Source organism: Aptenodytes patagonicus, chromosome 14, assembly GCF_965638725.1.
Source record: "Aptenodytes patagonicus chromosome 14, bAptPat1.pri.cur, whole genome shotgun sequence".
NCBI classification, from domain to species: Eukaryota; Metazoa; Chordata; class Aves; order Sphenisciformes; family Spheniscidae; genus Aptenodytes; species Aptenodytes patagonicus.
The window spans coordinates 8687412-8813356 of NC_134962.1; the positions used below are offsets into that span (position 1 = coordinate 8687412).

General features: G+C 42.9%; 2 protein-coding genes across 2 annotated transcripts; both read left to right on the plus strand.

The window, feature by feature from the left end:
- Positions 1-28484: 28484 nt before the first annotated feature.
- On the plus strand, positions 28485-42425 carry SALL4 (spalt like transcription factor 4). The gene is made up of 4 exons (XM_076352343.1): positions 28485-28557; positions 36947-39481; positions 40105-40412; positions 41474-42425. Exons 1-4 carry the CDS (start codon positions 28488-28490, stop codon positions 41894-41896), a joined length of 3336 nt encoding a protein of 1111 aa, XP_076208458.1. The 5' UTR covers positions 28485-28487; the 3' UTR covers positions 41897-42425.
- A 12969-nt stretch (positions 42426-55394) lies between these two features.
- Positions 55395-120136, plus strand: ATP9A (ATPase phospholipid transporting 9A (putative)). The gene is made up of 28 exons (XM_076351653.1): positions 55395-55533; positions 66729-66873; positions 67211-67324; positions 70571-70679; positions 77556-77614; positions 78221-78272; positions 78847-78941; positions 80157-80237; positions 81598-81673; positions 84818-84894; positions 85496-85656; positions 86477-86619; positions 87403-87515; positions 90363-90575; positions 95952-96113; positions 102178-102270; positions 103111-103194; positions 104076-104246; positions 106146-106244; positions 106523-106612; positions 106745-106889; positions 107404-107468; positions 108255-108410; positions 109809-109873; positions 110674-110782; positions 112055-112112; positions 114058-114261; positions 115428-120136. Exons 1-28 carry the CDS (start codon positions 55466-55468, stop codon positions 115562-115564), a joined length of 3144 nt encoding a protein of 1047 aa, XP_076207768.1. The 5' UTR covers positions 55395-55465; the 3' UTR covers positions 115565-120136.
- The last annotated feature ends 5809 nt before the right edge of the window (positions 120137-125945 follow it).

The window sequence follows — 125945 nt, forward strand, 5'->3', positions numbered from 1 at the left end:
AAACATTTTGTTTGTGTGTTTCCAGCCTGCAAAGTTAATTTAAGGGGACACTGTCAAGGTTAGCAAGCTCAGAATTTGATTTGACTGGCTGTGCGTGTTTCCTAATAACTGTTTGAAAAGTCTGCATAGTTCTACTCTTTTTTTTTTTTTTCTCGAGACAAAGATATTTCTCCAGTGAAAATATATCAAAGCTGCAGGTCTGACTTCATGGGCAATCCTGCTAAATCTGCCTGGTGTTCATATATGATGGAGGAAAAGCAAATTAGAATGAAAGCAAGCTTCCTTTTCAAGCTTTCCAAAGGAATGAGTTCATTTAAAAAAAAAAAAGCGGAACCAAGAGGAGGATTTTATAAATTGTGTACAACTCTTTAAGCAAAACTCTCTGAAATTTAGAAACCAAACAAACATAGCAAGTATTTGTCAGTGGATTATGGGGCACTTATTGACTCCTACAGTGGTTCCCACACTTCCCAGGGTCACACTTAAATAGTGTCCCCTCACACCTGCCCCAGCCCCTCCAGTTATAACTGACAAATCCTGACATCCAGACTTTTCCACTGTAATTACTGTGTGCTGGACTTATCAATTATTCAATCAATAACCTGTAGGATGTGTATCCTCCTATATCTATTTGCAGAACCTTCCTTTTCCCCCCATTACTGTGACCTTGCTCAATGAAACGGAACATGGTGAAGCTTTTGGGTTCTTTGCTTCTAGGTTTCATTTCAGGAATGAAGTGAGGACACCTGCCTATGTTTCAAGGGCAGCTAAGCCTCTTACTTGTTTATGTTCTTAAGTTGTAGAGAGAAATTATGTAAATGTGAACCCTGAAACTTGTTCCTAATTTCAACAGGACTGTGCTTATTTTTTTGCAAATATTCCCAGGAAAGCAGAGGAAGCTGTAATACAGGCACTCAAAGAAATCTTTGCAACACTAGGGTCACCATCAACAGAAGAATGAATAACTGAGGCATTTGGAGTCCTTAGCATCTGAACATCAAACTTACATAGTCTCTCTGCAAGTGCACTAGAACTGGTCACCTTGTCATAAGGCTGAGAGATCAGTGATTTATTTTAAGATGCTGCGGAGTATGGATATCGCTAACAAATTAAATGCCTTGTAATACTTCATATAAACCACATAGTGTTCAAAAAACAACTTCCCAAGTTTCAGCGTATTTCTCATGTCTTTGTATGCAACCTGTGACTTAAAAATACCTCTTGCATTGCTTCTGCTGGTCAGGATGGCAAGCACGTTTTATACAGTGTTTATCAGGATCAGACCCGCAGTATTTTCTTACATTGAGATAAAATATTTTACCTCCGTAGACCCAGAACAGTACTCCAGAACTGTTAGAAACACTGTGAATGAAAACTGTGAAACACTGTGAATTTAGTTGAAAAGTTCCATTTCAACTAATTTGTTGTTTTCCCACTTTTGAGGACAATCAAACCAGATTTGACTGTAGTTTTTCCCTCTCTTTTTTGTACATTTTTGGGGTTTTTTTCCCATTCCCCCTTCCACAATAGGGAATAAGAGAAAACACTTTAAAAACAAAAAACAAACCACACTTTTTTTTTTTTTTTTAAAGAAGGATTATTATTCAAATAACTTCTGAAAAGTAGCTTCGGATTGAATTTCTTCATTTTGCCTTTGAGACCTCACATACTTAGTCATTGACTTAGAATCGCAGCCAAATCCCATGGAATTATTCCCGCAAATTAAAGAAAGCGGAGCGCCCCAGCCGAGCTTTCTGTACGTTTCCTACAGCCGCCCCTGGACGTTCATCTGGAACCCCACGGCACGAAGACCTGAGCTGGCTCCAGCAGCACTTACCACGCTCTTTCTCCTCGCCTGCGTGTGCGGGTGAGCTCGGCCCCGGCCCGGCCCCGCAGCCCCAGCGCGGCCCCGCGGCCCCGGCCCGTTCCCGCAGCCCCAGCCCGGCCCCGCAGCCCCAGCCTGGCCCCGGCCGGGCCCCGCAGCCCCGGCCCGTTCCCGCAGCCCCAGCCCGGCCCCGGCCCGTTCCCGCAGCCCCGGCCCGTTCCCGCAGCCCCAGCCCGGCCCCGCAGCCCCAGCCCGGCCCCGGCCCGTTCCCGCAGCCCCAGCCCGGCCCCGCGGCCCCGGCCGGCGGCGGGAGCTGTCCAGCAAGGGCCGAGGCAGCGGCCGCCGGGCTGCGCGGCGCCTCCCGGCGCGGAGCGGCTTCTCCAGCAGTGGGAACAGCCAGGGGTGCCCCGAAAGCCAACCAAAATGCTGCTTTGCTGTTTTATACTAGGCGGAAATCGGGGACTGTTTGTTTTCATCTCCTGTAAATTTTACAGAGTTGCATCAACCACCCAGAGCAAGAAGCTGTGTAAGGGAAATGATGTGTGATGAGTCACTCTCTGCTTTATGAGCATAAACACACACGCAGACACGTACATTTACAGCCTCTTTGTTTGTGCAGCCCACGATAGCCTTGCTTCAGCTGCCGAGCGGATGCCTCTCGCGCCTTGAATCGTTCCTGAAAAGGAAGGGTTCACCTGCACAGGCCACCACGGGAAATACGGTTCTGTTTACCTTTCCGTAAAACTCTGTGTAATTATATTATAGGTTTTTAAAGGCTTCATCGTATCACACGTGTTAAATGACTATCTGAAGAAACTATCTCAATCTCTTTCTGCAGGCTTTTCTCGAGTATCTTTTTCCCCCCAGAACCTGTCCTAGGTTTTGGGACCCTTTCCATCTCACCTCCCACTGGTAAGGCATTAAGCTTAAGACCAAAATGCAAGACATCTGCACCACTTATTGTGCAAAAAGGTAAGGGATAACTACATATGAGGGGTCAATGATTTGGCTGTAATTCAGCAAAGTACTGAGTCATGCACCAAAATTTAAATGTACACGTTCTCTTGGGATTACTTATATGCTGAAAGTTGGGCACACGTGTAAGCAGCTCGTTGAATCAGGGCCTAAAATGGCATGCTATTGCTCAGTATAAATTATACTTTAAAGCTCATTCTAGAGCACCATGGTAAAATAAATCTTTATCTTAGCTACTTAGTACTAATGAAAAACAATATTATCGGTACTTTTCCTATAGCAATTCACTTAAAGAGAAATGTTGTACGATTACAGAGAATGGCTAACCATGCTTCTTGATCAACCTGGTAATTAATAGGAATAGAGAAAAAGCCCTGTATTTCTGAGTGCTGATCAGGCAGCAAAGGCACTCCAAACATCTGAAGAAAAAACAGTTTGTTAATTGCTGTCTAGACAGTTTATTGCTGCAATAAGATCAAAACACAGAATAGTGAGGTTTGTGGTATGAATCATGCAGACTAAACAATTGTTTTATTGCATTTACAGAGCACTTGATTTATAACGCAGTCAGCTTGGTAATAAAATTCCTCCATTGTATATCCTGAATAATTTTACCTCTTTTCACATCCCTCTGTTTTAATTCTGTATCAAGATGTTTTAAAAATGTCCGGATGGAGGGGGGATTACTGTCATGTATATATAAAGTTACTGATGTTGGGTCTCTGTTATACCATCACTAAGCATACAGCATTCAGCTGAGCCTTGATCAGCTGATGGTATTGTGGATACACTGAAGAACAGATTTATTGGGCTGCAGTCTGCGGTGAGTGCACTAGAGGAAAAGTAAGACTGTCCCATTGCAAGAGGTTTCATTCCACTTCACGTTCAGCCAAAAGGGATCAATCAGGCAAGTTTTTAAACTTTATTACTCTACTTTTTTTTACTGAGAAGAAAGATTCGTCTGTCTGCTTTTGTGAGTATCTCTGAGGTTAAGGGGAGTTTTTCTGGGAACCAAGAAACTTTTGGGATGATGGAAATTCCTCTTGTCTTTATGGAGCGCTGAGCTGGGCTCAGGCAATAGTTGCATGAAATCTGAGTCTGTGCAAAGTGCCAACTTTCCCTGGGAGCACAGAGTGATGTTGCCTGTGTCTTTGTATAAGACAACTTTGTATTTTTTTCATTTCCTAGTTTTGACCAATTATGATCATCCCAATATCCATGAAGAGCAAAGAAATAATAGATCAGATTGTAGTTTTGGAGCAAAATCAAACCAGAGACCTAAAGCTTGAGAATCCTAATTTCACAAATTACAGACTGCAGTCCTGGTCCCGTTCAGTACAGTGAAAACGTTGCCATTGACTTCATCGGGTCACTGTTGCACCTACAAATTTAGTGAACTGTTTCTTGATAAATCTGACAGTGCTGGGGTAAAGCAGGATGATATTTCTCACTTTATAAACACCTGTTTATGTAAGATTTTGAAGTAAAAGTTGTTTGGGTAAGTTTAGATAAGTATCTTTGACTCCATATTGAGGAAAAAAAATCCTTCTGCGGAGTAATCCCCTGATTAAGATGATCTGTGCTGTCTCATTGTAACATCTTAACATGAATACCACCACTGTAGTCGTATTACAAGTTAAGCTCTTTAAAAGGGCAGGCCTACCAGGCCTGACTGGTAAAATATGTCTGAAGTGGAGGTATCTTTGCATTTATCCACACTTGGATTCACCAGTAAAAGTCGATATCCCTGACGGTCAAATGAAATTATTCTCAAAATAGCACTAGGTCTGTATCAAGACTGTTCGACCCACGAAGCTGCAGTATGGACTCTTGGTTACCTCCTGGTACAAACCGCACTCCAGAGAAATGACAGAAAATACTCTGGTACAAATTTTTACTCCTGCTGCCCATCTTTGTGGTGTGGGGAAATCAGTCCTGGCTCTCTAAAATATCCAAGTATTACATTGCCTGTCAGCTTTGTAATTCTTCTCGCAGCTCTGCAGGAAGACCAGAGTGGCTCCTTTTCAAGCTGCATCTGGACCTCCAGTTTCCACCTAGGGCAGAACTACCCATCCTGAATGGCCATAGCACATGAAGAGCTGAATTCGCAGGGGAGAAATGGTCCCCAAGAAGTGCAGAGGCAGGAGTGCGTTGCAGAGGAAGAGCACTGAAGGAAGGAGCCAACGTGAGTAAACGTAGGACTCTGGATACCAACCTGGAGAGTGTCTGTCTCGTGACTGATCCTACAGGCTTTATGTTTCTGGAAAGCAGGAATCTGCGTGGCACACTCAAATGAGGAGCCTGTTGAACGCTGGAGCTTCAGCTGATGCACTTTCAAAAGAGACATACGGGTTCCTGGAGACCCAGACAAACTCAGACACACAACCCAGTGAAGAAGGGAAAGACATTCGGGTAGATACTATGTTCCCCAGAATGCCACCTCCACAGTCCTCTATTCTTTCTTCTCTAAATGACAGAGGAACAAATACAAGCAGAGAACAAGAAAGTGCCTTTTTAAATAGCTGGCTTATTTAAAAAAAAAGTAGTGATAGTCTTTCTTACACAAAAGTGAATACTAAAAGCCACCATGATAGGGCAGGGCAAGACAGGCAAACGGGCTGCTAGCAGCATAAATCAATGCCTTGTGAACAGAGAGATGCTGAAAAAAATACCTGAGATGTAAACAGAATTCAGCAGTCTTGCAAGCAGTCCAGGAACTGATCATTTAGACTTAGAGATTCTCATTAATAAAATTGTAAAGTAAATCTATAACATTGGTGTCAATAATGCAGAACTATAGTTTTCCAGTTTTGAGAGTCCAGATAAATTATTTGGTTACTTTCTATCAAAAGAGACAATCTGTCGCTGCCTGAGACGATTTGGCATCAAATTAGCTGGTGGAAGCTGAGTAAATATTTCTAGAAAGTGTGCCTTGTTTCCTTGTGGTAGTACACTGGTCCACACCACTCAAGTGATATAGCTACCAGAGCTCTTTGATACCAATTCAGGCAGGTTTCTCCTCTGGATCTCTAATGCTTCACGTGTAACACTATGTCAGCCACCAGCACATTAAGCAAAATTTGTGGTACCATTCCTGCATGTGTTACCCGAGATGCTCTAGAGTCCACCCCCTACTGCAGAGGACCTACCAGACAGCTCTTGGCCATCCCACTGTGAATGGCCAAAATGCACTGACAAGAGTCAAGGTATTCTTACGAAGAACTTTAAGAGAAAATTATGGGAATTTATTTTGCCCACTTTTCAGTCTAATTTTGGCTTACTGATCCCGATGGCCTTGAGTGTGTCATCCTAGAGAACGACTTCCCCGACCTGCTCACAGTGTGAATCCAGGCATGAGGGCGGCACGGATGATGTGCCCTCTGGTCCCAAACTGTCCTCAGGACAAAAGAGCAGAGGAATTTATGGTGAGGAAAGGCAAAGTGAGAGAAGGATTATGTCTGGGGAAAGGCACCAAAATGTTGTAGATACTGTGAGCAACAAATGTAGGTGCTGAAAGGCGTTATGGACCAAAGACCCAGGGAGTTATAACACGACAGCCAGTGTGTGACAGCCGGTGCTCCTCTGGCAAAGCACCTTCTCTCCCATCAGTGCAACACAAGCTGTTACAAGCACACGTACTCAGGGGCAGTCAGCCCTTCGTGCTTTCTTTTACACAGCTTTAAATGCTGTTAGAAGTATTTCTGTCGTTTATTGCTACTCAATAAAGTTTTATCTTGTGAAAGTCATGATTTATTTACTCCTTCTCACAGAACAGACATGTGCGCTCTCCCACATCAGCACCCCTTTACCAGTTTCATAAAATGTGTTAACAATTCATTTAAAATTCATATACAAGCCAAGTACAGTTCCTTCACAAAGCTGCACCAAATAATATAAAGCAGCACGCGCCTTGACATATGGCACACTGTCAACGTATGCTCTTAAGGTCTCCCTCAGCTGTAAGTACTTCAGTGTGCTTTTGTAATTGCTCTTGTGTCCAGCCAGTCAAACAGCATCTTTCCATTTTCCAGTTACCACTGAGCTTTTGCTAATTTTCCTTCTCAGCTACCAGGAAAACACAGATTGTGAGAATAGTTGGTTTAGAGAGGGACTGATCAAGAGTTTATCTCCAGCCTTTCAGTTTATCAACTGCCTGTTTAACAAGGGGCTTTCACCTGCTCAGACAAGATGCAGCTTTTTGCTGGTCTACGTGTGAGTTATGCAAGCAAAAAGGTAAGGTGAGAATCAAAATGAGGGTTTCTATCCCTGCATGCCCCTCTGGGAAAATCATCTTTGCCTGTAGCTCTTCCAACAGTCCTCCTTCTGAAAGGTGCAATCATCTGGCTTCAGTGACCTTTTGCTAATGGCTGTGAAATATCTCTGGTTATTCCCTTCCCCCAGTATATTCAGTTTTACTGCAGCATACCTGCTCACAGCACTGATATGCTCATTTTCCAGCACCAAAGGACCCTGGCTCTGAACCTGACCCAGGAACATCTCACCTCCAGGCTCCTCACAGCAAGATGCCTCACCTTCAACCTCGTCCAGGCAAAGAAGACTTATGGGAACGCAACCGCAGACTTCGTCATCCTCTGGTATCTTACAATATTTGCATAATTTCCAACCCAACAAGACGTGAGGGATCTGCAACGTCCCCGCAGTGTGCTTTTTCCTTCTATTCCTATTTTAACAGGGCCATGCACTGGGAAGGACAGCCTGATGTTTGTGAATTCCAGAGGGAAAACTATCGGCAATTTTGTGCTGACCTAAACAGTAACGATACAATTTTGGGGTGTGGACAGGACCCTGTGCTTCAGGCCCTGCCTGTCCTTCAAAAGAACACCCAGCTGGGCGGCTCTGCTCCGTGTGAAGTTAGGAAGAGTCCTCGCTGCATTCCTCACAACGTTGCTACGCACATTTGTGCAATATTTGGCTTATTTGTGCAACATAATTAATGAAACATGTCTCATTGGCACCAGCATCCCTAGGGACCCTAAAGCAAATGGGAGCCTTTGAAGCCTTAAAGGGTCTTAAAAGCAGAAAATATTTACCACAAGTTTATTAAACCAAGCTTTACTGGTAATAAATTAGCAGCCTGTAGACATGCCCTTTTCTTGAGGATCTGACATTAATCTTTTAGAAAAATACAGTAACAATTTACAATTTTCATAGCACCTTTCAATCTTTCCATTCACAAGCTGCCGACGCACTTTGCTACCAAAACCTCTGAGTTTGGTAAGGTGTCCCTTCCTAAGGCAGGGACTTTTTCCTCCGCAGAAAACAGCGATGAGTCGACGGACTCCTGCCCATATGCAATTCTCAGAAAGTCCATGAAAGACATCAAGCCTTATATAGCACTTATAGGCACATGTGAGCAAAACCCCACACGTAACACCATCATGTTACTCCTCTTCCCATAGCTACTGATCCATGACGCTGGAAGTATTTTAAAGACGTTGACCCAGAGTCTCAGTAATAGAGCTGGGGGTGGCTGATAGGTCCATTCTGTCCCTACATCTGCAGTTTAGGTTATGTGATCTTACCATGCTGTTTCAAAACCACAAAACACTGGGGGGGGGGCGGTGTTTACGGATTTGCACATCCCTTACACTGCACCATTGTATGGTAAATTATATTGGAGCCTCTCTTGAGCTCATTAACAAAAGCCCATTGTTTGAGCATGTTATAAATCCCACGTGCTCTGCCTGGGAGTTATACTTGTATCATGAAAGCGTTGGCGAGTTCGCGTGAGAACTGTTTTCTAGTATTTCTGTTTGGATTTTTAATGACATTGGTGCAGGTGCACAGCTTAAAAAAGGGCTCTTTTCTCAGTCTACAGAGTTGTTCCAAAATTCAGCGGGAGCAACAGCCATTCCCAGCAATGATTTTTAGCAGTGATCCCAAAATTTTGTGTCACATCACCTAGTACTACTGTCTTATTTATTAAGGGTGTGTTTGAGTATCTTTCCATTAAATAGGGTGTATGAGTGGGACACAGCTTGTACAGTTCAGTGAGAGCTAAATCAAGTCCAAGGCAACGGCACTTGAGGATGTGTGTAGATATTAATACGTTCATCTTTTCAGTGTAAATGCTGTCTTAAGTTAGTATATGACTAAGTTTTATTGCAGAATCAAGCCTTATGTGCCAGGCAGTATATTCCTCACTGTATTTGACATAACCTGATAACTACTCAAAAGGTCTAAAACCTGTGGACTGAACTGTGGCATCTGTGACCATGGCTTTGTGGCAGAAAGGACCGGGGGACAGAAAGGGCTTAGAGTGTTCTCGCCCCATCACACCTTTCCCAGTTCCCATCCCGAGCTGGTTCTCCATCCTTTGTTTTGTGTGTGTGTGTGTGTGTGTGTGTGTTTTTAAGCTGGATCAGTTCCCTGAACTGGATGACAGACTGATTTCACAACTAGATGGGCCAGCACAGGAAGGACTGTGGTGCATGGAAGAAGCAATGTGGAGGGAGTCCTGGACTGTTAGAAACCACAATTGCCTCAAAACTTGCCGTAACATGAATCCCCAGATAAGGTTAGTCATAGCCTGCGATGTGCAGCTGACTGACCCCATGGGAGAATCGCTTCCCAGCAGCGTTGTGCAAGGGGCTGATACTCTGTCTTCCTAAATCCTGGAGGGCTGAAGCTTATTTGTACAACAAATAAGGCCCGGTTGGAGTCTACCGTGCAGAATTGTCCCTCTCTAATATAATTCAGCTGTGTATGTATTTCATTGCAAAGAAAATATAGCTATGACTTCTACTAGGTTCCTTCATCAGCGGCCATTACATGACTGCTAAATGTTCGTTTGACTTATACGTGTTAAAAGAAGTGCATTGGGCAGGATTCTGAATAAATGCAAACCAGAGGTGAATCATCTAAAATATTTGGAGTTACAGGCACAAGCGGGATCCGAGTCAAGCCACTTGTCCTAGTTTCTGTCACACAAACACTAACCCTTTATAAATCATTAATTTCCAGACTGTTTATTATCCAGGGGAAGTAACAAAACAGTAGTATCACATAACACATCCTAAGAATGCCTTGTTCATTTTAAGAGCAAATAAAACTAAATAGCACCAAGTTGTTAGTGATACAGCCTACGAGACCGAGCAGAAACACAAAAAGGCGACCTTAATCAGGCTGAGGCCACAAAATAAACAGGAGAATGGGTAAAAAAAGAAAAAAAAAGAGGTTGGAGAAGAGTGACTTCACATAGACTATCTTCACATAGATATTCTTTGTTTACTACCACGTGGAAACTGTCTCTGTTGGTTACATGGTGGGGCTTTCACCCGGGACGCTGCAGCAGTGCTATTAGCGTACGAATGGTTTCCACAGCTGCTGCTGCTGTTACCCTCAGCCGCCTTTCTCACAGGAATAATTTAACACCTATCCACAAGCAGAGAACAGAGCAGAGCCACAGTTTCAAAAAAAAATCATCAAAATTAATTACTCCGTCGAGAAAGCAAACTTTTTGTTGTTTTGCTAGCACGGCCCCTCCTCTAATGTGTTTGTCATATGTTGCCCCGAAGCTGCTTGTGATGAACTAACGACATTAATTCCCATCTGAAGATGAGGCAGAGAGAGCAAGAGCGATGTTTATCTTTGCTACAACTTCACTGAAGTTCACCTTCCCGTGCAGCACCGGCTCCAGGGGCGCAGAGCAGATCCCGCCGTGGGGAGAGGATGCTACAACCCACAGACGCTGCCGAGGCACGAAAATTCAATCACGCACCTTGTTCCAAACTATCATGACAGAGTTGCAAGTAGGAAGATGAGAGTTAGATAAAATAGGTGGAAATTCCAATTTATTTTGTAACCTTTCAATGGATAGTGCTGACAGCTGAGAAATGCACAGTTAGTTGTTCCTTGCAGGTTTGCTAATACAGCAATGCCAGAAAGCGGACTGTTTTGGTACTGTCGAACCTCACCAGCACAAAACGTATTGGCTTTTTGTCAATTTAGCTTAAATCACTTCTCACTTTCACTAGTAAAAAGTCCTTCTCTGGCCAATATTACTGAGTTTATATTGTGCTGGCTTTTTCGCTGGCCTTACTTGTCAGTAAAGTATTGTACTTCTAAAAGTGCTGTTAGCAAAACTGTAATCCAGGCCTCATGCATTATTTTGGTCCAGATGTTATTTATTTTAATCTCTTAATGTTCAAAAATACTATATATTTACAGTTGCCTTTAAAGTTATTGTTAGTTACAAAATATTAGAAACATAGTTTCATCTATAAAGTGCATAATTAAATTAATCTTTACCATACTTTTTTTACATCACACAGGAAATGTTTTAGTCTGATGAATACCATGGACATATAATTAGTACTTTATACCATAAACTAGATTATAACTTACACTGTCCACCCTGGCTCCAAAAATCCTTGCAGATTTTAATTCAATTGCTGCACTTCATCTGGATGAAAGCACTTGAATTCAATTATTATTATTCAGTGTGGATTTGTGCCTTTATATAGGTTAGATGTGGTAGTAGTTTTAAAACAGAAGTTTAGTTGAAGTCTCAAATTAGGCATTTGCATCTATATTTAGGCATCTACCAGATTTTAAATGCTGAACATCTGATTTTTCTAGCTGAGGTTTGCTTAAGTTAGGGTTTCATGGGAATCAAGACTGGAAGATAAAAATAAAGGGAAACTAATTTTGAGGTGTTTTTGAATTTCAGTGGGAATTGGGCACCTGACCTGCTCGGACTCTTTTGAAAGCCCTCTTACATGCCTACCTGTACCTTTCAATGCCTAAATACCTTTCAAAATCTGGCAGGACACTTTGGATAAATGTTTAACAGTAAACCCAATAAAATCTCCTTATCCTCTTTGATTTGTTCTTTCCAGCGCCTGAGAAACTTTCAGATATTTTTGGCACCAAGACATCCCTTGAGGTAGATCTGCCCTTTTTAATTTTAGCTGACGATAAGTTAGATGTGGTTGCAACTTAAAGATGTTTTAAAAATGGAATCCTGGAATTAGCCATGCACTTCTATATTTAGGCATCTCCCAGATTTAAACACCAAACGCCTGGTGGGGGGATTGATCTTCTGCGGTTCCTCGCCCCAGCCGAGGGCTCCGCCGGGCGTGCAGCCTCCGCAGGGGCTGCTGCAGGAAGCAGAGGCAGGCCATTTATTCTCCTATTACAGGGCCATTCCTGTGTTTATACCATCTTGTTTAGCTTACTCCTAATGCACATCCTAAGACGTACCTCTAATACACATCCTAAGACATGTTTATGAAAATTCTTTATAAGCAAAATATTTTACTTCCATTGAGTAAGTTCAGATACAGAACAGCCTCAGCGCTACAGGCCGGTTCAACTGCACTCTTGCTCTCTCCCTGTGCATCTTTTATTTAAAAATTCAGCCTTCAGCCCACCCACATTACCACAGCAAGACCCAATAATTGTACCATATGGATTCTCGGCCAATCTTGTGCTGTTCTTGCTAACGTGTTTGCAAGCAGTAATTAGTCTTCAGAAGATTAAATACTACTTAGAGCTGCAGAAGGTAAGTTGTTAGCTGGAGAACCAGCAACTGGGGTTTAGACTCATTTTTGGGCTTAATTCTTTAAATGCTTCTTCAGAGAGCAGATACTGTATCCCTTTATGAAGCACATATTCCCAAGGTGTGATCCTCCACTGTCGGTTAATTGGGAAATCCATTACACCAAATGGGCTCAAATCAATGGCATCATTGAACTGGCTAAGCATCAAACCCATGCCTTGATCTTAAAAAGATCTTGAACATTTACAGAGCCCACTGACTGCGTTTGTGGGTGCTCAGCACTTCTGAAAATCAGGCAAGAAGCTTTTAAAGATTAAACAATAGCCCGACTCCAGCAGGAAGTAAAGTAATTTAAAATTTGGAGAGAGACACATAGAAAGGGGACATGACATTCAAGTGATATTTTATTATATAAGACAGCAAATTCATAGGAAATGCTTTTTCAGTGAAGTGATTTATTGCACTGTGGGATTCATGGCCACCAATACAAGGATTTTAAAAGTTTCGTGCACAGACCAGATGACAGAACTATCCTTGTTTAACTGTTATTGCTAATGGCATTTCTGCAAGGGTTATTTAACCTCAGGCTTCAGGGTCTAATCTATACCCTGATTTTCAGATCAAGATGACGCCTAATGTGGTGGCTGATTATCCTGCATGGTCTTTTACACCATCTTGCCTGAGCATCAAATGATGTCCAGCATCAAAAGTGGTTATTGAATGAGATAGACACCTTCCCATTCCCCTGGTTTAGTCCCACATAGTAATTTCTACTGTCCTAAAATGAAGTTTCGGTGTTCAGATGCTGCAGGAAAAGTGCTGTGCAAGTGCCCTGCAGAGGGATTCTGTCTCTAGAAGATAGAGATGACGAGTTCTACAAGCACAGCAATAACCAGCTACTTAGATAAAAGTTTTCTTCCCTGGATGCCGTGATTTGTCCCCAGAGTCTTACACCACACGGGCCCAATCCCACATGCCCTAATCTCAGATTCATCAAGATTCAGGTGGGTGCCACTTCCACACCGCTGGACTCAGCCTTCTCCTGCATTATTTATGTTTATTCTTTCCTGGGGGGAAAAAAAAGTAAAAATATTTTACATGCTTTTTAAATTCATAAATATAATGAATCAAAGGCAATTTGGCAAATCTGTTTTATGGCTAGAGGCCCACCGTGGATCTGCCCACTTACTTAAACTCAATCTTGCTGAGGCATCTTTCTACCTCCAAGGAGTCTGTCACTTGGAGCCAATCGATCACGGTGACATCCCGTCCTTCCCCAGCACTAGAATGCGTGTTTCTTTTTATTTGCTCATTACTTCACTTCCTGCCATCTATCTCCCTTGAGATTTCTTTTCCTTATTTTTAATACCTCTTCCAAGTTGTATCTTCACAATCTATTTACCCGCTGTGATCATCAGACTAAAACCAGAAAGAGACTGAAGCTCATGCTCCCAGCAGGCTGAAATCTGATTTCCCGTGCCTGTTTTATTCACATATCATTGATAGTATCTGGAACACTGAATATGCACCGGGTTTGGATGAATAAATTTCACAGAAGAGTGAGATAAACATGGCATTATGCCTCACAGGTATTCAGAGAAAAAAAGAAAAAAACCACAGAAAAACCAGATATTAGCTTCAATTACCCCAAATGCTCCGAAATTATCTTGAAGTCCTCTGAGATTTATACATATATATATATGCACACACTGTATGTATATAAATACTGGATATATATGTACTGGAAATATAGATATACTTTTATTTTTTTATATATATACACAAATACTGGAGATCTGTATACTGGAAACATTCTGTTTATTTTCTGGGGGTTTGTGACCTTAGGGTGAACCCCACAGAGACCCCACATTTTCAAGCTTTTCTTTATTATCGCATGTTTTAAGATTACTTTACAGATCCGCAGAAGAAAGGCTTCTCTTACAACCGTTTGTTTCTCTAGGAACTTCAGTTCTAAATGAAACAGCAAATATTGCGGGAGTTAGTAACCCGAAACCCAACAGTTTGTATCAAGAAACTGCTTAATATGAACATTGAGTGCTCTGAATAGTAGTCATTCATATTCAGAAGTGCCATCAGCTGGCCATGTAATAGTAGGTTCCCCAAATTGTGGAAGTTTGCATAAATATCTCCTCAAACAGGCACTAATGAATTAAAACTTTTTTCCTATTTTTTTGCGCACGCATGGGTGGAACTTCCATCATATTTCACAGATAACACATAATTACATGTAAGACTTGATTAAATGAAATCAGTTTTTCTTGAATAAATGTTGGAAGTAGGGGGTAAGGTAGAAGAGAAGCTGGTGGGCCAGCAGTGTTACGGGGCCAGAGACGCAGCTGTTACCCATTACACTGCTGCTGTTGGAGCCCACTTATACCCACCTCATCGCACTAGAGCTCCCGGCTGTGCATGAGGAACAAGCCAAAAGCTTGGAGGATGCATGGGGGAGAAGATGCTGTTCTCTGGCTATGGAGTAATGGCACAAAGGAAGAGCTGGACATCCCACTCCTTATGTTTTATGAAGACTAAACAGGTGAATTTAACAGATGACTTTGTCCTTCCCCTCTTGTATTACAGTAGTGTGCTTTGGCTAGATTGGGTGCTAGTGAGCTAGTAAATTGGCACCTTCAGAACTTATCACTGGTGCAAATTCATTGCAGAGCCATGGCAGAAATTGGAGGGGAGGCTGCAACACCCCCCCTGGGACAAGCAAACCTGGTGTTTGTGCTGTGACATGATCAAGCCTTTCCTTATTTCATGCAATTTCAAGTTCTTAAGTCTTTATCTACATGAAGCCTTATTTTGGAGTCACTACTCCTGATTAACTCTCTGTAGACACCTAAATATTTGAAAAAGCTGCTTAACCTTGGGGAACACCTCTGCAAAGAGGGGGAGGAGGGTGTTCTAAGAAGAAAAAAGTTATGCCCATACTATGCAGCTCTATGACTTGAGGTAAATCCAGCCTAGCCCAGGAAACTGTATCCTGGGTTACTCATTCAGAGTATTTCTTCCGAGAGGCTGTTTGTTTGTGTATGGCCGCCCCAGGCTATTGCAGCAGAATTCCTTGTGCTGAAGCAACTCCATTCATACAGGCAGGACCTGAAGTAACGCACCGAGAGGCAACGTGCAGCTCATCACCATTAGCCAGTAGCTGCAAATGTAAACCCTAGCTGATCTGAATTCAGTTCTCTTTACATACCACCTTATTAATGGAACTTAAAATATAGTGAAACAGAGTTGGAGGGAGAAATTCCCATCGTTTATATTTACACCATGCACCAGACCTCCCCCTCTTCTGGAACAGTTACAGAATGCATTAATTGAGCTTCAGGGTGGCTGATAATTACATAATTGCAGACTAATTTCCCCTTTCCTAGAGGTGAAGTTAACATTGCGGGCAAAAAAACCTGCACCACCTTCTCAAAAGCAGAAATGCTCCTGCATACATGAGACCTGATCCTGCTCTGTCCAGGGCTGTATTGGTGAGAACCTAATAAAAGGGAGAGGTCTGAGTGGTGCAGGTGTTGTGGATGGCAGGAGACTGTAGTCCATGGCTGGTGTTGTCCAGCCCCGTGTGCCTCCCCTCCTGGCTGGCTGGACCCACAAGCATTTTTTGTGGCTGTGGTCTGAAGAAATGATCCAGCTGGGTTATTTTTCAGCCAGTGCAGCACAAAAAGAACAAGAGAGGTGGGAGCACAGGCTGGTTTAGCCACGATGCTGTTTAGTGCTGATACTCAAATGTCATCAAACTAAACTGGGAGGCTTTGGCTCTGTGAATGTAAAAACCCTGTCTAAAGACTTGGTGCTGCCACCCTTCCTCTTCCCATCCCTGGCTGGAAACAGGGATGGCAGCAAGTAGGTATTTTGCCTCATCCCAAACTGTACCTTCACCTGGAGAGAAAACACCAAGTCTCCTGATTGTAAACCACTTGGGCTTTGTCATCGTCTGTGTTTAAACAGTTCTGAGCATACTGACTGCCCAAAATAAATAGCAGGGGTGAACGAGGGTGATGGGCTGCTCCCTGATTATTGTAGGTGGTGATACCATTTCTGAGAGCTGCATTACCATTCAAAATTCAAGCTATTCAGCCTTGATTTCACCATTACTCACAGCGAGTTCAGACAAACGCTCTCTTATAAAGCCTGTCAGGGAGAACCAGCATTTGGTATTTTGTATACGGTGGGTGAGGATGTGCCACCTCTGCACTGAGTTCTTCTGTCATTATGTCATACGGAGGTAACACCCTGCATGATGACACATGATCAGGTCTTTCAACCCTCAGGCAATAACTTTATACCTTCTTTGACATGGCTGTAGGGATGATAAATATACATACGTTTCTTAAGATTACTTCAGGTGGTCTTTGAAGGCCCGAGTTCTTCCTAATCTTTTGCTCTTCCCAAAATAAGAAAAAAGATTTCTCAGCCATCTTAAAACCTATCGGGAGGCCTATAGCTTCAGACTCAAATTGTAGCTTGAAAAGGTTTGTAGGAAACAAGTCTGCAAATGTGTTTAGTGTATGAAAAATGATTTTTCTAAAAAACATACAAGATGTTCTATTTCACCTAATTCTCTGTATTGATTCATCTTCTTCCTTCTCTTTTTCTTCTTTTAATGCATTCCTATTTCTTCCGAACACACAAAAACCTGTTTCTTTTACAAAACAGAACAAAAGTTTTCCTTCTCAATCAGTAATTTCGTTTTCTTTTGTAATTGTAAAAAGAAACTCCTGAAAAATCAATATATTGTTGCCAAGTCATATAGAATCGGGAATGGAGCAAGCTTAGTAAATAAAGGAAATTGCAATTTTTTTCCTCTCTTTGGTTACCTTTTAGTACACTCAAGGTGACTGCCAATCTCTTTGGTGCTTCTGGTTTGCTCCCCCACCCCATCTATCCTCCCCTCCTCCCCGAAAATTTAAAAGTTAATCTCGGAGATGAAAAGAGAAGTTCGAAAAGAATTGTTCTTGGAGTCAAAATGCCTGATGTCCTAAATTACAGCAACCCCCACCCCGAAGTGATTGGCTCCTTAAAGTAATCTGACCCCTCTCAATTAACTAGCACAGAGATAAAGATTGCTCATGCTAAAGTTGTCACATAACACCAGGCTTAGAAATTGGAAAATCTCAAGTAAAAGAAAGATACCTGTTCGGCTGTATCAATAGTTTCAACATATATCAATATTTGGATATGATTTACTCTCTTGATGTGCAAAATTGAGTGAATTTATGCACCTAACCTAACAAGAAGGGCTTCTTGTTGAATAACCGCTTTAATTAAAATGTCTAAGAGACCATTTACTAGCTGAAGCTTTGAGAGAGCTAGGATCTGTGTTGCTTTTTTCAAGGCACAAATGTCATCTGCAAAATATACACACGGAGTTTTGAAGCTCAGATGTGAGCTGCTTACAAATCCAAGGGGGGCAGAAAAAGATGTTTTACCGACTTGATTTGCACCTGCAATTAAACAGACACACAGGCTAGGCTAATTTACACTGCAACTTAATTGCAAGCATAAATCTTGTGTATACAAATGACATATAAATAAAACTTCTCCTAGATATCCATGATCTGTTACACAAAGGAGCCAAGAGTCCCATATCTCCTTTTTTTCACGGTTATAGGTCTCACTTTGGGACACGGAATTACTTTAATGCATTCGTCTTCTTCCCTGAAAATACCTAACTGTGGGATGTCAAAAAAATAAATCAGGATCCAATTTGTCCTGGAGTACCTTTAAACAGAGATGCTGTTAAAAATTAATCAGCAAAAAGAGTGTGGGGAAACACAGGCATAAGGGTTATAATTTATTAACTGTAACTCCAGCTTGTTTGAGCGTCCTGCAAAGGTGCTTTGCTGCTCTTGCATTTTTGTAGAGGGAGCCAGGATTGAGTGTTATAAGGAATGGGTCAGGGGATTATAGATTTGCCAAGGCAATTTTTCTCTTCTAAACAGTATTTCATGTGTGGAAGGCACTTTGAGACTCCAGGGGTGAGCAGTATACGGCTGGACCAGCACTCTTTACATGAGTGGCAAGTTTTTGATGAAACCTAAAGAAGAAAGTAAAAAAGAGAACATCCAAAAAAGAACAAAAAGCAACCCAAGTTGGGTTGAAAATTCCTCTCACATAACAACTTATTTCCATATAAACTTGAATGTTTGGGGGCTTTTGAGGTGCCTGGATAAGGAGATCAAATGAGGCTAAGATGTAGCAGGCTCAAGAGACCTAAAGGCATCCCATGCCTGGACCAGAATGGAGCACCCTCTCAATAATGTTGATATCTTTATGGAGGCTTATACTGAAATAGGACTAGATATTTTGAGGGTTGAATTTTAATTTCATTTTGTCACATGGCTGATGAGTCAAGAGGCTGCTAGAGTTGTTTTGTTTCTTTTCCACAAAATGTATTCTCCAGGTTTTTCCTACTTGAGTTATGAGCCTGCTGTTATTCTGATAAGCCTGTTTATGGTGTGACCTACTTAACCAGAGCTCTGGTGGCTGGAGGCTCACAGTACTGCAAAGACTAAAGGCCACAAACAGGAAAAGATATCATATGAAAAAAAAGTTTTCAGGCTTTTGTCCTTTACATGCTGCAAGGTGTCAAGCACTGAACCAGCGCCGAGACCATTGTTCAACCAACTGCTCTTTTCAAATGGAAATGTCTGCAAAAGCCATGTCAGCAAAAGGAATTCTTTGCTTAAACTGTGGCTCCTAGCTTATATCCTACAATAAAACCTGAGGCCTATTAGTCCATACTTAGGACTTGTTACTAGGTTTTAAAGCTCCTTTCAGGCACAGTTTTAGCCTAATCTGGCTGTATCACTAGCACGGGCAAGATTATGAAGCTGCAAGGTTATGTTGCCTTTGACTCACGAATGTATGTCAAAAGTCTGGCTTACGGTTTCGACCGGTGCAATTGCCTTTTAAAAAATATCTTTCTGCAGAAGGCACTGGAGCGACACAGGACTAGCTACGTCCACACAGGAAACAGGATCAAGGATTTCCAAAGGTCTGATTTTTTTCAGCTTCCATGCTCTGGAGATATATTTCCTTTGAAGTGTCTCAAATAGAGTAGTATCCAATTATATTTGTAATCCCGATCTAATTCAATCAGGGACTCCAATTATAGCTGATCTGTTTCTTAATCTAGTTAAAGTCTGTAGAGTAGACTGCACCTTAGCTAATATAACTAAATTAAAATTCAAGCTGTTGAACACTTGTAATCAGGGATAACCAAGTTACAGCCAGAACTAGGTGAAAAGTGGGAGGTTTGCAAGGGGAATGGGCTGATCTTCATGTAATGTCCAAACCCTGCATTAGTTCTCCTCGCAGCTAGCTCTCTGCCAAGCTTCTAATTATAAAGGGCCTTAAAAAGTACTTCTGGGCTGAGCCAAATACAACAATTATTTTAGCTTTATCTAGTTGTTTTCTTCCTCTCGAGCGCTTCATCCCAGCTCCCCAGCAGTGGGCTCAGGAGCACTAATGCAGTGTAATTGCCGCTTGCACAAGTGCATCCCCTTGCAAGTCTTTGCAGCACGTGGCCTAGCAGTTGCTTGGCATCTTACCTGCTTGTTGTGTGGCCGCAGCACATCTGGAGCAACCAGACAGACACTCAGGCTTCACACAAGTCCACCCTCACCTGCACAGCTCCACGAAAAAGCCTCACCCGAAGAGCCTCCGTGCTCTTGAGTGGACGGTGCGCATTGAGGGACAGCAGGACACCTGACACATCGGTGATGTGCCATGGTTATGGTGCATCATTTACACTACTACAGGGAACAATCAGACAGCGCTAAGGGTCTTGTAGGTATAAAAGCAGACAGATTGTAAAAGAGCTGTAAGGGGAACTTTACAGACGGTGATAGCCCTGCTAGCCAGTCGTGCTGCATCAGTGTGACTTTAGAAAACACATCACTCTAGTTAACTAACCAACGTTAAAACCAACAGGTCCTAAAACAGTTTGATCAGCCACTGTGGATGGGGTTACAATGAAACAACTGAGCTTCATAGGCAGGAATACTTTAGGGTTGTGGGTTTTTGTTTTGGTTGTTTGGGGTTTTTTTCATTTATACCGGAATTGGCTGGCTGGAGTGACCTTGGCCAGCAAAACAGCAAAGATGTCCTATTGTGTTTAATCATACTTGGGGCAGCTATTAAATTTAATTAGTTCTGTCCCAACTGCCAGTTCCTCAGTTTCAATGTATTTACCCACCAATTCCAGGCTCCCTCAGTTTTAAGGGCTGTACTTAAGCTGCCTTGATGAAGACTAAAGTCTGTTTCAACCATTTTGGGAGACAATGTATGAACTAACACTCAACAATCATTTCCTTTGTTTGAAGAGAAAATTGAGTAGCAATACTGTCTTTTGCTGAAAGTGGTGTCTAACAGCAGGAACGCCTTGCAGAAAATGTCAGTGTACCCCAGTTTGGCCTGAACTTTCTGACCTGACTTAAGACTTGTTCAGAAAGACATATGCATTCTCCTAAAGACAGTAATATAGCTACAGGGCTATACAGCATCCAGACTGAATAAACACTCCGGGATTTATAGCATTATACCTGTAGTTCGAATTTGTGGTGATGAATCTTCTTGTGTAAAGAAATCCAAGTGTAATTTTTTAGTTGTCCAATCTAAGTAGAGATACTGAATAATATCAAAAGTGTAGTCTTAACTTCGGTGGGCTCATTCTGCTGTGGCACTCCAGCATCTGTATGAAAAGCCAGACAAAATCCCTTTAATCATTCATTTAAAAGAATGGTATTGGAAATGTCATCAAAACTGGAGGCATGCATTTAAATCAAAGTTTCTTGAAATAATATTACTTATGGCAGACAGAACATACTACCATCTTCGAGCCTTGGTCAAGAATTGATCTGTAGGAAAGTTGGAACAAGGAGAAGGAAGGGAATGCTTTCTTCCATACTTTACTCTTAGTACAAGAGCCATAAATTGTGAAAATAGGATACCGCTCACAGTAAATTGTTCAGATGTTCAAGAGCGATCATACTATTATATCCCCTCCATTTCCCCCCTCATTCCTGGCATAAAGAGTAGAGTACTAAGCTTGATCACTTTAGATATTTAATTCATTCTGCAACTAAGCTAACACTTCACCAAAAAAAAGTGCAATTAATAAATTTTTGTCTTTTTTTCTTTCAGGCTCTCATTGGGATAATTTTCTGTTGACTTCATTCTATTCATGGTTTTAAGTGTTAATGTTTTGGGGTTTTTTTTTTCCTATTGCCTTCCAACCATAACAGTTGAAGACAGGGGGCTTGGGGATTTTTCAGTTGTTAATTTTTGTTATTTTTTAACGAAAAGCTGTGCTATCAAGGACCAGATGGCACCTCCAAAACCTGCTAATGCTCTGAATCTCCACTAACAATTGGTTGCTAGTCCTTCATTAGGTATGGCATGAACCAAATTCACCCACGTGGAAACTAGCCAAATTTAGGACTGGGATATAACTGATAAAAGTGATTGGAAAAACTGCTGTAGCGAAAGAAATGGAGTTAGGTCTACAATGTTAAAAAAACCCAACTTACTAATCATAGTCGTAAATGCAGAAAATGAGAGCTAATTTTACTAAGTAAAAGACCCCTGCTAAGTGGTATTTTGACATCTGAAAATAATTCAGTTTCGATCTTGGTGCTTCACTGACATGAACAAGGAAATTCATAATTCTCTCTGCGAGCTGCTGTTTCAAGCTGTCTCTGCAGACGATCGCAGACCACTTGAGCCCCAGCTAGCAGATCTTTGCAACCACCAGGAGCACAGACCTGGGAAGAGACCTTTTGGAACCAAGCTCAGTCCTTTGCTAGGACAGGCAACGTGTTCCATGTGCCTTTCATGAGCTGCTTTTTAGGATAACGTAATGGCACAATGTATCGACGAATTGATTACGATTGAATATTTCACCACCACGTTCAGATATGGTTTGGTATTCACTGAAAAAATGATACCTCATAATCAAAACCCATTAGCCTAGTTCCTAATTATGAAGGGGATTTACCATAGACACATGGCAGCCCTGATGCGCTGGAGGCAGGGGCTGCCGGCTCACAGCAGTTACTCCGAGACCCTTACACCACTGCTGGCCCTACATCCCCCTGGTAAAAAGGGATAATAATTAGACATCTCCAAAGGCTCCATTACAGCTTAGTGCTAAAAAAAGGTTTGTGTACCTTGTCTGGAAGGAAACGATCTCACAGGATTCCTGTTACTATCTGTGATGTATCATTGGGTCATGAAATTCAGTGAAGACAGCACCACAATGACAAGTTACACTTACCTCTGATCTTATGTTTATTCAGAAGCAAGTAAGTGTTTGAAAATGAACAAATATTGCAGAGCAGGGGGAATGCTATTCACTTAACACACAGTTAATCCATTCCTTAAAATACTTGGTTTGTATTCCTGGGCAAAGCTGGATCTCTCATTCTCCAGATTGCATCTGCCATCTAATACAAGATATTACACGAGGACACTTTTCATGCTGTGAGAAATAGAGCTGATAATGTTTACTCTTGCCTGATGAAATGCTTGGGCATTTTAACAAACATCCAGAGATTTGTTTGTTTACCTGCCTAGCCCACATGCCTCTCATTCCTCCTGGCTGGGGAGCCAGTTGGTGGTTGTTTCAAAAAGTTACAATTCCTATGTTATTCCTTCCCTTGCTTGGGAGAGCTAAGGTTTGAAATTAAGTTGCTTCCTGCATCTTCGGTCAGATGCATCTTTGGTAAAATCCATTTTAGATATAACAGCCTAGAACCCATGGGAATCAGCAGTCCATTAGTTGCATTAGGAATACCATTATGAAGGTGGTATTTCTATAGTGTTTATAAAATCTTGGAATTGGCAGCATTGTCAGCCTCAGTAGAAGAGACTGTGTTTACAAGAGGGAGGGGAACTACGATTTTTTTACTTGTTACACCCCCACGTTGTTTCTTTCTCCTTCACCTTCCCATACTGTAAGGGAGGTGTGAAGATCTTGCCACCTCAGAGCTCCTCCTCCCCTCTTCAGTCACATCATCAATGTCTAAGTATTATTCTTAAACCATAATAATGCAAAATAATGTAATCTCTTCACAGTAATCCTAGCTGAGGGAGCTGGAGAGAACAGCGGGCGTGGGGCAATCAGATGACTAAGCAGTCACAACTGCTAAGGCAAGAGGGCTTGCTGCTATCAGAAAGTTTCAAAACAATATAAATGGCTGCTCGTACTTAACAACTAGTTATTAATTAATAACAGTTCTGTGGTGCTGTTACATGGACATTTTGTTTGTTTAGTGGTGGGAGGAAAATATGAAGCTCTGTTAATACCTTTGTTGCAGCTCTTCATCACTGTTTTACTTAATATTTTGGCTCTTAAATATTTAGGACTGAGTGTCCAAGGGAATTCAGTGCCTAAATCCCTTTAGGACGTTCAAAAGGATTAGCATCAAAGATTTTAGCACAGTGATAAAAAAACTGGAAGCAAATTCAGGATTAGCATCAAAGATTTTAGCACAGTGATAAAAAAACTGGAAGCAAATTCAGGAGAGTTCCTAAATTTAGCCTAAAGCTTATTCATGAGCAGGTGTGCCCCTTAATTATATTGGCCTGCAAATACATATAAAGTAGGACCATTGCTCTAGTGAGGGTAGCTGTATTAACAATTCCCGCATGGAAGGTACGTAAGCTATATTGTGGCTATATTTAACTGCAGCTGCACTAAAAGCATCACTAGGTGAAGAAGGAAGTTGTTCCCTGAGTAGTGGGCTGGGGAAGCCTCTTTCTAAAGGTTTGTGCTCCAGCGTTCTCCCCCTCCTCGGTGATTTCCTTGCTCAGTCCGATATCCACAACCCATGTGGGTGGCTGTGCCAGCGTGCGTGTGCAGATCTGGAGCAACAATTTGGCTGATGGACCAGCAGTGCATGTGTGCTGTCTGGCTTGCTGGCTGCCGTGTGGGTAAGGTTTGAACCATGATTCTTTCTTTCAGTGAGGACATTACTTTGGATCTTTCTTCCCTATCCAGATGCTGATTGTCTCACAGCTTGCAAGAACTCATGTTTTTGAAACTGCTACTGTACTACCAGTTTTGACTGACATGGGCAGAAGGAAGGTGGATGGATTGATGGATGGACCATGGAAAAACATAACCTTTCTTTTTCTTATAAAGTAGGAAAAAAAAATGTCCCTTAATTACCATAGTTATAATGGTATAAAAAACTGTTTAAAGAGAGTGTCTCCTGGTTTTGGATTCAGTTAGTCTAGTCCGGAGAAGTCATAAGTACTTACCAACATGCAATTTACCACGCTTATTAACCACTTCTGAATTTGAATGTCTGGGTCTCTGCATTCCATCTTGATTAACTGGCCCAACAATGAATGTTAATTACCCTGATTTACATTGCCTACAGAGCTATGGGTCAACTTCATATCGGCAAACTTGAGGCTTCCTAAACATGTTCCAACAGGGTAACATTCAAGTCGTCTTCCATGTAGTGGAGAAAAGCCCTGAGAGCCTACACTGGGAGATTTATCTTGCAACGAGCTGCAGTAAGGTACAGGGGGAAGAATACAGGAGGGAAGTGAACTGGCGTGCCTCAAAGTATATTAAGACTTCCCCCCCCCCCCCCTTCAAGCTATGGAGATGTAGGTAATACATAGGTGCAACTTAGGAAAAGGCATTTTTATTTACATTTATATTCTGAATTTAGAGAAACAGATTAACTAAGTTTTTAATTTGCGTGTTCTTCCCAGCAATGAACTGAGCTGACCAGAGTAGGACAGCACAGGATTTAAGACTATGTTCTCTACCTTGGTGGAAGTTAGTGTGCATATGGACATACATATATAAATGTGTGTGTATATATATTATATATGTATATCTCCCCACAAACATACTTATCAGATTTTCTGTAGTCCTAATAATTTTGCAGTGACATTCCTGAAGGCAGGAATTTCCCGGGCTGGGCAGAGCTGTGGTTCCTGCCGCTGGCAACAGTTTCTTGTGGCAATGAGTTCCACGTGCTGGTAATGCACGGTGTTAGAAAAGCCTCCTTTTATCAGCTTCGAGGGTGGGGCTGGGCGGCTGTTGGAAGTATGCCTATCAAGAATGATGCCTCAGCTCTGTTGGTGGTAGAAGATTGTTCCTCTGGACTTTTCTTAAAAAAATAAATAAATGTCAAGCCAGAAAAGGAAGCCTGCTATTTTTCAAATCCAGAAGCTGTAATCATGCTAATCCATATGATCGTGCTAAAGCCAAGCAACATGCCTTTTGCATGTGATGTAATCATTCAGCGTAGCCTATTTATAATCACCACTGGCTGGGAACACCTTCCCAGAAAAATATAATCAGGAGAGTTTTTCCTTGGTCACATTCCTCCTCTTCCTCCCTATATTTTTCAGTCAGTTGTGCTCTTTCTCCTACTTTTGCTGTCTTCCCAGCCTTAAATATAGCAACGTCCCTTGCTTTTTTATTTTTCGTTTTAAACTAACACTTTCCACGTCTTCTATTCTTTCAGTGTGTTAGAGCCATACTGAGTGAAATCCCAGTCCTCTGAAATCAATACCAAAACTTCCATTGATTTCATATAGTATATTCTTTTAAATTCAGTACAAATGCTCCACATGAGTCGTCTATTTTAAATATGGATCTACTGTACAGGGCTGTCTATCTCTCAGCTTGATACATAAAACAGCGTGTTTAATAAATTCACTGGTGTGGGTTGGTAGCATTATGTGTAACAAATGAAAATCTGTTGGTTATACTGAGCATATCAAGTGTAAAAGGAGAAAATTCGTCACTAATTTACATCTCTGGATCAATTGGTATCAATCTTGTTTAACAGTCTATTTCCTTAGGACACACTTTGGAAACAAAGAGCATTTCAAAATGCTGGTTAAACAAACAAGTATATAGAAGCTCTTTGGGCAACATGGGGGTGGAGTAATCACCAGATAAAAATGGTCAGAGTGATTTTAAATACCCGTTGATCTCTTCTATTTTATGTTAGTAAATACTGAGTTTCTCTTGATGTAACATGTCCATTAAAGTACATCATGAGTAGGGGTTTGTAAAACCATTATTTGCTTGCAGAGGAAAGGGTGAGAAAAGTGGCCTAAAAACCAAAATTTGTCCCCTGACCTCCATGTTCAATAATTGTCCAAGGAGGAGGGTGATACCTTCTGCTCTGCAAGATTTTTTCTGTTTATATTATCCTTAGCTAAATAAAACTCCTTACGAGACACTATAAAAACAAAAGAAAACCCCAAGAGGATATATAACTAATTAGATCATGATGCGCTGTTTACCTTGGTCTACAATGTTAAGATCTTTTCACGGCTGTCCCATGCAAACTACAGCTCCCACCTTCTCAAGCATCACAAAAAAAAAAAAGAGACATAATCCTGAGCAGTACCGTGGACACTTGGCGTGACTGTATGCGCAGGCACAAACTTTAGAATATAATAAATGTTGTACAAACCCCAGGGTTTTTGCAAGGTAAAAATGCCAGTAAAGCAACGGGTAATGTGAGGCTGTGGTGTTGTGCAATGTTCTGTGCCAACTGTGTGGCCTCGTTAGGTACCATTGCTTCCTCCCTCCACCTTCCTGCTGTCTAGTAAGATTTGGGTTTTCCACTCTACATCACCCTTCTGAATCCCACATAATCTCAGATGGATGTTTATCCTCACAACGGCTTTACAGCTGGGGAAATGTCATCCTCAGTTCACGAGTGGGAAACTGAGGCACGGACCCTGAGAAATTGCTTGCTGATGAATGCAATGGCAAGTGCGTATTGAGTCCGACTTCGCCTGAACCTGAATCGCCTGAACCCTTACCCAGTGCCCTTCTCCTCCAAATCAACAGAATCATCTCTTCATCACATCAGTCTCTCTCCCCCATCTCTTTTGGACAATCCATTTCATTTTTCATAGATAGATGGGGGGGGAGGGAGTGGGCGTTCTACATGAAAACAAAAAGAAATCATGTCTCCCACAAAGATTTTGCAATCCACATCTCCATATATTCAAGGATCCTCACATTTTTGCTTACGCAAGGTCCAGCTGGCTTCAGTGGGGACCGGAGGGGTAGAGGTGACTCTGCTCTATAACACTCGGGGGCTTTACAGCGAAGTAAATCCGAGCCTCAGCTGAGCTGGGTCCTGCAATCACATCTCGCCACATGGGCTCTACCCCCAGCGTGCCACCAAACGCCAGGGGCCACCCAGCTGGGGCTTGTGGGGGAGGATTTAAACGCGGTGCATTTTCACGTGGAACCCGACAGCAGAAGAGGGGAGTAAAAATGAAAATGAGTCCGCTGTGCACTTACACAGCCAACTTAGTACAGGAAAACACTTTCAAAGTGTTGCTTTTTCACTTGCTGCAAGTTTTTCACGTGAACCTTTTACATGTCTAACGTTTTTATTTGCTGTTAAAAATACAATTGGCTCAATTCTGTCGGCTTCCCAGAAAGCGAGACTTAAAAGAAGTCTTTCAACAAATGAAGCAACGCCAAGCATAATTACGCGCCGTCTGGATCCGCTTTTAAAGCCCCTTAACTTGCCTACAACACCAGGAGACCCCGGGCTCGTCCATTCGGACAATCAGTGCTCTTTCCTTTTCCACCTTATCTAACGACAAAGGGAAGAATTAGCATTGTCCCGGGCTTCTGCTTGCTTTGGGGGGGGGGGGGGGACGGGACGAGGACGACTCTTTAAAGCACAATATAAAAAGCGCAGGTGAGATAACAAAGGTATTGTCCCTCGCCAGCCTGGAAAGTCGGGCCGCCGGCTTGTTTGTTTACTCTCCAAGCTGGATCCTGCCCCCCCCCCCCCCACCGCTGCCCGGGGGCGGCCCCGGCCCCCGGCGGGGCGCACGCCTTTGTCGCCCGCACGGGCGGGCCGGGCCGGGCAGGGACTACATCGCCCAGCGTGCCCCGCAGCGCCCTGATCAATGGACCTTATTTGAATAATCTGTGAGCCCTTGGACTCAGGCCAATCAGCTGTCAGGGACCCATGATAAATCGCAATGCATTATTGATAATCATAATTACTCTGACATGCGCATTCCGCCCAATGGGGGTAATTTCCCAACTCTAGGAATTTGTTGTGAAGAGGAAAATAATTGCTACTATTTTGCTCCCGATGCTGGTGCACCATGTCGCGACGGAAGCAGGCGAAGCCCCAGCACATCAACTCCGAGGAGCAGCCCCCAGATGCTGCAAGTGGTAAGGCGCGGAGCCGCGGCGGGTCCCAACTTTCCCGGTGCGCGGAGGAGGCGGCCGGGGCGGCGAGGGGCGCTTGCCGGGGGGCTTTTTCCACCCTCGTGCTTCGCCCCCCGCTCTTTTCCCCCCACGGGCTCTGCCGGGAACCCGACCCCCAGCTCCCCGCGGGCTTTTTGGGGCATTTAAATCCCCGCGCCCCCGCGGAGCCCCAGCGCGGTGTTGTTCCGCGGGGCTGAGCGGAGCACCGGCCCCTCGGTATTTCCCGGGGGGGGAGGGGGGGGGGGCGGCTCGGCTTTGGGCTGCTCCGCGGCGCGGCCCTGCGCGGAGCGCGGTGCTACCGGAGGGGTCCCTCGCCCTGCCGGGCTGGTCGCCCCCCTGTGCCCCGCACCACCACCACCACCCCCCCCCCCGGTCCCGCGGAGCCTGCGCCGGCCCCCGCGTGGGGCTGCGCCGGCCCCGCTGCCGCTGCCCTCGGGGTGCAGCCTCATGGGAGGTGAACCCCAAAGCCTCCCTAAGGCGGAGGGGATTGGGGGGGGGGGACGAGGAGGCGGGGGGGAAGAGGAAGGAATTGCGAACAATCTTCTCAGGGGTAGGAAATGGCTCGAGTTTGGTTTCCCCGGTCTCTACTTAACACTTTCTCGGTAGTTAGATGAGGATTTTTGTGGGGCTAAAAAAAAAAAAAAAAAAAAAAAAAGCGCTCGGACTATTTTTGTTGGAGATCACAATCGCCCTGGACCTTTTGTAGCTTGACCTCCAGCCATCTTTGATTTCCGACTTCCTAAAATAACTCCGGTGAGCTAATGTGGGGTGTGCGTGAGCGCTTTGTATTTGGGCGGTGTGGGGGGTTTCGCTATCGCAAATCGCTGTCCCTCCTTTTCGGGGAGCTCGCAGCCCTTTGCCTTCCTAAGGGAAGAGGAAAGTATAAATTTGTGCTCAAATTAGCTCTGAGCTCTCGGTGGGGGTGGGCGTGCAGGGAAAGGGGTGGAGGGGGCACTCGCTTGCCGGTGTCCCCCACGGGAGCGCGGGGAAGGGTCGGGGCTGCCGGACCGTGCCCGGCTTTCCTCGACGGAGCAGCATCTTCCCGCAGGGGCTGCCCGCAGCCGGGCTGCGGGGGGGGGGGGGGGGGCCTGGCGGCTCCCTGGGCTCCGGCACGGGCTTTTCCCCCCGCGATTGACGCCCTTGGTGCCGCGGAGCTGGGGAAGCTCCCGCGGCGCCCGTCCCGCTCCGAAGCGAGAGTGAAGCGGGGAAGGCACGTCCCGGGTGGGGAAGGGGAGGCTGGCAGTGGGCTGACCTGGGCTGCGGTTGTTGTGGTCGTTGTGCCCAAACGCTTCTGTGTGTCTCCCAAGAACTTTCTTTGGGTTCTCTGCCTTCCTAAGGGACTGGTTTTGTGTGGGGTTTTTCCATCCCTAGAACTGATCAATACCACTGCACGCTACAGGAGCTGCTAATTCCCAGCCCGCAGGAGGTTCGGGCTCTTTAATTTTTTTTTTTCCTCCCTCCCCCCCCCCCGCTTTTTTGAGTCGAAATGTGCAATTGTTGGGTCCGGTTAATGGTGACTTAAGAAACAGCAAGCTGGCCAGAAGGCAATAAATCCCATGTTTAATGCATGACTGTTTTCCTTTGTGCATATGGTTAGGTTGGGGGATGGAGGTGATGTTTCCACATGTAAATCTCTGCCCACTGCTGGAAAGCCACCTCCGGGTCTGCGCTGAAACAAAAGGGTTAATAACTCCTGATGCGGCCTGCTTGGGGCGGGGGAGGTGTGCAGGGAGGGGAGGATCGCTACACACCGTGCTCTCCGGGGCAATGGGCAGCTGCTTTTTTTGTTGTTGTTGTTGTGGCTTCCCCCCCCCCCGCCTCCTCTTTTAACAACAAAACCCTGGATGAAAATCCCTCCGGGAGCCGGGGCAGCGGTTGCACAGGCCGGGGGGAACCCGGCGAAGGTCTCGCCCCGCCGGGTGTCGGGGGGGGGTTTCTCCTGCCGCTTCGGCCGGGGCCGTCTTTTGTGGGTCGTGGGCTCTGGCGGTGGCCGGAGCGGGGGGGGGGGGGGGGGGGGGGGCCGGTGCTGCCGCGCGCCGCCCCGCGGCTGCGCCCCGCCGGGACCCTCCGCGGCGGCCCGGGGGCAGCGGCGGGGTCCCCGCACCGAAGCCGCGTCCCGCGTCATCTTCGCTTCTGCTTTCAGAGAAATAAAAAAAAAAAAAAATCGCGGCGGCGACTCCGATGCCTCTTGCCGCCCGCAATCTCCAAAATAGTCTTGATATTCCCCGCTCCAGGTGTGCCCGTAAATAACAAGTGATGAAGCTGCGTAACAAAGTCGAAATACCGCAGGGATTTGGCTGGACGTTGTCGGGTACATACATAATTGTAATAATAAAATCGAGCCCTTATCTCCTCTTTTGCAAGTGTTCCTTTTTTTGCAAAGCGATTTGGGACCCACCTCTGTGAACAATGCGGCGTGTTAAGAAACGGTTCTGCTAACCTGGTGATCAATTAACAGGTCAAAAAATCAGCAGGTGGTCACTGGAGGATAATACTACATACTGAAAATTAGCATTTTCACAAAGGGGTTGAAAATGCCCATTGTGCTGCATTGCTGCCATTAAAAATTTGATTCATTCTTAAAAATACAGTATCAAACTGCAACTTTTTCTCAAGGTAAAATTGGAGATTTCCTTTATTTAAATCCCCCGGTTCGTGCTTTGAGCTCTACTGAAGGGGGGGGGGGGGGGGTGTTTAGCGAGGAAAGCCAAGTTTTGTGGTGGTTTTCTTTATTTACTTTTGATTTTAGGTTGCCCGAGCCTCCCGTCGGCGGGGGAGGCCGGCCGGCAGCGGCGGGGCGGGGTAGCATCACCCCGGCCGTGCCACGGGCTGCGCAGCCGGGGTGTTGCAGCGGTGTGAAGGGTGAGAGGGTGCCTGGGAGCCGGTGGGGGGTGGGGTGGGGGGGCGATGCCCGGCTTGTTTTTCCTTTTACGTAAGTGAAACATTATATTGGTTGTAGTGATGAAGCCCTTTTGCTGGGCTCGGCGGCATGTGACGTTTTGACAGAGCTGCTGCTCTAACCTTTGCCTCCTCCTGCTTGCTGTGGGTGGTAAGTTGATGTCAGGCTTACAATTAGGACTCTCATGCAATTGACCTTGGCAGCGGGGTTTGTGCCGTTTAGCTCGGTCTTAAACACTGTACTAGTGTTAAGTGTGGTCCGGGGCCGCCGCCTTTACAGCTGCGGGCCGCGCCGGTGGGAGGACCGGCCGCCGCGGAGGCACCGCCGCCGAGCAGGTAGGGTAGAGGGCGGGTGGCCTCTGCTGCTGCTTCTGGGGGGAAGCTCTGCTTTTTTTTGTTGTTATTTCTTGAACCAGGTTGGGGAATCGCTTAAAAAAAAAAAAAAAAAGTCATTATAGGTAACGTCTGGGTTGCTGTTGGGGCTCAGGTGGATGCTTGGGGGGGGGGGGGGGGTGAGGGGGGGGGAGCCTGAGCGGGGCCAGCCCCGGCCGTGCTCCCGGGGGTGGCCCCGCCTGGCAGCACCGCCCGGGGGCGGCCGGTTCCCCGCACGGGCCGGGCAGAGCCCCGGGGCCGGGGCGGGCAGCGCAGGGCGTGAGTGCCCTCCACCGACCGGCCCCGCGCTGGCCGGCGCCGGGACGCGTGCTGCTGAAGGCTCCGGCTGCGCGCCTCGGCAGGTAACCTCGCAGACATTTTATAAAGGGGTTTCTCACGGCATCCTCGAACTCGGGGGTTTTTTTTGAAGCCCTTTGAAACGACTTCAGGAGGCGGATGGTGCGGGGAGCGGGGGCCGTGTCCTCCGTTTGAAGCCGGTGCCTCTGAGCGTAACTTTTCCTGCGTGTTTTAACACTTTTTTTTTTTTTGCTCCTCAGAACGTTTTTGCACAATGGTTGATTCTGTCCTTGGCCGAATATTTCTCTTTAATAGGTGGATAATCAAAAGGGTGAATCAGTAGGTAGATAATAAAAAAATTAAAGCCTTGAGAGAGAACCTGAAAGCACGTGAAATCCTAATTGTTAGGTGTAACACGTTTCTGGCTCATTCTTGGGTAGAAAAATGGCGCTGGTAAATTCAGTGTAGAAAACATCAAGGCCTTTGGAATATTTCTGTAAGTAAGCAGTCACGTATTTGGCTTACTCAAGAAAGTGATTTTTGTCATAGTTACAGTTAAAGAAAATGCTTTAAATGGTGTTTTATAGTGAGTGAAGAAGGGAAATTTTGGACAGTTTAAAGTTCTTGGAGGTCCTAGCTTTTCAGCTGGGAACAGGGAAAAAAAAATCAGGGAAGCACGATGCCCAAGAGCAACAGGGAACTGGTGGCAGAAGTTTTTACATCTAGGACTGGAGTGGATACTTGCTAATCCTGCATGAGTTAATTTTAACTGGGGAAGTCCATGATTATGTTAATGTTAAAGTAAAAATAGTTGATCAAGTATAGTCTGTGGAAAAAGTAAGCTCACCAAAGGTATTAAGCTCTTGGGGGGGGGGGGGAGGGGGAAGGGGGGGGAAGCTTGAGCTCTGACCATTTCCTCCCAATTCAAGTGAAATATAATTTTACCACAGTTGGGGGGGGGGGAAAAGCCACTAATTGCTCAGATGAGTGGTAGACCCGCAGCACCCTTTTTGAAATCACATCAAACCAGACAATACTTATTTCACTCTCTTACTGGTTCCCTTAAAAAAAAAAAAAAAAAAAAAAATCGAGCTGTGTGGATTTTATCAGGCTTCCTTGTCGATGACCGCCTTGTCCTACACAATAGTGGATTTTTTCCATCCATTTGCCAGTGATTCAATCTACCCCCCCTGCTGGGTTTACTGCATTCTTCTAACTTATTGGATAACTAGATGCTGAGAGATAACATTCCTGAAATTCGGGGGTGGGGAGATAAAAAAAACAGTAGAAGTCCTATCCCTGGGAAGCCTTTGGAGAGGGTTAAGCGAAGTGCACAAGCAATTGTTGTGGCTCTCTGCTCCTCGGTAAATCCTCGTACAGTATGTGGACAGAGCTGGCTGCACAGGGAGGCTTCCTTGCGGAGAAAACCCACGTTTTTAGACCTTTGAGTTCATGTCAGTGATAACTGCTCCGGGGGGGAGGGCAGGGCAGGGCAGGCAGCCCGGGGGTTTGGGTAAATGAGGTGCTCTGATTGCAGGCACTTGGTGCTCCTTCGAGGCTGGGGAGAGGATGTAGCTAGAAATCAAGATGAAGAGTTTCAGAAAAGCTGTTGGGTTTTCAGTAACAGTAAATTGCTCCTTTGTTATTCCAGCTACTACGCAATAACCAAGCGTAGTGCTTCTACTGACTGTATCTTAAAAACACGCTTTTTGAGATAGGGGAAGCTATTATACTCACTTTTTCTAAGGTGGAAGGGAAAATAAGGCATAACTCTTCCCTACTTGTCATGCAGCAAGTCGGTACAAGCTGGGAATTGAATTTATTTGGAGTCCTGAGCTAGTGCCTTACTGTCAGACAGGGGAACTGGAAACTAAACTGTGTGACAGTGGCAGCGAGAGCAGGGGACAGGGGCATGGCTGCTAACCTGCCTGCTGCTGCCGCTGAACACAGGTGCCTTCGATTTACTGGAGTTTCTTTCTCTGAGGTGGCAACTGGTGCTTAGGACCAGAAGAGTTCCCTCTGGAACTCCTCAGAATTGTGAAATGTAGGAGCATAGGCTGTGCTGCAGTTTGGAAAAGGAGGCTTTGAATTTAGCGTGGTCTTATCAATGGGGGAAAAAAAATTGAAGGAACTATCAATGGAAGGGAGATAAATGATCAGATGCTTTGAAGCAGTTAAAGTTTAAGGACTTGTCTAGACGTAGTTATCCTGGAATATCTCCTTGGGGGTGGGCAACAGTCTTTCATGCGGACATTTCTATTCCACTTGAAACATTTTGCATGGCCACTGCGGAGGTGTAAACTGCAGCGTGAAATGCATGTGCTCATGGAGGAGACACTGTGGAAGGAAGAGCTTTGTGCCTTCTAAAGTAAAACCTACGGTTATTTTGCAACACGGGGAAACTGTATTGTTGGGCCTGGGGGACTGGACTGTTAAAGCCCTAAACGCTGAAGGATTTGGAAAAGAAGTTTTGATGTTTCAGCCTATTCTGTGAAATACCTGTTGGATGGATGGAAATAGTTAGGAAAGTAGTCAAGACCTCTCGAGTCAGTGTACAGAGTAGTTATGGAAGCTTCTTGTCTTTTTTCAACACCAGTGCTTTCTTTCCCATTGTATCTGCTCAGACTCTTGCAAAGATGAGCTTAAAAAAATCCATTCTTGGCCTCAGTTGACCCTATTTATTGACCAAGTTCTGAATCATGTACTACTTGTACTTGTCTGCAGACTAGATTTCGCTGTATATTTTTCCATAGAGTTAAACCAACTTTAGAGGCATCAATTTAATGATATTTGGGGTGGGAAATGTATGGTAGAACTATGCTTTTACTCTTGTTTCCTTCACTTGTGGAAGTTGTTTGGGCTGAAGGAGGGGGGAGGAAAAGTGTTTAATTCTCCCTGTTTAGATATGAGGGATCCAACCAGTTTTGATCATAGCTGTGCTGAAAATACCTTTCCTCCCTGTTCAAGAACTTGTGACCCTGAAGTGTACGTGATTAACAGAATCGCATACATAAAGATTTGGATTTACTGCTTTGCAGACCATAGCATAACAGGCCTCTGATACTTGCATTTTTTAATTGATCAAGCTGTTTGTTTGGGTTTTTTTAAAAAAACCTTTTACATACGCTTGCCATCATTCAACATTAAACAGTTGAAGTTTGATATGTTGAATATACATGTAATACCCTTGTTAACCCAACAAATGTCAAGGTTTGCAATATCTTCCCTTACAGAGCTTTTACGCTACCCCAAAACAGTAAGTCAACGTGCTCGAGTTGTTGCTTGGACATGCTTCCCCTCCACCCTGCCATGTACAGGATATACACATGTATCAGATGTGTGGTTCAGTTACACCTTTAAAATGAAAGCCGCAAATAGCTCCTGTGCTTGCAGAGTCTTCGGTTCCCCTTGTAAAATGGTGTGGGCTAGTAACGTGGAACCGGAGGAGCCCCGAGATGAATTGCTGGATTCTGAGAAGAGTCTTCTGAATAGAAGAGATCTCATAATACAAATTCTCAGTTGTGGTTGAGGTCTGCAGTGTGCCCTGCTGGGTGTGGGGGGGCGAGGTACTTGGTTACTGCACCCTTGGCACCCATCAAAATTGGACCAATTAATGTGAGTTACAGGACATTTCACCTGATGGGGGCTGTAATACATCTGCAGTCCTTCCCGCTTCCCCCTCAGCTGCATGAGCCTCAAGTTTTACCTCCTGAATATTCCTGCCTCCTGTGCCCCATGTGCTCACCCACCTCGAGCTGGGTTTGAGTTTGTTGTTTGAAGGATTGCTAGACTGAGCAAAAACATCCTGTTTTGATTTAGAATTTCTCTCAACCTCTCTTCCCGTTCTGATATTTCCCTGAATTTTTTTTTTGTCTGTGTGCAAATTATGTTCAGTCTAATCTGTGGGGCAGTGGTGGAGGAAGGGTAGGAGTGGACTTGCAGACCAGCTTCACTTTCCCTCCCCCTCCCTAAAAGTGGGTGATTTGCGGATGCAGCTAAACACCCTGTCCTGAGCGGGTCTGAAACAACTTCGTATGTTTTGCAAGCAGGACTTGTTGCATCGCTCTCTAATAATCATCAGGATCAGTGTAGGCTCATACCTACGTGTGGGGTTCTGTAAGTTAATCATCTTTTCTTTACTACTGTGGCTTTTTAGAGGTTGTTTTTTATGTGAGTGTGCTTTTGAAGTATTTAAAAGCTAATACTGGACTTACTTTTGCTTTTGTCAGCCCTCTTCGGTAGTAATTACTTCCATAATGGTGGAGTGAAAGTCGTTTAATAGATCAGTTTACAATTAAGAACTGCTCTGACGTTCCCATGCTAACAATCTTATGTGAATTTCTGAGAGATGCTTAACAAAGAATTATAAACTGAAGTACAAACACAAAATAAGCTTATGTGATGTTTTGCTCAGCATTACAATGCTTTCTCTGTCTTCCTTGGGTCGTGTTCCTTTTAAGCTGTTTTGCAGGTGCTAGCTGCCTTGCTGCACTGTTCCCTTTTTACCTATATAAAAGGGATTTGCGATAAACCTCTTTCCATTGAGCCTTGTGAGATTCCTTTTATATTGTTGTTTTTATTGAAAACAGAACTGACATGCAGATTTCTTTGGGGCTGCAAATGACTTAGCAGCAAAACAAAGAGCAGGACTTCAGATCCATCTGCAAACTTGATTCCGGTGTCTTGTATCTTTAACTTGCAATTCAGGTGAAGTTGGTGATCTTAAGAACAGGAAATACTCAGTCTAAATCTAGCTATTAATAATGTGACTTTTTTTTATTTTAAGGGAGTCCACAAGACGTCCCAGGTGACGGAGATGGTGAAATGAGTTCCAAAAGGTGCCGCACGGAGGAAACTAAAATCTGTGAGAAATGCTGTGCAGAATTCTTTGATCTCTCTGAATTCCTTGAGCATAAGAAAAATTGCACTAAAAATCCACCTGTTCTAATCATGAACGACAGTGAGGGAACAGTACCCCCTGAAAGCTTCTCTGAAGCTTCTCTAGGGAGCTTTCCAAGTGATCGAATGGATAGCAGGACACGCAAGGACATTCAGGCAAAGGGCTGCACTGGTTCTATGGAAAAGAGAGAAGGAAAAATGGATGCTGAATCAGTAGGAGGAATGTACCTGAAAATAGAACCCCCCGTCACGCCTGCGGCTACTGGGCTAAGCTATCTACCAAAATCCAAAGTACCAAACACTAATGTGACTTTGCAGACGATACGTGGCACTAAAGTGGCTGTGAACCAGCGGACCTCCGATGCCATCTCTTCCTCAGCAGCCAGTTTTAATGCTATCCCCATGATCCTGGAGCAGCTCGTGTGTTTGCAGCAGCAGCAACTCCAGCAAATTCAGCTGACGGAGCAGATTCGCATTCAGATTGCCATGATGGCTCCCCATGCCCTGCATCCTTCTATAGCAGCTGCTACTGATCCACTAAAAGCTCTGGGCGCTCACATGTCTCAGCAGCTGTCGGCTGCTGTTGCTTTAATCGGACAAAAAGCTGGAAGCCAGAGCCTATCACTGGAATCCTTGAAGCAAGGAAAACTACCTCATTCTAACACTGGCGTTGCAGCCGCCAGCTCGCTGGCTGCTGGGCTTTCCTCCTCCTTCCCCTTGAAGCCAGAGGCAAGCAGAAGCCTCCCTGGCTCCATTTCTCGGTTCCCGAATCCTTTGCTACCTCAGTCCTCCAACTCTGTCATCTTCCAAAATCCACTTTCGGCCGTTTCTTCTGTAATAGATTCCTCAAAGAAGGGGAAGGGAAAACCTCCCAACATTAGCGTGTCTGAAAGCAAGCCGAATGCAGAAGAGCCATTCTTCAAACACAAGTGTAAATTCTGCGGCAAGGTCTTCGGCAATGACAGTGCCCTGCAGATTCACCTCCGTTCCCACACCGGTGAAAGACCCTACAAGTGTAACATTTGTGGTAACCGCTTTACAACCAAAGGAAACCTTAAAGTGCATTTTCAGCGTCACAAAGACAAATACCCCCACATAAAGATGAATCCTTACCCGGTTCCTGAGCACCTGGACAATGTTCCCACTAGCACTGGAATCCCGTATGGGATGTCTGTGCCACTGGATGAGTCCAACCTAATTGTGGATAGCAAACCTCTCCTAACAACTCTGCCTACCTCTGCGGCCACCAGTGCACCTCAGATCGCCTCCAACCTAGCAGGCATTAAGGAGTCTCTGCCCAGTACATTCTCAAGTGACCTGCAGTCAAGGCCTTCTCCAGAAAGTGAGGGTGGCTCTTCCTCATCAGGGGCGGTTGGTCATGAATCAGGAACAGAGCAGAGCTTGAGTTCACCACAAGCTACCTGCAGTGTGAGCATCTTCCACGTAAGTGGGTCAAACGAGCAAGGCTCAGAAACATCAAAGCTTCAGCAACTGGTTGAAAATATCGACAAATCCACTGCTGACCCCAACGAGTGCCTGATCTGTCACAGAGTGCTGAGCTGCCAGAGTTCACTCAAAATGCATTATCGTACTCACACTGGAGAGAGGCCATTCAAGTGTAAAATCTGTGGCCGTGCCTTCTCCACTAAAGGGAATCTTAAAACTCATTATGGTGTCCACCGGGCCAATACTCCTTTGAAGATGCAACATTCGTGTCCTATTTGCCAGAAGAAGTTTACAAATGCAGTTGTGTTGCAGCAGCATATCCGCATGCATATGGGGGGACAAATACCGAATACACCAATGCCGGAAAACGCCTGTGACAATACTGATGTGGATCCTACTGTGGCTGAGAAGAACGGAGACATCAGTCGCCCAGACGAGACTGTGGAAAGCATAGAGATGGAAGAAGACCTGGACTCTCAGGATGGCCCTAGGAGTTCTTCAAAACCTCCTACTCCGTATGATGCACAATCAGAATCGCCAGCCACGGCAGCCACCTTCTCTGGTATCGCAGCACTGGAGAATCAAATGAAGATAGTCAACTCTGCTTTGAACTTGCAGCGGCAAAGCAGCTTGAAGTCTAGTGACAATGGCTCAGCAGAAAGTGATGGCATGACAAATGATTCGTCTTCTGTGGCAGGAGATCCAGATTATCAGAATGGCAGGAGTCCTGCTGCCTCTGAGTCTGCATCGCTCCAGGCTCTGTCCCCAGCCAACAGCCAAGCTGAGAGCGTAAGGTCAAAGTCACCTAGCTTCAACAATCAAGAAGATACAGGCACAGGAAATAAATCGGAGGGTCCTGAGAACACCTCTGCAGAAATGGAAGGGGTCGTCGGTGCTTTGGATTTAACTTACGGCAATATTGGTCGAAAGGTCATTAAAGAAGAACCTGGGTTACACTTTGCAAATGGAGAATATGGTGAGTAATAGGAAATGCTGGCAATAACTTGGGGTAGGGTAGTAGGACTGGAGGAAATCCAGCTTAAAAAGGACCAACAGGAATCAAAACCTCCTCAGCTTTCCCCTCTTCCTTCTTTATCAGGATAGGGACATATGCCCTGTAAAGTTTTCCTGACTCAGTCTCAAAATTCAAAGAATTAAGTGCTGTCATCTCCTGCAAGGGGTAGCACAGAGGTCCTTAAAATAAATAGAGGCTGTGCACTTACTATCTTTCATGGGCTCACCTGATACCTCCCTATAGCTCTCTAAAGATACATGTTTGTGTTTTGTGGAAAACTGCTTAACCCAAGAATGTGACATTAAAACTCTGGAATCTTCTGTGGGGTTTTCGAGCTCTTTAGCATTGAGGCTAATGTTGATCTAAATTTGACCTGAAAGTGAGACTTTCTAACTCCAAAAATAGGGATGAACTGATTTCTTCCAGAGCAACCTAGCGAGCGTAATAGCAGCCCTACCATGTGTCTTTGGAGGGCTTTTCAGGCAGGCTCTTCAGGCACATGCAAGGCCTCTGGTATCTTAGCCAGATTTAAGCTTGGAAGCAGAAGGAGGTTGGGATAAACGTTATCTTTGCTTTCTTTCCAGGTCGAAGTAGTATTCCAGCTGCTTTTGTTAGAGCCCCACCAGCCCTCATAAAAATGGAGATGCCCAGTGAGCGTCCCATTAGCACTAGCCATTTCATTGGCCCACCAGCTCTCTCCCCTGGTGTTGCCCCTCTCCTTGTGCCACGACCGAAATTCTGCCGTCCTGCCAAACAGCACATCTGCACTACATGTGGGAAGAACTTCTCCTCTGCCAGTGCCCTTCAGATTCATGAACGGACCCATACTGGTGAAAAGCCATTTGCCTGCACCATCTGTGGGAGAGCCTTTACAACAAAAGGAAACCTGAAGGTAAGTCGGCTCTTATGTTGTGATCCCCTTTGTTGGGGAAAGTCATACCAGCGAGGGAAAGGCTATTGCTAATATTCATTCTGCCTTTGGGGACAACTTTTAGTTCCTCAAAAGGTTATCTTTGACTTTTGTCTCTCTTTCCTGAGTTTCTTCACACAACTTGCTAAGCAGTGTACTGAGATCACTCGCAGAAGTCTTTGCTACTGTCCTTGACTTTCCTGTTTGGATGGTAGGGAAGGCTTAGCCCTTACTAAGCAGATCGTTTTCTTTTCATTTGGATGTGTCAAGACATAAACGTTTCATAGACTGAATGCTAAAAAATGATGCCTACAGAATACATGCATTACACTGCACTGCTTGAAACACCATGCAGGATGAGGAGGGATAAAACTGAGAGGATAATCCTGAGGTGGCACAAAGTACTTGGGGATTGTATCTAAGCACTTGCCGAAGAAGTGCTGCAAGTCTGTCCTTATTGTCAGATTAATCCATTTGCCCTGTAAGGGACTCACAGCTCCCTCACTCACACAGAGGCTTCTCACTTCCCATGAGAACCTCTTCAAGCTCTTCAGTCCTCTTGCATAAATGCTGATGGGGAGGGAAAATACTCTGCAGTTTGTGACCAGTCACTTGCTGGAAGCACTAGCAGTATGTTTGTGGTGTGGAAGATTTTAGCATAGGTGTAACCTCTCTTCCAAATCCGTTGGTGAGGTTTTTTTGCATTAACTAGTATTTTTTTTCAATATAGTCTGTTCACAGCAAATAATGTGGCTTTTATTTTTTGGGGGGGAGAGGGACATCTTTGCCAACACCACTTACAGTAAGCACTTCAGCAGTAAACTTTAGAGACCCGTGGTGATGTCAGGCAGTAGAATGACTATCATACACATGCCAGGAAGAGAACGAAGACAAGAACTAGCCAGTTTAAATCCTTACCTGAATGCAGATGGAGCATACATGACTTCTTTTGAGCAACTTGGCTGTAAGCAAAGTAGAACTTGGGTATACCGTAACAGAACTGCAGTATTAACGATTCTCTTTACTTTTGTCCCCTCTGGAAGGTCCATGTAGGAACTCACATGTGGAATAACTCTGCCAGGCGGGGAAGAAGGCTTTCGATTGATAACCCCATGGCTCTGCTGGGGAATGATCCCAAGAAGGTATCTGAAATGTTTCCAAAGGATATAATGCCTCCTTCAGTGAGCATTGACCCCACGGTATGGAATCAGTATGCAGCGGTACTCAGCAATGGCATAGCAATGAAGACTAACGAGATCTCAGTGATCCAGAGCGGTGGCTTACCTACCCTTCCAGTCACCATTGGGGGTGGTTCGGCAATAAATACTGCTACGGTCTCCAAAATAGATGGGACCCAGTCTGGGACTGGTTCTGATACGGAGAAGGCCGGTGGTGCTGCTGCAGACAATGTGCCAAAACACCAGTTCCCTCACTTCATGGAGGAGAACAAAATTGCTGTTAGTTAAAAACTCTAGTGAAGTTGGCGTACAGAAAGAACAAATATATATATACACAAACATATATTTTTAAGAGATTCCACTTCAGCCTCCTATTTTCCTATTGACGTGCAAATGATTTTATGGTTGTCTTTGTAAGAGTTGCCCAGAGTACAATCATGATATTGCTTTGCAAATAGTAAATAATAAAGAATAGGATTTCCTTCTATTTGGAAAGATGCGGGTCTTGCAAAGTAGTTCTTACGTGTGACTTTAATGTGTACAGCCTTACAGAAGTTTCTACAACTTGAAATTCCAAAGGTTAGAATATTTACCTCTTTGTTTAGAGTGAAATACTTGGGGGTTTTGAATAGAGTGGAAACAACCTACTGTTGATGGAAAAGCTTCTATTTACTGATGAGAAATGAAAACTATTAATGCGGGTAAATATCCTAGAATGTCTGCCACCCTCTTAGAAATAGTTTTTCTGTTTGGATTTTTGGCTCTGTGTGGTTTCTGAATGTACTTTTTACTATAATGGCTATAAAAACTACAAAAATTTTTTTTAATTCCTTTTTTGCCTCAAAAGTTCTATGAAAAGGAAGTTGCTGTTTTTCTTTAATCACTGCTCCTAAGGAATTAATTCTCTGTATTGTTGACTGCTGCTTATTTAATACTACTACTAGGACAGTCCTTCAAGTATAGTGCCAAAACACCTACTTCCAAAGATGTGCAGTTTTTCCTAATGTTTTATTTCAATACCGAGAGCCCCAAACAAGCATGGGTGGGTATGTATATACTTTTTTTTTTTTTTTCCTCTCTTGAAAGGGAAGACTTGCCTTGGGAAGTCAGGTCTAAAAGCTCTGCAAGGAATCTCGGGTGACTGTTGCAATTAGGCATGGGAACTGGTTTCCTTAGCAAGAGACTTTTTTTTTTTTTTCTTCATTTGGGTAATTTAGAAGATCAGTCTGTGTAAACCTGTATTTAAATATGAAGTATTCATGCTTAGGTTAAATGTTTTGTGGGTTTTTGGATGGCATTCCTGCTCTGGTCATTAAGTTTCTTGGTGGTCTGTGAACTTGCATTCTACCAAAATGGTAATTAATGATCCATGTGTATTGTATGAAGGTTGCTGGGATAGTCATCTGGATTCTAAGTTATCTACCTCATTTTTTCCTTTTGTAGTTGTAGTGTCTATTTTTCTATTAATGACCACTGTAATGAACTGAGATTCAAGCAGATGCTTCCATGCACTATCTGAAACCAAAACCTGATGTATTAGTGGAAGTACCTGAAGACGTACTGGACTGACCTTTCACTATTCCTCTAATGTCTGCTGGAACTGTATGTGTAATGGGATCTAAACCAGACTGGAAAGTGAGCATTTGGTATGGAAGGACTGAACGATGGAAAGAAGCAGAGTTGTTGACTGCAGGAAATCTTCAAGTCCGGTCTCCATTGTGGAAGGCCCCAAAAATGCGGATTACCAAAAGTTTGTGTAATGTTGTTGCACCTGATTCTTGCTTATGATCTCTGTATGCCGAGTTGTGCCTTTCCTGCTGGACTTGTAAGTAAGAACATACCAGTACCTGTTTACACTGTAAAATGGATATTGTTACATAGACCATGCAAAAGGCATCCCAATTGTCAAGTTTCTGCATTGTGAATGTATGACTTTTAAGAACTCTGTAGTTTTGAGTATCTACTGATGCGTTTCTGTTGACATTTTGAGAATAAATTTTGGGATGGCTTTTTCACACTTAGTGCTTAAATTTTTCTGACAAAGCATTTGTCTCCTGAAGAGCAAGTTCAATAGGCTGCATGCTGTCTCACTCCAGCGACTCTTTAAATCCATCATCTAGGGTTATGCTTTAGTTTGTTACTTAAAACAACAGAAACTAGGTAGCAGCGGAGTCGTCTCTAGATGGGAATGGTTGGGGTTTGATGTAGGGATTGGTACTTGCCAGGGATGTTGATTTCCACACTAAAATAGAATGGCAGTAGTATGTGCAGTAATTCCTGTACTGTGATCGCCCTAGAAAGGGAAAGGAATACTAAGTTACGAAATTGCCAGTGCCTGAAGATGCTGGCTGTATAGAAAAATGATAAATAACTTCCCCTAAAGAGCAAAGGAAAACAGAGTTCTGAAAACAGCCCTGATACAATGGAAAAGCGTTGAGATTCTGATACTCGCAGCCTGAACTAGCAAAAGTATTTTGCACTTTGGAGGTAACAGTGGAGGAAAATGGTGCAGAACCAGTGTACCCTTAAGGTGCACCCTTCCAGCATTGGTGCTGCCCGATCATGGTGCCCCTTGCATGAGGCTCATACTTGGGAGTGGAAAAAAAAAAAAAAAGAAAGGAAATACTTGTTCTCTAGCCTCTACCACACGCTCTGGAGGAATGAAAAAAGAAGCGGGGTGGGGGGGGGGGGGGCAGGACCAGGTGTGAGGTGGTCCAGGAAGGTGGGTAAAATAAACATAGGAGCAGAAGGAAAGGTAACAACACATGGTGGATATGTGGGAAGGTAGAAAGCATGCAACACTTACCTAGTCTACACAGAGCATGCAGTTGTTTAAAAGCAGCATTATAGTTCCAGGAAGCAAAATATTTGGTGTAAGAAGATGACATGACCCTTCTCTGCTCAGGGAAACCAAGGGATTGTAATCTGAACCACAATGGATGAGTATAGCAAGAGGTCTCTCAGTGGTGATAAGTAAAAATAAACTGTACACTCATGCTAGTGTGGATGCTGTTCTCAACCACTGAGTTTATAACCTGCTTTGAGAACAGTGTTGCTCTGGGTGCCTGGATGGGCTTGCTGCCAGAGCTGCTGCTCTGTCCCTTCAAACTTTGGGCTAGATTTCTGGCTGGTTCCTTACACTGGTGGTGCTGGGCGCCCCATGCGGGACATGCTGCCTGTGTGGGACTAACTGCAGCAGCACTAGGAGCAATATGGTGTGAAAGAGGAGGTGTTGGATTTACAGGGGAGGTGGATCACACCTAAAGACCTGCCCTAACCGTGAAATCTGCTCTCCAGCATGGGCCAACTGTGGGTATTGTGCAAAATTGGCCTGGCTTCAAAAGAACCTGTGATAACAAGCCTGCTCTCTACTGATAGCTCGATACCAAGTGGTATCATGATGCCATCAAAATGTCAGCAGCAGGAGGAAACGAGCAGTTTTGCTAGCAGGAAGCCGACAAAACCTGCTGTCCCAGGGCTTTGCACCTTGGTAGTATCTGTTGCTGTCTCCTCATCCAAACAGCTCCTGAGGTTTGGGGTCTCTCTCTCTCAAATGTAGACTCTGAGCCTGTCTCATGAGGGCTGAGCTCACATTACAGCTTCACCTCAAAAAGTGCCAAGCTGTGGGGCTCTGACTGCCTTTTTATGACCATATATAAAAATGTAATTATGTATTTAGACCTCTGCCTTCTTTAACTGTATTGGTCAACAGGTTGGAAATTAAGGGGAGATGAGGAGGGAGGAGGAGTTTATTAAAGCATGAGCTCTGGTCTAGGAATAAAACGTTGGGAAACTGCTGGAAAACCAGGACAACAAGAGGTTTTGGCAAATAGTTGTACAATCTTCTGCAGCATAGGGTTGCTTGAGGGAATCGGGTAGATGCAGCTAGGGCCTGCCTTGGCCGGGCGGACAGCAGTGAAAATGAAACTATGTGACCTGGCACAGTGACACTGCAAGGCTTTACTCTCCAGGCCACGGTGTCAAGCTCTCGCTGTGCCCAAAGCTGTATCTCACAGCTCAGTGACAAGGCAGCTCCAGGCTGGAGCGTAGCAGGAACCCTAGCTAAGCCGCTGTGGGCAAGTCATGGATCTTATCACAAAACTTGAACGGGTAGGACCTATCAGACCACTGTCCCCACAGCAGAAAGCAGGCTGTGCCATAGGGATATTTCTGCTGGAAGTAGCTGGATGGGGAGACTGTTTCCAAAGCAAGCAGAACTGGGAATTAGCTGCTCTCCTGTGTACAAGAGCTGAACCAACACCTTCTAAACTCAGTGTGGTGGAACTCCCTGCACTGGCAAGTGTACAGTTTACAGTAACATTGCATCTTAACAATTAAAAAAGACAGCTGATTCTCTTCTTCCCTATGCTGATGTAAATTAGGAACAAGTTTACCGAAGCTAATATAGCTACATCGGTGTGAGAGCAGAAGTGAGCATGGTATGTGCGCTGTCTCTGCTCATTAGCTTATCTTCTTGCCTAAAGGACTCTCTTGTTCTTGTTATTTCTTCCTTTGCTCATTGCATAGAGGATTTGCCCAGGCTGTTGCTTTTGTGTAAGTAGCATGTTTGCTTGCATGAGCTAAGGTAAAGGCTGGCTTACTTAAAATGTTAAATTTTAACTTAAAAGTTGCATTGCTTTAAAAAAAAAAAAAAGGAAAAAAGTGCATTAGGTTTACCTTAATGTATTAGCTCTATTCCTCTAAAGAAACATTTCTCTTGACCTACCCTTTCTGTTCAAATCCAAAAAGTCAATGGGAACTTTGAGGAGTGAGTTTGAAAATGATGTACATAATCAGCTCTCTGGGCTGAGCTCAGTGAGGCTGATTGCTGTTCCAACCGCTGGCAGCGAGGAGGTGGGAGCCTTCCCGGGGCTGCCGATAAACACAACGTGGAGCAAAGCGTAAGTGACCATTGAGCTTGGATCTGCAGAGGAGAAAGGACCCAGCTGAGGTGCTTGAGCTGGTGGGATGGTGGAGAGAGGCTGAAACAAAGGGAAAGGGATGAGTATTGCATTAATTTTTTATTTTTCCTGTTGAAAGCCATTGTGCTTACTGCAGGGTTTGCAGTACATTTGGAATCAGAAAAGATGATGGCTTTTGTTTGCAAAATAACAGCTTAGGCAGAAAGCCGCCTTAGAGTCTGTGTGATCCCATGAGGTTACTGCTACCATGCTGAGGCTTTCTCGGTCTCTTTTTGTGTTGCGTGCTCAGATGAGAGGGCTCTTCTCTGTGTGCGCTTCCCATAGCCTCCCCGCTCACGCTCACCGGTGAGTGCTCTACATTAGTGTTGTATGGGTGAGCACTGGACTCGCGTGTGTTTGACTTCAGCTCACATCCATCACTGACCTAGAAAAGCATATGTCATTGCACAGCCACAGCAGGACAGGAAACGTAACTCAGAAGCAGAGAAAAGAACCAGCAATTACACACTCCTGCCTATTATCATATTATCTATTTCGTTATCATATCGTCTATTTTCTGCACTTTGAGTTAATTGCTTATAAAGGGCAGTGGTTTTTGCGACATTTTGACTGCTGTTAATACCACTGATACTCAAAGCTGTCTGATTTATTGGAAAGCATGCTTTTTAATGCTATTATAACTGAATCATGTGCCGGACATCCCAGCCAATCTAAAGCAGCATCCCTCTCCTTTCAAACTTCTTTATTAGCCTCTCTGGTTGTCACGTCTTGCAGTCCAAAGATTAACCTCTCTGATTCAATTACTTCATGCAGAAAATGTCTTGATTCAGAATGAGAACAGGTGCATCTCATCGTGTGCCTTATTTTCCAATACTTGGTTTAGGCAAAATCCAGGTATTACTAAAGGTTTGTGTAGAAGTGTCTCTCTAAAGAAAACGAAAAAAACCAAATCAAGTAAAATTCACAGTACCTAGTGCTATTTTTTTTTTTTTTTTTTTTTTTTTTAAAGTCAAACATAGAATCTAAATATATGGAGGAAAAGCAGAGGTACTGTCCATAATGTCAACACAATACCTAGAACTACAAGAGCAAAAGGGAAGAACAGGGTGAAATACAAAGGCCACAACCTCGAACGGCAATGGGCACCAGTGCAGGGTCAGGCATACAAATCCACTCTTGCAGTGTTTGAATCTCTTTAGCAGTGGAGTGCGGTCACAGCTTCTGTAGGCTTGGAAGCATGAAAGCCATCTCTGCTGAAAATACGCTGTCAAACTGATGGTCGCTAAGGGACTGCTGGAGCAGGAGGGAAAGCCGAAGAAGCTGAAGCCTGTTTGCCTGCAGGGAGGTGTTCCCCAGCTCCTCTCCAATGCCGGAGGCTGGCTTTGGTGGGCAGATACTGCACCTGAGCACTCATGGTAGGTCAGGACCCCTCTGGGTTCCTTCTCAGCCTGGTTAAGCAGGACACATTGAACAGCACGAACAAAGCTTTTTTAAAAACAGTTTGATAATTGTGTAGAGATGCTTCTATGCTTTTGCTTACATAGGTTTAGCGGCAAATATGATTCAGAGCATAAATAAGATACCATTTTTATTAATAATGATCTTGTCTATACTTCAATCAGCTCATTTAAGCTTTCAAATAAAAAAAAAACACAACAAAAACCCAAACAAAAAAACCAAAACAAACTGAGCTGACCAAAAGTCAAAGCACCCGGTTCATGAAACCATGAGAATGTGAGGGCCAGGTGCACAAAACATGGTGTGTTGTGAACAGAAAGGTGATGCAGGAGGAATATATGGGGTAAATAACTACCTGACAAATAAACTGTATTCTTAGTGTAGTAATATAGAATCTGTCCCAAAACCTTTTATGCATATTATCTTCCTAGCTCCTCAATGGCTTTGCAGTCCTATATACATGATGACAGAGGATGCTTTTAAATCAAGTTAACTGAATTGGCTTAGCAGCCCTTTACAGTCCTGTAGATCCACTTTGCAAAGTTTGTTTTAGAAAAAATTGTCTCCATGCAGTCTATATGTTCAGAATACCAAACGTAATTATTTTAATTTTTTTTTTTTGGACACACTGGTTGTTTCTGTGAAACCAGTTTGATTACTTAGGTCCTTAAAGTTCAGCACACATTCAGGTGATTTGCTGATTTAGGGTACCTAAATCTCTGTACGTATTAAAAGTACTCCACCCCTCTCAGCTCATGATGTCCAGATTTTGAAAAAATCAAATTTCCTCATTATCTATTCTTCTGTTCCCCCATCAATTCTCTCAGTCTTAACTGACAAAACAACCACTTTATGTAGGTGGGGGTTTTTTGGCAAAATTTGCAAATATAAAATGTGTAGGAAATACCAATTTATTCTCAGTTTATAGCTTTACACACATTTTTATCACACCCACAGGATGTGTAACACAGAAACAAAAATCAGTATGGTGAGAATTTATAATACAGTTACAGCTAATAGCAAAATCATTTCAAGAGCTAACAAAATAAAAATGTGAGTTTATTTGTCTAGAAAGCTGCACCTTTTTCTTTCTTCATTTCTTATATTTGACAGCTGTCCTAGATGAATGTCAGTTTGACTGTTATTGTTTTGAAAATTAGGGACTGAAGGGTTGTTTTCTTCTTCATCTGCAACATATAATTGTGCGAGGAAGAAAAAGATCCTATACAAATAGTACACTTCCTCAGATCAACATGAGCAGTATCTGCTCTGAAACTTCATTATGAGAATGCCAAATGTTCTCTCAATAACAGAGCCTATGGCAGTATGAGCTTTATTGTAGTTTCCCTTAGCAAGTGTTGATGGATTTATGGAGGGCTTCATTAAATATAGGCTTAAAGGATATCCGCTATCGCCCACTTGTCAAAAGAAAAAAATAATATCAAAGCCATTCGTGCAGATCAGAGATGCAGGTGTTAACAGTGCATTATAATCTGGCAGTGTTTAACTTGCCAATTAATTGCAGTAGTCTTGTCTGAGTTCAGACACTTAAAAGATAAATTTAAAAGATGAATGCATCTTGCGTAGGCTTAGGGCACATGTATAATGATACCATATTGCTAATGATTCTTGCTTCGGCAACCCAGTTCATGTTTGCATTTCTCTTACTGAAACGCTCCTTCCTAGCAATGACTCTGCATGCGTGCGGCCGCTAAGTCCCAGGAATGGGCAGCTTTGGCACATTTGCTCTTATTTTGAGGGATTGAATGTCATAGTCCGAGCCTATTTCAGTACTACCTGGAGAAAGAGTGATTTTTCACGGCGGCAAACCTGCCTATTTCCTTGTCATTTGTGGGAGTGAGTCAGTAGCATGGGGAAATAACGTGGCATACGAGGCTGCCTGCTGCACGGTTACTGCATGACTGCAAGTTTTCAAGCCCTTAGCAACCAAATCTCTACTCTTGCACACTCGCCTTCCTTACAAATGGTGCAGCTGCAAACACAGCTCTGAAACAAAGCTCAAAATACCATGTGCAATGGGCTACATTTTCAAACAAAGAAGGTGCACCCTGGTATTTGTAAAACATGCACTTAATGAAATCAGATAATAACAGGTACAAAGAATAATGTCACGACCTGAATTGCCTGTGGAATCATAAACATTTTGTGCAACCAGTTACACACCTATAGTCTGAGCCACCTCTTTAGATGGCAGAATTATCTATAATTGGATACTCATGTTTAGGGGGAAAAAAATAAATAAACAAAGTAAACAAAAGCAAATGTAGTTCCAAAATTGAATTAATCTTCCAGCCTATAAAAAGTCAAACAGAATACTATTATTCTGACCTTCTACAGTGTTCATCAGGCAAAAACACTGGAGTCCTATGCATAAAAAAATTATTTATTTAGTAGCACAACTGAAATGGAAGAAAATTTATAGCATATTGTGCTAAATAGGTAATGAGTACAATTTGCAAGTGCATTGTCGAAACCACCATCCATTGTTTGAGTGGGAAACTGGCACGAGGACTTGCTCCTTGGAGGAATATAGGCACACCCCCAAAATACGGTTTATTTACATGTTCTTTAATCAGTGGAGCTTAGAGACCTGGATGCATTTGAGGATCAGTGAAACACATTGAAAGGCATCACCTGTGGGTGAGAAACTGGTGTCACAGGCAGAGAGGAGGAGGCACAGCCGGGGAGACGAGGGGGTGGCGGTGCTCTGTAACACAGAGGTGCAATGGAGAAGTGGGGGAGAAAGGCAAAAAAGATACGGCAGGAAGGCTTGCTTCCAAAACACCGGGAGCCACTACGGTAAAGGCTCATGGACATAGAAATTTCTGGTTTGATTTAGGCACACCCTGCCAGCCAGTCATGTCCATAGGCTGTGCTTTGCCAGATTGAGCTTTCACTTGTCTTTGCAAGCTTGAATGGCAGATCACAAGAGACTCGCGACTATTCAGTGCATAAAACATAATCCTACTTGCAAAACAAGTGTGCTTGCACTGCCTGCTCTGGGAAAAGATATTAAATCATTCCAATCAACAACCTGGTAGTTTTGTAAAATGCTTCGCGTTAAAAATGGGGGCTCAACCTTGGACTTGCCAATAAACAATTTCTGGTTTTGAAATGGGATCTATAATGTGCAGTGATGAAAACACTGACAGCGTCTGATAAACTCTCCCTACAGGACAGCCTCAGGGGAGGTCAAGCGGTCCAGAATTGGTTCTGTGACAAATCATTTTGGGGGCGGGGGGAATAAAACACTGTTTATTGTGGTGTTAATTTAATCATCCAGGCAAAAAAAGTCCTGGGAGAAAAAACATAGATAACGATTTAAAATTATGAAAAATAAACTAGCTCCTTTTAATTAGCGGTTGTGCGGTATGAATTCTGCAGCTTGCAGGGCTCCTTCGTGAGCCTCCAGTTCTGTGCTTACAAAAAATTGAGCATCAGAAGAACAAGCCACTGGCACCAGAAAAAACAAAATAGGTTTTATATCACTTGATTTAACGAATCTAACTTCTCATTCTGAGGCTGGAGGTTTTCCTTTGGGCATTCCTTCTCAAGAGGCAAATGAAAATCAAAGGCTTGGAAATCAGGGGAGCGCATACCTGCTGTGAACAGTGAGATCACATGTAAAATCTTTATAGCAAAGCTAATGCTGTACAAGAAGTATGTCAACGAGTGGGTTTAGCCCATTGGGCTACAGCCTGGTCTAGATCTTTCGTAGTGATTTTCTAACTAAAAATCAAAAGCATTACAATACAAGGCAGAAAATTAGAGTGCCTGTAAGGGAGGCTTTTAAAGTTTGTTTGAATCCCGAGATGCTGCGGGAGTAAGTCCGCAGGCTGCAGTATCACTGTCGCTTGATTTCTACCACTGTTGGCCACATTCATTACCCCTGATTATGCAGACACATGTAAACCTGTCTGTGCATCCCTTCGCTCCTCTTTCAGGATTATTGGAATTGAGAGTCACTGTACGACAGTCAGTTGTTTCTCCTCCCATGTTCTTGGATGGCAGAATTGGGTAACGCGCAGAAATTGAGGGAAGTTTAGCTGCTCTATATAAAGGAGGGATGTAATTCATTTCTGTCTGAAACACAAAGATACCAAGGGCCAAAATGTGGTGCTTAAAAGAACGTTGGCTGTGTTAAAATTCAGTGCCACTTCCACCTCAAAGCAAATAACAGTGACATTTGATAAGTTTTACTGTAGTTACAGGTAGAGCCTCGAGGCTGGAGGCTAGGATTATCATTTCAGCCAGTTACAGCATTAGGCTGGTGTTTTTGTGGCAATGGTGTTATCACTTGTGACAGTTTTGGTCAAGTACAACATCCTGTTTAGGTTCTTCAGTTGCTCCTTTTATTAAATTATCATTTGAAGTGAATTCTATCATCATATCTTTTATCTCATTTAAAAAAAAAGCTGCAGTTGGATATGAGAAAAAAATTGAGAAAATATGTTTCATGAGCTGAAATATTTGTGGGAGGAGAAGGGATTTCTATTTCTACTTCAATTGTCCCCATGAGTGGATAAGAACAGTAGATTGAGAAGTAAAAAATTAAAACATGGTATTACTATATTGAAATACAGTCTAGAAGTCAGTTCTACAAACAGTTGAAGTAATAAGACTGCCCTAGTTAGAATGGCATTGAAAATATCTACCCAAACATTCTTAGTATGGGTGCCTGAAACTGGTGTAACTATTAATTATGTTGCTGAAACGTCCTCATTACAAAATGTCAGGATGACTCTGCCTCAGCCGTAAAGAAAAAAATTAAATGAGAGTTGCAGTTTTTGTGCTGGTGTAATCTATAGTGTAACCTGAGCTAGAACGCAGTGAGGGCAGGAAAGAAGAGAGCTACCCAGAAACTCTGATGCGACTCGCTCTTCTTTGCTCTTTTCTTTTTTTACACACATTTTTTGTTTTTCTTGTTTTTAATAGTCTTCATATTTCACTGGGAAAGTACTGACTATTATTTAAGATTACCTTGAGCTCATTTTAAGATATTTGCAAACATCTCTCATCTTAAAAAAAGAGTCAGTTTGGTACATGCTACTTTTTACTATGTTAAAACAAACGGTGATTTTGAACTTACACTCGGGCTTACCCACTCATTCTCTGCTCTTGGTCATTGTGATTGTGGTATTTTAGTTCTGCAGAACCATGAGCAGTTTAGATTGACTGTGCAGGCAGACGAGATCTGGCAGCCCAGGATTGCAGGCAGCTGTAGGGAGTAGCTACAACAACTGAATGAGGCACACGTTGTAAGCGGTCTCAATACGGCTGCATGTGTAAGTAGGCACGGTGAGTCTTTGCTTAGTGAACATTTCCAAGTAGGTTATTTGTTAAATGAAGGATTTTGCTGACTGTTTGCAAAGGGATGAGAAATAAGCTGGCTGTGCGCTAGAAAGAGGTTCAGATTTTGTGGTGACCGGGACTGCAGTGTAAGATGCTGAGATGGATATGTAGAACTGACTATTTCATGTGATCCTTATCTGCACTGGGCATTTCCTCCATCTGTATAGGTGCACCGGTGTAAATCTTGGTGGTTTCAAACAGGAAGAAGCTACGCTGGCACGAATGACAGCCTACAGCAGGTTTGCTGCCCTCACTGGTGTGGCTATGCAGGTGGCAGGAGCAAACTTAGAAGGGCAATGCCCACAGCAGCTAGAACACTCTTACCAAAATGGTAACTGGGTACTATCAGCACCCACAGGCACCTGCCCGCAACAACCACGGTTGCAGCTACTGCTCAGTGCAGGCAAGGCTTCAGTTACAGAATATGTCTAACACCCATGTTATGATTCCCCTCGAGGCGAATCCAGCTTGAAGAAGCTCCCGGCGCAAGCCCGTGCCCTCCTGAGGCTGCGGCACTCTGGCTGGTGCTGCTTGGCTGTTCGCAGGCTGTGCTCGGCATCCAGCTCCTAATGGGATTTGATTGAAATAAATAAATAAAGGCACTCTCCCAGACAGATGGTTTTTGTAAAACCAGTCCCTTTGCAGAGCTGATTTAGAGCACAGACACACAGAGAGGAAAGTGTTACAGGGGAATGGCGAAGCGGGAGGAAGTGATTTGAAAGGGGTGGGGGCTGGATCCCCACCGGGCAGCTGTGACACTGTGACACTGGGCCATCACCTAACTAGTTACACAATCTGAAGCAATTTTTTTCTTTGTTACTATTACTGACATTTTCTCAGTCACTTATTGGTTTTCTACACTGACTTTAGCCAAGCTTCCACCAGGCTATCAGCACAGTTTCTGGTGGCTGACCAGATACCATCAACCCTGTCAGACTTCCCTATTTGTGGTTTTCTAGACATAATTTAACATTTCACATTTTAAGAAGGATGTCTTATATGAATATTTGTCTTGATCAATTTTTTCATGGTAGTATCACTAGGAAAGTGTACTTCATTTGAATAGGACCATTGCAGTACCAGTTTCTAATCCTCCTTATGAAATACATCTTTGCCACTGGGAATTTTGTTTTTCATTTCCAGGAACACTGTCTGATAAAATACAAAGTTTATCAGGCCAAGCACATAGCTTCTGTAGCCCCGTCCTTTATTGGAATCTGATTTGTATACTTAGTTTTAATGAAGATTTAGTCACTGTGATTGTAAAGAAAAGCTTGAAGTCATAAACAGAACAGAAATGCTGGAGCGATTTGTGCCTAAATTTGCAGAGGAAATCTGAATCAGGATCCAGACACAAGCATTGCCAGGAGTGGGTGAAGGTCACCGAGCATGAAGGGTGCGAGCAGCAGCACCGTAAAGCACAGCCCTGTAACGTGAGTGGTGGGATGGTATAAAGAAGGGGAGATAGAACTTGCACCTCCACGCTGGCTGCAAAAGGCTGAGGACACACGGCATGTGGCATGGGCCTTTCGCCTGAGGTGAAAGACAGGAGGCCACGGGTGCGGAGGCGGTGGGTGTAGAAGGCCAATGGTGCCGGTATGGCAGCGCTGAGCCCCCAAGAGCAACCCGGGTGGGAAACAGAGACGGGGTGCACGGGGCACCGAGGGGAAGGGGCAGGCTGGAGCGCGGGGAGGGCAGCGGGCGCTGGCAGCCCGGCAGGACTCGGCCCGGTGCCCCAGGTGCGGGGTTGAAGGCAGAGCAGGTGCCGGCCAGCCGGGGGGCAGACGGCAGGGCAGGGCAGGGCAGGGTAGGGCTGGGCTGGGCTGCCCGGGGCGGAGCGGACGCCGCGGGGCCGAATCGGGCCGGGCGCTCCCGGGCAGGCAGGCGGAGCAGGGAGGTGCGGACCGGGGCGGGAGGCGAGAAACGAACCGGGCCGGGAGGGCGGAGCGCACCGGGGCGGGCGGAGCGGGCGCGGCACCTGCGTGCTGGGAGCCCGGCGGCGCCGAGCCCGGCCCCCTCGGCGGCGCCGCCAGACGGCGGCGGGCCGGGCCGAGGCGCTGCTGGGAAGCGCATCCCGCCCCGCTCCGCCCCGGCAGCCGCGGCCATGACCGACAACATCCCGCTGCAGCCGGTCCGGCAGAAGAAGCGGATGGACAGCAAACACCGCAGCGGGTGAGCTGCTCCGCGGGGCGGCGGCTCCCGCGGGCCCGGGGCCCCGCTCCTCGCCCGGCCGCCGCCTGTGTTGCGGGAGACGGGCGGACGGCGCGACTCCCGGCCCCCTCGCCTCGGGGCGGCGGCGGGGCCCCCTCTCGGGGGCCTTTGCGGGATGCCCGGGGCAGGCGGGGCGCGGAAACGCAGCGGAGGGCAGGCGGGAGCCGCGTCGCCCTGCGCTGCGCGGCCGCGGTCCGAGCCCGGGAGGAGGAGGGAGAGGAGGAGGAGAAGGAGGGGGGGGGGGGCAGGCAGGCAGGCAGGCGCTGACAGGTTGTTCCTGACGCCATTGCCGTGGCACGCCCGGGCGGAGGGCAGGATCCCGGCGGGCGGTGCTGCGCTGCGGCCGGGGGCGCCGGGTGTGGGGAGAGCGGGGCCAGCCATCAGCCGCCAGTTGGCAGCCCCTTGCGTGGGGAAAAATCAGCCCGGCCGGCCCTTATCCTCATCGCCTTCTCCATTAGAGCCCTCCAGACAAAGCGGTGCCTGAGCAGCAGCGAGCGCGGCTGATGGACGCCGAGCCCGGCCCGGAGAAGTGGGGCAGCAAACGCCCGTGGGCGCCGCTGGAATGGCCGGGCTGGCCCGGGCGAGAGGCGGTTGTGTCACCGGCTGCCTGGCACCAGCCCTGCTGTTGGTCCTGTTTGTCAGCCCCGCTGTTGCGCTTGGCGCGGGGCTGGAGAATTGCAGGGTGGTGCTCGGGCGAGCGCTCGGCCTTTGCTGAGGGGTAGCGTTGGACCAGAAACGGTGCTTGTAGCTCTGTAGCAAAGGTCTCTGTCTAAATGCAGAAGGCTCTGTTCAACTGTATCAGTTAAAGCAATACAATATCCGTAGTGTGGGATGTTGCAATATCCTGAGTGTGGGATGTGTTCCTAAAGGAGATGTATGTATATATTTATCCTGATATTCCCATGCAGGAAGTTAAATAAGAAAAATGATCCTTTAATACTATTTTGGTAGGAAATTGCACTACTATCCAGACAGGTTGGTTCGTACACAGTGGGGTGTACAGGGTATCCAAGTTACCTGGCTGTCAGTTATTGCAGTGCTTCATTTGTCCCTGGATAATTTGTTTTTTAAAATATGGTGAGTGATATTAGCAAAATAAACCAAAATATCAAAGGAAATCCTGACTGTTAGAACAAGAGGAAATTGATACTTTTTCCCTCGTTTGTTACATTTTTGGTTGATAGTTTTGATTCAGATTCCTCTAACTGAAATTGTTCTACATAGTTTATTCATTATTAGAATTATTCCTTACAATCAACATTGTTTCTAATAATTCATGTAGCAATATCCATGCCAGTTGATACTGAGCTGGGAGGTGTGTGTGATGCAGCAAATAATTCCCCAGCGCCTGTGTCACATGCATCACTGGGCAAGTTCCACAAGGTGCAGCCACCATGGCATTAAATTTGGTGACGTGATTGGAAGGGATCAGAGAGAGGTGGAGGCCTGAGAAATTTCTCAAAGCTTCTTGAATGATTTCTTTTCCTAAAGTTCTCTAATTTCCACCAAGACCCTCTTGGGGATTACGATGTGGTTAGTAGTGTCTAACAGAAATTGCCCTCCTCTAACCTGAGCTATGGTTCGTTGGTCGTGGACTCTACCTGATTAGCAGTCATAGAGATGATGTTTCCTGTGTTAGCAAGAAATTTTGGCAGCAAGAAGTTGTGAAGGAAGATTGCTTAGGATTTTTCTCAATAGCAGTCTGAATAACGTGGATTTGGGATTTCTACTTGGTACGGTAACTCTGGGGATGGGACTTATCATATATTGGGAACTCTTGTTTTACTGATAAGTAGCCTGTGATATGTTAGTAATTTGATCGAATGATAGTGTGGATAACAAAGCATTGAAGTCCAGCAAATCCAAAACAGTATTATAAACTGAAGGAGAAATCAGCCAGCAAGTCAGGGAGGGTCCCTGGTGTCACATCCAGGATGGAGTCCTGGGAATCCTAAGCCATAATCAAGACCACCTTTCTTCTGTTCCCTCTGAGAAAAACCCAAACAAAAACGCTTCCAAGTCATCTTCCTTAATACATATGAAAACCCAAGGATAACAAGTCTCGAAAGACTTCACCTTAGCATAGCCCTGACTGCAATTTCTACTGTGGGAGTTTCCCCCCACCAGTGGGGGCAAGTTCTCAGACAGAGATTTTTGTCAGTGTGGTCTTCTGGAGTGGGGAACAGATTTCTGTTCGTGTACTGAATGGCTTCATAGAAATCTTCGTGTATGTTAACAAAAAAGCAAGAAATGCCTAATTCTCATGTAGGCAGCAAAGGGCAGGTGTCATCCAAGCAAGGCTTTCATTACAGCCTCAGTCTCTACCATACTTTGAAGAGAAGCCAGGAAGGAACTTGCACAGTAGCCTTGCAGAGATGAATGATGGCACAGACAGCTGAGATCTGTGTTGAAGAGAAACCATGTGCTTAATAAACCAGTGGGAGAAGTCATTATCTGTTCCTGAGCATAACTTTAATGTGGATCTTCCTTGCTGCAAGGGCTAAGCTCTAAATTCTGTATGCCTTGAATTCAGCCATATTCTTCCAAATGCTTTGCAGCACTCTGAAAACCACTATGAGATATGTGCCAATTAGGAGGGAAGGACAGCATTAGCTGCAGCAGGACTGTTAGTGGGATGGCAAGTGAGTCTGAGCTTCCTAGGGGCTGAGCTCTGCTGGGAAGGGAGCTGCAAGTTCCTGAAGCACCCCAGATGCTCCGTTCAGTGCATGACACAAGTTTTTCCCTAAATAGCTTATAGTCTCAGTCCACAATCCTGCAAGGCGTTTTTTTGAAACTGGCAAACTGCTGTGCTCATGCTGCCTCTGCAATGTAGAAAGGCTTTGATCCAGAAATGTGGGGGGAAGAATGGGGAATGAGACGGGGAAGGAGGAGCTTTACAGTAACATTTCATGCGGCCATTCCATTGTATGTGTGTGTGTACTCTTGGCTCTATTTAAAATGGCAAATTCCATTTCAAAGTCAACAGAGAGAGATGGGAACTCCTGCCCTCCGTCTGCCTGCGTGTGGGTGTGCCTCGGCGCGTGCAGAGCTGGGCTGGTTTCCCACAGAAGAGCTGTTTTGCACAACGGCACTTGGCGGATGGGCAGAGGTGGGCTGCAGGAATAGCAGCGTTCCTGGCCCCTTCCTGAGCCACCCCAGCTGCGCCGTCACACAGTCTGAAACAGGGGAGTGTTTGAATCATGTGGAGGTGCATAAAAAGCCTAGGTGGTTGTGCATGGCTCTGGTTTTTTATCAATGGAAAATTCTTTATATGCTTTTAAAATAATGAAATGTGGAAGGTTGGTTTGTATATTAAAGGTGCCAAGGACTTAACAGCACAGCCTGTGAGAAACATAGAAACATCGTCTGAGAAATGCGCTTGTTGTAGAAGTGATTAAATATGTTGATGAACTTCAGCACTAATTTGACAAATACTACCCCAGTATTAGACAAGTGTGACACTTTTTCTTTCCATTAGGTTTGTTTTACATGAAAAATGCTTATGGAAGCATTTTTCATTTGCTCTCTCTAATACTTCTCCGTCAAACATGCTGCATTTATAAATAAAACCTGCTTCTTGGTAATGGCTGTTAATCTGGCATCTGACAGTCAATCTGTTATATTACTGCTTCTTACATCATCACTAAGAATGCGTTTCTGTAAACAAGTATCACCCCAAGTGAAGCACACAGTAGACCTTTGTGCTTTTCACCACCTCCCCATTCATGTAGATCCCTGCGCAGATTAAGGGTCACATCACTTACAGGACTCAAAGTTTCGGATACAGTTCACATTGAAGGAGATGCTTTTGAGTGGTTGTGATTTTATTTGGGGATTTGTGAGTTTGTTTTTTATTATTATTTTTGCCAAGTTATGATTTAAAATGTGAATAACACAATGCTGTATAAGCTTCCCCATATAAGCTGTCTTCATGTATTTTTCATGTTCTTTCTGTAAGATAATAATTTTTAAATGTTCATGGTGTACAGTGACTTGCTAGTTTACTATACTTCAGGGGCTATTGCAATATTATTCATCAATGCTTCAGTTGCAAAACAGAGAAGGAGAAATGTTTAGGAATGTGTATTCCTAAACTTTTACAGAAAACTGCTCACGCTTCTGTAACTTTGTGATTCCCATTCCTGGAAAGTGCATGCTAATTTTATCAGCATCTCTAAGCAGCTATGTAAACTTTCAGCTGTTTTTCTAGACAATCTTTCTTTCCCTTTCAAGGATGTAGTCTTCTGATTTCCTGATGGAAAGTATTTCATTATTCCTAATAATGCCAATAGTTCTCTCCTGCCAGAAACAGCCGACTTCTCCAGTGACACTGACTTTGCCCTGAGCAGAAAACTTTGGAGTAATGTGATGGCCTGAGCAGCCCCTTCCATCATCATCCAGGTTTTTAAGCTTGACACCCAAAAGAAGGATGGTATCCAAAGAAACAGTAGATTACAGAACTATGCAATGCCTGTAAAATTCTTTCAGGGAGGAACAAGTAAGTTAACTGGAAAAAGCTGATAGTCCCAGGCACAAGGACTTTTTATTTAATGAGCACCAGGATAATCTGAAAACATGTTTGTGTACTTGTTTGTATGTGCTCAGAGTACTTTGTTGCTGGTACCCAACTGAATGGATTTGTCAGAATGTCTTTTTTTGTGGTTAAGATTATTCAGTTTCCAGAGGAGAAGAAAGGGAGAAGGAGACTGTCTGAAATGTTCCTTGTTAGGTTCACCACCCATCTTTCTGCGTCGTCTTTCCCTTTTGCTCTCAGCATGAGTTGTATTTTGTCATCCCAGCACGTGGGCATCCCAGGTCAGATATTTAGTGGCACGGCCCAGGACTTTGCACCCTAAGCGTGGCCATCTCTCCTTGCAGTACAAGTCCTTGGCAGCACTGGGGGCTTTTGCTTTGGCTCCTGTGAGTGTGCAGCAGCCATGCAGTGCGGGCGAGCGCCGGGTTTTCACCGGTGTCACACCATGTGTTGTGCCAACGCAGCCTGGTGCAGTAATAAAAGTGGCTGTGGAGACCAGTGTTTACTCACATTGCAACATCGGCACATGTGAGACAGAAAGGGTTCAGGTAGTGAAACTGTCCTGTCTGTACGAGACTCTGGGTAGGTTAATGAAACCTGCCATTAGTCTATTAAAACACAGTCTGCCATTGCAGGCACTCCTGTTCATGTAAAGCGCTTTGTAAGGATCACAGATGTCATATAGAGGATTTTAAAGCAGAACTAATGAGCTTAGTAAAGTATTCTTTCTTAATGAAGTTTAAGACATCATTGAAAAGTTTAAAAAAATTATGGCAATGGAATATCTTGGTGGGGGGGAGGTGATAAACACCTGCCTGTAAGAATGAGCACATGGTTCTGTGCTTGAGAAATGTTTATGTTCTTACCAAAAGCTCCTTTTCTAACTTATTTCAACAAGCCATGGACTGGCACTTGCGCAATTAGTGTGCAGAGATAACCGTCGCCGCTTAACATTCATGCTAGCCCAGGGTTTGGGTTGTGGGCTTCTGCTCTGTGCCTGCCCGGCAAAGCACAGGCAGCTGCTGGGTGGTTTGTGGGGCAAGAGGGAAAAACAAGGTCACAGAATAGGTAAGAGTTAAATGCCAGCACTGGGGTTGACTAGGTGCCTTCATAACAAAAACCCTTTGGGGATCTTTGAATGTATACGGGCTAAAGATCAGCATTTGCTGATTTTTCAGGTGTGTGAGTTCCCTGCTCAGCACTGCACGTTCTGGAGGAGGCTTCGAGACAATGATGTAATGGGATTCCTGAGCGCAGATAAACCTCCCCAGTTAAAGTGTTGCAACATGGGACTCCTGTTATTGCTGGTTGTAGTATTGTGTTCATTGGCTGGACTTTTTTTTTTTTTTTCCCAGATTCCTTTATGTTGCATAGAAACCTCATGCTAAAAGACTGTGTAGGAGACTTCTTAGTAGAAATGCTGGATATTCTTTACTTGAGCATTGATACTACTGATAATCGCCTTCAAAAACTCGCTAGGCAGGAAGTTTTTCTTTTGTTTGTCTAATTAGGTTTTCAGTTTGCTTTCCCTGTAATTCAGGGGGTTGCGAAAACTGTGACGCTAGCCAGGCAGGAATTTCACAAAACTGTTATTTTTACACAGCAGATTCTCCCATGCTTGCTTATACTTGGAACTGCATTGTTTTTAGATTGATCCTCAAACCTTATAGTAACATAGCATTTGTAAATTAAAATTTTTACAGCAACAAGTATCTTTGTGGTGGGAACGCTACGAGAGGTCATGGCTTTGATTGCAGAACATGTGCTAAATTTTGGGTAATTTCACTTCCGTGCAATTGCTTCTACTTCCCTGCCTTTGTAGGTACTGTCAGTATTGGGGGCTGCTGTCTCATTTAGAACCACACAAGTGTAAGCAATTTTGCAGTGCTAGGTTTTAGCATTCACAGACTAGTGAATTCATAGTAATTTGGAAAAGACTAAAAGCAATTGTATGTAAACAGTTGGCCAGAGTGCGCTCTTCTAAAGGTAAAATGGTCTGATTAGTTTGTGGGGTTCATTTGCCATTCATGAAGAAAAAATGCTGATAAGTCATTGAACTTATTAAAATGTCTGGAAATCTGCTTTGGAGATTTAGGTATTGGTTTGAAGATCTGCCCAGGTATTTGGAAAGTTCTTTGGAGCGTATTGGTGAATTTTACTTTGTAGAAACAATTCCCAGCACAAGTGAAAAATAGATTAAATTATAGTAGTACCCTCTTTGAGCCTTATCCTATTGTAAATATTATGATATAGGTGTGTAGGTATTTTTGCTGTGGAGTACGATCCCTAGAAGAGGCCAAACCTAAAAAATAAACAAAGGTAACTGGTTTCAGATGTCTGATTACAAGGACTGACTGACTCTCTCTCTCTAACTGGGAAGCACGCTGTGATGAAACCGGGTGTGTGGACACCGGGTTTGCTCCCTTGGGCAAAACCTCTTATTTGGAGCCTTATCATAGAGGTCATTCTGAATTCACAGCCATTAAAACATAGAATCAAGGCTAATCTTGTGTGGTTTTCTCCATCATGAAAGAAGGAAAACCACTTTTTTCCTCCTCCCCCCGCCCCGAGCATATCTATTTTCTGTTGCGATCCAAATACCACCATTTTCACAATTTTCCATTAAAATACATTTGGGATACAAGTGACTATTTGTCTTGGGTCTTCATCTGCAAACACAAAAGAAAACTGCAATTAAAAGATATCGAGCTAATAAAATATACTTTTGAAATAAAGTTTATGAATTTGAGTGTTTAACACCAACTTTACTATTTGTCTCATGTTGGTAACCGCCTTTCAGATGCGGGTATTATACACAATCGTGTGGGGAAGAAAGATCATCTAGTTAGTTTTTCTTAACAAGAAAAAAATTTTGTGGTTTGACAAAAATTGATAGTTTCAGGGGCAAGTGTAACTTTTTGAAGTGGGTTACATTTAGGGTACTTATGTTAATTATGGTGCTATGGTACTACCTAGGGAATAGTCAAAGATGGAAGTCCGTTGTCTTAGAAACGTTACAAATGCAGCATAACAGGCAATGTCCCTGTCTAAAGGTAAGCAGAGGTGGCAGTAGCGGTGCTGCAAGTCTATAGGAAGTCCGATGCCTCCTGTATATACTTGAACAGTAAAGCATCTCCAATTATTTTATTCCAGTAATTTGATCTAGGTGTGCATTGCTATCAGGGTTTTGAACTGTTCGCATTACCCACTGTGTTTGTTTATTCCTGTGAGATTTTCCTGCATTCTCCTAATTTTCTCTTCTTCAGCAAACGAACAGTTTGCAAGTCAGAGTTGACAACTACAGAGGCTTTGATAAAGCTGACCTCTACGTGGTCAGTGGCAAATGTATGTAGGTGAAAGCAGTGGGATTGTTATTGAAATTGGGGGACCTTTCAAGTACTCTGGTTTTGGAATGGAGAGTTTGACTTGCACGGAGCTGGTACGAGGCTATTTGGCACCATCCAAAACTTGTGATTTCATGTTCCTGCAGTACCGATGCGTGGGTGCTATGTAGTGCTCTGCTATCTTGTCAGCATTTTGGTCTGAAAGCTGCTTTGAGTGAGAAAACCTTCTCTCCTGTGTTTGGGTGGCACCTGTATGCTTACGGCTTAGGTTGTTCTTGAGCACAGACTAGAGAAAATCCACTTTTCAGGGCTCATCTGTCACTCTTCATGAAATATAATAATGTCAGAGTAATTTGATTATGCAAAAAGCTTTTTGTCTAGTTTTAAGAGCTTGTGAGAAATTATCTCACAAGTCAGCCTTGTGAAGTTAATGTCTATGCCTGCTCATGGAGGACTGAATCACATGGCGACACCATTTCTTTACCTGGAAGCAAAGTTGATTTTTATTCCTCTCATCTGCCAAAGGAACTGACTTAACTGATAACACTTCTTTCTGTTTATTTGCATCCAGCAGGGCATAAAACACAAAAAAATGGTATCTTTGTAGGAAACCACCTTCTGTGTGGTGAGTTGTAAACTCTGTTCATCATGCTGCATGTATCTTCTGGCAAGACAGTGACTTCAAGAGCCGAATGCTTTGTGTACTTCCTTAAATAGTTATTTATTTCAGTTAGGTGTGTATTTAACTGAACTTTTGTCGCAGAATGCTGTGATTCAAGAACAGATCTTAGTGGTGGTTTCTGGAAAGATGTTTGTAAGAGCTTTGAAGCTTTTGGTTATCGATCTGGCTGATACTGGCTTTCCCAAATGTCAATGAAATTCAATAGGGCTGGTTTTAAAGGAACAAGGGGGATTGGGAAGAGATTGGCTTTCAGTAAGAAGCAGTGACAACAGAAAAATAACCCTTTGGGGGATTGGGAGGATACAATGCTGCGATTTTGAACAGAGAGGCTTTTTCAAGGTACAAGAGGGATCGCTGATAAGTCCTTGCATCTCCCACGAAGTAACCGACGCTCTGTTTGATTCATTGCCTCAAGTAAGGATTTGTTACATCGAGCAGTGCATGGTTTTATTCGCTAAAATTCGTGTGAGAGCTGAGTTTTTGCTGGCCGCGGCAGCCAGGGTGAAGGCCCCGCGAGGCGCCTCGAGCTGGTGGCGGGTGGGCTGGGGCGGCCTGGGGGCCGCGGCGGGCGGGCTCCGGCCTGTGGAAAGAAAGTCGCAGTTCTCTGATGTTACCCGTTGCTTAACGAATTACGTGTTAATCCTCCACGTTTTTCTAGAGAGTAAGTGTTTCCTGTCACCTCATCCCAGGGTCTTTTAGTTGAGAAAAGCAGCATCTAGCCTGAAGTTTGTAGGCAACGCAATGGTTTCCAAAACGGGGAATACAGTTTTGTTATGTATGGCACCCAACTGTGTGCTGGAGGAGATTTTAACTTGGATAATTTCAAATATAGGCACCACGTGCCATCACTGGGATTTATTTATTGACTGTGGTGAGTCCGGAGCTCCCCGACAGCAGCGGGGAGAGGTCAGGGCGCCTGCCGGGCCGGGGCTGCTGAGGGGACCCTCGGTGAGGTGTTGCGTACCGGTGGTTTAAGCAAGTGCTCAGAGAGCTAGCTTAGCTCAGATCTCGTAGCCTGGATTTTAAATATCTCCTCCAGAGAGAAGAGGAAATCCTTTAGTAACCGTATCAGTTTTAGTGAAGTTGATGTGGCTTTCCTGAATTCTCATGTAACTTTTAGCAAAGGCCAGAAATGATGTTAAATAAATGGCTTTAATATAAGCCTGAGTTGAAAAAGTAAAAAATCAGCACGCTGGCATGTTCATATTTTATTTATTTTGAACAATTTTTGGAAAACTGGCATTGCAAGATATAAAAAGTAATTGTGCTGGATAACTGAAACATGACAATATTTAATGGAACAAGAACAGATACTGCTGACAAAGTAGACAAAAATGCAGGAAAAAACTTAGATCAGAGGTTATATCGGACTAATCTGATTGAAAATAGGATGAACTTAAATCCCTGCAGCCGTTTCTCTGGCAGCTCGGGTTTGTGGTGCTGGGTCCAGGCGTTGGTCTGGGCTGCCCAAACTCGCAGCCTCCGTGGTGGTGCTGCCGTGGGAGTGTCACCTGAAGAGCTGAAAATGCGAATTACTACAGCTAAAGTAACAAACTGCGACTGTATAGCTGGATCTGTAGTGCGTGTTCTCAGTCGATGAGAATGTGTATTATTAATTAGTAGTTAACGTATAATTTGTCATTAACATAAGCAGAGCTAATGACTGTAATACTGTGTAAAAATAAAATCAGTAATCACTTAGTATCTATTTTCAGATTGCTCTTAAGGTTTCATTTTTAGAGGATTATAGATTATTATTCCTTGGCAAGACTATTTTAAAATGTGAAAATTCAAATATGCAAATATTAAACCCTTCTGTTAAAAAGGTATAGATTTCTGTGAAGTAGAGGTTGCAGAGAAGGAGGAGAACCTCTGTCTCCATCTCTTCTTTTCACTTTACATACATGCATTCCTGTTTAAGTTCAGTTTGTAAATGGGAAAGCCCCCTTGTGTTTGAGGGAGTTTCCATACACCAACAAGGAAACAGAAGAAATAATAGAAAGCACCTGTTACTATTTTTTTTCATGGGAGCTTTCTGGCATAAAACCTGCAATCCAGGATCAGTGCAAGGGGACCCTTCTGCCTGTACCCCACACCTCCTTGCTTCCTGAAGCCCTTCCATTCACAGGAGGTGGAAGCTCTCCCAGCAGCCAGCACTGACTCAGTGTAGTGATGAGCTTGGTCCACACTTCTCCATGCATCGTTTTCTTGAAAGCAAAACGAGGAGCCTCCCCACCCCTTGTTGATGCAGGCACATTTCTAGCACTACCGCAGGCCTGCCCAGCTTTGAACACGTGGTTGCATGATGTTTTAGTAGCAGCTCCAACACTGTATGGGATGCTTGCTCATAGCTCGGCGGACTGCGAGGCAGGTCTGCAGTGGCTGTAGCAGGTTTAGTGTCTGTATTTGGTAGAAAATCAGGCTCTGGGTTTTAAGATGCTCGTAATACAGTGGATAATAGACAGACGAGAGGTGGTGGGTGACAGATGAAGCTCAGCTGTTCTGCCTGGCTGGCAGAGAGGGTCTGGGGTGTGTGTGTGAGTCATAGAAATGTGTTAAAAATTAATTCATTAATTAATTAATGTTCCTTCTATAGGTGTTGTGAGTGCTTAAGATGCTGTGGGAGGAGAGACCCAAGGCCTCGTACTGTTTGGCTTGGCCATCCGGAGAAGAGAGACCAGAGATACCCTCGCAATGTGATCAACAATCAGAAATACAACTTTTTTACATTTCTCCCTGGGGTAAGTGTGAAGAAAGTCGCTCTTCATCATCCCGCCCCAATGCTTTCCCCAGTTTCAGTGGTTTTACAGTAGGCAGGTGCAGAACCTGGAGCTGGAGGAAATAGAATGTTTGGGTTGTGTTTGGTGGGCCTCCTACAAAGGCTGCCTTAGGGCAGCAGCAAACCAGACATGGATCTGTCCTGAGTGTCCAGGACTACTTTAAGACTGCCCTAAGTTAGCACTTAGACACTAAAGGAGCATGTAAAAATGTTTCTGGTGGTTAGTTCAATATGCATAACTTCTGAACTCCGTTAATCTCCTCCTTCCTCTTTTTTTCTTTTTTTTTTTTTTTTTTTAGGTGTTGTTTAACCAGTTCAAATATTTCTTCAACCTTTATTTCTTGCTTTTGGCCTGCTCTCAATTTGTCGTTGAAATGAGGCTTGGTGCACTTTACACATACTGGGTTCCTCTGGTAGGTCATTTAAGGCTTATTTATTCAAGAAAGTTTCAGTGTTTGACAAAATTCCTTGTGCTGCCTTTTCTCTAGGGTGTTAAGTTTGTACCTTAAATCATTTTGTGAGCTTACTTCTTCAGGCCTGCTCTGTATATTTTGTAGTGTAGATGCCTGTTCTGGCCTTCACCTTTATTTTGTGGAAGTTTGACAAGGATGTGAGAGGACTCTGCCCCCAACTTGTTCATCATAACAGGCACAGAGCTCTCTCCACTGGCCGCGATGACTGCCAGGGCAGCGGGGCCTCATGAATAACATGAGAAAACAAATGGAGAACAGAGCAAATGTATTTCCCTGGCAATGTGTGTGTTGTTCATGGCTGCATCTGAACGTTGGGTGTGCTGGAGGGTCGGCATGGGGTGTTGCGCCCTCCCAGGGTCGTCACACAAGGGCCAGCGCTTGCGGGAGCCCAGACCAGCCTGGCAACTGCAGTGAAGGACCGAAGGGCGCCTTTCAAAAGTGACCTTAATGAGTGGCCATATGCGCAATGACGGCAAATTATGTTCCCCTGCCAAACAGTTTGACCTGTGGCCTTGGGATAGGTCAACAGGCTGCTTCCTAGTTTAACCACATTGTAAAAAACAAATGAAAAAGCTGAGAAACACTCCTCCACAAACCTCCCACGTATAAAAATAAATATATAGAGACATATTCACACTTGCTTAAGGTGCAGATACTCTTTCCTTCCTGTAAACTACTTGCCCTTTTCTTTTGATAGCCATGGGTTTCACCTACAATCAAAGGAAATCGATAATAATCAGTTTTGAAGCAGAAACTCCAGTGCTGTCAAAGGACAGAAAGAGGAATAGTTGCATAGAATGGGCTGCTTAAATCTCAAAAAAGCACTTCATGAGCCAGTTACAACTGCTTAAATGCTTAAGTATAGGTACCTATATATCTTTTTCTTTTATCCCAGTAAAACTATTACTTCTCTTTCTATGTGAATAACGTCCCTGCTGCACTTCAGCTCGTAGTATTGTAGAGTAATTTTGGTTCAGAAGGACATCTGGTCCAGCCGTCTGCTCAAAGCAGGGCTGTCTTTAAACTTAGGTTGGTTAACTCATCTACCTAAGTTTTGAGAATCTCCAAGGATAGACATCCTTTTTACTTCGAAGAAATGACACAAACCCAACTGAAAATTGATTAAAAAAGCACAGGGCTCTTTCCAAGACACTACTTGTGCACTGATTTGAGAAATGGTGCTGGTAAAAATTCGTGGCTCTATTGAGGGAGCTGAGGAGGGGCAAAGGAAATTTTTCCTGCCTTTTAGACTTTCAGTACAGTGAAATCCCCGGTAAAAGCCAGAAAGAAGCGAAGGGCCAGCTTTGGGATATCGCGGCTAAAATTCTGTTTGTATTAAAGCCTGGATCTCACTGAATGCTCTCTCGAGTGTGTGCTGTATTGCATTTGCTGTATGAATCTAACACTAGTTTCATAAGATCCTGTCCTATAAATAAAGTATGCATGCACACAGAGGATCTCTCTTTCTGGGTTTTGTATAGGCAGTTGTGACTTGTCTGTGCCAGGTGAGCAATTAGAATTTGGCATATGAGCTGCCAGAAAGCAGGATAAGAAAGGTCTCTGTTCATTACTGGCTGCTAATACGAGTGTTGGGGATGGAATGACATATGAGATGACACAGTGAGTCGGCACATGTGGGAGTATTTTGGGGCGATTATTTGAAGACTCTTCAAACAGTTGAAACGTAAGTTGAAAATACCTGATGCTTTCTTATTTTATTTTGGAAAGCAGATAGGAATTTCTAGCTAAAAGCACAAATGCAACTTATAAATAGAAGAGAAATGTTCATTCTTTTCTTGATTTGTTGGTTATGGGAATGAGAGATCTTCCACGGTGCTGCAAAACAGACTGTCGTGGTCCTGAACACTGCGGGGTGAAATGCTTATCTGAAAATATTGTATTAGTAGCTTCTTACTTTCAACGTTTGTAAATACAGGATTGAATACAGGCATTTTTTTAAAAAGTAAATGCCCATCCTTGGGTCTCTTCATGTGTCTGCACTTTTAAATACTGCAGAAACATACTACATTGCATTTCAAGACTGATATTAATTGATCTAGATCATGCATTTAGATGCTTACGTATGTACTAGAATTAGGGACTATTTAGTTTTATTATAGGATTGTGAGAGCCGGCAGGTAAAGTGTACCTCAGTATTTTGATAATTAAAGAAACTGCTCTCCTTCAATCTTAGTAGCTCTTAGGTCATTCTTCATCATTTTTCTTTGTTTAAAAAAAAAAAAAAGTGAGAATTTGAATTGTGTTGGGTAGCGTTAGCAATGCTCCACAGCAAGACTTTCCTGAGAATACCTGAATACAGAGTGTAAAAAGTTCATTTTTCTTCTGTAATGGATGAGGAGTGTTTTAACTGTTTAGTGACTCTGAGCTGAATAGTGCCTAACAAAAAAATGACTTTGTGGTACTAGCCCCATAAAGAATTGTTTTGCATTAATTTAGTTATTTTTTTGTATAGTGAAGGATGTGATGTGGGCATTTTCTTCACGACAAGAGGAAATGAAATGACTGCTTATATCCACAGAAAAGCAGGACTGAAACCCTAGTCAGACAAATGTGTAATTATACTATGAGTAGTTCACATTAATATGTTTAGAGTGCTTATTTGTGTAGGTTGACTGTGTGTATACATACACATGAATACACACGCATTATATAAGTATATATATCTGTATATATAAAAAAAGGGGTTGTATAAATTTCTATATAGGTTTCTATATAAAGAAATCTCCCAGATTAGGTGAGGTAACTTTGATGGCTCTGTGGTGGAGGGAGTACTGAGATTTGAGGGATCCTGTCTTACATTGGACTTTTGTGTAACCCCTCTCAGTCTTGGTTATTCACCTGTGGAGTGAGATGAAATATGTTATTTACACTCTTCAGATAAACTTTACAGAGATTTGCTTGGGAGGTACTGGCAGAGCATCACAGTAAAGCTAAGAATCACAACCATAATTTTTTTAAGCGACAAGTCTGTTGTCGGTTTGCTGTTGGGAGTTCTGGACAGCAATGCATAATATCCCTATAATGATTTAGTGAGAGAAAATAGAATAAGGAAATGCAGATTGTTTGCACTGGTACTGATAAATATTGCTCTTATTAGAGGCAGATGTGATTTTTTTGCTGACCTTTTCATCCATTCTGTTCCCCCCCCTTCCATGCTCCTTTTAGGGATTTGTGCTTGCTGTTACCGTCATCCGAGAGGCCGCGGAGGAGATCAGATGTTACATGCGCGACAAGGAAGTGAACTCGCAGATCTACAGCAAGCTCACAGCAAGAGGTCGGCTTGGCGGCTCCAGCGCGCCTGCTGCATCCTGGCACGGCTGCGGCAGTGCCGGGAGTTGCAACTCAATCAAACGCTGCTGACAGTCAGAGAAGCAGAGTTCAAGGAATGGGGAGGGGGTTATGGGCTCGCAGGCACGTGGCTTTGCGGCCATGCCGCCGCTCCTGCCGCTGCAGGGGCCTTGGGGGTCCGGGTGGCTTTTTGTGGATGGCTCCTTGCCAGGCTGCGGTGGATGCTGGGCTTTGCTGAGGGTTTCGCTGAGGGTTTCCTAGGGAGATACACAGCTAATGCAAGGGGTGTGTGTGTTAATTGCTTCAGATAACTTCAGAGCATCATCTTGGTGACTCGAGGCATGGGGAGTGGGCAGCCAGTGCGTTTACATGCGCAGGAGCTTCCAAGCAGCTGATGTAATATGTTTAAACCCTGCTTGCTCCTAACTTCAGTGTAGGCCAAAACTTCTTTCCCAATTATTGTGCCTTCTTGGTGGATTGGAATCACCAAAGAAAGTGAAACTGGATCTGAATTGCTCTAGGTTGTGGAGGTAGATGTTTTCAGAAGGGAAATGTGTTTTCCTTCCCGCAAAGCTGTGACGTGAGAGAAGCACTCTGTAATGCTGCATGGGTGAAGGGAGGGAGAGGCAAATACAGCAAACAGCATAGTAGGAAGAAAACAAGTATGGAGCTACAGTAGATGTGATATGTTGTTTGGTTTTTTTTTTTTTTGTTGTTGTTGTTTGGTTTTCTTCCAGTTTTGGTAATAGCGCATCTGTCTTCCCCCTGCATGTGTTTTTTGCTTGTTCACCCTGTCAGTAAGAGAGAGACATGCAAGAAGGATTCCTATAAGCTACCAATTCATGTTCTTTAATGGAAACAACAAACGTGTGCTTAAAAAAAGGAGGAGGATCCACATAGGCAGATGATTTGCAAAAGCTCTTTACTAGAAGAATTACATCTAGGCCTGTGAAACTGTCAGAAGACGGTTATGCAGAGGTAGATTCAACTAACGAGGGTGAAGGTAGGCTATGTTCTAGTGTCTAGGGCTGGGACCCTTTCAGCACAGGTACCGCGAATCATAGTTAAGCACAAGTACTCTGTGTACTGAAGGAGCTTGTGAGTGCATGTGTTAAATTTAAGGTGACTTGCTTGACATACTGACGTGTTCCATCACTTATTGAACATGCAGTGCCAGTTGAGTTTCATAGTTTTTTTCTGGGTTGTATCAGACAGGGACTTACATCATGGAAGTCCTTTGCTAACAAAGAGGCTGTGAGGTATGTTATCACATCTTTTGTGTGTTTCTGTTAGCAGAGACTGATGTAGTTCCTCAATATTGGCAATACTTTCTCTTGTATTTCTTTGTATACATCATCTTTAGCCCCTTCCTCCAACTGTGAGGAGTTTGGAGACCTCGTTTGTAAGTGAGCCCAGGCTGCAGCTCAGCTGTGTCTGATCCCTGGCTCTGGCCATTGTTTACAGCTGTGCCGTACCTAACAAAGACATTTTAATTCTCATTTGAAAAATTGAATGCTGCCTCACTATGGAGTTACTCCTAATACCATGACAATGATGGTGAGGCCAGGGTTTTGTTTTTAAAAAGGGAATGAACTGAATTTAAGCAACTTTTTTTTTTTATTTCCAGTTTCTTTGTTATAAAAGTTTATACCCCTGAATTAAGATGCAGTGAACTAGGTGTAGTAAAAATATGCTCCTTTCAACACTTGCACTTTTAAGAGTAAGGCTGCTTTTTAAATATAATTGCTTAAGGCTGTATATATTTCACATGCCGGGAATTATGAGGCAACTCCGAACTAGGGAGTTTGAGTTTCTGAATATTAAATCCCCTTTTAATAACGTGTTCTTACTACAACACTTAAAATGCTTGGCAACCAACAAAAGCCTCATCCAAGAGGGGTGTACTACATCTATTTAAAGATATAAAAGAGTTGCCTTCTGGATTCTATTCAATGATCTATAAGGGGCCTGACCTCTCCTTTAGTTCTTTTCATATTGCTATTACGTTTCCCATGAATGATTTCCCTCCCCCCAGTCCTTTAACTTTTCTAATTTTGTGAAAGAAACCAAGGAGGATTGACAGCTGGGCACTAGCTGAAAATCTTAAGCCACTATTTAACATGAATTTGGTGTAGAAACAAGAATGAGAGTCTCTAGCAGTATAGTTTAGAATAGGAAAAACACAGAAAATTATTTGTGACTGTCTCGTGGTTTGGGGAGAAAAGTAATTTTCTGCCTCTCACTGAATCTCAGTACTCAAGCTTTTCAGGAGACCTGAACAACTACTTTTCCACTGATTAAAATGTTAGCACCTCTGAGAATCACCTAGGAGCAGGGAAGTACCTTGTGAGGCCACCATGGCTGGGGGATGGAAGAGTGTTGGGTTTGTTTTATTGTATCTATTAGTACAGTTAGAAAAAGTAGGCAAGCTTTCAAGGAAGCCCTTCGTCAGGTCAGAAGTAGAAGCAGTAGATATCAAAATAAGTTGAGAACAGCTGATCTTAACTATTAATTTTCAGTGTAGCTGACAAAACTCCAGGTAGGATTTGCCTTGGACTGTTTACATGCTGTTTCTTTTTTTTTTTTTTCTTGTTGAATAGCACTGTTCACGCTTGGCATATTGGCACAGCCCTGTACTGAAAAGGGGCAGTGCAGAAGGGTAGTGATGCACAAAAGCCCTCTGAAATGTTGCTATATACATTTTTTTTTTTAAACTTCACAACAGTGTCACCTCTGAAGCCAGTGTTTTAGGGGAGGGGGATTAGGTGAGACTCAACACTGAGCACTGCTGTCTTGAAGATTGGCTATAATGCATCTAATAGAGCGCTGTAGCTTTCTCCAAGCTATTTGTACTTCTCCTGAGTATTTGCACTAAGATGCAGTTAAGGTGGCTGGAGAATAGTTTTTCCCATCTCCAACCTTGGCCTCCCAGTGCAACCCCATGGATGTAAATGTGTACTTAGGTCTGAATGAAATCAGGGAGACTTAAGCACATGCTTGTATGCAGTATTGAACAGGGATAGAAGTAAGCATAGATTTAAGTGCTTTCCCAAATCGGGATCCTCTTGTCCTCTTTGTGTGCGGTTCCTCACGCCCTGTGCAGAGCCGCGGCTGCGGTGAGGCCGGGCACAGCTCCTGCCGCCGGCTGGGAGCTCTCCAGCTCCAGCACACCCACCAGCCTGGTTCCCCACCCCTGGGGGGTTATTTTGGATTTGCAGCTTTGCTCCTGTATGTGAAACTTTTTTCATGCACTCTTCTTGTTAAGCTTTTTAAGATTCACTAAGCTGCTTGCTTTGCAGAGAAAAAGGGAGAATCCTCTTTGGATCACATTTTATTTTTAATATGGTTGCTGAATTCCAGGGACTAATCTTTCTGGAGGGCAGCGTGAGGCAGAGTAGACAGTAGTGTATTTTCTGCGTTCCTTTATTTTACATAACATCAAAAAAACTCCGCCCTGAACTTCTTTTCTCTTTCTGCTGATATGATCCATTTATGTTCCAAAATGATGAAACCAGCAGACTTCTGGAAAGCATTTTTTTTTTAATAGAAAGCTCTCCATTTAAAGGACAGTTGTTTGGATTGTAATAAAAAATAATCAAATTTCAATCCCCTATTCATAAACCTACAAGCTGCCTTGTGTTCAGAAGTCTGTGTGCTGACTTTCTGCTTGATAGAAAGCTAGAACTGTGCTTGCAAATTCTTGGTTTGTTTTTCTTCTCTCGCACCCCCCCCCCGCCCCGGGTAACACTGCATAATAGAGAGAAACTCCACGGAAAGAAATGGGAAGAGACCTCCTACTGCGGGGTGCTACTTAAGATACAGATCATTGGCATTTACCAGCCATATAAAAACAATATTTTCCCAAACCCTCTGAGTCCTGCTCCACAGTTTATACAGCGTAAGGCTGCAAAAGCCAAAAGTTTGGTGCAGCACATCCAAACAACCCTTTTTTTCAGATGCATTTGACTTGTTTTAATAAACCTCTGGCTTCATCTTTAATGCCAGATTAAGTGTTTTGATCTGTACCTTAGTGAAGCTCTGCAGATCTATTGTGAAATCTCAACTTAAGTGCTCGCGTGGTAGAAAAAGGCATCTCTTCTGGCTAATATATTTAATAAATTAAATAATCTGCTTTATGGTACATCCATCATGCTGCAGATTCAGTGATAATTCCAAAGGCTGTAGCTGAAGTTGAAACAACCTGTTTGCATTTTATTGTGTTTACTTTTTTGTCTTTAAAAAAAATACATAAATCAGGATACAGCAAAGAATGAAACAAATATCAGTCAAATATTAAGAACTGATTTTTTTTTTAAATAACAGATCAAGACTAGTTGCTTTTTAAAATTGTGTTAATCACTGATTTGTATTCTAATTCTGAAAATATAAACTGGAAGCGTTGTAAATGCTAAATAAAGCTATGTGTATTTAGAGGAAGCACTTCTAGATGCATTTATAAAAGCAGTAATTTATTATTACAAAAATACTTTAACAGCAGAGCAATATTGCGAAATGAAGCAGTTGGGTTATTAGCTAGTTTCTTAAACGTGCAGGAGAAAACATCTAATGTTTAGGAGGTAGTTTCCCCACAGAAAGAAAAAGGAATTACAGAATTCCCAAGAACAAAATAAAACTAATTCAAGTAAGTTGCTTTATGGGAGTCCTGAGTCAAAGGAAACATCTGGTCCCGCGCCTTCTTAGCAGGACATATGGTACATACTGCAGAGATGTCATCCATGAGAGGCCAGGAGCATGGCTGGAAAAGCAGAATTAGCTTTGCTACCTAAAAAGGGCATCTAATTGATACAGGAGTTATAAAAATGTGTATTGGTTAGAAAGGTCCTCTCTTTCTTTTACCTTAAAACAGCTGAGGTTGGGAGGTTTATTGAACAAGACAAATGTGCTCCAGCTGCTTTGATTTTTCTCGTATTGGAAAAATTTTAAAGCAGATTATATTGTTTTCAGAATAATGATCCAAAAAGCCTTTTATGTGCATAATGGTAGGAAATCATCACGTTGTAGCTTTGTCCAGGCATTAATCTTTCTTTTCCAGCGTGAATTTACATCATTAAGGAAAGCGCTACAAAAATAAATTTCCATTCTTGAACCCTGCAGGTAGTGCTTCCTATACTGACAGTCACCAAATAAATCCTTGTGATCTTTAAGAGAAATACCTAAAATATGGTTAAACAAATCCACCTCTCCTTCCAAGAGCTCCTTTGCACAGTGGTTTAGGAATTGCTATGCCTGTGTGGGGAGAGCACACAGGTTTTTTTTTTTCCCTCCTTTGCACAGGAGAATATTCAAAAGCACTTTTTGTGTTTCATGAATAACCGTATTAAAAGGGGAGGAAGAGATGTTATCTGTCAGACCCTTTTAGTGTCATAGTACCTAACTTTGTATAGCCCATACAGAAGACTGCCAGGGATGCTTTTTTGGATCCTCTTGGAGTGCGGCTTTTCTTTTCAAGGCTCTGCGTAATGGACTCTTAATCCCCGGTATGCTTCCTGCCCCGGCAGAGATGTCTTTAGCCCAGCATTTGTTTTGTTTACCCTTTTTTTAACTAAAAATCTTGCAAGGCACAACCCAGAATCCACGAAAGACCTATGAGATATTTGTGAAATGGGCCATGACTGCTTATAATTTGTAGGAATAATTACAGCATGTAAGGAAGTCTGCATTTATTAGCAGCAGTGATGAAGCATGTTGTTAAGCACACAGTGTGTCACCAAAGCAGCAGGCTGCCGGGAGCCCAGAATGGCTTTCATTGTTAATTTGGAGCAGAAACACTGAAGCATATCCTGAGAAGGATGCTAATGAAGGGACTGCCAGTAGTAAAATCCTAGTGACCTTTGTGCTTTGTGCTAATTTCTATTCCCCCTCCCTTCCCCCTTCTCCTTTTCCCCTGAGCTGCTATCTGGCCAGTTAGCCCATGAATTTCGAGGTACAGTAGGAGTGTTGTCCGTGCCGGGGTGAGCTCCACGTGCCTCCCCCATTTCCACTCAAATCACAGCAGATTAAAGAGGCTTTTGTTGAAATATAACAGACAGACACATAGAGGCAGGGTTCAAATTAGCTGATTATAAATCACTAGTTAGTCTGAGAAGCGAAATCTAGAGCTGGCTAATGATTTGAAATTACTAGCCAATTGTTAAATTAATCCCCTGTTTTAAAGCAACTGGGAAATGTTTGACAGCTGCAAAGAAATAAATATTTATGCGTTTTCTGTAGGACCCGTACTCTGTAGGGCTTGTTCAGTCTGTGTCTGCCGAGAGGCAAAGGAGAGGTGGTAGAGCTAAGCCAGATACAAGAGCTGCAGCACGGAAGGAAATGAGCCTGGTTTTTAAGATGGGCCCATTTTACTTATGGCTTCCAGCTCTTGGCTTGAAGGTTGAGCTTTAAATTTTCAACCACCTGGGGAAGAGGAGTCAGGAGTTGATGGTTCCCTGTTGTAACTTTTCTGTTCTTGCTCTGTTGCCTACCTGACACCAAAAGTATTTTCAAATTCCTGGGTTAAGCAGTAGTTTAACTTAAAGCCTTAAACTGCAGAAACGTTTCAGGGCTTGTTTCAGAGTTGTCACTGGAGAGTGACCAGGGGGTTTCTGCATCCAGGGCTGAGGTCTGGAGCTGTTAGACGAGAGGCTTTCAGCCCTTTTCGCAGATTGAAACCTGCTGCTTTACCCAGTGGGAGCAGTAGGCTTGGTAAGCCTTTACAGGGCAGCATTGCCTCATTCTTGTGATAGAAATGTTACCCGTTTGCTCCAGAATAGTGAAGTGGAAGGAAGGGAGGTAAGGAGCATCGCACAGCACCCACAAACCCTGTTCTGCTGCTGCCCTAATGCACTGATATCTTTCCTTTCAGGGACTGTGAAGGTGAAGAGCTCTAACATACAAGTAGGCGACCTCATCATTGTTGAAAAGGTTAGCCTTTATGTGTATCTTCTCTTTGTAAAGTACTTTTTTTGCAAGACCATAGAAAATGAGATATTTTGAAGTCACGTTTGTTTTATGATAGGCTCAGAATATCAAGTGTTGAACACTAGTTATAGTATTTAATCACTTTTCAGGGTTCTCCCTCTCCCCCCCGCCCCCTTTTTCACACACTCTCTGTGCAAGCAGCTATGTCCTCTAAAACTATTAGTCTGAAAATATTCAGTACAAAAAAAAAAGACATGGTAGCTGTAGACTCCAGATACATGCTTTCTTCTAGCATGGGACTTCTTGAAAGGAAACCAGCAGTAGTTTAAAATTTCTTCATACTTCTAGAGTTACTCACTAGCTCTTTTGTAAACCTAGCTGTTGGTCGGTCTGGTCAGTGGGAGCTGGCACCAGTTATTATTCTGCACTTGGAATTCTGCAGGGAAGTGAGTTTCGGATTCAAAGCAAAATGAATACCAAGCTTCAGTTTGACAAAGAAATCCTCTTTCTCCTCCATACCCCCTTTGCTTGTCACGGTGGGGCTGTGGAAGGCGGCTGCACACGCGTGCAGGGGTGTATGCACAATAATGGCCTTTCTTCTCCTAACAGAACCAGCGGGTCCCTGCTGACATGATCTTCCTGAGGACGTCGGAGAAGAATGGTAAACATCTGGAACCAATTGTCAAAATAGCCATTAACCTTTCACTGATTGTTTAGAGAAAATTATCTTTTGGAAATGTGAAAGAAGTAGATAATAGTAAAATTTTAGAGACAGAGAATTCAAATGCTTTTACGGACCACCACTTCTCAGGATGTTACACTGTTTTTGTTTGCTAATCAAAGAACGTGGGTAGTTGAATCCAGGGTAAATGAATCAGGTTGCACAATGGTTTGCATTATAGATGTAAATCATTTTACTTGCCATTCAGGTTTGTTTTGTTAAGTGTGGGATAAGGAAATGTTTGATCAGAAGCATTAAAAAAAATAAAGACTAATGAGAACATTTCAAATGTCTTAAAGATACGGTGCAGAGTCTCACTGTATTCTGGACTAGTGGAAGGAAATGAATGTGTGATGCAAGAATATCGTTCTTACGTTATTAACGAATGTTACTTGAAATCAGATACTGTTTCCAAAGAAAGAAGGGTGTCTTAGAAACATAGCTCATTTCATGAGCTATAGATGTACCTAAGACAGACCTGGAAAGAGCACTGACTGGTGTTGAAAATCTACAGGGTCTTGCTTCCTTCGCACTGACCAGCTGGATGGTGAGACAGACTGGAAATTGCGGCTGCCTGTTACCTGTACTCAGAGACTGCCAACTGCTTCTGTAAGCTGTCTTCGTACAAAATATTCTACTTGGTAAACACGTGTTATCTGTTTTACCTGAAAAACATTCAGGTGCTTCAGTTAACGGGCTGTTTTGAGAAACAGGTTAATTCAGCATTGTTCTGCACAGGGCTCAGTGCATGTTACAGATCAGCTTTGGCAGCAAAGAATATAAGGGTAAGCCAGCTCTTCCCGAGCTCCAGGCAAGATTTCAGGTAAGGTGAAACTAGGTGTCTCTGTGCTGCATGGCTGTCACCGCAGCTAGAGAATGACCTTGCAGCAGGAGGTGGCTAATGGTAGGATGCTCCTATTTTCTTTTTCCTCTCCAGAGACCATTGCAGTAACTCACTGCAGGAAAGGTCTTGCTGCAGGATAGGTACCCTTAGTGGTACTTCTCAAATGCTCCCTTTCATTCCTTGCACTGCAGTATGTTCGGAGGTGCAATTCATGCATTTTCATTAAATGGCTTCAGAGGCAGTTAAGTTTTCATTGCTTGCCTTTATGAAAGGAGGAGTGTCACCATGGAAGCTCCACTGTATGAGCTGAAATAAGCATATAACCTCCATCGAATGTGCTGTTTCCCAAAATCTCTAGCTAAAGTAGTTTGTGTGTTTGGTTTTTGTTTGTTTTGTTTTGTTTTTAAAAAGAGGAGGAATCTAAGTAGCTGTTCTTTTGATGTTCTATCTGTAAAAAGTGCAAGAAGTTTATTTTATACAAAGGCTTTGAAGCAAGGCATTCTCTCCATGGAGTGAATAGTTCATGCATGTGTAGGAGTCAGCAGTGAAAACACTGTGCAGAATTGGCATACCTTCTTGTCACCACAGAACTGTTCCTAGTGACACTGGCATCTTGAACTGAATATTGAGTAATAGGGTGTTCCTTGGTTGCCTTGGAAGACTAGTGCAAACCTTCTTTGCTACGAAGTAATAAGTGTTTTAGGCTGTCTTGATTATTCAGGCTGAAATTTCTTTTATGGGGCACCAACATCTAAGTAACTCCCAGGAGTCTCTCAGGTATCAGTTCAAGAAATACTCTTCAGTGAAGCTGGTACAACAATTGTATTTTCTCTTAGACAGTTGGGCTCCAGTAAGTAATATAATTTAGTGATTATCTTAACTTGATAAGTAACTCTTGCTCAAAGTATTTTGGTAGAAACACTTGTACCTTATTAAAATGTCACTGTCTAACTGTCTGCGAAAACATGTCTGTTTTATAGGACCTACTGCAAATTCGATCCTATGTATATGCAGAAGAACCCAATATTGATATACATAATTTTGTGGGGACCTTCACAAGGGTGAGTCTTGCTGACATATGCTTGAAATCATATATGTAGTGTTTGCTATGCAAACCTGCTGAATGCTACCAGTTTTTCAGGAGAAATAGTAAAGTCTCTCTTGCCATTCCTTGTCTCTTCTTTCTTTCTTTTTTTCCTTTTTTTTTTTCCCTTCATAAAATCCATGAAATAAATCTGAAACAAAAATATGATTATTGAAGCTTTGACTTGGAGACAATGTCATAGGCTGTTTGGAGTAAAGGACCTTACTCTGAAGGTATTAGACATTTGGACAGAGGTTAGTAGTTACGTATTCATGGTGCCTGTTCAGAAGGAAATCTGGACCACCATGGACTCTGTAGGATTAAAATCTTTTAATTGTGAAAAGACAGGGGATCTTAGCTAGATCAGGCAATAGCAGTCTTAATTCTGAGTCAGTTGGGTTTTTGCCTTCAATTGCATGCAACTTACGTGAACTCAGTTATATCTGCCCCCTATTTCAGAGGGCAGCAGCTCAGAGCTACTGTGAAATATCACCATCAAAAAGCATATATCTTTTGACTTGTTGGGAAGATGCATTGCCTACCTGGGGCAAAAGGTTGGGTTTTTTTCTCTCAGTGGTATTATGAAAATGTTGAGAGAGTCATGTAATACCCTTGGGGAGCTTTCAGAGAACAAATGGTTTTGTAACAAATAGGAGACAGTTACAGCTTTTTAGAAGTTGTTTGCTGGTATTTTAGTTCAAAATTGTAGGGTTTGCCCTTTTATCTTTGTGGCACGGTTTAATCTGGTTTAATAGTGCTGGCACGGAAGAGGAGTTTGAGTGGCTTGGGGAGGCAGTTCTTCTAGAAAACCTGCACAGACATTAATTTCCTTTCTCATGCAAAGGTACAATTGTGTAGAATTAATCTTTTGGTGCCTAAGAGGAATCGCGCTTTTTTGTAACTGTTTTCTGGTGCGTATCAGACAACTTTCCAGGCATCGCTGAGCAGTCCAAACAGGTTCTCGGTGAGATCTTACAGTAGCAGGACAAATGCTATTAATCCGCATGAGCCAAGTGAGGGAACATTTTCCTGTAGTCCCTGGAAAGCTGCTGACAAATCTTTCTCATTTGTGATTCCTGGGGGCCTTCAGCAGGCAGAGGTATCTTAATAGATTCCCACACCCCCCCGTAACCCTTCTGTTCCACTGAAACAAAGTGCTCATGTTTTTAACCCAACCAGAGATTTACCTGGGTTTATGAAAATCCTCTATCCTATCAAGAAGCCCTCTACCAACTCTCCCAGCATCCCTCTCCAAACACCTCTGTGTGACTCTTGTCACCCACTGGTCTTTTGCATTACTGACAAGTCTGCTTATTTTTCTTTTTATTCTGTTGTAGGAGGACAGTGACCCTCCAGTTAATGAAAGTTTAAGCATAGAAAACACCCTATGGGCCAGCACAGTGATTGCATCAGGTAAGATGGAGGAATGTGTAAATTTTTTTTTTAAGAGAGTATGTTAACAATTTTTAAAGGTCTTTTTGTAATGGAATAATAATCTCTGTCAGTTGGAGAAATTAGCAGTTGGAATGAGGTTTCCCACTTGTCCTAACACCTCTGGGGAGCTGAGCTGACATCTAATTGCCTCTTGGACATTCCTAGATGAGAAAGAATTGGAGTGGCCTTTGGGCACTTCTTTAGCATCTAGGACCAGAATAGCACTTAATTGCTCTCCACGTTGACATCCTAATCTGTAACAGAAATGGTGTCAAATAGATTCTGGTAACAGAAGCTAAGATGAAAGATTTCCAGGTAAGTGCTTCCATTGAGTTCATCTTATATACTTTTAAAAAGGAAAAAAATAAATTGTGTGACAGATTTTGGCTTATATATAAGATAAGCTCCCAAGGCCTGAGATTAATCAATGCCCTCTTGTAGAGGCTTGTCAAAGTAAAAGCCTTGTTCCTTTTCTGTCCAGCACACTTGCAAAGTTTTCAGGGCGATAGCTGGAGGAGAGTGAAATTCCGTAGTACAGTTCTGGAATTAAAGTTGTCAAATGGAGAGACTTGGCAGTGTGGTACCAAGGTGTACATGGAATTAATAATAATAGGAAGGAGCATGAACTTCAAAAGATTTTTTGAAGCACTGAAAAGATTTTTATTTGCTCTTCTAAAAGCAGAAAACGGTGAATACATTTTATTCCTTTATGTTTCTATCTAATCCTGCTCTGACTCTTCTTTGAAATGTATTAGAGTGTTATCACAGTGCTGCGACCAAGGGATTGTAAAAACCTAGTTGTCCAAATTAAATTTTATCTGGACCTTGATTAAATTGTATCAAGTAAATTATGTTTATAGATTAGTAATTGCCATGCAGTAAGTAACCTACCTTCCTCCCCTCTGAGTGCAGGCACATGCAGTCAGCCTGGCAGCTTAAAATACCCATCAGGCTGCTTAATACATGAGTGTCAGCTCATCCTGCTTTTGAACAAAATAGATGGAGAAACGGAAAGCCATTTTTCTTGTGGTTCTGTCCTGTATGGCTCTTCTCCCTGCAGCACCCTTTCTGGGGGGGGCTTTCCTGCCTCTTGTACCGAAGCTTTAATTTGTACCAGTTCTTGAACCGTTGCAGATCTCACGCTGCCATGGCTGAGCCTAACACAGGGGGCTGTTGCAGTGAATAGTCCTACTGAAGTCAGAGGGGAATGCTGTCCTGCCCTCAGCACGCTCACAGCCAGTGCCTGCTGAGGGTAAAAGCTCTTCCTCTGCTGTACGCTCAGCTGCGTGTAGCATACACATGGGTGCAGACATTTTTCCCCAAAGGAGGGCACAGAGCACACTGCTCCACCTGGTTACTGTTTCAAAGTCCCGGGTGGTCTTGGTGTCCGTATCAAGGCATGCAATGACCTCCTCTCTGCCCAAATGAGCTTACTGTTTGAATCTAATCCTCCTTTCTGAATAAGTTATTTGTAGATAGACATCTCTGTGAGTTCAGTTAATAGGAATAATATTTGCAAATATTTTCATCATTTCAAATAGTTTATGCAGTTGAGTCTGTTTTGAATGGCCATAAAACAACTAGAAACACTCTTTTTATATATACCAGTGTGCCTTCAAGCTGTTTTCTAGTCCTGGCAGGTTTTTCTTCTCATTTTGACTGACTTGATCAATATAATACTCGGTTTTGTTTCTCCTGTGGTAATAATAAATAGGATGTTGTAGGTTATTTCTGTTAGAAAAAAATGTGGATATTATTTTTCTTCTTCTGTAAGTGAAAGCTGTCAAGCTGTGGTGATGCCATCTCACTGGGGCAGCCTTTGCTTGTAAGACGAAGCAGAGCTATGTGGCTTTCTCCATCTGCTGTAGTAGGAATGGGTCTGACTCTGACTGTTTGTGGTTGATTTGGAGTAGCTGTGCCATCTGCCGATTTGAATTGTGATGATCTTACCACCACCTGCCATCTGGCTCCAGTGATTTGTTGTTGTTTTTTGGTTTTCTTTTAAGGGAATGTTTCCCTTAAAAGCATATTTTTAGAAACTACCTCTTTTGAATCAATCTTACTTAAAAATAATTCGCTTGCAGCCTGTTAAAACTTTGATAATTAATGGGAGCAGGGGAATAGCAGAGTATAAAATGGCAATGTATTTGCCAAAAAAAGCAGTGCTTTTTTTTCAGCGTTGTTTTTCTCCATTTTTACAGACCCTTAAAATTTTCTAGTAAAAAATTAGACTTTGGCAATAGCAGCTTTTAAACTCTTGATGGTAGATAGCTTTTTCTTTATGGCTTTTTGCAAAGTCTGTAAGAGAAATCTGTAGAAACCCAGTAATTTATGGTGCTGAACTGTATTATGTTTTTGCGAGAAGAAAAGGGATAACTTTGTTGCTCTCAGCTCTTTAGCAACTGTGGGACATAGCATTAAAATACACTGATAGGCTCCCAGCAGCTCCATCTGTTACAGTAAGGTAGCAGTTGGTATGATTCGCCTTTCAGTGGAAACAGCAATTAGACAAATACTTAAAGTAAATTGTAGATTTTAAACTAAGGTAATTCTGTCTTTGAAAGCTGTTGGAATTCATTGGTTTTACTTTGATTGTGGCAACCTTCACCAATAAAGAACTGTAGCCCAGAGCACTGATGTAATTTTGACGCACAATGAAGGACAACTATCTGGTGTAAGGCAAACTTACCCACACCAAAGTGGGATTCAAAGTGGTGGGAGGAAAACCAGGAAATCCTCTGTCCTTAGCAGCTTTTATTTATAGTGGGGAGAGACAACTGACATCAAAAGGGGGTCAGGGAAAGTTGAGAGAGCAAAGCAGGTGAATGCTCTTTCCATGCACATTAGTTGATGCAGTCTGTGATGCTGCATCAAGTCCAACCATATGGGCACTGCTGAAGTCTTACTGACTTTTTGTAGGATGTCTTCTGTTCAAAGTCTGTGTTTTCATAGGTTTTATATTTCAGGTACCAGCTTTTTTAACTTCTGGTTGCTATTGCTTCTGAAATTCACCTGCTAAAAATCCTTTCCAACTGTCAAGCTTTTGGATCCAACAAGTATTTTTACAGAGAAAAGAAACAGAGGTTGTTTTTCTTTGGCTGATGTGTGCTCTGTTTTGTTCAGGTACTGTTGTGGGAGTTGTCCTTTACACTGGAAGGGAACTGCGCAGTGTGATGAATACTTCAAACCCAAGAAGTAAGGTATGGTAAGGAAACAGTCTTATAATAAATAAAAAGGGGCAGAAATGTATCATTTTTTAAAGAAAATCCTTCCAAATGCTATATGTACACACTATAGGGACAACCCCATAGGAATATTGATTCATATCTTCCAGCCTATGATTTAAGATAGCTACCATAGCAGAACCTATTTATCCTTATTTTTTTGATCCGATTATACATGTGTCTTCTCACTTTTTTAAGATTGGTAAAGCCGTTGTTTTATATGGTTATAATGAGATAGTCCCAGTTAGAATAGGAAAGCTTATTTTGCTGCATTCTTCTGTAACAGCAAAGCTAAGACAAGGTGCAGGGATGTTTATATAGTCTGCAGCTTTTGGCAGCGTGAGTACTCTCACACCTCTTCATGCGTTGCTTAGCTTCCAAAGGATGGAAGTCTTATTTAGTAAGCTGGCAACAATATTGCTTATAAATTTAAATACGTTTGTAGTGTTTTAAAAGCGAAGTAGTTGACTAGTGGAGAATGGCTTTTTGGATATGGCAGTTCATTCCCTTTGTGAATATTACATTGAGCTAATGTCTTCTCTTGTGTGTTTGAAATGTCTTTAATTTATTTCTTTAGATTGGTCTTTTTGATTTGGAAGTGAACTGTCTTACTAAGATCCTGTTTGGGGCTCTTGTGGTGGTCTCGCTTGTCATGGTGGCCCTTCAGCACTTTGCTGGCCGTTGGTATCTTCAGATCATAAGATTTCTCCTTCTGTTCTCAAACATCATTCCCATTAGGTAAGGCGACTGCTAATTCTTCCCAGCAAAATACTGTTTCCTTCGCAGCTTCTAGTATGAACAAGCATGTAAACCCCTATCTAGTCCTCATTTGACAAGTAAGCAAATCTAGAAAAAGAAATCAAATTATTGTTCAAACATAAGAATTGCTTTGTTGCTTGTTTGTTCAAACATAAGAATTGCTTATGCTAACAAATTAGCATACAAATGTTGCAAATTTGTATGCTAATTTGTTTAGCATATTCACCTGTTCACCAACTGTTAACTCAGGTTGTGGATTAGTCATTTAAGGCCCCTTCTCTCAGTGTTCAGCCTACCTGGTTACTTTGATAAGAGCAGAGCGAAAAATGGAAAAGGGGAGATATTTATACAGCATGTAGTGTAATAGGACCCCATTGCCTTTTAGAAGGGACTGAAACTTCAATATTTAATTGCACTATATTAATAAGTAGATTGTTACTTTCGGTGTAGGTCTGGGATTCATTTCAGTTCCATTTTTAACCTGCTGTCTGTGTATCAATCATGCTGTCCTTACTAGTCTGTGTCCATCTTCCCCTCAAATTATATCTGTTCTTCTCAACATAATTTTATCATCTGTCTTTGAATTATAGTACCGCTGCAGCAATGCACAGTCCTTCTCACCATTTGCCACCCGACCACTGACTTTGCATATACTTCTCCCAAAACACCCCCTTTGGTGGCTCAAATTCAGCACGGAAGACGTGTCCTTTCATTGCACTGTGGCAGGTCACAATGATTTTTTTCCAAAGTTTAACTGGATATACATTTTCTTTTTCTTTTTCCCCTTCCTCCTGCATAGTTTACGTGTGAATCTGGACATGGGGAAAATTGTCTACAGCTGGGTGATCCGCAGAGATTCCAAAATCCCTGGGACTGTGGTTCGGTCCAGCACTATTCCTGAGCAGCTGGGGAGGATATCCTATTTGCTTACGGACAAAACAGGTATCTCTGTAGAAAATACAGTTTTGAGTCATGGTATGGTTTTTGTTTGGATTTTGTTATGGTTTTGGCCAGCCAGAGAGTATAATGTAAGATTTCTTTGGGACTAGAAGAAATATGCATTTCCTGTCACTTTGACAATATAATTTAATCAGTTTTTGAAAAAAAGTTTTGCATTTTTTTTGTTCTGAATGCACTATAAGTAAGATAGGACAGGAATATTATGCTACTTCAAAGAACACTTAAAGTGTGCTATTAAAACAAAAGCTGAGGGTAAAAAGAAAATTAAAAGCAACTTTTTAGAGTTAGTTTTCAAAGCCAGATGAAGACTGCTTACACGTGTAGGCAGAAACATACCATCAGTCTGTCTGCTGCTGTTCTTACACTGTTAAAGTTGCATTTGAATTCAGAAGACCTAAGCTGTAATGAAAAGCTTGGTCTGACATAAAATCCTGGTCCCATTGAAGTTGTTTCCAGAAGTTTTCTTTGGTTCCGACAGGACCAGAATTATGCTTGCAGCTCTTGCTGGCATTGACTTTGGGGTAAATCTCATTCTTCTTTACTCGCACAATGATGTGCACCACTACTTCCTGGAAGAATCAGCCCTGAGGTTTGTTAATATCATCTTTTTTGCTGGCCTTAGCCTGTGCTGAGAGCCTGGTGCAGTGACTGATTCAGCTTCTGGCCCAGTTTCTCTTGAATTTGGGGTACAGCGAGGATGAGAACGTGTGCTGGGGAATAGGCATGTTGGTTCCCACTCCATGTCTGGTGCTGCTCCTGTTACAGGAACTCTGACACAGAATGAGATGGTCTTCAAGCGACTTCACCTGGGAACAGTAGCTTACGGCCTGGACTCCATGGATGAAGTGCAGAGCCACATATTCAGTATATACACACAGGTAGAATTAAATTGCATTACTTAACTCTTTGTTCACAAAACAGTTTTCCGGGTCACTGGGCTAACAGTGAATTAATATGGCAGGGATCTGCCTATGAACGACTACTTTTTGGAAAGGCCTGAAGGTCATTGGATGCTTAATACGTAAATATTATCATGATTGCTTATTACACTTGTAGACTGTTTCACATCTACCAGTCTTTAACTGCCACAGCACGTGCACAGATCTGTAAGTGTATGTGCCTGTGTCTTGCTACCGAGGTCTGATTGTAAAATAGCATACTTCTATTTAGATATTCACCACTTACAGCAACCACAGTGTTTGCTTCATTGAAAAATTGGCTTTGGGTAATATTTAGTGGATTAAGTCCCCTAAATAAAATAAATATAATGAAATATGAATGAATAAATAAATGAATAAATAAATGAAATGCTGTGTACTGGGGCAATAATAAAGGAAGAGGAACCATAGGTACTTAGTAAGCAGTAACAGAGAACAGTGTGCCAGTATCGCTGCTTTAGGCCTGATGGTTAAAAACCAAAACGGTGAAAGTGGGATTCTTTCACTAATGCACCAATGATCTTATATGGTGCATAACTGACATCTGCTTTAAGAAATATCTACAGCTAAAGAAGGCAGCAAAGTCAACATGTAAAGTATAGAACAGGAAAATCCTGTTTTGGGAAGTCTCTCCCTTGCATTCCTCTTTCAGTATCACTGGGTGAGCCAGCATCTAAAAAGCCTTCATCTCTATTCTTAGACTTTTATTTCAGTTTTGTATGATAACCAGGTAATGCCATATGACTTGTCTGGGTCAGCAAACTGTATTCCTTAGCATGTTACAGCAGACGAGATGCTTATCAGTTGAAACTTCATATAGATACACACACTGCCTTCTTAAAACAAGGGATGAGGTTTTACTTAAGAATATTACTACCTTTTTAAAAAAATAATCAGCTGTCAGTGGCTGATGTTCCAGCCATTGGTACTTATAAAAGATTTAAGAATTGTCACTAATTATGTAATCATGGAAGTATTATTTTTCATTTTCTGTTAATAACTGTTCCTTCAACTGCAGCTAGAAATAACTTTTTTGTGATTTACTGACAATTAGATTTTCTCTTTTGTAACATGTGATTCCACAGACACAATCTGCAGATGTTAATGATGAGTTACTACTCCCGTGTCATATGTCAAGCATTTTCATTTCTCAATAGTTGTGGAATTGCTTCATTCCTACAGAAACTGCAGAAGTCGTTTTCAAAGTGCCTATGCTTTTCCTTGGGCGTGCACACCCAGTGCAGTGAACTGGGTTTTTCACGTCACATTGTTTTTGCTTTGCTCGAGAGATTTTTAGACTGAAGTGCGCTTCCTATACCCTCCACAAAGTGAAACATGAAGCCAGCATGCTTGCCTGGAAAAAGGCACTATGTACTTACTGTAAATAGGATTTTTATTTTTGGATTTTATTCATGGTGGTAAAGACGTACAACAGGTTTCCTTGACCTCAGTGATCTGTTTGGTGGCATAGCTTTTCCCTAGGCAGACTGTCAGGCTACAATGTGCTTTTAACTAAGCATATGATAGTTGATAAATACCTGGTATTTTGAGTAATTATCTTTTTCACTGGCCTGTGTCTCAGGTAACTTGTAACTCCTAGCCATCTCTCTCTTTCCCTCCTCTGCTTTCACAGCCTTCTTAGCATCTCAGCATTCTTCTCTTGGTGTTAAGACCCTTAAATGCCTGAACTGTACTTTAAAAAAAAAAAAAAAAAAAGTCAACCAAAACAAAAAAAAAACAGATTCAGATCTATTTGCCCTCGTTTTGTACTCAGTCTCCAGAGAAAACTTGACTATTGGTTAATTATTTGCTAAAGTATTCAATATTTGTCAAGAACCTTTTGGTGACTGTGACTAGTTCAGTATTTGACTAGTGCTATATGTCAATCTAAATGCACTTCAGCTGAGGGTTTGCTGTTGTTTGATTTGGTTAAAGCCTGTTGCAACAGTGCTGATGAGCAGCAATATTAAATTTGAAGTTCTTACGTGTCCTAATCACGAGAGCGTGGAAAATAACATGTGGAATTACACTGGTAAAGGATATGTCTCATAAAACGTTTATCATTACCCAGTGAGATTCCTTATAATGAGAAGCATTTGCTGGCAATGATTCATTTTGAACTGTAGTTCTTATTCTTTGCTCTTATTTTTACCATGTTGTGGCCTTTGACCTGGAAGTGAAACTTTTGTCCTCTTGACACTAAAGGTTAACAGAGCAGGAAACTAGATCACTGTGTGTCCCTTCTTCAACCAGGATAATTTAGTTATTGTGCAATTATCTGAAGACTCCCATTCTGATACTAAAAATAGTATTAAAAATTAAATGAATGTAATTAAGATTTTCTAGGTCCATATGAGTCATCTGTTTTCTGTTTTCAGCAATTATATTCTCTTGCACATGAAACCCAATGGACTCTAAATTTGCAGAGCTACTGGTCTTTTGTGGAGCAAAAAGTGGTTTCACTGAGTCTTCTGACTTTGGTCTTTCACCCATTGGTGTTTGGTGGATCTGCAACAAAGAGTCTTTTTCTCGGTGTACTGTTCCAAAAACTTAGGCAAATCTTTTGGGGCACTTTACTCCACTAGTAACAATGATAAAGAAGTCGCATTACTCTGGGGTGTGTTCCCAGTGATGGTCTGAGTTAAGGTGTATGAAGAGTGCGTCTCATTCCTGGGGACATAAGAGTCTGCACATCTGCTACATATATGGTCTTCACTGAAGTAAAAACTTAATTTAAATCTTTTTTTTTCTGCAATAAGACTTTATTCTGCTTTCCTTTTTTATAAGCAATCTCAGGACCCACCTGCTGTGAAGGGCCTTACCTTAGCCACCAAGGTGCGTAAAACCATGAGCAGCCGAGTGCACGAGGCGGTGAAGGCAATCGCGCTATGCCACAACGTGACACCGGTGTACGAGTCCAACGGCGTGACAGACCAGGCTGAAGCCGAGAGACACTATGAGGACTCCTGCAGGGTGTACCAGGCCTCCAGTCCTGATGAGGTCATTATCCATTTGGGTATATAAAAGCATAAATATAACCTTGCTTGTTGCTGAAAAAAAAAAATTATTTGGTGAAAGTTCTTCAGTCTACATTTTAATGCATTTATTGCACTGATAACCCACGAACAGACGGCAAGTGCCCTCTCAGCTGATATACTTCAGCCAAATCTGCCTCTCTGCCTGAAGCTACAGAGCTACATGGTGACTAGTATCTGGCTGTTGTATCAGCCCCTGCATTGCAGAGTTTTGCTCATGTTTCTGCACCTTTTGCCTGGGGTATATTTTGCAGTTCAACGCCATGAGTCCCTTTGACCAGGTTTTGTAAATTATAGGCAATTTTGTCTTGTTTGGGGGGGGGGAAACAACTTCTGGGAGGGGGTTAGAGCACTCCCACAAGTCAGCTTGTCCCTGATCTGCAAAGTGTTTGAACTTCCAGACCAAGTGAAAAGTTGTAAATCATGCTGGGTAGCACTGCTAACCCAGGACACGTCCCTTCCCATGCAGACGGGACAGACCCGGAGCCCGAATTAATTCTGCAGAGTAACTGAAGTGCACAAGAGTTTGTCTCTGAGCAAAACTGTGCCCTGCCAGTTCTCTGCCGGCACCCAGTCCAGCCAGAGCTACACAGGGTGGTGTAGTACAGAGAAACTTTGCAGCTCTCCAGAGACTCGCTGGAGACTTTTACTGTACACTTGAGAGATCAGGTTCAGTACAGGACTTACGATTAAAGTGCTCTTTGCCACCCTCTGCAAAATTTGGAAAATCTAATTAGAGTGTTGTTTCCTTCTGTGACAAAGACAGGAGGAATAAAATATGGTTTCATGTATTGGCTATGCTTCTTGGATACGTCTTCTTTAGTGCAACCAAGGTGAAACAATTTGTTTTCTATTAATGTGTACAATTACACTTGCTCTATGCCATTGAAAGAGACTGAAACTTCCCATAAGAATCCTACTAATGGTATGAGATCGTATCGCCCATTTGACTACATTTGAAGGGTTCTTCCAATTATTTCCCCAAATAAAACAGATTTGCCTCTGATAATAACCTTTTCACCTTTGACGTCAAAAGAGAAGCTGGCTTTCCTCATTGTTAGAGGTGAGAAATTGTTTGCATAGAAATAAATTTGTTAGCCCCGCTATGTGAGGATTTTGAAATTGTTGCATGTATTAATGAAAGACTGGCACACAGAGTTAGTTTCCACATTTCATGTACATTCAAAATATTCCCTATAGTGTTTTTCTTCCCAAGTAGGCAATTCATTCATTTCATAGAATGTGTTCTTGTCTGTATTATACAAAAGCTGCATCTTTGCTTCCCCCCCCCCCCCTTCCATTGACGTACCTACAGTAACAAGCAGCACTTCCTCCTCCCTGGCTTTGGAGCTGGTGAGCAGTGTGTGTGTATGTGTGTGTTCTCTCCCGCCACGTAATCTAGGTCGGTGTTTTGCTTACCTGCTTTTCTCCTCTAATGTGTTGCTCTCCCACGTAAAGACAGCTTATGGAAATCAACTGCCTTTGGATTGAAACAAGTCCTGAATGATTTCCAGATGGTAATTTTTTTGATCTGCATTTAAGGGTTTTTTTTTTCCCTAAAGCATTTACTGGCTATTTTTGCACAGATCCTCTGTTTATTTACATATATTCTGTGGTATATAGTGAAGTCAGTGATTTTTCTTTTCCTTTTTCGCTTTATACAGTTCTGTCTTTAAAATATTTATGCAGCAATTTGTCTCAAATACCCAAGGGATTATTGTTTGTTTGTTTTACTATAGCATGATAACTAATCCTTCCAAGATTACTGTTTAAATTCTTTTTTCCTTTCTTGTGGTGTCTTAAGTAGAGAATTACAACGGGTTTAGAAATCAGATATGCTTTGCTGCACTGAAGAAATCTTGTCTGTAGGTCTTAGATATACAAATATTGTTTAGACATGCTCTGTGTATGTCATACTAGATGGTACAAAACGCAGGATCGACTTGTACAAAGCACAAGTCGAGTCCTTGAGAAGAGAGCGATGCTGTTAAATAACATTCCCTGTAGGGGAATGGCTTTGGACTCCTGTGAAAGCCAGCCTTTGAAATCCTATATCAATAAAATATTGCCATGGCAGGGAAGGTCAGTTTATGAAATGAGTACAAAAACTTGTATTCTCTTTACTTTAACAGCAAGAGTAATTTCTACCAGTTGGCATAGGATTCATTTCCTGTAACAGAAAGCAGGATTTCCTAAATTTGTTTCCTGTGCACGCTGCCATTTAGGAGTCTTGAAGTATCTTTATTCAGATATCGGTTACAGCCTTGGGGCTCTGCAAGCGTGTCAGTTGTAGCCATACAGTAACTAACAGGGGAAATGAAATAGATATAATCTGATCAGAGATAAGAGTGCCTGGGATTCCTGGGCAAACAGTCTTTAACCCTGACAACCCGCCGCAGCTGCCAGGACATGAAAGGGTGCACCGATCAATTGGTTTCTGCCTGTTGTCTGTCGGCCTAGGCAACCCTAAATGGGACGTTTGTAGAGCAACTCATGGCACAGAAGGATCAATTTGTCTCTTTAGAATGAAATTTATTAGTCGATATCCACTTCAGTGGTGGCTTGGGTAATTTGATTGTCGGAAAGAGCAAAGTTTGGGGGATAGTGTGCTGAGCTGCTGTAGCTGCTCTGCTTTGTAATGCTCAGATCTGTATCTGACTTGGCCTGGGCGCAGCTGCAAACTCCTGGAGTGTGGTCAGGGACTTCATTGACTTCCCCTTGTCAGTGAGCATGGGCTCTCTTGAAGACCCTCTTGTTTGAGGGTTTTCATGCCTGCTTTTAAATCTCCTCGGTTTAAGCTGTAAACATATTTTTGCATCTTGAATGTTTCTCATCTTTTCGCTGTGACTGAGAGCACCTCTTGTTATCTGTTTGCACGGTGCAGAGTAAACCTCTTCTGTCTCGCACCGAGCTGGGAACGTGCCCCCCGTCCCGGGCTGCCCAGGCCCTACCAGAAGAGCCATCCGCGCTTTTGTTGCCGTTGGTGTTGTCCGCTGGTGCCGTGGCACTTTCCCAGAGGCTGGGCCCATTGTGTTGCCTGTTGAATGGGGATGGTAATTTCAGTGCTTTTAGTACATCTGATAGGAACACTTCAAAATTATATCACTTTCTCTCTCAGTAATTATTCATTAAGTACTATAGAGGCTGGGAAGTGGCATGTTCAAAGAGGTCGGCCCCACTTCCCCTCGGGTGCTGAATGCGGTTCACCTAGAGGGCCATTAAGGGCTGACAGGACCCATGCCTGCTTGGGAGCAGCATGGGAAAGGGGGATTTCTTTCATTATTCTTCCCCTTCCATTGACGTACCTTTTTGTGGTCTCGGGGCCATCCGAAACGACTGGTGTTGCGCAATGCAATGCAGTTAGTTTGAAGCGTGTCATGTGCACGACGTAGCACCTCTGACGTGCTGCTCATCCATTCGTTCCTCTCTGCAAGGCTTTTCTTTCGGGAGGTTTAAATGCTTCCTGAGAGGATTTAAATGAGACGCTGGCAGGGAAGGAGGGAGGAGGTGTCTGTGAAAGAAAGTAGCAAAGGAGATGCTTTAACGGGCTGAGCTGGGAGCAGAGATTTGTATCTCCAGACGTTTGCAGTTTACCGACATAGGCAAATTAACAGCCAGTGCTGCGCACAGTGAACATCACCTAACATCATGCTGTGAAAAATTCTCAATAATTATTTATTAACCAGAGTATTAGAAACCCAAGCTCCATCCCTGCTCTGGGAGACCATTAGGAGGATTATCTAACTGCACACTTTAATGCACTAAGGATGGCTTGAAGAAACTTTTGAAAAAGATAAGCCTGAAATAGCCTTTGATTTGTTGTAATCTCTGTGAATAAGGCTGCAAAAACTTGCTAATATTAAAACAAATATTCAAATTGGTTTAAGGGTCTTTCAAGGCAAAGCCAACGCAACTAATTTTTTTTAATCTGGTGATTTATGAAAGGAAAAGTTTATTTCAGGTTGTCTTGTAAGCCTAATTGGGGATGAAAGGGAGCTGAGTCCACAAAAGATTCTCCAATTAGACCCAATTGTATCAATTCATGTAGTAAAATCTTGACTCAATGCAAGTATTTATAGATTCCATTTTTATCTGTATCTCATGTATGTGATTTCCTAAAATAAATTCCATTTTTGTCTAAGGTATTTGTGGTCACTTAAGGCAGTAAAGGCAGAACCTGAAAGGCACAAGGGATAATTAACCTTCAAGTCAGCAGCAAGCATATGGCCAGACTATTATGCTTTTGAAAATGTCACTGCAAAATACTTCCAGTATTTCGTGTCTGCTTGGAGAAAGTATCCCTTCATCCTTTCTGGAGGCCAGCGATATAGGGGCTCACGTCAGCTGCTGCTCCCATCCGTTATGTCAAGACAGCTTCTAGAGTTAAACCCCTGTATCTCAGCAGACTAAGTCTTAGATGTGTCAGCTGAGGTGGGGATTCTAGGGGGATTGTCAGGGAAGCAAAATAAAGGCTTTGGTCTTCTGTCATGACTCTGGTTGTGATCTAGTGAAAGCTTGTAAAGAATTCAGTGTTGTAGGTCCTTAAATATTAGAAGCTGCAATCGGAATGATACCCACATAAGTTCAATCAAATGAGTTCTGGTGTGTGCCTTGAAAAATCTGGCGTTTGTTTTGGGTTTTTTGTTTTGGTTTGGTTTTTTTATGTTGGGGGAGAAGGGGTTCTCTGCTAAGAAGTGTCTGTGAGTCAGCCTTCAGCTGTCTGGCTGATCAGTAGAGAGGTTGAAAGATGTTGATGAATTGTTACTACCAAACAGAGTACAACACAGAGCTCATTTTGTTTGTTTGCTTTTTTAATATGAATTTTTAATGTGCTCTGCATTAGTGTTTCTGGCTTTGATACTGTAAATCCAGGGTGAATGCATCATTTTGAATTCTTGATTTCATAAACGGCAAGCTGGGAAATAGCATATTCAAAAACTAAGTGTTTGTAAAGAGATTTACCTGATGTGCTCAAGCAGAGGGTCGGGCACCCCAGGCCTGGGTGGAGGGTACCTGTGCCTGCCCTTGCTGAAGGGTTGTCCTTCAGGATGTGGCAGTCGAAGGCAGGGAGCTGACCACCTCCTGCTGAGAGTCCAGGATAGCCTGGTAGCTGAATCAGACAGGAGCTGGGCTGCCCAAACCCCAAAAATACTGTTAGTAAGCTTCTAACTTCAGAAAAAGCCCACTAGAAAGAGCCATATAGGAGCACCTGCGTATATGAACGAATCCACTCTATAGCACCATTGATGAGTAATGAACTTCTTTGCAGCCCCTGCCCGCTGTCCCCTCAGGGGAGGTGTGGTGTGGCCTGGCCGCCCTCACCATGTCCCTCTCCTCTCAGGTGGCCCTGGTACAGTGGACCGAGAGCGTGGGTTTAACGCTGGTGGGCAGAGACCAGTCCTCCGTGCAGCTGAGGACACCGGGTGGCCACATCCTGAACTTCACCATCCTCCAGATCTTCCCCTTCACTTATGAGAGCAAGCGCATGGGGATAATTGTTCGGGTAAGTGGCTTCTCATGTCTTTGTGAATCTTCTGCTAACACAACGTGAAACATAGAAAACATTTGCCCTCAGCTGTGCTGTTCTTCCTGCCTGAGTTTTGCAGTCTCTCCTACCTCAGGCTATAAGCTGGTTCTCTGTTTTGAGCTAATAGCATTTCATCGCTGGGTTTGTTTAGTGATACATCCTTTTCCTTGGCCATATTTGGTGGTAAGTGCTGTAGTGCCCTGAGACATCTCTAGTTTATTGATCTTTGGTCCCTTGTTCAAAATAACAAGGAGCCTAAGCTTCCAGCTTCCTCCAGCTGCTCCTTCCTGCTCACATTTTCAATTCATCATGTACACTGGGGTGGGTTTCAGCCGTACAGCTCCTCTGTCTGCACACATCGGTTCCTGTCGGGCACCGCTGGGGACAATGTCAGGCTGGGGATGGGTGTCTGGCCAGTCCGTCAGCCAGCAGTGCCACCAACTGTGAAAGTGTATCTTCGGCAGTGCAATGGAGCCTCCAGGATGGTGCTGGGAAGGAAGAGGGAGCTCGAGCATTTCCCTCCAACTGTGAAACCAAGGGCCCTGGGGATGCTGGAAAATGTTGGGAGAGAATTTTTGCTACAAGTACAAGGTGGAAGGAGACATAGGAGGGACTGGTGGGGCAGAAGAGCTAAAATCTGAATGTTTTGGCTGTCTCTGTGCTGAACCAAGGCTCAACAGCTTTGATAATCAGCAGAGACGACGTGTTATCTCTCAGGTAAGGCTGTTGTTTCAGGAAAGCTTGAAGCCAGCACTGCCAGCAAAAGAAATAGAGTTACCCTGTCTCATGGGACCTGAATTGTGTGTCTCCCCCCACAGTGGCTGACACAGCAAGGAGGAAGAGGAGCCTGGTAGCGGCAGGACTACTCTCTCCAGGGGAGCAGGCACCAGCAGTGTGTCAGGGAAGCTTGAGCTGACTTTGAAGCCTCACTCTATGTCTCTGGGGTTGTCTTTTCATCTGCCCAAAAGCTCCTGCCCTTCCTGTCGTGTCCATGCCATGATCATGCTGGCAGAGCTGTGAGGGCTATATGGTCGAATGGGGCTGGAGGCGACCCAGGTCACAAGTGCTTTCCCCCCGCGGGGTCAGCCAGGAGCAGGAACCAAAGCACAGGTTCACGGGCCCAGCTTACGCTGTGTTTCCAGAGCAGGTGTGGTGGTACAACAGGAGGTGATGGAGATGTCAGCAAGTGGGAAGGAGGGAGGGGATCCTGGACCGATGCCACAACAAATAGCTTCAGGATATTGTTAGAGGTATTGTGGAAGTGCTTCCCAGATCTCTGCCAGGCATCAAAACTCCTGTTAGACCCTGCAGAAGTACAACGCTGCAGGAGGAGGCATTTATAGCTGCAGGGAACTGTGGAGATTTTTTTTTAAGCTGTTTAACAGAGCCCGCAGCCATGCTGAGAACACGGTGTCATGAGCAGGGTTTGAAAATAGCTGATTTAAGGTAAAAGGGTGCATTTGTGCAAGGACCTTTATCAGCAGCAGCAGGCACTGCACACGCTAAATACGTGCTGAAATTGTACACATAGCTTTGTGGTTTTACATACAAATACAATATAAGATTGGACTCTCAGAAAAAAATTACCTTAAAAAGAAAGAAGAAGAAGAAAGTGTGGGTGTTAAAAACAGTTGAGATCAGTTGTCACCATTATCATCATTAGTTTTCAAGATAGTGCTAGAGAATCAATGTTAGTAAGGTAAACAAAGCCAGCTATGGTAAGGCGCTTCCATTTGCCTGCAAAGCAAACAAGGTGAAGCAGTTTGAATAATTCTTTTGGAGATAATTAAAACATCCTTGTTATTTTTTACTGAGAGTACAGACAGATAATTGGTACCAGGAATCTAAAACATGAATATGAAACCTATAATCCAGGGCAAGATATGATTTGTTGTATCATTTCATAAGATCTTCAGCTTTGTTATTTTCCCTTTTGGGGAGATAACAGGGTGGGGAGAATAGGTAAAATTGGTGTGTTTTTTCTTTCCCTTCCCCTTCCCCCCCCCCCCCTTTTTTTTCTTTTTCCCCCTCCATTTACTTTGTGACAAAACTGGGTTGCTGCGTGTTTATTTTGGGGCATCTGGAAATAGAGTGTAAAAATACCTTCTGCCTCACTTATTCTAAGGTACAACAGTAGGAAGAACAGCCTTTGTTTTTAGTTAGAAACAGTTAGGATCAGTATCGCACACGTGGGTCTCATCGATGGCAGATTAATTTGGTCTGCTTTATTGGCTGACGTTTGGTAGCTTCACAAATCTCAACTTCTCTGGACCCCTGGAAGAGCACAGCCCCTGTCAGAAACGGCACCATGAAGGGATGATGTAAAATGGAGCAATGCAGTGGTTGTATTCAACAACAACAAATATTACGGAGAACTTCAGTATTCCTGTTACCAAGAGATTTGGTGATAAAGATGGAACTGTAAAATGTGTATATAATTACTTTCGCAAACCCATGAAGGACAAGCTGTGTTTAGTGCAGACTGACAATCATTAAAGCTCATGCAAATGGCTGTATCTGTGTTATCCTACCTGAGTATTTTGGGCCTGGATCTCCTGTTGCTCAAGGAACTGCTTTTAAGTTCTGGATCACACACCACAGTACAGTGTAGGGGGGACAAATCTGTATTTCAAGTTGTTCCAGACTGTGGAATATTAAAACGTGCCCAAGGGCAGGAACGTTAGTTGAAGTGGGCTGATAGGCTGAGCTTGTACAAAGTAATCAGTGTGTTAAATCTGTGAATCTAGAGATCCAACTGAATGCGTTTGAATTTACACAGTCATCAGTATTCCCACAAATGTCTCGTGCTCCTGTGGGATAGCTGCAACAAGTGTATCGCATATCCGTTTAAATACAGCAAGTGTAAATTCTTCAGATTAATTACTTTTATAGTGAAAATGATGTGGAGACTTCAGGCAAACTTTTCAAGACCTAGAATAAAAATATTAACAATAAAAGAGGGAGGACTAAACAACCTCCCTCCCCATTGCTTACTGTAAGTGCAAACTTTTGATGAGGTGCTGTTTTATCCAAGGTGTAAGAAGTGGGCTAACCTTCGAAGCCAGGGTATGCTTCATTAAATTGTATTTGTATGCTCAGCAGAGAAGTGCATGCCCTTAAATTTTCTCATCTAAGTGGAAAGGAGTTCTCTCTTCCCCCCCCCCCCCCCCCCCCCCCCTTTGATTTGGGGCTCATTCCTTTTAAATTATCTATGATCTATATTCTCCCCCTTCATGAAGAAAAAGGTTTCTATTTTGCATTTCAGTATTAGAATATTACTGCTGCCAAAACCAGCAAAACTCCCACTTGTGGTCAGTGGGAGCAAGATCAGGCCCAGATCCTGACTGTAAATACTGTTAATAGAAGCATTGGCTCCTCTCTGTTGCGCTTGTTAATTGAGTGTCTTTGTTTTGTAGCCATTGAGCTGCTGCTAAGCCGCTAAAATCAGCTCCCTGTATACCCTGTGCAGAAGTAGGTTTTGAGTAGCAGGTGCTGGCTGCTTGGGTATTACTTTGCCACGTTCCTGTATACTCCAAAATAATATCTTCAAGCAAGGTTTTCATTTTCATTTAAAAACAAAAAAGAAAAAAAGAAGAATTTATAAATAGGTAGTTGTCAAGTAAAACTTTATTTTATAAAACATATATGTAGGCATGTGTAGACACTCCGTTTGGTTTTGATCCACAACTTGCAAGGTGTTTACCTCTTCCATATATCTTCTAAAACTGTGCTGCTTGCTTAAAAAACAGAAGTAAGGGGAGGGAAAGTAGCGTGAAGTATCCAGAAGACAACAGATGCAGTGAGCAGCCGGGGAGGGGAAGGAGGGAGAAAGCTGCGGAATGAAACTGCGCTCGGGATTGTAGTGAGTAGAATTCAAATGGTAATATTTTCTGTTCAACTATACAGATATTGCCCGTTCTTATAAACTGCAGTTTTTTTGGCTAGCGGGAGCCGTTGTGATCGTCTTGCCAGGCTTCCTGTACAATCTGGGTATAGAGTTTCAGCAAGTGATTCATGCGTCCAGCCCAGTAATGCTGTTGCTGAAATCCTTGGCAGGGACGCCCGTCTCCCCTGCTGGTCCTGTCTGTTCTGGCTCCTATAAAAAGATCTCCTTCAACATATAACTTTTAGTAAATAAAGTAGTAGTTAATATTGAAAACAAGTAGCAGATGTTGTCTCGTTTGGGATATTTTTGCAGTATCTGCTTGTTTATTTGTGATCAACTGTCATTTCTGTAGCTGATTATTTCAGTTCTAAGAAGTCTTGTTCTACCAAAGCAGCCACTCTTCACCGTACTGTTTACTGACTTATCTTCTTGAAAGAAGGTCTGTTTGTTTGACCACAATATTTTCCATTCTTCTTTTTCTTTGCGTTATTTTTCCCCTTACCCATGTGGAATGATCTTTGTTGTAAAGCAAAGATAGTGCTATTGTCATATCTGGAATTGAAAGAAGCCTTTGAACCGTGGCCAGAGTCAGACCACGGTGGAAAAAGATGTCTCTCCAAAACAATATAACTGGCAAATCTCTGTGTAGATTTATAGTGTGATCTTACCATAATATGAGAACGCACTAACCTCCTATTGAACTCAGTGAGAGGAAATGACTAATGCAAGGAGATAGCTCATACAGTATTTATATTGGACAAAAAATCTAAACTATCTTAAGCCAGTTCTGCAGCACGGGAAGTGGAGTCTTTATTCAGTTTCCTACAGAGATGTTGTTAGACACTTTTTAATGAAATAATTTAATAGATAAACCTTTACCTTTGGATACTGCCAAAAGCGTTGTGTTTTATTTAAGCAGATGCTAGTTGTTTTGGTAGAGTGACACTCATTTTGCTTTGGGTATGTGGGATGTGTGGGTATCGGTATATGAAGGCTGGATGTTTCAGGACATTGAAAACCATGCTTAAGCTTAGTTATAAGAATTTCCTTGTGAATATCTCTATGAGCTTGGCAAAAATGCTCAGTAAAGGAGCTTCATTATCCTTGGCTATGTCTTAATTTCCCTAGCAAAGACACTTACTTCTCTTCTTTGCGTTTTTAGTATCTACATCAGGTGCTGCTTTTTTTTGTTTGTTTTTGCTGTAGATGTAAACTCTGTTTTGCCAGTGCCACGGGACGTTAGGCTTTTACCTACCGACTCAAACTCCATGTGTGAGAACCTTCACCACTAGTTTCTGTACTGGCGGGACAGACTGACATGTATATTAAATAGTATGAGAATGGAAAAGTGTCCACTGTGCTTTTCTTTCATTTCTTTTTTTCCTGAAGTACTTTTCCCCCTTCGTTCACAGATGTCTATTTCCAGACCTTCCTGGGCTTTTTGGTTTTGCGTGTTAAGTTTATTTTCTTCCTATCCCTGGTGGCTATCTTGGTTTACAGAGCAGTTTGTTCCTTACTCATTGTTTTTTCTCCTTTGAGGAAATTGCCAGGGTTTCCATTAGCTTGTAATACTAATAGCTGTGACCTCCTTAGGTATCTGCCTGGTTAGAAGGGATTTTTTAATTTGTGGTAATGTAAATATGCTTTGCTTGCAGCCTACAAATTACTTGGATCAGATAAGGCAGGCAGCAATCTAACCTTTCTGCGGCAAGCATAAACTTTAATTATGCTTATGCCATATAATGTAACAGAGGGGGTAAACTAGAGTGATTTTTACTCTGTTAAGCTTTGTGCATCTGTTTTATTTTTTCAGGTAAGTATGAAATAAATTTTCAGGGTGAGGGCTAGAAGTTATTCCAAAGGCACATGTAGTCAGGATTGAGAGGTGTCTGCATGGAAATCCCATGTTGCTGATTAAAAAGCTGATCATCCTTGCCTAAAGTATTAATTCCTGCTGTGAGTAACCAAGTTGAAGTTGAATAGGCATCTCCTTTTGGCCCCGAGACAAGATGCTGAGCCAGATGGACCTTCAGCCTGACACAGTGCAGACGTTTTTGTGACTGATGTGCGGAAAACTCATCACTTAGCTTGCTGAGGCCACTCCAAATATGCTGATATTGGCCCAGCTTAGACTCTTCTGTTTCTTATCTGCAGGATGAATCAACAGGAGAGATCACCTTCTACATGAAGGGGGCTGATGTGGTGATGGCTGGGATTGTGCAGTACAACGACTGGCTGGAAGAGGAGGTATGGGGCCGTCTCTCCTGCATAGGGAGGGTTTCTCATGCAAGTGCTTTTCTCCTTCCAGGGCAATGCATGACAAGCTTGTCAGTGTGGCAGAGTGGACATAACTGCTAAAACATCTGCAAGCCGGAAGGTCACTGATCTTGGCAATTCATTGGATTAGTCTTCAGCCAAATATATATGCAGTAACAAGGAAGTCAGGGGGCAAGTTCAATATATTTAGTGCAGAATAAGTCCTGTAAATAAAATGGATTTTGCTCAAAACTGATTGCCACTCAAGATCACCAAATTTGTCCTGGGCTTGATCCTGTGTTTGGATTTATTTTAGGCTGAAAGGTCTAATTTCAAAACTACATTTGGCAGCTTTGTACTGGGATATGTTTGTCAGGTTAGTAGTAATGTTGACACAGAGTTCGTAGCAGTAGCTTCAGTTACTGATTGTCCCCACCCCCAAACTCTGGTGTTCAAAGAAATAATAATACCTTGGTCTTATTTTAAAGAGTTTATGGCCAAAGATGTGAAGTCTACAAATCAAAGGCTTGTGTCCTTTTACTTGGAGACAGAGAAAATGAAATCGATGGGGTTGTTTTTGCCACACTGGTATAGCAGAGAGGACATTTTTGTTTCTGATCATTGGGATAGATTACAAACTATTGCAGATCTCCTTTTTTCCTCTCGGGTTTATCATGCACTTTATCAGACATTATAGACTCACGGGGGTTGCTCAAACGGGACGGTTATTTTCTTAACCTGCTATCTTACATTGCCATCTCTGCAATGCTGTGCATAAATCATCTTACTTGAGATGCAGTTTACGGTTTACAATGTGATACTTCTTTCCAGTGTGGTAACATGGCTCGGGAAGGCCTGAGGGTTCTTGTCGTAGCCAAGAAGTCTCTGACGGAAGAGCAGTATCAAGACTTTGAAGTAAGTTTTTAGGGGTTTTTTTTTTTCTTTGTTTTTAAACAAACAATCACTGAAGTGATTCTCACAGACCTCTCGTGATAATGCTGCCTCTCATCTCCCTACTCCTGCTAGAATTGTCATTCTTCAATGTCTTGCTGTTCTTTTAATCAAAGTGGCTTTTTAAGTGATATGTATGAAACTGGATCCTAGCCAGGACCCTCCAAAACAGTTCCTGAATCCTGCCTTACAATCTTCTGCGGTTATAAATTCTGCAAATATTCATCATTTGTTAGACAAGTTGTGTGGGGAAATGTGTTGGCTTTTAATTTTCATTGTTGCATTCCGACAGCCAGGGAAACTACAAACAACCAGAATATAACCCAGCTTGGCTTCATGGAAACACGGGCTTCACGCGTGGGGTTTGTTAGACTGGTCTCTACACACAGCACTAACTTGCTTACCCCAGGCAGGCAAAACATGAAGAACTGTTCAGTTAAATGCAGAGATGAGATGGTAGAAATGTTTAGGACTCTCTCTTGCCCTCGTTTGTTCGTCACAGAAGCCGTGGCTAGACCTGTGGTGCGAGGGAGTCGCTTCCAGGCTTTCTGCAGGTGTCGTGTCAGCAGCTGCTGTGCATTTGTGTGCACAAGGACGCGCTGTGCACCGTGCTGCCTGGCTGGCACAGGGCAGGAACAAAATGACAAAAACTTCCTGAAGTATTTTCCACCTTATTCTGTAACACGCGCCTCGTGTTCGCCAGCCATTACAGGTTACTGTCATTACTGAATGACAGTTAACAGAGGGAGGTTAACTGGTTAACCCTCGTGCTGGTTAACCTTGTATTCCACAAAAGTGCAGGCTGGCTGTGTGAGTGACTGTGGCTGTGTCTGCTTTGTCCTCAGGCACGCTACGTCCAGGCAAAGCTAAGCGTGCACGACCGCTCCCTGAAGGTAGCCACAGTCATTGAGAGCCTGGAAATGGAGATGGAGCTGCTGTGTCTCACTGGCGTGGAGGATCAGCTGCAGACAGATGTCAGACCCACTCTGGAGACGCTGAGAAATGCTGGCATTAAGGTCTGCCTAACCTAATATTACTTCTAGCAGGAACACCTAGACCCTCTGCAGTACGTGGCGCTGTCCTACAGACAGTAAATTAAGACAGTTTGGGGGCCCTGTCAAGGTAAACGGTTCACCAGGTGCCCTTTGCAAGTGGGAACAGTGGGACTGGCCGACATCACTTCGGGAACAGAACACGCTGGAAGTAGTAAATGTTAACTAAACATGTGAAAGCATGTCACCTTTTGTGCTTTTCTTCCCCTAACATGCTCTGGCTTCTTCTGCAGAGAAACTGAGTGCGTAGGCAGGAGGGTAGCTACAGGAGACTTTTTGTTTCTTTCAGACGGTTGCATGAAACAAGACCGCTTTGGATGTGTTTGGTCTCTGGTGCACAAACTCCCATGCTGGGGTTGAAGCACTGGGCTGTGAATATACATGTTTTCAGTAGCCACTAGAGGGGGTCTGAGCCAAGAGAATCAGGGACTGGACATTTTTTTTCCAGCTTTCCGGGCTCTGGCATCTGAGACTCAGGCACCTACGGCCTGAGCTGTGCTCAGCGGTGAGGGAAGCAGCGTGATGCCTGCTTAGTTTCTCTCTCTGAAAACTTGTCAGTCAGATCTCGGACTTGCAAAAGGAAAAAAAATAATGGACTAAACATTCAGATTTGGGCGAGAAAAGTAGGTAAAAGGTTCTGGTTGTGGTTTCTCTGCTTTAAATAACAAAGTGAGCAAAAATCTTGAGCCGTGCTGTGAATCCAAAGCAGGGCTGTGTGTTTGGGATTTAGGTAGGAACTGGAATTCAAGGCTTGAGACAGGCTTCCAAAAGTGCTTTCTGTTTGGAGCCATCCCTGTAAACAACAGGGACTTCAGCAGAGAAGTAAGATGAGCAGAATCAGACAAAGCTCGTTAGCAGCATTGTGGCTTTCTCCCCATGCAGCATAGTCCAGGCCAGTTATTCCAAAGCAGTTTCATTTTTTTTTTTCCCCTTCACCTTGGCTGGAGTCAGGGTGTGGAGCGTGTCGTCGCACAGCGAGTGCAGCACTTCTGAGCACTCCTTGCAATGGCATGTTCGTTAGGCTATTGCATGCAAGAAGTAAATCAAGAGTGGAGGCAGTCTTATAATTCATTACAGGGGCCATCTTGTTAAGATCAAATCTTTTTCCAACCTCAGATTATTAAACAAATAAGTGAGTCTGTGTGTTTTTTGTTGTTGTTTTTTTTTTAAGGTTCGTTAAATATTCTTGGGCGGTGTCTTGAAAGAATAAGAACACCAGTGCAAAAAACCAAAACAAACTCTGATATATTTACACTGTTGAGGAAATTCCCTGCCAGATTATAACAGGGTATTGCTGCTGAGTATTGCTGCTGACGTTGCTTTCTAATGCCCCCCCCCACCAGCACAAAATAAAAGGAGCAGTGTATATTTAAAAAAAAAAAATCTAAAAAAAAAAAAAAAAGAACCAACTTAGTCTGTTCCAGACGCACACATCAGCAGTGAGCTAACCCCAGTTGCATCATCCACATTTCAGGCAGGGCCATGAGGGATCTTTCTGCAGCAAGGCCTGCTTATTTCAGCGCACGAGAAATAGCTGGGGTGGGACACATAAACACGCGCATACACATTCTTTAGCTTGCATTTTGTGGGTTTATCAGCAGAATCTTGAAATATTGCAGGTGTGAAAAATGTTATACATGGTTTGTAATGTAGTTTGCATTTCAGCCGCTTTAAAAGTTTTGCTTTCTTTCATCTGTGAGAATTTCCTTGTATGTTTTAAAATAGGGCTTTTTTAGAAAAATAATTTGTATATATATTCTAACAGTCCTTTTATATGCCTGAACTGGCAGGTGGTACTTCTAGATGTCCTGCAGACATGGTTGTTAAGTTTTGTATTTAATACATTAAATATTTGGATTTTAGGTGTGGATGCTGACAGGGGATAAGTTAGAGACAGCCACGTGTACAGCCAAGAATGCACATTTGGTGACACGGACACAGGACATCCATATATTCAGACTAGTGAGTAACACCCACCTTTCCCTCTCTCAAGACTTGTTCGGGACCCCAGATTCTGCAACAGGAGGGGTGCTGAGATCACAACTGTTTTCCAGCAGTAGACCCAGAATATTCTTATTCTTTTTCACCCAGCTTTCTATCCCCTGAGCTTTTGTTTATCTGACTGTGTGCTCTGAATAACTCGGTGTGGTGCCTGTCCATATTACTTTTGCTCCCTCTGAGACTTTGTTTTTTCACCCCAATGAAGCAAACCCTTCCTCAGTTGCTGTCTTTTTCCCCAGGTGACTAACCGTGGAGAAGCCCATCTAGAGCTGAATGCCTTCCGCCGGAAACACGACTGCGCTCTTGTTATTTCTGGTGACTCGCTGGAGGTGGGCTCCAAACGCCTCAGGCGGTTCAGGAACAGCCCCAAAACGCTGTGGTTGAATTAGAATTTTTGTTTTTTAAAAAAGAAACTTTTCATGGCACAAACATAGGTGACACTTCTTATCTCTGTAAATTAGGTGTGTCTGAAATACTATGAGTATGAGTTCATGGAGCTGGCTTGCCAGTGCCCTGCCGTCGTGTGCTGCAGATGCGCTCCGACGCAGAAGGCCCAGATCGTGCGATTGCTCCAGGAGAGGACCGGGAAACTCACCTGTGCAGTAGGTAAGGGACTAGTTAGGGAGGAGTGACCATGTAGGATGGTGTCTTTATTTTTTCTTCTTTTGAGTGAACGGTCCCATGTCATCTTATAACACCTGGAAATGCTGAGCTAGGGAACAGTGTTTTTGTGGGATGATTGATAAGATGAAATTTTGCATATGGAAACTTCAGTGACAAACTACTCGGAAATATTTGGGGTGGTGTCTTTGCAAAACAAAGCTTGAACACGATCAGATAAAGTGCCATTGTTAACCTGTGAGCTCTATTTCAGCATTGTAGGTATAATGGTGCACCTACAAGTCAGATAAAGTGATCAGTAGCCTTGAATTCCTGTGCGTCTATAAAAAAAACTTCTTAAAGAATTTAAATTCCCAATTTCTATTTAAAATCCTGCTTTTGTTGATAGGGTTCAGTGCTTCTTCTAGTATTACAGTCCGGTGCAGATGCATTTGGTGGGGTTGCAAGTTGCCTCTGTTGCTTAACTACCAATGTCGTTTGTCTGTGCTCTGACCTGCAGGTGATGGAGGGAATGATGTTAGCATGATTCAGGAGGCTGACTGCGGTGTTGGAGTTGAAGGAAAGGTGAGATTACCTCATGTTTAATAAGACTTCCTATGGCAATTCAGAAGCTAGTTTGCAACTACCTCTTAAATGAATCCTCAGAAATTTGTGCAAGAAAGTGAGAAGCTTCCACAAGAATAATCATCAGACCAGTAGCCTTATCATGAAAAATAATTTGGCTGGAAGGGAGACTACTGTTTAACAGAGTTCAAGTTCCTTATTTGGTTCTTGGCAGATTCCCTGAACTTGGACCACTGTGGTTAGTTTTGGGGTTTTTAATCACGCGTAGATGCTTCAAATGCTGGAGTTGTAATTACTCTGATAACATACACCCTACATGTACAATTAAAAACGGGTTATATTAGTTTAGAAAGCAAACTCTGGGTTAGAGCTCTGGTTCCTGCATATGGAGCTGTTTGGAGCAAGAAGACTGGATTTGGCGGCAGTGGAAAGACTCTGCTTGCAGTGAGCCAGAACGTTAAAATTGAGTGAACTTTTGAGACTGAAAATTTCTGTTCAAAACTGACTTGATAGGAGTGTCATGTTAACATGCGTGTTGTGAATCATAATCCAGAGGGTTGCTTAGAATTGGAGGCCAGGGTTCAAATGGGAATTCTCCTCATATTTTTGCTCTTTGCTTAAAAGCCACGGTGGAAGGCAGAAGTGCTGAGGTAATACTCTCCCCCACCTAATGCATTGCAAATTTTCTTGGAAATTCTGTCAGTGATAACTAAATAATGATAGGATATTTCTTTGTTTCTAATAATGAAATGATCTCACTATGCTTTTACTTGCTATTGTACACAGGAAGGAAAACAGGCATCACTTGCAGCCGATTTCTCTATCACGCAGTTTAAACATCTGGGTCGTTTACTAATGGTGCATGGAAGGAACAGTTACAAACGGTCTGCAGCTCTCAGTCAGTTTGTAATCCACAGGAGCTTGTGCATCAGTACAATGCAGGTAAATGAACTGTCATGAGGGCTTTTCCAATGGAGAGGTAAAAAAGCAAAATCAAAAAGTAAAGGTTCTGCATTTCATTTTGGATGCAACTATTTCTTCTGAAAATTTTCACGGGTTGGAACTTGAGGTTGTTACCTGGGTATGAAAACACCTAAGAAAGTTCCTGGTATTGGACAAACATTAGCAACTTCTCCAAAATTGGACAAACAGTATTCTACCTTAGAAAACACTGCTGTGATGCAGCATGTCTTTGCTGTCATTTAGTAATGCTAGGAAATACTGAAAATCTGCAGCAGGGCACTGCTCTTAAGGACGGTCTCCGCTGAGTCCGTGCACTTCTGTTCAGGTGTGTTTTAAGTAAGGCCTTCGAATAGCGAGACCAAAGTTAAGCAACTGAGGAGGACCTGGCTCAGACCCTGATGAGGTTACCGAAAGCTCGGTCTGGCATGCTGTGGAGTGTTCGCAAGAGCCATGCTGCAAAGGCTGCTGAAGCACGTATTAAGCTTCCCAAGTGCTCAGCAGCTTGCTGCAGCAACGTGGAGGTGGTCCGTTCCTCTCCGTTTCAAAGGGAACCTTAGAAACAGATTTGGTATTCACAAAATTTAGGTTGTTCATGTGTGCTGAGCCTCAGTGTAACAAAAATGCAATTGCCAGTTGGCAGGGAGAGTTGAAAGAGATTTTAAGAGTTCGTGAGCCAAATTCCATTCTTAGCTGTGGTGACTTGAGTGAAAGTTACAGTCAAGGACAGAGGTTACTCTTTGGGAGTTGCATTTCCACGCCATAGTGTACTGATATATTCCTTAAAAATACTAAGTTTTTTAAAATAAAATACTTGATATTTTTGAGAAGGCTGGTTCTGCCCTCTCCCCTTTTTAGAATAGACACGTTGGAGAGGGATGCATAGAGACAAAAGGTTCAAACTCAGGGGACAGTCTAGCTTACGCTGCAGCTAAAAACAAGAACAGAAAACAAACCCATAACTTCTGACAAAAAAAAAATTAATCTTGAACTCTTTAGAGTTTGTATTAGTGAGTGTTAACTCTTTACATTGTGAAGGCATCATCCAGGCATAAATAAGTACACACCTGTCCTTCACAACATCTGGACAGCTTTAATCAAACCAGTGGGCTTTGGAGAAAACTCTTTACGTTCTTTTCTGTGGAACTACATTATAAAAAGTTTTCCAAGTCCAGCTCTCCAGTGTTTGCTATTAAACATAGCTTTCATCCAAGGTTTGCATAGGAATAAAAAGGGTTGATATTACATTCTTCTGTCTTCATTTCAGGAATTTGGAGAACCCACTGCAAGTACGTTCCAGTTTGAACAGAGTATATTTTTAAGCTGTTACTTTTACTGCAGTATCTAATGCCTGAAAAGCTTATTTCTTTTCTTTTCTAGGCTGTTTTCTCATCAGTATTTTACTTTGCTTCAGTTCCTCTCTACCAAGGCTTCCTCATCATTGGGTAGGAGCTCACTTTTTACTAATAGTGTGGAAAACCTGTGCATAATTAATAGATTTGGGCTAATTAACATGCAAGGCATGCACATCTCCACTCTGCATGTTTCACAACACTGCTTCAGAAGATGGATGTGATCCTTGTCCCCTTTCTGCTCCTCTGCACTGAGCAAAGCCACCGAGGCAGCACAAGTACTTCTAGAAGCCTTTCCAAAAGGACAGTTTATCACATTCAGAACACGAGAAGCAAGCCATCCTCCAGGAAGCACTCCTTCCATCCTAGTGAAAAGCAGAGGGACAGTCGTCATGCTCTGGGGCCTGCGCAGCAGTGGGAGAAAGGGGGGACAACCCAACTTCTTTAACAGGAGGAATCAGTTCCTGTCTAAAATATACTGGGATTACACTTGTAATCCCATGACTTTATAGATTTTCGAGGACATAATTAAAAAACAAACAGCAAATTCATCTCCATTGCCTTCTGATGCAAACAGGATTAAGCCTGAACTGTAGAGCAAACTTTGGGGTGGGGACAGGTCTGTCCTTGGCTCCATTAATAACCCTGTAAGACCAGTTGCAATACTTGAACCAATCATCTGTGTGTGAGTGTTTCTAATCAAAAGTCATTCAAAAAGCAAATCCTGCAGGTTTTTCCTACATGCAAAACTCTGGTGTGTTCCATTTGCAAGTTTTTATAATATGTACGTCATTTGGCACTTCAAGAATACTGTATTTCTTTCCTGAAGACTAGCATTTCTGTTTGCTCATCTACACCTTAGATAATTTACTGGTCTTCTACCTTCTTCCCAGGTACTCCACAATTTACACGATGTTTCCAGTGTTTTCTCTAGTCCTGGACAAGGATGTTAAATCTGAAGTTGCAATGTTGTACCCAGAGCTCTACAAAGATCTTCTTAAGGTGTGGGAGACTCTTGTCTGTTTTGGTTTAAGACAAGATTCCTGTCTTGATTTGAAACTCTCTAAATGTGTAAAGTCTCATATATTATCAGTAGATAGAGAACTTTATCATACGTTTTCAAGCAAAATTGTTTTAAAGGCAAATTTGAATTAACAGATACAACCATATTTCCTGGCAGTTTGTTACTGAAAGCTACATGAAATGCAATTTATTAGAAACGGCTGGGGAAATAGAAGTTCCATTCTGTGGGAAATTCTAAGGATTTAATATTACCGATTTGTTCCAAAATAAAGGGGAAAGAGAAATCGTTGGGGATTTGGCACTATCCTGAAGCCAGAAGAGGGGATGGAGGGAAGTGATATGCTCATTTGATGGAGGGAGGAGGTTATCACATAGTTTTGTGAATAGAAATTTGCCTTGAGGATGATCTAAAGGGACCTAAAGGTTTGGTTGCTGTGCCATTTTTGTAGCTTTAGCATGAAAGTCAGGTCCTTCTCCTTAGACAAAGAAAACTTTATTTGATAGTGATATCGGGAAGGTAAATCTTGTCTTAGGTTCTTTTTTTTTTTTTTTTTTCCTGGAAAATTTTTTGAATAACTGGGTTATGCAGACTGGGAACATCTTTCTTAATTGAAGGAAAGGGTGGACTGAGTCTTCAACAGATCCTTTCCCTCAAGGATTTCTGTTAAACAGATACTCTCAGAAGCAAAGCCTGTTTTTCCAACAGCCTGAATAAGTCTCCATCTGGTTTCACTTGTATGTTGTCTCTTATGTCATAAACCACTAATTCTCCAACCATCCTTAGGCCTGGTCTAAACATAGGGGGTTTTTTGTACTGGTATAGCTGTGTTGGCTAGAGATGCTTTTTTTTAAAACCTATCTGCCTTCAATATGATGGTGATTTGTGTGTATGTGTCTAGAAATATAATATTAATATATTCATATATGTGTATACACACATCTTATATTTCACAGTACAATGACTAAACTCATGAGACATCTTTGCATTGAATTAATTGTGTGTGCAGTAAGGAAGAGATTGTACTGTACTGTGCAAGCAGTGAGCTTCCACAGTCCCAGGCCTCCTTCATGCATCATGAAAAATGAGAATAAAGAGACAGTACCTCAGGGTTGGTTGATTTGTTTTGTTTTCTTTCTAAATCACCTTCAAATTCTCTTTTATTAATTGCTGGGTTGATTGGTAAGTGAGTGTTCATAAAAGAAAACCCAATGGAGCTTTGACTTTTTTTTTTTCTCTTCCCCCCACCCCAGGGACGACCGTTATCATACAAAACATTTTTAATATGGGTCTTAATAAGCATCTATCAAGGTAAGAAATTAACTTCTCCTTGTGCCTTTAGATGTTTTAATGAGTACAGACTATCTAATTTTTTGTATTGCAGGAAGTTAAGTAAGGCATGAATTGAATTTAGTAATGCATCCTCAGGATAATGAATAAATATTTTTTTTTTTTTGTCTCGGAAAATGTTGGCAGCGTTACCAAAAGAAGAAATTATCTAAAACTAAATATTGGCAGCAACTGGTCAACCTGTTGTAGGCAATGATGTAGAAGTTCAAAGCATTGTGCCTCTTCCCATTGGGACCATCCTTTGTAATTTTGTGCAAGTTCCTTTCAGTGCTTTAATTGCTCCATCTGTAAAGCAGAGTTTGTGACTCTTCCCTTCTTTTGAAAAAGGTTTTCAAACCTATGGATTATACGGGTTGTTAAGTCAGCACACAAAATACAGAATCTGTATCTTTGTGTATTTTATCTAAACCCTGTCTATTAGAAGTGGCAATAGTTCTGGTTACTTCGTAGCCATCTGTAATGAAGGACTAGAGTAGAGCTCAGGTGCTTGATCATATCCCATACATTCTAATTAGGCTGCTGAAACAGTTAAGCAAATGCCTTAATTACAATGCATCTATTTTCCAAAAGTGGATGTAGTAACTGGGGTATATGTCTAAGAAGGTCTTTCCTTTCAGTTTGTCTTTTTTTTTTTAATCAAGTAACCTCAAACTCAAATACTTTCTATAAGTGCTAGTCAGGGAATCATGGAAAACGTAAATAATGTGGAGCTATAAAGCTAAAATGGCAATATGATTCTGTGACAAAATTTCTTGTTTTCTAAAACTCCTTTATCAACAAGAGTCAGAATAAATGTGCCAAAATAAGCAGCTAATTCTTACTGTTTTAATTTGATATTACCATCCTCAGGAGGGAGTGAAACCAAGAATATAAAAGCTCTCCTGGCATTATCTTCTGAAATCTATTATGGTAGAACCCTACGACAGGGATAATGGTCTTCTGATGCTGTACAAATATGATGGCAAAGCCAAGGCATTTATAGAAAACTCACAAGTGGTGGAAAGCTAAAGCCAGAGGGTGATGCATTGAGGGAAAGATTTCTTCTTGAGCTAAGACCACTATCTGGTTACAATATTTGGTTAAAGTGACTTCACTTCTGATGTGCTAAATAACTAGAAAACAGCAGGCCAAACAATTGGGCTAGTTGCTAGCAGAGATGAGCCTGACCAAAAACTTGAGCAGTCCTAAATTTTGGAAAGTTCACAGCTGGATTTGAACTTTGTGGCTCGAGCTCTAGTCACTTGCAGGTTTTCCCTTCCGAAACTAGCCTAGTGTGATGGATGTTGGTGCGGATTACTCATGCTGCTAACATGAGTTATTTGTGCAGGTGGCTGTGCGGGGCGTTGTGAGCATTCCTTGGCTAGCCAGAATAGGAGCACAAAACAATGCATCGTTACCAGTGCTTTAATGTGTACTGCTTTTAGGGGGAAGTGTAAAGGGGAGAGATCTTGGCCGAAGTAGTGCAAAGAGAGGCTAATTTGTATCCACTGAACTTTTCAACAGCTTGCTTCCATCTGGGCACTGAGGCAATGCAGTAGGTTTTAGAAGTATTTGATATCTTTTAGCTTCTGAGTAGTGACCGACTGCTTTTCTGGGAGGATAGAGTTTCGTGATGTTAGAAATCTCCAGTTGCCAAAATAGCGTGTATTAATTTCCTATCTCCATGTGTCTATGAATATGATAGACTGTTATAAAAGTCTGGGCACCTCTGCTGTAACTTTTCCCTGTCTTCTCATCAGTTCTGTCTCCTAAATAGTAACTGATTCATTATCATTACATTCATCAGGTTTCATGAAAAATAGTCTCAAGACATGATTATGTTTCAGCCTTTCCAAGACTTAGCAGTGGGTTTTAGAGCTTAGACTGGTGTTTGAATAAAATACCCAAATGTTCCATTCCTTTGCAGGTAGCATCATCATGTATGGAGCACTCCTCCTTTTTGAATCTGAATTTGTCCACATTGTCGCCATTTCCTTCACGTCCTTGATTCTCACCGAGTTACTGATGGTAGCTTTGACAATCCAGACGTGGCACTGGCTCATGATAGTGGCTGAGCTGCTTAGTCTCTCCTGCTACATAGCTTCTCTGGTCTTCTTACATGAGTTTATTGGTAAGGTTAAATGCATTTTCTCCAATCAGTTGGTTTATGACCTGAATAGTAACAGGACTGTAAGGACATGAATTGAGTTTAAAGGCTGTTGATGAAGCCAACATAATTACAGTCACAGTGGTTCTGACCAGAATAAGCTCTATTTGATTTGAAGGCACCTGAAATTTTATGGTTCCTTCTCATAGCAAAATGCTAGAGGAGATAAAGGTGGTCAGTAAACTGTGTGCTGCTCGGTGAATCTCATCCTTACTTTCAGAGCTCCACCACGCATCAGCTGTCATGTAATAGTGGTCTTTATTTCCATATGAGAACTGAACTTGAGACTAAAAATTTTAGCCTCTGTTGTTGGGTTGAAAGATTTCATCTTTTAACTGGGTGAAGTAGCTGCCTCCTAAAACTTACCTTATTTTATCTGCTTCATTGGGGCCCTTCTCTTGTGGGTTTTGGGGCTTTTGGGGTTTTTTTTTGTTCGTTTGTTTTGGTCCCGTTCCCCCCCCCCCCCCCCCCCCGATCAGAGCTAATCCTTTTCCCTGGCTGAAGGAAAAAGAGTGAGGAATTCCAGATTCCCCCGGTAGCTGTCTAGTTGCAAATATCAGATCCGTAGGGTTTGTGCCAGTGTTCGTTCGGGAACCACAAGATGTCACTACTTCTTCCATAAAACTCTTTGCTAACTGAAGACAATGAGGATAACTTCCCAATGGGCTAGATCTGGATCTCTTGCATATGAGTATACCAGCTCCATTTTGAAAGATGCTTCAGCCTTTTTTGCAATGATTCTGAGGTATTATAACTGAGCCAAGAGATGCGTTTGCTGGACTACCAGCAAAGTAGCCGAGGGCAACTTCCAGAGTCAGAAGACAAGTAGTCCATTTAAAGGAAGCTTAGTATTGCCAGGAGATGGATAGCCCTGTTTCAGATGGGGTATGTATGGGCACTTGCCTGTGAGGAGTTGCATGCCTTACTGAAACGTACTGTGCAGAAAGCTGCATCTTTTGTGGAAGAGAAGGGCAGAAGAGTGAGGAACCAGGGATCGTATGAGCTTTGAACTTGTATGTGGAGAAGGTGAGGCTGTTTAAGAAGTGTTGGTAGATTGAATTGCTTTTCTACACCTCTTCCCAGAGCATGCTTCCCATCTTCATTGACTCTGTGCTCTTTTCTTTTTGCAGATGTTTACTTCATTGCAACTTTGTCGTTCTTGTGGAAAGTCACCGTCATCACTCTGGTGAGCTGCCTTCCCCTCTACGTCCTGAAGTACCTGAGACGAAGGTTTTCTCCCCCAAGCTATTCGAAGCTGACATCCTAGGGCTGCTGCTCTTGCACACCAGAGACAAATACTGCACATAGCTGAGAGACAAAATCATGTAGTCGTTACTATAACGAATACGTCCGATATTTGCATAAGGATCATGTGGTAATCTCTATTACATGCTGCTTTATTGAAAAAAGACTTCACAACTGCTGTGAACAGAAACCTAACGATAAAAGGGAATTTTTTGGAGGGTGGAGGCACTTGTTAGTTCATCCAGTTCTTGTCACTTTTGTTCAACTTAACTGGGGTCAAATGCACGTAACTGTGATGATGATGGGTTTCTCACGCATGGTTAAAAGTATCTGAAAGCTGCTAACTGACCTTGGAATTTACATTTGACAAATTTAAGTTACTTTTTTAAGTATCTGTGCTGTTCCTTGCATTGTGTTATGTTGTTTTATATTATTTATCTTTTTGATTCAAGTAGTTACATTCTTTTTACATCTTGAAAATCCCTTAACGTAGGTGATGCACTCTACTGCTGACAGCTGATTCCTGATTTATGGCATGCTGTTTCCATAATGGGGCTCCAGCATGTCGGATCTACACACACTTGAGAATCTGAGTGTGTTTGAGACTTTCCTTCAGTTGAAATGTGGTCACCCTAGTGATTTTGGAGGTATCCAGCCATTGATAAATACGGAGAAATACAGTCCAAAATTGAAGAAATTAAGTTTTGTTTAGCTTTTGTGCTTCCTGTTAAAAGGAGCTGGTGATATAATAGCTTTACTCTGTATTTATTTGTATAGGAGAAAATTATATAAACTAAAGCAAATCCTCTTTGGAAAAGAAATTTGCAGTTGATCAGACTTGAAATGTGTCGACAACGTGAGAAGAGACTCGTACTGTTCTGCAGACAATGTGGCAGACGTGTCTTGAATCCTTGGAGACTAAAAGGAAAGGTCACAGAGCTGCTACTCCTCACAGCTACACTAAATCTGTTTCCTGTTAGGGTGAAACTGTGAAGATGAGCTGCAAATGAACTGAGGCACTCCTAGGTGGATGTTGCTCATGACACGCTCCCTGCAGAGAGGCAGTTTTTGAGAACCTTGCACTTGCTTTGCTCTAAAAACCAAACTTGAATCACAGAGGCAGGAGTGGGGTTCGTATGAATGCGTTAGGCTGGTGTGCAGAGCAAATTTACTTACTGTTATAAAACTTAATGAGTTCTGGTTTTATAGTAACCATTGGCCCACATTATAACACCGTGAGGAGAGCAACACATACTTAGGCTGCTCAGGAGAATGACAGAGAGTTACGGGAACCTTTTACCATTGGGTCCATGCGTCAAACATGGATGAGCTTTTAGTGGCAGCCATCCTCATCTGTTTAGTCTGTGCTAAATTAGTTGCTTGCTGTCTCATTCCCACATCATAAAAACCACCGTCAGAGCTGGCACTGCTTGGCGCCGTTGTTGGTTGGCTGCGCGGAGGCACCAGGAACGGCAGAGCCCAGAGCCTGAGCTCCCTTCTGCTCTCTTAAGGCAGCCCTTCCGGGTCAGGGCAGCCGCGCTGGTGTGAGGAGCAGAAGCTCCCTGGTCCGTCTCTGTGCTATGCTGAACCTCTTTAACGGACTGCCAGCTTCTGTTGGCATTCCACTGTCACAGGCAGCACAATGCTGCATTAAAAGGTCTGGTGTGAAAAGCAGTGGAAAACAGAGTGTTGCTTTAAAAGAGATGGAGTCTGTGTTGACCCATAGTGGTACGTCTTGAATTTTCACATCTAAGATAGCCGTGGCTTGCGTGGTTGATGTGTGGTAATTGCTCCGGGGAATGTTTTGCACAACCTGACCTGCTTTCCTTGCTCTCAGTTCCTGTGAGTAAATATCAAAGAGGAGGGGAAGCAAGTTCCAGAAGATTTAAAGAAAAATTGGATGTGCTTCATAATGCATGTGGCTTGGGGTGAGTGGAAGGTGCAAGTCCATATGACCTTGTCATTACTTCATGTGGGGTAAACCCTCTTGATGTTTCAAAATCCTTCAGGAATAAGAACAGCAAATGCTCTTTAATCTAACGTACTGTTTTTTCTTTTGTGCCAGTCTTCTGGTTAGACTCTTGTCTGAAGTCCTGATAAATAGCAACAAACTTTAGAAACGTCCTACTGACTAAGGAAGGATAATTCTTAATATTCACCTTTTCATAATATTTTGAAAATTTGCCTTTCTTTCCTGGTCTTCTAAATTTTTTTCCTAATAATAATAATAATATATATTTCTGCCCGTTTGACACGCATGTTCATGTTGGGAAAGGCCCTAGAAGTCTGACGCTTCTCAGTGATTTGTCTCACGGAGGAAAAGCAGTGCCTGAACAGCCCATTTGTGGGGGAGTTGGGCTAACAGCTTTTGTGACTTATGCCACTTTGCCAAAAAGATACTTAATGTTGTCTTTATCGTGACTTGCTACATCTCCTGGATAGTGTCGGCCATGCAGGTGTTCTGGAGTCCCCAGTCAGCGTTTGATTTAAGTAGATTTAAACAGAAGAAACAAGAATTTCTTTTGGCAACTTCTTCTGACTGAGAAGTCAAGTCCCTCTTGTCCATTGGCAAACCCATCGCTGTACACATCTTTGTGAAGCCCTGTCCCTATCTAGTGTGTATTAGTAGTTAAATGTCCTGCAAGAATAACAGTGCCATGCTACTATATGTAAATATTTGAGACGTATATATGGTAGAATTCACTGTTTCCTGAAGTCAATACAGTTTACACTGAGTGGACCATATTTGCAAAATATTAACTTACACCAAGAAAGGGAGTGAATTGTGATTTTGGTGATATTTATTGAATCATAACTTTAATAAGGAACGTATATTTAGTGGAATTGATAGTAATCTGTAGCTGTGTTTTGGGGTGCGAATTATATTCCTTTGCAGCTAGTTTTTTTTGCACAAGGTTGTAAATCCAGGAAGTAATTTCTGTCTGGGTATACACTGCATTTTTTTTAAAAGCAATCAGAAAATTAAAACTGCCATCTAACAAACAGCAGGAAAGAGGAATGATTGTTGTATTTTTCAAGTTTAGCACTTTATGTCTGCAATCTATTTCTCTTAAGTTATTTAAAAAATGTTTTTAAAAGCAAAGTTTAATACATATGTTCATACTTACTGTACATTTGAATAAATGGATTCTCTGCTGGAAATTTAATTTAATCTTTTTCCTCTAGTATGCTCATAACTTGTGCTTATTGGGAATGAAGCATTGTTTTCTTCTTCTATGTAGTATCTTGTTTGTAGCCTTACTTAGTGTTCTTCCTGTTCCTTTTTTTTGTTCTGGTTTATGTACTGTAGCAGTTCATATAACTTGTGTGCTTTGGGACTGTGCTCCAAGTGATGCTGTAGGGTAGTGGTGTATGTCTCACAGTGTGCTGCTCTTGCTTCCCATGGCTGTTCTAGGGAAGCCAACGCTCCGTGCTGTGCTGCTGCGATGGTTAGTTAACGTGGAGGTTTTGTTACATGCACTGTTCTCTTCTTGCATCTCTGCAGTAATTCCAGGTGTGTTGCAACCCTCTTCATTTTTTTTTTTTTCTTTAACTCTGTATTTGTTTCCTCCGTAGGGCTTATCCTGTTTATCTTTGCAAACATTTGTTTTGTTCAGCTCATAGTGCAACTGAAATGCAACATTCTTTATTGAACAGCAGCAGCTTAAATATGTGCAGGGTCTGATCAGAACTGGGCTGGGGAGCGATGAGCGACATCCCTGGTGTCCCCTCGGTATTGAGAACTACATGCTGAGAGCTACAGCTGTGGCTGGACCAAACTGAGCAGCACCAAAGGTGTTGGTTTTCTGTGGTCTACTGAACTATCACAATTAAATGCCGTGACAGCCTCTCTCGTCCTCTGCAACTGCTGAGGAGAATTTTGCTATAGTTGAGCTGAGTTTGTGAGGGAGCCCCAGACAGTTAGATGTGTGAATCCCTAAAGCTTGTCTTTTGGCTTTATCTTTTGAAGAAAGCTGCTGCACCATCTGATGCATCATAAATCCTTGGTTTGCACAAGCGGTGCTCTAAACCACGTATGTGAACTACTCTTGCATGCAGCTCACCGTCACAAGTTCTTTGCGCACGACTGTTTGGATGGGGTTTGACTCACCTCCACAGTTGCTGGGGCCAGTCCAGTGCCCACTAAAATCTTCAGCATGAGTCGAATGGGCTCTTTTTTATTTATGATCAGTTATTTCATAATTAATAAACTCTTTGATTTGTGTGAAATCCTGGGTTCTACAGCTTTGCCAATATGGTCCATTACCACTGCCTACTACAACTTGTGTACTTACATGCCTTTGAGAACATTTTTAATTGTTAAAATTGTTAAAGAATGAATGTGAAGTTAATTTAATTTTTAATTGGGGAAATGGGTTCTGGTGTCAAAATGATATTTACTGTGATGCCAATGTTTTGTACCTGTCATCTAGTTAAACAATGTGTAAATACTCTTGATTCAAGAGAAATATGAATGCCAATTATTTATTGTTCTGTGGAGTTATATGTTGCAGATGTGTAAAAACTTAAACGGGGAATGTTGTAAAACAAGGTGGAAAAATAAATTTTATGCAACTTCTTTACTTCATCCATATACACCGTGTATGATGCACCTGAGTTAGTCCTGGCGTGATCAGTCCAAGATGTGTTTTGCCAGAACTGTAAGTATATAGGTTAAGTTGTTTGGCCCTTTAACTTGTCTGCGTGGGAAATGCATATCCAAGAAATGGTCAGTACTTTCTGCTGATCAGTGTGGACCTGCTTCAGTAATTTCTCTGTTATAAACAGTTTTCTAACAGTCTTAACAGGAGGGAGTTTTTGGGGGGAGGGGGTTGATTGTTGATTTTTCTTTTTTTTTTTTTAATAAGTATTGGTGTAAGCTTTTGCTGCCCTTCACTTTATCAGTGATTTCTTGCAAGATTGCTTTCTGCAAGTCGTCACTGCAGTCTAATGGTGTGGATTAGCTCCGTGGAGCACAGAGGCTGCAGCTGGGCACGGGCGGGCTGCTGGCCCGCTGCCGTCCTGCCAGCGCTCCGGCTCACCCTGGCAAGAGGACCTGGCTGCTGTGACCGCCAGGTGGAACTTCAGCCCCGGGCTGCCGCTTTGCTGCTGCCTTTTCTACAACCAGTTAGTCCCAGAGTACCCAACTGTCCCGAGGATTTTAAACAAGCCCTGTAATTTGTAAATTCAGTTTCAAGACACTTGGCTCATTCAGGAAGATTCTGGTCAAATCGTCCTCACAATTTTTGGTGCAACCCCAACCAGGGAGAAGGTGGTCGTTCCTGCTGGTACCCACTGCTGTGAATTAGGAGACAGTCTTTCAGTTGAAACATATATACGCTGCTCTTGGAAAAGCAATGATGCAATAGCACTAGAAACAGCTATTTTTGGAATGTTCTCCTCACTTGAACGTTTGATTAAGTAACTGGCTCGGCACAACAGCAGTCCCACGTCGAGGGCTGGCTGCCCCACTTCTGGGACAGAAACGGGAGGGAGAGGCAGGAGTTTAACATTGAATATTCTCTGCAGGGGAAACTTCAGTAACATTAATTAAGAACACAGTACGACAGTTTTCTACCAAAAATGTAATAGAGCCATAAACACTCTCCAAAAAAAAAAAAAATTGATAAAGTAAATCTATAACTTGGGAGAGTATTTCATTAAAGCAGTGATAAACTATCCCTCAGATCATTAAACATTTATTAAAGATCTTCTTTTAGATTCTATAGGACACAGATGCCAGCATCTTAACCTTTTTCATTATTAACTTTTTTGTATAAAATAGTTAATGCAAATATTAAATAATTTTTGATGTTTGCACGCATCAAATGAATGCTGTAGACTCCAGAAATTACAGTAACAGGCTTCACTCCCAAGTGTTACCAATTTCCCACTCTAAATGGGTTACATAAGCCCTAGTTAGTGGTTCTTTTAATTTATGGATGGTTTCTTTTTAATGGTGAAATGTGTAATTAAAAAAATCTAGAAATAGTTTTTCTAAACTCACTCTGGAAAGGGAAGGAGAATTTCTGCAATTTTTTTTTTCACCCAAACATTGCATAATAGTAGAAATGTCAAAGATTTCCATGGGGTTTAATTTCATTCTTCATGTGGCTGTGGTCATACAAGAAGTTTGAACACTGCAGGGGTTGGCAGATTTTTGGAAGATCACGCATCTTGGGATAAGTTTTCAGCCTGGGCTTTACCAAAGAATGCCTGGCCTTTATTTTTTCAAATTGTGGTTTTATTATACACTAGTGTGTTTCTTTTCCTTTTTTCTTTAAAAAAAAAAAGGGGGGGGGGGGAAGAATAGGTGCTGGCTGGTAATTGGGTATCTTACTATGGCGCTGAGCCTTACATGTTGTATGAGGACGTACAGAAGCTTCCCTTTACCTTAAACCATTTGGAGAGAAGAAAACCTTGTCGACGTGCCCTCTGTCTTTGCCTTCTGGTGGCTCAAGTCATGGCAGCTGTGCACCTACTCTGCCTCTTCTCTGTTGCGTTACCGTGGCATTAAATGTTGTCATGATAAATCTTCACTAGAAGAAGGTAACTGCTGCTGTTCCCGTTTCACAGGTAGGAGATGGGGGCAGAGGGAACCTGCGGTCTCCGAACTATACCCAAAGTCCATGGCGGAGCATCGAGTGCAGAACAATATTCTTGTTTTGATTGTTAGACTTTCTCCCCGCCTTACACATTGGAGTCAATCCTATAGGAAGATTACTTATTCCACAGAGAATTCAGATGTCTGTTTTTAAGTTAGGAATGTGATTGCAGGCTTCAAAAAAACTGTCCTCATGGAGTATTGATAAACCCCAATCCAAAAAGTTTGCTGGGTTCTTCCATCTTAAACCTGGAACTGCAGATCCAAATTACATCTGTGCTAAATGTTTTGCAACTGCATGTGAAAGCGGTGAGTTTCAGAGAGCGTGAGCAGCAGTTGGCTGCAGAAATAGCATCGCTGCAACTGCAAAAAGGTAATGCAAGGAAGAACTTTGCTGACTGTGACAGCAGTTACTAGCAGCACTAAGTCCTGTCCAGCACCTATTTAAGATCAGTATCAAAACTGATGCTGTGGTTTCCTCGGGCCACGAGCTGGTATTTCCTGGCCTTAAAACTCTCTGGGTGGTGTGGGGCTCTCTAGGTTACATGCTGAATCTCTGAATTTTTGCTGCTTGTAATTAAAGTTATAGATGATCAGCATCTTGCAGGATCTGGCCTTCAGAAGAACGTCCTTCCCTCTGCCGCTGTTCCTCCCTTTGTGGCCTAAGACCTAACTGTTACTGAGTGAGTGGGTTACAAAAAAGGGCTTTAAAATCATTGCATTCCCACTTTAAAGCCTCCCTCTCTTGGCTTGCTGTAATTGTGCACGTAAGGAGGAATATTGTGTGCCGTTCAGATTCTCTCACAGAAAGAAGTAGTAACAAGAACAATCTGTGCAAAAGAATTTAGCGCATTAAAGATGGGGGTAATAGTCATTCTCATTTGTCCTTTTATGTGAAACAGATTTTATTTTAAATGTACACTCTGAGTAGCTTAACCATATCCAGAAACTTGTTTACCAGGGTAAAAGTAGAATTACCCACAATATAAATTAAGAGCATGAGTAGAGGTGAACTGATTGTACTGCACAATTCTGCTTAGCTCAGAAGTACTCCCGGAGCACACATCTTGGTGGGCACGTGGGAAGCAGGTATCCCCTGCGCTTGAGATTTCATCAGACAGCATACTTACTCATGTGTTTCACATCTGCTCCAAAAAAGCTGTGTTGTAGCTGTGCTGTAGGCGTTACATTTGTGTGCCGTTAGACACGCATCTGTCCTGTGCTGGCTCTTCTGGTTTTAGGACATGTAACTTCGGATTCATTTTGTACAGTGGCAGATTTCACCAACGTGTGACCTGTCAAAAAGTGATGCAAATTGCTATTGATCGGGATTCCTATTTAAAATAACAAACCATTCGCCAGTGATACCGTTAAAACGCCATGTAATGGTCTCGATGAAGCATGTTACCTGCTCCAGCAGCAATGGTGTAACTGCCATGGAAAGAAACGCCGCTCAGCGCTGGGCCTGTGGGAAAGGCAAGGGATGCTGCCCGCGGAGGCAGAATTCCTCTGCACCCTTTGCAAATTTGAGATTAAGGTTTTGAATAAAAGGCACATTTATAAGGATCGGCATTCCCTCTGTCAGACAGCATCCCTGCTCCAATGCGGTGGTTTCCAGTGAATCACTGCGTCCTGCATCTGCCGTTGCTGTGACCGCCGTCCTGGACCAGCACAGGCAGAACCATCGCTGTCACTCTGGACAGGAAGGTCCCGCATGTGAATCAGCTCTCCTGGGCAGGTCAGGGTGCTGATTTGGAACTGGGAGCTCAAATGGGTTGCGCTTACCATGTTTTATTACCTTTGGCTTTGATCTTGTTCCAAGCGTTAAAGGATAGGACCTTTGAGGAGGGAACTCTGGACCACAGCAGACGGTGAAGCAGCTCGTCATCTTGCTGCAAGGGCAGGGGCACTGCCAGCAGTCCTCTTGGCCCCTGTGAGGTAGGATTTTTGCCCTGGAGATGTTGCTGGAAATGTTTCTTGCTCTCCAGCTGCACCTCTATTAGGCTCCATCCTGTTCTCCTTATGTTTGACAACCAGCACACCATGAGCTGTGGCATTTCAGAGCCCTAGTGAAGAGCTGCCAGCATTTTAACCACTCTCTTGCCAAGGCTTCCTTGGCATGAACCTGCAGTGCGAGCGAGGAGAGCTCTCCCTGTTGGAGCTCCGCTGGTGGTTAGCTTGGGAAACCTGAGCACCACCCTGCCCAGCCGAGGTTCACCTCCCAAATTCCCCCTGGGCAGCATCGTGGGTGTCAGCCCTCTCAGCGCTTGTGCCTGATTTCCATGTGTGTGTACACGTTGCCTATGCATGGAGATGTAGTTACGAATCACTTGATTTACACATAAAATCCTTTTCTTAATTTCATTTTTAAATGTAACTGGAGCAGTTACATCCTGCTGTTTATTAATGTAGCTTTAATTATTTAGTGTGCCATCGTGGCTTCCTTCTAGCCTGGAACAATTACTTCAAGCCCAATGACAAACAGAAAAGTGATTTTAACATTGAAGGTGAATAAAATTAAACAAGAGCAATGAAATTTTTTTGCCTAAAATGTGAGCTGGAAACTAACAATGGTTCTTCCCTTTACCTATGGTTGTCTGTGTCCGAGGTAAGTAAAATCCCTGGAGAAGGGGAAGACTGGTTTTAAACAGGATCTACACTATCGTTGTCTGCTGTGAGCTACTCCAAAGAAGCATTTATCAATCACGCGCAGTGTGGCACAGGGACTTGGACCTTCTCCACCCTGACAGCTGGGCTGTAAAATGAAACAGAAATTTCTAAAAGACCAATGTTAGATGTTATCAACCCCTCATCTATCTTGCTTTCTCCAGGTATGCCTTTTTCCAATCTTTTGGTATCCTTTTATCTATTTGTCAAGATGCATTGCTGCCTTTCAGCTGGATCAAGACAAATTAACCAAAGTGGCAGTTTACATTTTAGGTCGAAACTAGTGCCAGAATTTCTCAGGCAGCTGTCTGTAGACTAAAGTTTGATTCAAAGCTGCCCAGTTTTACTTCTAGGAAGTCTCAAGCCTCCTGCTGATCAGATTTTGATTTCTGATCTTTCCTATATACAAGGAGAAATGATCCAGAAAACAAATTTTCTAAGTGAAATTAGTATTTGCAACAGTAACCCATAAGGAGAAAATCCTTCCAAAATCAGATGGAAAGAAGTGCATTGTGTTGGTATCTTGCTCGAAGATCCACGGCTGGTATAACTGTCAGGTCACGCTCATCCACACCCTCACACAATCCTCAGGTTTTGTTCCAGTCCGAGTTTAATTCTTGCGAGTCCTCGTTACTGAAGTGTGGCACTAATTTTTACAGGTGCAGCGTTCACCATAAATAGCCTTCAACAGAAAGAAACATCTTGTATTTCACATGTGAACGACAGCTATTTCCTTCAACAGCCTAGGAGTCTTTTGTGATCTTTCACCGTCAGGATACCGTGCAGGGCGGTGATTTATACGGGTTGCCACTCTTCTTTCTTTCAGCTCCTGTTGCCATTCCAGCTCTGAAGAACATAATGCCACAAAGCCTTCAGTAAAACCAGAGCCTGGAGGAAATATCAGGTGTTAACATCCAATAAAAAGGTAACACGCTTGAATGAACTGGGATTGCAAGGTACTTCTTGTATGGCCCAGGCAAGGACTGACCCAATGGAGCGGTTTTATGATGGTGGCAGGTAAGGACTAATTATAGACCCTGGACTCCATCATGAACTGACTTGTCAGGTTAACTTACCGACTAAAGTACCTGCAATTACATTGTGGGGGCTTTCTACTCCTTTGTATAACTGA

Excerpts from the sequence above, each read along its gene's own strand:
- SALL4 (XM_076352343.1), top strand. The coding sequence starts at position 28,488 with ATGTCGCGACGGAAGCAGGCGAAGCCCCAGCACATCAACTCCGAGGAG. Across the intron at positions 39,482-40,104 it reads CTTTGCAAATGGAGAATATG|GTCGAAGTAGTATTCCAGCT; the intron begins GTGAGTAATAGG and ends CTTTCTTTCCAG. Across the intron at positions 40,413-41,473 it reads CAACAAAAGGAAACCTGAAG|GTCCATGTAGGAACTCACAT; the intron begins GTAAGTCGGCTC and ends CCCCTCTGGAAG.
- ATP9A (XM_076351653.1), top strand. The coding sequence starts at position 55,466 with ATGACCGACAACATCCCGCTGCAGCCGGTCCGGCAGAAGAAGCGGATG. Across the intron at positions 78,942-80,156 it reads AGAGACTGCCAACTGCTTCT|GACCTACTGCAAATTCGATC; the intron begins GTAAGCTGTCTT and ends TCTGTTTTATAG. Across the intron at positions 110,783-112,054 it reads TCTACAAAGATCTTCTTAAG|GGACGACCGTTATCATACAA; the intron begins GTGTGGGAGACT and ends CCCCCACCCCAG.